Source organism: Plecotus auritus (assembly GCF_963455305.1).
Source record: "Plecotus auritus genome assembly, chromosome: 3".
Classification (NCBI taxonomy): Eukaryota; Metazoa; Chordata; class Mammalia; order Chiroptera; family Vespertilionidae; genus Plecotus; species Plecotus auritus.
In genome coordinates this window covers 179,810,963-179,932,858 of record NC_137772.1, presented here as the reverse complement: position 1 = coordinate 179,932,858, position 121,896 = coordinate 179,810,963, and the positions used below count along the sequence as shown (strand labels likewise).

At 39.6% G+C, this 121,896-nt stretch overlaps 1 protein-coding gene and 1 pseudogene across 6 annotated transcripts; one reads left to right on the top strand and one right to left on the bottom strand.

The window, feature by feature from the left end:
* Positions 1–897: 897 nt before the first annotated feature.
* SCAF11 (SR-related CTD associated factor 11) lies at positions 898–84,789 on the bottom strand. Of its 5 annotated transcripts, none has more exons than XM_080659431.1 (15): positions 84,516–84,749; positions 48,885–48,965; positions 46,081–46,238; positions 34,699–34,776; positions 28,303–28,403; positions 26,096–26,148; positions 12,282–12,340; positions 12,007–12,116; positions 11,031–11,132; positions 8,445–8,551; positions 4,851–7,772; positions 3,480–3,826; positions 2,033–2,203; positions 1,497–1,616; positions 898–1,242 (listed from the first exon to the last, which is right to left on the bottom strand). In XM_080659431.1, exons 2-15 carry the CDS (start codon positions 48,943–48,945, stop codon positions 1,096–1,098), a joined length of 4,536 nt encoding a protein of 1,511 aa, XP_080515557.1. In that variant the 5' UTR covers positions 48,946–48,965; positions 84,516–84,749; the 3' UTR covers positions 898–1,095. The 5 variants fall into 5 exon arrangements, 4 of the variants coding, with proteins under 4 accessions (XP_080515557.1, XP_080515556.1, XP_080515559.1 ...); XM_080659430.1 differs by having other exon boundaries at positions 926–1,242; positions 1,985–2,203; positions 84,516–84,789; XM_080659433.1 differs by having other exon boundaries at positions 926–1,242; positions 1,985–2,203; positions 3,591–3,826.
* A 12,120-nt stretch (positions 84,790–96,909) lies between these two features.
* Positions 96,910–97,288, top strand: LOC308244825 (large ribosomal subunit protein eL31-like; annotated as a pseudogene). Its single transcript has one exon. The product of its transcript is annotated as a large ribosomal subunit protein eL31-like (transcript).
* Positions 97,289–121,896: the final 24,608 nt, after the last annotated feature.

Genomic DNA, 121,896 nt, shown 5'->3' with positions numbered 1-121,896 from the left:
AATTCCTCTCCCTTTCCAAAACACAGATTTTAATGTCTAGATTTTTACAATATGCTTAATGGCCATCATACGGTCACCAAATTAATACTTCATTCACTGTAAAACATTTGGATATCTCAAGTGTGAAAAGAATTTCATTAGTGATTAGACAAATGAACAACAACCGGAAAGCCACTGAAGTGAGTCTCACAATTCTACCTTAGTCCCAAGAAAAAGAGGATCGCAACCACTTACTGCAGTTCTCTGGTTGGCACAGATAATTTATCATCTCTGATTGATAGGAAATATTATGAAAAAACAATTTTTACAAAGTCAACACTTTTCTTCCACACTGATCTTCTAAATTCCACTAAGAATTTAGACTGCCAAAGCTGTAAATCTAGTAAATGTAAATATAGCTTCATCTCAAATGGGGGGTGGGGGGGGGAAGGCACAAAGAAAAACAAGCAGCATACCCTTTATTTGGTGATACAATAGGTCAACCGTGTTCCCAAGTTTTGAACACTGAGTTTTACTCATGTGATCATTTGTTTTCTAGCAAAGCAATTTATTAAATGTGTGCTTTTAAAAATACAGATTAGGAATCCTGCAATTGGTATGTTCTCTTATTTTTCATGGTAATACATTACTTAACTTTCTATAATTAGAGGGGAAAATCATATAGATCATACTTTATTTTTAGCCTGACAGAATAAAGGTATTATATATATATATGTATATATATATATATATATATATCTCTTCCAAAACCAGTGCACTTAAAAATTTCTAATTTATGCACTCCATTGTTCAAATAAAAAAGCTGTATGTACATCTTCCAGCATCCACACTGTAACACAGTCCTAGTAATAATGCATTCCTTAACCCCTTTACTTTCCCTTAAATTTGCTCTTATTTGGGGTGGGGGAGGAAAGGATATAGAAGTTACAGTGCAGAACTATTATTTATTTTGAACAAAACATATTCTACGTTAAAAAAAATAATTTTATCAAAACCAAATTTCAATCACAGTTAGGTATGATTTTCAGTTAAAGGTATATGTTGAAATTGCACTTTGCAGATATCTTGACAGTGTCCTTTATAGTGCTCTCCATTTCAGCCTATGTTTTTTTCAGTAGACACAGGTTCTTCCAGAGTTTTCTTTTGGCTTCCTTTACGTGAATATTTGTATTTGTCTACATAGGCTTTAACCAAATTTGCCACTTTGGTAGAATTGACTTCTCCACTCTTACTATGACAAACCTATGAAAAAATGAGGGAAAATTTTTTTTCATACTTAAATGGAATAAAATGAAAGCTTTGTGAAAAACAACCCCAAATCAGACATTTTTCCGTGTTTCTTCATATCTTATATGAACTTATTCAAAAGTTAAGAAAGCAGACAAGAATTAGAAGAAGGCAGCTCTTATTATTTTAATTAGACTTAAGCATTCCATTATTAAAATAGAGATGGTTCAAAACAATACATACAGAACTACACTAAAGCTATAACTTACTTTATCTACTGCTTTTCGTACAATCTCTTTATATTCTTCCTTGGTGATATCTTTATTTTGGTAAAAGGGCTTAATGGCCAGTTTTACCTCCTGTGCTGCTTTCTCTTGAATTTGCAATTTCTAATAAGAAGAAAATGTATAATTATTATTCACCCAACTGAATACTTCCAAAAACTTTATTTAAAAATATAAAATTAAAAATACTGTGCATTTGCATTATTAGGAGCTCTTCAAATATGAATGTTGTAAACACAAAATTTATTTACTAACATACATATCAAACATTTCTAAAAATAATTATGAAATGTTATTAGCAACTCACTGGCCATCAACATATCTAGATAGGACCCTTCAAAAAATATTAGAATTTAAGACTATCAATAAATTAATAAATTCCCTTTACCACTTATACAATAGAAAGCTGTTATTTTTTTTTTCAACTTTATCAGAAACAAAATTTTGTAGGTTGCTCTCAACCTTGAACTTGCCTTGTCTGTCTTCGAGCTATCTGCGCTGGCTTCCACTGTAACACTTACTTTGCTTTCTGCCAATTTTACAGCAGCATTAGAGGCTTTGCTGTGACTTGATGACGAAGCATTACCAGAACTTGGTCCCTGAACTGTTTCCATATTTGCTGGGGCTGCTGTCGGAGCAGGCAAGACTGGTGTACTCATGTTATTAGTTACATGAGAAGCACCAGGAATACCCTGTTTTAAAGAGTTATCATCAATTAATGAATTACTTGTACTCAATAAAAATCTTTAGTTACATATTAGAAATAACATTTTAAAAATTCAAAGCAATTCAATCTTGGTACTTAACAGAAATGTATTATTTCAGGTCTTTTATATCTAAAGGACTCTGAAGAAAAATGAGTAACATTCTTAAAAACAGAGCCCTATTTAAAGATGTCAACATGACTTTTAAATTATGCATGTGTATTGTAATGTTCTGACACCAACACTAAAAACAAGAAGAGCATTTAAAGAATAGTATCTTTCCTGCAAGGTTCTTTATGGAAATTACAGTGCCCCCCTTTAAAGATCAGAGGAAATGAGGCAGTGAAGTCAAGTGGCTTGCAGTGAGTTGATAGCAGAAAAAGATTTAAGATCCCATATTCTGGAATCCCATTCCCTTGTTCTTCCAACTATATCTTGCTATCAGGATTCTAGAATTTCTGAAATGTAGACATAAAACTATAAGCAACACAATGTTTACAAATTATTCAAATGATCTGTATGCCTCAGAGGCACCTCATTCTTTTTAGCATGGTAAATTCATGAAAATGAGATAGTAATAGCTAATGAACAGCTTTAACTGGCGTCTGACCCAACAAGACAATACAAGCTTCATTACAGTACTTTATCACAAGTTCCCACCCCCTAACAAGTCCAATAAATTAGGGGAAAATTTAAAGCACCCAGGACAATTCTAGTTTGGCTCATTATTATCTGGTCCTCTTAATGTGAAAAAACCTGTTTGGAATTTAATAACAGTATAATGTAGACTTGGTAATATGTATTCAATTCAGTTTCTTACTTTGGGGAGGAAGGTTTAGGAGAAGAACTGTGAAAGAGGGGTTATGAAGATTTACCATAAACCCAGCAATTTTCAACCAGTATACCACAAGTATTTTTAAAACATGCAATACCTGATGATTTAATCAGGGACACTGACTTCTTTGCCCTTAGATTGTCAAAAAAATAACAGCTAACACAACAATAGCTGTCCAGTGTCAATGAATCAAATTTACACCTATTGTTTTTGTCAGATTGGCAAAAAATGTATTTTTTGTTGTGAAGCAAAATTTTAGTAATTTGTTTATATGTGCCATGAGATGAAAAAGGTTGAAAATCGCTGCATAAACCTAATCAAATAAATAATTGTTTTGGATGACAGGAAGCCCTTTCTTGAATATCTGTCCCTAATAGCTAAATGTTTACAATGACTATGTTGATTAAACTTGAGTTGCTAAAAACATACCTGCAATTGCTTTCCATCTGGCTGTGAAGCAATGTAGTTGACTTGTTGGGATGGTGGGGGAGGGGGTGGGGGTGGTGGTAGTCCCTGAGATACACTGGTAGGAGCAGCTACCTGCATGAGAGGTACTCCTGTGTGCAGATGCAAGGGTAGCTGAGGATGAATATTGAATGGATTGCGTTGGATGTTCATCAAAGGAGCATGAACACCCATTGGATATGGGAAGATATTCATAGGCTGGTGCTGTGCATTCATTTGTTGCTGCATTACATTCATTTGTGGTTGCATCATATTTATAGGTAGCTGAGAACCATCACCTTGTTGGTTTGTTTGGTCTTTTAGGTTAGAATCTATCAAAAGAAAAAGGCTTGTGAAAAATATGTTACAAATTTCTTTAGAGAAACAAAGAACTGATGGTTATAGTAAAATTAAATAGCAATGAACAGACTCGGACATCTAAACCAATCTCCAATTATTTGGCTTAAGCTCATCATTTCTAAATAATGTGGGCTGATTTTCTAAAAGAAAACATGCAACTAAAATAATTTTGAAGAATACAGTTACATGATAATATCCATCAAAATGAGCAAAGAATAAGTAGTAGCTCAAGAAACTTACTAAGGAAATAAATTCAAATTCATTTCGGGTTTTTAATCTTCAACAACTTTTTCTTACATTGTTAACAAAAAAAGCCAAGAAAGATAAATCTTTATTAGAAGAGTGACTTATTTATATGAGAACAATGATCAAAATAATTCATGTATACACATCTGAAGTAAAATAAATAGAAGTTAATTATACTTAAAATACTAAATTTTTTGCAAAGTTTCAGGCAGGGGTAGAATGAAAGAAGAAAATAAATACTGGTGTGTATGTATTTATTTAAAATATAAAGTGACCTGTAAACAATTGGGATTCAATTAACATTATCCTAGATAATAAAAGGCTAATATGCAAATCGACCAAATGGCAGAATGACCGGTTACTATGATGCACACTGACCACCAGGGGGCAGATGCTCAATGCAGGAGCTGCCCCCTAGTAGTCAGTGTGCTCCCATGGGGGCGGGGGGGGGGGCACCACTCAGCCAGAAGCCCTGAGCCCGGCTCAGAGCTGGCGAGTGCAGCGGTGGTGGCAGGAGCCTCTCCCACCTTCGCAGCAGTTGGACATCCCCTGAGGGCTCCCGGACTGCCAGAGGGCACAGGCCAGGCTGAAAGACTCTTCCCCGCCCCTCCCTCCCCCCAAGTGTACAAATTTCATGCACCGGGCCTCTAGTAAAACTATAAAGACAGATCATTTCAATTCAAATGAATAAGGCATTAAACTTATAGTCTCTTTTCTCAAATAAAAGTGTTAATAAATAGAATACATTACCCTGTTCAGGTGTTTCCTCTTCCTGTCTCATCCATCCAGACTGTGAGCCTGAGGAATTCCTCCCTCGTCGTGAATAATAGTTTTGCACATCTGCTGGAAGAGTCTTTCTCACAGCCCAACTAGATGCAGATGTCCACCCGGACCTATCTGCTGGTGTATCAAATGAGAACTCTTGCTCACTTTTCCGTTTATAGGGTTGCTGTTCCACAAACTTGAAAGACTCATTCCCTGAACCATTTGAATTCCCTGAGAGGGGTTTTCGGTTTTGCCACCGATTTTCATTTTGATCTGAATAGGCAAAATTACCTCTGTAAGTGCCTCTGCCCCGGTTACCTCTACCACGGTTAGACATCCAACCTGAACTAAAGTTTTTATTCCAAGCATTCCCTGAATTTTCATTTCTATTTTCTTCCCAAGGGGAATCTTTTAACTTTTCTGGATGTCTGGTCCTTGGATCAGGTCCAGAATTTATTGTTTCTGTTACCCAACTGGAACAGTCATTTCTATGTTTGTCAGCAGAATTTGGGTCATCAGCATCTGGACTGATGTCATTTTTTTCTTTTCTTGTATTTTCATTCTGTTTCTCTATGTCATTCTTTCTGTACCGATCATTTCCTCGTGGACATCTCCAACCATCATTTGCCCATCTTTCCTTCCACCGAGGAGAGTAACTATCTCTGTCATTTCTACCAAATGATGAACTCTTACTTTTTGTTCTAGATCTTGATGGTGACCTAGAACGAGATCTGGACCTAGACCACCTTCTGGTTCTCCTTTCTCTATCTCTTTCTCTCTCTCTCCTAGGCCCATCTCTATCACTTTCTCTTTCTCTGCTCCGGGACCTGGATTTTTCTGTTGGGGAGGAATCTTTCACTCTTGACTGAGATCTTCTGTTCTCTCTAGAAGTGTCTCTCTTTGGGGAGAGTGATTCTGATCTTTTGCCTTCCCTTGTGCTATCTCTTTTTGGAGATCGAGACTGTGATTGCCTTCTTTCCCTTGAAATATCCTTTCTTGGGGACTGAGAACGAGATTTTCTACGTCCTCTTGAAGATTCTTTTTTGGGAGATGGTGACCGAGACTTCCTGCTTTCTTTTCCAGTTTCTCTTTTGGGAGATGGAGACTGAGACCGCTTCTTTTCCCGTGTAGTATCTCTGTTGGGAGACCAAGTTGTAGATGGAGAATGAAATCTAGATCTTCGAGTACGAGGCTTTTTGGCTTTATCTATCATATCTATTGGGTTTTCAAATGGCTGAGATACAGTTTCAACTTTTTCACTTAAAGGATCAGAAGATGGCATATTATTTTGAGAACTGTGCTCTGCAGCATTTTTGTTCAACTGTTTAGCATCAGTATTTACAGACAGTTCAATTCCAGATTCATTCTGATCACTGCAGTAAGAATCACATTCCATGGGTATCATTTCATTATTGTCTTCACTAAAATGCTTCTGAATCTGTTCAATATGTGTGTTAGGCAATTCTGTAGATCTGGGATGTTCAACCAGAGACTCAGCCTTTTCTTCTAAAGATGTGTCTAATTTGGTGTTAAGATTATTTTTTAATAAATTACTTTCAGAGTCTTGAATACTATTGAAATTTTCATTCCCTGAAGTATCACACATTACTTCTGCATCTCCAGTTTCAACATGCCCAGGCAACTGAATCTCTGAGATCTCAATAGAGGTTTTGTCCACTGTTTGTATTCCACCCTCAGAAGATTCTAATTTTGGGCTGTCTCCAAGCTGTTCTTCTTTTACTATAGAACCATTATGATCAATAATTTCTATTATAGGACTCTCAATAACCTCTTGATCATTAACATCTATAACTTTTTCTTCATTGACCTCTACAACTTTTTCTTCATTAACCACTATCTTTGCATTCTCAGATAGCTCATCTAGGCTTGGTACAGGTTGGTGTACTTCAATTTCAGATGCTGAACATGTAAGAGAATCATTTGGAGGATGATCTGTACATATATCTACTTTTACTTCTGATTCTGAAGGTACAGATATTTGGTCTTCATTTTCTAATGGATCACCTCCTTCTTCAGAAATAGTTTTAGAAATATCACTTTTTAAGCAAAAAACATTAGACTCCTTATCCGTATTCTCAACTTTTTGAACTTCCTCAATACCTGTATTCTCAACTTTTTGAACTTCCTCAATACTTGTATTCTCAACTTTTTGAACTTCCTCAATACCTGTATTCTCAACTTTTTGAACTTCCTCAATACCTGTGTTCTCAACTTTTTGAATTTCCTCAATACCCGTATTCTCAACTTTCTGAACGTCCTCCTCCTCTCCAACTAGAGTAGGAGGATCTTGGATACAAGACTCAGAATATGAAGATTCTACTTTTTCCTCTGTGTCATGGTTTTCAGTTTGTTCCTCACTTTCTTCTATTTGCTCACTGCAACTTTTCAAGCCATTAGCAGACTTATTTTCTACATTTGTCTGCACAGTACAAGTGTTTCTACTTTCTTCTTCTGATAGGTGCTCTTTCTCTAACACAGGTGGTGTGTCAGATTCTGCTGTTTCTTCATCTACTGAATCACTGGAAGATGCTTTTTCAGGAGGAGGTACAGAGCTTCTAAGTTTCTTTTTCAGTAAAGGTGGTTTTCTTCCTCTTCTTACAGACTTCCGTTTGGGGGCCTGCCTTGTTTGCTTTTCTGACTCAGCTGAAGAAGAAACACTTAGAGATGGATTACTGTTTTCTGGGGCATCATACCCAGAATTATTTGATGCTGGGGATCTCTGAGAATGAGTGACTGTTTCAGTTCTTGTGTTACGTGTAGATCTCCTTGTAGGAGTTGCTGCTGCAGATTTTCGTCTTGATCCTCTGGTGTTTGATGTACCAGAAGTTTGCTTCTTCTCTTCTCCTTCTTGAGTATGTGCTAATGCATATCCCTTGCAAGAAGTACCTAATATTTTTTTTAAAGAGTAAAAAGTAAGTATATGTTTCAACAAATGAGAATAGTTTGGCTTCAGCTTATTTTAGCATAAAATAGACATCTATAACAGAGTGAAACAAAATATACTTATGAATCAAATTATGAATAAATGTATAGCTACTAACAGCTGAGTAATATCAGATATTTATCAGCTTCTTTTAATGCTACTGAAATAAGTTATCACAAGATTTGAATCCATGTAGGCAATTTTATAGGGGGGAAAACACAGAAGAAAATACGTTTGGTCTGATAACTGCCATTTGCTTTATGAATTGGATTACCTTGGCAAAATGCAATAGAAAACAAGTTGTCACAAATAAAGACTCAAATTCTTTGTTCATAATTAATGGGAGATATGAGATGCTACTTCTAAAGGTCTATGGTTTGGACATTGAAGCCCTAAATAGAAGGGAGACTTCAAATCAGTCCTCAAAAACATTAACTTGTAATTTCTTAAAGTAAAAGAGATTTCTGATTTGAACAATTTTAAAGTCAAGTCACTGACCAAATATTTACAAAAATATTTAGACTTACTATTTAAACCTTATTTAACAGCTTTTCTAAGTCATCAATACACTGTTTATGAGATTGAAAAAAAGCTCATATTTTTTTAAAAGTAGAAAAGAACTTCACAAACTTTACCAAAATTCTCTAAAGATATGGTACTTGTTGGAAAAATAGTTCTCGGCAACACAGAAGGGATGAGAGGAAGGACTTCTGTTTCAGTATTCCAGGGTATAAAACCAATTCTGAAAATTTGAAACAAAATAAAAACATTTTTGTTTAAATGGTTTAAAAAATTAAACCAGCAATTTTCCAAATCAGGTTTGCAATATGAAAACACAGGGTGCTTTAATTATTTGTTGCCCAAATAGTTAAAAATGTAAATTCAAGGTTACTCATTGTTCAAGGGTGGCAATTAGCTGCAATGAAAAAAAACCTTCAAGTGCATGTTTTTCAGATAAATTAATGGTAAAGGTACAGGTAAACATAAATATAAAATAGTTGTTTCTCTTTTAAGTAATATTTTATCAAGATTTTTAGCTGTTATTCGTTTTTTGCTATTCTAAAAAAAAGTCACTTGAATAATAAAATGCAAAGATTTTAAGGGTACAGTTTGATGACTTTTGATCACTATATATATATATATCTGTGTAACCACAACCCCAATAAAAAATATAGATAATTTTCACCACTCCAGAAAGCACCTCATGCCCCTTGCATCCCATTCCCTTTCCAGGCAAACGAAGAGATAATTTTGTCGAATTAATCAAGGTTTTAAAGAAATTAACAGGGTCAAAGGGAAATCAGTCCATGAGTTAATAAAAATTTTAAATATTGGCCTGGCCAGTGTGGCTCAGTGGGTGAGCATCAACCTATGAACCAGGAGGTCATGGTTTGATTCCCAGTCAGGGCACTGCCCGGGTTGCGGTCTCGATCCCCAGTTGGGGACGTGGCAGGAGGCAGCCTATCAATGGTTCTCTCTCATCATTGATGTTTCTTTCTCTCTTCACTTCTTCTTTCCTCTCTGAAATCAATTAAAAGAAACAAAAACAAATTTAAATATTGGAAATAGAACTATATTACTTGAATTCTGAAGTATTTCATAGATGATATCACAATTTTTGCTACATCTTTGTTTTACAGCATATTTCAAGCCCCAAACATCAAAATACGTCACTTTTTTAAAAACCTGGTTACTGTTGCTATATTTTTAAATTCCTTCATTTAAAGATGATGACTCTTCAACGTTCCCTGTGTCCCCAAGGATCTGCTAATACCCTAAAGTTTCTGCATCCAAACCCAATCCACTGTTAGCTTCTTTTCTGATTCATATTTGCTCATCATTTCAAATCTCCTAACAAGACTATTTTATCCAATGTAAGTTGAGATTCCGGAGTAGGAGGAGAGAAGCTTGAAAAAAAAATACAACATGTATATGTACAGAAATATATAACTAAGAAAAGGTCTCATCTAGGCTTCCTAATTTTACTTCTATTTGTGTTGCATTGTTATTCCTAGAGCAAGCTTGTCAAACTCATGGCCTGCGGGCTGCATGTGGCCCACAACGAATATTTTTGCGGCCCAACCAATATAACAGTATGTAAGAAACGTTTTAATAAAAATTTTGTAACTTAACTTTTACAATATCCTGTTATATACATAATTAATAACAACAAACTACAATGTTCGCTAATGACTGATTACTATAATCGTGTTGCATTCATTTCCCTTAGGCGCCTTAAACACAGGTGCACCATATCTCTCCACTAATACTAGCAGCAAATATTTTAGCAGCCAACTGCCATGTCATCAGTCTTATACTGACTTATTTGATGTGCACAACAGGAAATATTTCGCTTTTGGAGAACAAGAAAAATAGGTTTATTTGCATTATGCTTATTAATTTGTGCAGTTATCCATTGTCTGGAAAGTTAATGTTCAAGAAAAAAATATTAATTTTTATTAAAATGCTCTATTATTTTATGTTAACGATTACTCATTTATTTCAGCCCTTTGTATTCAGCATGTCTCTATTGAAAAAAACCTATGTTTCTATGAAAATTGAAGCTTTTGTTTTTTTGGGGCCCACAGAAACTTAAACCTTATTTGGCCTGTGTTAGCCTTTGCATTTGACATGCTTGTTCTAGAGTGTGAAGGGCCCTATGCAAAACTACATTACAGTGATATATAAAATAAAGTTCAAGTTATAGGCAATAAATGACCTTGATCTTTATGTATAAGCTTGATTTAAGTATATATCATATACCTAGCAATGTGCTAGGACTTAAACTAAGAAAAGGCTAGATTATTGAAAGTTATGAATGCCAGGGCAGAGTAGGGGCTTGATCAAATAGTTATTTAAAAGAACATTTTGGAGAGGAAATATCATGATAAAAACAGTGATTCAGCTAACAGCACATAGGCATGGGGAAAGAGTAGACTAATAATGACAGATATGAATGCTATTATTAATAATGAATCTTATTACTTAGGCACTATCCCTTTTAAATGAATCAAATGTCCATAATTATTAAACAGATTAAAAGTACTTTAAAGGGTTCTTTAAATAGCAATCTTTGTTAGGCATCTGAAGCACCAAAATATAATCTACACAAAACTTTCTTAGAAACAATCTCACTAAATAAGGTACATTTGTAGTTAAGTATTAATGATATCTTATATTCATGTTAGCAATTAAGCACTTCAGTAAACAATTTTTTTTACCTTCCAATTGCAGGTAATGTATCAGGAAACCATGACAATTCCAGTTCCTGTCTCTTCTGTCTAATTAATGCACTGATTTCATTGACTTCTATAAATTCTGTACTAAAAGATAAAGGTTACACCTTCATCAGAATTCTAAAAATTTTAAGTTTGGAGTAACAATTGGGTTCATGATATATATGCAATTGTTTTCATACCTAGCATTATAAATCACATTTATAAGAACATTTTTCTTTTTAAACACTTTAAAAATGAACTAATTCCTAAAAGTTAGTAAAATATTTATATTACAAACCAAAATTATGCTTATCTGATTCATAAAAATAATGCTTGAATTTCTATTTAAGTGACAGAATTTTTAAAAAGTCAATTCAGACTAATATCCTTATTATTGAGAGAAAAACTCCTAATACTATTTCTATCTCATGAGCCAAAGCTACAGCAAGCAGTTCCAGCAGAAATTGTAGGCGCAATAGTTTCCACCTGAAACTAAGCAGAGGACAAAAGAAGAAAATCAAAGAAGGTACAGTTGCTCGTAAATTGAATTACACAATCATAATCTGTCTTGTTAGTTCAATCAATTCTATGTGGTTTTAAAGGTCCAACTTAGTTTTCAAATTCCACATATAGTTACTTGCCAGTCACTATGGATTCAAAGATGACGATGTACTCTGAAAGGGATCTGCTTACTACTAACCTACTTTTTTCTATCAATAAAAAGCCTGTGTAAAGTAATTTATTACTAATGAAAACAAAGCCCACTAGCACAGGCAAGTCATTGCATAATAGAGAATGTCACAAAATGATAGGTTTTCTCTTTGCTAAAACTAGTTTATTTTCCAAAAGAAACAAAAGCAAAAATCAAGGTGGGCTTTCATAATGTTTGTTGAGCCTAAGTTTAAATTTTTACCAAAAGTTAATTATAACTAAAACATCAAGTAGAAAAAAGCATCAATTAAAAGTAGAAAATACTAACCAGTAAGCTCTACAGGTAAAAGAAGAGTCTCCAGTGTGACTAGTAGAAGAAAATATATTGGAGAAAGTATTTCTGAAGGACTGACTTGTACACTGATTGGATCTTCGAAGCTATAAAAGTAAAAACAGGTTGGTGAAACAGCAAAAAAAAAAAACCCCTCCATAGTATAAATAATAGTAAGTAATAGTTGTATTGAAGATTTTTTTATACCTGAGGCACTAGCGTTATGTACTAAAAGCCATAAAGTTATCTAAGAAAAAGATTTTTCAACACACCTTCTTTATCTTCATTGTTGCATTTTTCTTTCCTCCCATTTCACTGTATTTAGTTTTTCCTGTACAAAGACACAAAAAGAGTTGGTTACCTTGTCTTAATGTTTATTTTAAAAGGTTGTAAAACCAGTACTGACACTGACACACTGACAAAAGAAAGTTAAAATATGTAGAAAAGTTGCATTTAAAATAATAGTACTGGCCCGGCTGGCGTGGCTCAGTGGTTGAACATCAATCTATGAATCAGAAGGTCACAGTTCCATTCCTGGTCAGGGCATATGCCCAGGTTGCAGGCTCAATCCCTGGTGTCGGGTGTGCAGGAGGCAGCTGATCAATGGTTCTCTCTCATCATTGATGTTTTTATCTCTCTCTTTCTCTCTCTCTCTCTCTCTCCCTCCCTCCCTCCCTCCCTCTCTGAAATCAATAAAAATATATTAAAAAAAATAAAGTAAGCCCTAGCTGGTTTTCCCAGTGGACAGAGCATTAGCCCATGGAGTGATGGGTCCCAGGTTCAATTCGTCAAGAGAGTGTGCCTCGGTTGCAGGTTTTATTCCTGGCCCTGGTCCAGGAGTGTTCAGGAGGCAACCAATTGATGTGTCTCTCTCACATTGATGTTTCTCTCTGTCTTGCCCACTCCCTTCCACTCTCTTCAAAAATCAATAGAAAAATATCCTCAGGTAATGATTAACAAACGCACACACACAAAAAAACAACAAAAAAAACTTGCATTTACATAAATTTTCCAAGTGCTAATTTTACCTTACCTTATTAAGCCACAGATATATGAAAAATGTAAGAGAGAAAATTGGTAAAGCACGTAATACTGCTATCTTAGTACATGAGTATTAAAATTCTAGTCAACATTTTCGGGCACCCTATGAAAATTTAAGCCACCCTGTAACAAAAATCTATATATATATATAAAAGACAAGCGATCGAAACAACCAGAATGACTGGAACGACTGGTCACTATGATGTGCACTGCAGCCGACTAACCGGCCCGATGGGGGCAGGGTCGGCTGGCCAATCTCCCGTGGCCCCTCCCTCCAGCTGGCTCCTCTACCCCAATCAGGGGCGGAGCCAGCCAGCCAACCTCCCGCAACCTTACTCGCTGGCTGGCTTGCCCGTGCATGAATTTGTGCACTAGGCCTCTAGTATATATAAGTCAAATTACTTAACACATTGCAGACCAGTAGTTTTATTGCTAGCTTTACCCAGTGGCCAGATAAGTTTCTACTGAATGAGTACAAAAAACGTTTTTACATAAATGTTAAAGGCACGCTTTAAAATTAAATACCCATTGCATTTTGAAGTTATTACATGCTCTTACAAGATAATATCTTTTTAAAGTATGATACTTTGTAAAACACTGTATAATATGAAGTGAGAATTCTTGTGATCCGTCTACAATATTTTAATATCAATAATGCTCTTCGTATATGTCCTTTTTCAACTATGATCTAAAAAACAGGTCCTGTTAACTCACCTCAAGTAAGAGCTGACTAAGGGAACTAGGTCCATCAGCCCTTGTCAACCATAAATTACCATTTAACCACTGGCACCATCTTCAAATAAGTACTCTTTCCTCCTCAAACTTTATAATTAGAATTAGGAAAAATAGAAGTGAGTCAAACAGCTTTCTGTTATAGAAATGTTTCTGGCTACACTGCCTATGACTTATTTTTTGGCATTACCGGTCCCATATGGGAATTTATTTCTATGGATACACTAGAGGCCCAGTGCACAAAATTCGTGCACAGGGGTGGGGAGGGTCCCTCAGACCGGCCTGCACCCTCTCGCAATCCGGGACCCCTTGGGGGATGTCCGACTGCCAGTTTAGGCCTGATCACACAGGGGTCCCTGCGGGATCAGGCCTAAACTGGCAGTTGGACATCCCTCTCACAATCTGGGACCACTGGCTCCTAACCGCTCACCTGCCTGCCTGTCTGATCACCCCTAACCACTCGCCTGCCTGTCTGATCACCCCTAACCACTCTGCCTGCCTGCCTGATTGCCCCTAACCGCCTGTCTGCCTGCCTGATCACCCCTAACCGCTTCTGCCTGCCTGCCTGATCGCCCCTAACCACTCGCCTGCCTGCCTAATCACCCCTAACTGCTCACCTGCCTGCCTGATTGCCCCTAACTGCCTCTGCCTTGGCCCCCACCACCGCAGCTTCATCCACAAGGACATCCAGAATGACGTTCAGAAGGTCGTTCGGCTGTCCGGTCTAATTAGCATATTATGTTTTTATTATTACCGATTATTATAGATACTTCTAGGTTAAGAAAGATAAAGGATAGCTTCTGCTAATGACCAAAACTGTGTTAGCACTTTTTATAGACTACTGCTCTTAAGTTTTTTTTTTACCATTGAGTCTACATTATTAGTCATCTATACCTATCAATACACTTGAGTGCAATAAACTGTTGCTGGTACTGTCATTGCTTTCTCCTCAAAACTCTGGAAAAACTCTATAATGTAAATGACAACTGGTCTTCCACTCTTCAGTCTTTCTTGCCTCACAAAGGGCTTACTGACTTCATTCAAAATAAATCACCCAGACTAGGAGCCTTGTTTCCTGCTATTAGAAGACAATACTAGTATGTACTTGGGGTTTCTTCCGTCAGCCCAGTGGTTACAGCCTACTTTCTACTTAATAGCATACTAATTTCCTCTTAAATTACTATACAACAGCTGTTTGGTTTCATGCTATTACCCATCCATCACACATGTCCCACCCAGAACTGTTGTAACAAATATAATTTTAATATTGGAACAGCGGTACTGGCTGAGTTCCAGGAACTTATTTTCCTACCCTTTGATGTATATTTAAAAGATGATACAGATGTTTTAAATTGCTTAAAGAAGCCAGAATTAAAATGTGTGATAGGTACCAGCCACTTTCTTAGAAATAACTTTCCTTAGTTAGAAAATTGCAATATTGTACCTACAGAGTGTCTTTTATGCCCTAAGGGTGAATTGTTTTCATTCACTCAATACTTAATGCATATGTACTGTTTATATAGCATTTCTTCACTTGGAAGCCTATCTTAAGAAGCCAGCATTAGACTAAAAGCTCTCTATGAGAAGAACTGTTAGTTTTCTGGCCAATGCAAAGTATGAAAATCTAGTCCAAAGATATTTCACATATTTCTGTGTAATTCTGAAGTAATAACTGAGCAGCTCTAATAAAAATCAGAAGTGTGGATTTATCTAAATTGTGGTTTCCTGGAGATCATTTCACAAATCTATTCTACTAATTTATATGCCTTTGGACAGCAGTGATATGTATTTTCATTTAATATTTATCAGAGTAATGCACACACATTAAGAAGTCAAAAAGTTGCCTAGCCAGCGTGGCTCAATGGTTGAGCCTTGACCTATGAACCAGGAGGTCATGGTTCGATTCTCGGTCAGGGCATATGCCTAGGTTGTAGGCTCGACCTCCCATGTGAAGCATGCAGGAGGCAGCCTATCAATAATTGTCTCTCATCACGGATGTTTCTATCTCTCTCCCCCTCTCTTTTCCTCTCTGAAATCAATAAAAAAATATTAAAAATATAAAATAAGTCAAAAAGCACTTCTAGTCTGGCCAGTGTGGCTCAGTGGCTGAGTGTCAATCCATGAACCAGGATCATGGTTCGATTCCAGATCAGGGCACATGCCCAGGTTGCAGGCTCGATCCCCAGTAGGGGGCATGCAGGAGGCAACCAATCAACGATTTTCTCTCATCCTTGATATTTCTCTCTCCCTCTCACTTCCCCTCTGAAGTCAATAAAAACACTTAAAAAAAAAAAAAAAAGCACTTCTAGGCTTATAAAGAAAAACTACAGAAATCCCCACCCACTCTTTATTTTGTTTCCTAAAGCACTCATCAAATCCTTTAGCTGTTTCTTCTAGTATTTATTTCTTTAGTTCTAAACTAGAGGCCCGTTGCACGAAGAGATTCATGCAATAGGCCTTCCTTCCCTTGGCTTCCAGCACCCGTTTTCCTCTAGCACCTGGGACCCAGGCCTTTGCTCTGGTCAGAGTCTGCCGTCTGCCATCTTCGTCTTCGCTGCAGACTCTGGAGTCTGCAGTGTTGTCTTTGCTGCGGCACTCTGCTCCTGTAGATCCCTTGCCCCCCACCCTCCCTCTCATAGCAGGCGTCCTGCCCCACCAGGCCACTCTGCACCTGGAGCAGCTGGGGGGTGGCCATCTTTGGCCTTCTAATTTGCATACTCACTCTGATTGGCTGTGGGCATAGTGGAGATACAGTTAATTTACATGTTTGTCTATTATTAGGTAAGATAACATGCTTATACTATTCTACCTAGTTGTTTTTTTATTTCAGATATTTTCTAATTTTTTTTATTTTACTTACAACAACCATTTTCAACCTTTTTCATTTTATAGCACACATAAACTAATCACCAAAATTCTGTGGCACTCTAAAAAATACTACATTTTTTGCCAACCTGACAAAAAAAACAACAGGTATAATTCTGATTCATTCATACTTCGCAGCTGTTGTTCTGTTGGTTGTTGTCATTTTTTTTATTTAAGGGAAAAGAGGTCAGTCAGTGCTCCCGACTAAATAGTCAGGTATTACATGCTTTAAAAATTCTTGCAGCACACCAGTTGAAAATTGCTGCTACAGAAGATAAAGACTTGTCTCTTGTACCACTAACCTATCTCGTTTTCTGGCTCCATCCTAATGTTTTTTTTGATATATTAACATTTGATATAAGCAATATTACATTATAACTATATAAACATTATTCACAGCTGAAACATATGCTAAATTATTATTGTTCTTGTACAACTTACTTTTCCTAGGGTTAACAACTGCTTTGTTTTCTCTTTTCCTTGTATTCTTATATTATCTATCATTAATTTACCTATCTCTACAACAAAAAGATAAATCTCTTAATACACTCAAGCATATCAACTCATCCATCAAGTTTGTTGCCCACTCTCTCAGAAATACCATTCCTTTTTCTTGCTCCAATCTGAATTGGTAACTCTCTATAAAAGCTTCTGTTCAACTGTCATTCCAGGACTCCTCTATCATCATCCTATTATCCCCATCATCTTTTTCCTGGGTTGGAACTTATTTTATGAATCTCATTGTTCCTTCAGTACTTTTTCATTTAGTCAAGCATTCACAACCTTGAGTACAATTCTGAGAAAAGGTACATGAGAATGAATTTTTGAGCTCTTATGTGTTTGAGAATGTCTTTAACACCGGATTGATAGTTTGGCAGGGTATAGAATTATCTAGATTAATAATTATTTTCCCGTGAATTTTTAAGGCATTGCCCCATCTCTTAATCATAATATTATTTTATATATAGTCTGTTTTCTCTCTCTAGAAGCTCTTAGGCTATTATGATCTGCAAGTTCTAGAATTTTATTAAGCACTTAGTGTAGTTCTTTCCTACACTGTTAGGTTATTCTTCATCTGAATACTTACATTCTACTATTCTGAGATATTTTGCTTTATAGCAGTTTTCTTGATAACTTTCTGCCTTTTGTTTTATTTCTCCTTTCATTATTCAGTACTTTTAATTCCACTTTGAGATTTCTCAGTTTATGGTGTGTTGAATTTTTAAAATTTCTGCTATAATATTTTTAATTTCCAAGTTTCTTTTAGTCTTGTTTCATTGATGAATTAACCTTTCTCTTCTCTGTAAGGATATTAACTTTTCAGTTCTTCCCTTAAAGTGTTTCCCAGCACTGCGTTTTTCTATCAGGTTCCTTTTCTTTCTGTTTTGATCTCTATTAGATTGGACCAAGGCTCCCCTCAAATATTTGGTGATCCTTGATTGTTAGTGGGACACTAAAATACTGATTGCTAATGGTGTGGATGAGTGATCAGTGCCTTGTAACTAGTGAATTTCATTGTAGAGTGTTCACACAGAGATTTGGCTATTTCATTCAGAGATGCCCAACGATCACTATCTCCAAGTCTTTTCTCTTCAGCAACAGAGTATCCCAGAAGATGCCACCTTTCTCCCACATTGGGAATAAGCAAGACTGCCAGTGCTTTGAAAAATGACCTCAGGTAGAGAATTAGAGACCTCAACATTTAATTTCCTCTGTTGTTTTTTCTGCTCTCATTTGTGCTATAGTTTAATCTGGTTTAACCACTCACTCTAGAGAATAAGCCTGTGTAGTCTTTGCCTGGGTAGTCTCCTTCTCCTACCCTATTTAGCCAGGAATCTGCAGGATAAACTGTTTTAAAAATTTTTAATCAATTCTTTTTTCTTTTTACACCACCCTATATCCCTGCCTTCAGAGATAATGGAGACCTCCAGATCCAAGACAGTCTAAGGATCTATTGTATGTGAACTGATTTAATTCTTAACCCCATTCACCCCATGAAAAGATTTTTGTTTCAGCTTTCTGCTAAGAGAGATTACCATTTACCTTGCACAATCACTTTCAAGCTTCTACTAGTATATTGTGGATTCTGTTATCTGCTGTCTCTTCTAATTCTCTTAAAATTTTTCTTTTCTTTCCTCCATCATTTTAGTAGGGTTCTGGGAGGGATTAGAGAATTAAATAGGTGCTCAATCTGCTATGCTTAACTGAAAGCTTGTCTTATTTGTTTGAATTCAGCATATCTCAACACATGTTTCATGAACCACTAATATAACCCCATATAGCACAGAGTCCTGTCATTGGCAGGCACCCAATTAAAGTTTGATTAATTTATTTAAAAGTTAATAAAGGTATAATTAAATGGATTTAGCATGCACTTAAAAAAGTACTCTATTAACAAACGCAAGAAAAGGGGATACTTTTATACATTACACCAATTATAAACTCTTAGCCCAAAGAACAAAGTACATAAGGGAGGTTAAAATTTTAAGAAGTAGTATGATAATTCAGTTATCTAGTTTAATTGAAGAGAATGAAAGTGACATTTCCTTAATAAATTTGCCAAAAGGTATGCTAACCTTTTCTAGTAAAGCAACACCATCTTCATTAAATGGAAAAACTAAACAATTTATATAGCTTTCTTAGAGTCATAGATTTAATGGAAATACCAGTACAAAACTCAAAGACCAACTTCCAATAAGATTGTCTAGTAGGCCTGCTAAGTTTTAACTAATGTTCTACTAATAATTTCTAATCCAGATAAAAGAAGTTCACAATGTCATATGTTTTATTCATTAGTTTGTGTGTAACATAAATAACTTCAGGTAGAAAAGAAAGTAAGGCAGCCCCTTCCTACTTCAAAAAAATTTTAAGAAATTAAAAAAGGTAAAATTAGTGGGTTTGATTCAGTGGGTTTGACTCAGTGGATAGAGTGTCGGCCTGTGAATTGAAGGGGTCCCGGATTTAATTCTGGTCAAGGGCACATGCCCAGGTTGCAGGCTCGATTCCCAGTGGGGGGCGTGCAGTAAGCAGTTGAGCAATGATACTTTCTAATCATTGATGTGTCTATCTATCTCTCCTTCTCCCTTCCTCTCTGAAATCAATAAAAATATTTTTTTTTAAAAAGCTTTAGTGAGTTCTTCTAAAATCTAGCCAAGTGATCCTAGATAAAGAGACATTTTCTCAAGACATTCTTTTATAAAAAGAAATTTAAATTATCCTTAATACACCATGATTCCTGTTCAGTGTAACTTGAGTAACTAAAGATGATCTTCCTACTAACTTTACCTTCACCTTAATTTTGTCTTTTATTTCTTGCTTATTAGTTCATTTGCCCTGAACTTTGAGACCATTATAAGTAACATTTACAGGTTCTCTTAGTCTTCTAATAAGGTCATTTGTTAATAATATGTAAGAAATCTCATAAGAAATGTGAAAATTAAAGGTTAAAATTTTATGGTTTATGAACTTTATAAGCGTTAGCCTAAAAAAAAGACTGATATTGATCACATTGCTGAAAGATAAGCCAAAATAATCAAGGTTAGGAGAAACCAAGATGGCGGCATAGGTAAACACCTAAACTGCTGCCTCGCACAACAATTTCAAAACTACAACTAAAAGACAGAACGGACACCATCCAGAACCGCAGGAAAGCTGACTGAGTGAAAATTCTGCAACTAGAAGGAAGGAGAAAAGCTCACAGAGAATTGGAGGTACGGCAAAGGGTCTTGGTGCGCGCAGAGAGGAAGGGCGGCGGAGTGCCTGGCTGGCTTTCTCTGGCGGAAGGGGGAAGGGAGCCCCCGACCGCATTGAACCCCAGTTCTGACTGCACTGAACACCTATTCCGGGCGAGCCCCCGGGGACCCACGCTCTTGTGGGGGGAGTCTGGACTCTCGGGCGGAGACTCGGGAGCCGGGGAAGGCGGAAGACTGAAAGTCCGCTCGCGCCAGTGCGCACAAAGGCTGCGGGAGGCTGCCACAGGCTTTCCCTAGCGGAAGGGAGTGAGAGGCTCCTGACGGCACAAAACCCCAGTTCTGACTGAAGTGAGCCCCAGTTCTGACTGCAGTGAACCCCAGTTCCAGGCGAGCCCCCGGGGACCCACGCTCTTGTGGGGGGAGTCTGGACTCTCGGGCGGAGACTCGGGAGCCGGGGAAGGCGGAAGACTGAAAGTCCGCTCGCGCCAGTGCGCACAAAGGCTGCGGGAGGCTGCCACAGGCTTTCCCTAGCGGAAGGGAGTGAGAGGCTCCTGACGGCACAAAACCCCAGTTCTGACTGAAGTGAGCCCCAGTTCTGACTGCAGTGAACCCCAGTTCCAGGCGAGCCCCCGGGGACCCACGCTCTTGTGGGGGGAGTCTGGACTCTCGGGCGGAGACTCGGGAGCCGGGGAAGGCGGAAGACTGAAAGTCCGCTCGCGCCAGTGCGCACAAAGGCTGCGGGAGGCTGCCACAGGCTTTCCCTAGCGGAAGGGAGTGAGAGGCTCCTGACGGCACTGAACACCAGTTCTGACTGAAGTGAGCCCCAGTTCTGACTGCAGTGAACCCCAGTTCCAGGCGAGCCCCCGGAGACCCACGCTCTTGTGGGGGGAGTCTGGACTCTCGGGCGGAGAATCGGGAGCCGGGAAGGCAGAGGACTGAAGGCACACATGTGCTAGCAAGGGCAAGGCTGATGGGAAGCCAAGACTGAGACTCCACCCCATCCAAGCTGAGCACAGAGGCTATTGCAATTTGGCAAGTCTAATCCTATAAGGCTGTCTCCAGCACCGGACTTCTCCCAGCATAGACACAGCTGATCCTTACAGCCAACTGGCCTGGAGGTCAATTCTTCCCAGTGATACCAACAACAATAAAGACTTAATTACAACAAGGCTGTACACACAGTCCACAAAGGTGTGCACCAAGAGTGTCCACCTCAGGTTAACTGGGGAGGCAGACCCACTGGGCCAAATTGGAAACCTAGCACACAAATCTAACAACTCAGGGAAGCAGTGAAAATGCGGCGTCTAAGAATCAGATCACAAACGAAAGAAATGGAGGAAAACAAACGACTGGATATAGAATTCAAAACCACGGTTATAAGGCTTTTTAAGAATATCCTAGAAAAGGCCGATAAATATAACGAGACCCTCGAAGAGATGAAAAAGGACCAACTAGAAATTAAACATACACTGACTGAAATAAAAAATATTATACAGAGACCCAAAAACAGACAAGGGGAACACAAAAATCAAGTCAAAGAATTGAAATACAAAGAAGCAAAAAACACTCAACCGAAAAAGCAAAAAGCAAAAAAAAAAATCCAAAAAGTTGAAGATAATGTAAGAAGACTCTGGGACAACTTCAAGCGTACCAACATCAGAATTATGGGGGTGCCAGAAGAAGAGAGAGAGCAAAATACTGAAAACCTATTTGAAGAAATAATGACCGAAAACTTCCCCCACCTGGTGAAAGAAATAGACTTACAAGTCCAGGAAGCCCACAGAACCCCAAACAAAAGGAATCCAAAGAGGACTACACCAAGACACATCATAATTAAAATGCCAAGAGCAAAAGACAAAGAGAGAATATTAAAAGCAGCAAGAGAAAAACAGTTAGTTACCTACAAGGGAGCACCCATACGACTGTCAGCTGACTTTTCAACAGAAACTATGCAGGCCAGACGGGAGTGGCAAGAAATTTTCAATGTGATGAATAGCAAGAACCTACAACCAAGATTACTCTACCCAGCAAAGCTATCATTCAGAATTGAAGGGCAGATAAAGAGTTTCACAGACAAGAAAAAGCTAAAGGAGTTCATCACCACCAAACCAGTATTATATGAAATGCTGAAAGGCATTCTTAAAGAAGAGGAAGAAGAAAAAAGGAAAGATAAAAATTATGAACAACAAATACATATCTATCAACAAGTGAACCTAAAAATCAAGTGAATTAAAAACTTGAGGAACAGAATAATATGGTGAATACAATAGAATCAGGGGCATAGAAAGGGAGTGGACTGATAATTCTCAGGGGGAAAGGGGTATGGGGGGGTTCATAAAGAGACTGGACAAAAATCATACACCTATGGATGAGGACAGTGGGGGGTAGGTAAGGGCAGAAGGTGGGGTGGGAAATGGCTGGAGGGGAACTATGGGGGAAAAAAGGAGAAATAATTGTAATAATCTGAATAAAGATTTATTTTAAAAAAAAAATAATAATCAAGGTTAGTTGTTCTATTAAGTAGGGAGTAGACACTATGCTATCAAAGTGATAATTTTATATTAGGAATTATTTTTGAACTCAAAAGTACATCCAAACAAAGCCAAAAGAATAAGGCAATAATTTGAAACAAATTCTGGACATCAGATAACTTAATGTATAAATGTTTCAGTGTATAAGTCTAAAAGATAAGTACTCTTTGAGGGAGAAAATCCTTAATACCATTATTGCAAGTAAAAAAAATTTTTTTGACTTTAATAATACCTTAATATAAAATAACCAATGTTTGATTTTCTCCAATTGTCCTGAATGTTTGTCTCTTAATCTACAGGTTCTGCTCCATCCTTTATTAAACTCCTTGGAATTTTTTGACTAAAGAAACCAGGTCATTTATCTGTGGTCTAAATTTTGCTGACTGCATCCCCTTGTCACTTAACATACATCTCTGACTCTGTACATCTTGTAAATTAGTAGTTAGATTTCTTAATAAGATGCAGGTTTGTTTGTTTTGGCTTTCAGGTTTTTTTTGGTCACACTATTGCATATTTGCTGTTATTTACTTCCATAAAGAAATACTTAAAAAAATTTTTTTCTGTTACTCCTCACTGAAGATATTTTTCCATTAATTATTTTTAGAGAGTGAAAGGGAGGGGGAGAGACAGAGAGAAAGAGAAAAATCTATGTGAGACACATAGATTGGTTGCCTCCCACACATGCCCTGACCCGGGTTGGGGATCGAGCCTGCAACTGAGATACGTGCCCTTAATCGGAATTGAACCCAGGACCCTTCAGTCCACAGGCTGATGCTCTATCAACTGAGCCAAACTGGCTGGGGCAAGAAGTATTTTTAATGTATTGTGTCTCTCCTTTTGTGATGCTAACAGCCATTGCTGATCACTTCCTAGATCCATTAATCCATTAGTGTACAAAATGCTAATATTCAAATTCTATACTTTTATCTTCAATTATTTGCTGAAATACTTGTAAAAATATTTAACTTTCCTTTACTACCTGTTCAATTATTCTGATGTGTAGTTTACTTAGGAAAGGCAAGACAGATGTCTGAATCTTTTCTTTTATAAATGTACCAGTTTAACAATGAGTTAACTTCTTAGCATCCTCCAAAATAGACCCATTAGTTGTTACGTTTATTTAAATCTGAGTAATTTCATTAAACATAATACCTAAATACAAACTATTTCATTAAGTATATAATGTATTTCAATGCAGGGGGAAAAAATTGGCCAAGTTAGATGTATTAAACTCTCCAAGTAAAAAGTGCCACCATAGAAAAATGAATTAAATGGATAATCAATACCCAGTACCCCACAAATGAATCCAAACTCGTTCAATTAAAACATTTCCACATAATTACCTTGATCACTTACATATAAAAGTAAAATGAGTATTTCTGCCTATCCTAAACCACACAATGACTTCAGACATCTTCACTTAAGCAGACACAACATTAGGTTACAGGCCTTGGACAATGTTAACTTTCTGGCATAAATAAACATTTTTTTAAGAACTATAATTTAAAATTAGCTATTCAGTATTAAATTAGCTTAGGATATTCACTAAAAACTTTTTAAATATTTCATATGCTGAATAGTAAAACAAATTCTCAAATCCAAATAAGTCAAGAGTCTTATAAATGGTCTTCACTACAGTGAAGCACTTGAAGTTAGATCTGCCTATGTCTCTCTTTCTCTAAAAATAAGTCCAGGCAAGAGATATGTACTTAAAAGAAAATTATAGTAGACTTAAAACTAAGATCAACATAGTGAGAGCAGGCCAAATTATCTAGAGAAAATCTATCACATCATTTAATCTTTCTTAGCAGTAAATTTTATACCAGATCCTAGAGTTACCAACCGAAGTCCATCCATTAAAAAAGGATGTTTATCTACAGCAATGACACAGAAAAACAAAGAGGTTTGATATCTAAGATTTGCTAACAAAAGAAAAATGCTCATCTAATCAGTATATCCTTTCAATACAATTTCACTTTAATAGCAATTTATCAAAGGCAGAACACTTATTAACCTATAAATATGAGATCTATAAAAATGAGAGACCATGTTAATTCAAATCATAAACACAATAATAACAACCAAACTTGGTATTCATAATGTAAAACAATGAAGTTGATAACTTTTAAGAATAATAAATTCATTAATTCTTTATATCTATAAAGAAAAATTCATTGTAACCTAGCCTGGAAATTAAATGTTCACCTCCTTGCTTACAAACAGTTAATAGTAAGTTGTTCTTTATAATAGAATACACAGCCTGAGCTCCAAGGAGGAATCACAAGGCACCATCGTGTCATTTTTCTCAGACCCTGCCCCAAACCTTTCCTGTACTGGAGAACTATGTACTAGGTGAGATTGAAAGACAGGAATACTTAACTGCTCATGTAGATAAATATGTAAGAGGCGCTTTATTTCCAAAGTTTCAAATTCCAAGTGTGGCTAGAGACCAAACCACCACTTCCTCTGGGAACTGTGAAATAACTTCACTGTCACAAACTTCCCTTGCTACAGCTTACCGTACTTTATCCCATCTCCCCTAAATTCTTCTGCTCTTACTAGAGGCCCGGTGCACGAATTCATGCATGGGTGGGGTCCCTCGGCATGGCCGGTGATTGGGTCCGATCAGGGCCATCTCACCCAATCTTGACCAGGGTGATGGTGGCTGGCTGCTGGGGAGAGACCGTGGGAGGTTGGCTGGCCGGGGAGGTACCGTGGGAGGGCTCCAGGGCGTGTCCAGCCTGTCTCGCCCAGTCCTGATCGGCTGGACCCCAGAAGCAAGCTAACCTACTGGTTGGAGCGTCTGCCCCCTGGTGGTCAGTGCGTGTCACAGCGACTGGTGGAACAGTCGAACGAACAGTCGAAAGAAGAGTCAGACACTTAGCATATTACACTTTTATTATATAGGATAAGTGGAGTAAGACTGTAATGTAGGTTGCTAACCATCAAGTAATTGAAAATATCCCTCTTCTTTTCCTCTCCCCCTTTCTTTCTCCTGTTCCCTTCCTTCAAGATGAGCATAAAAAAAACCACACAAAATGGGTAGGGAAGAGCATAAATAACTCCCTGAAAGCAGTTTACACAGGATTTAACAGAATGTACAGAGCTCAGCAGAGTTCTGTGATAATTGTTTTCCAAACCAAAATGTTACTAAGAACAACTCTGGCACAAGCACTAAAGTAAGAAACAAAAAAAGGTAGAAAACAAAAGTAAAAAGCCACTTACTGTTCATCTTCAAGTCATAAAGCTTTGCACTTAATAGATCTTCTGTGTTTTTTCTGTAAACATTAAAAAAGGTGAAATTATTAAGATAAAACTGTCATTTTGCTCATTCCCTGCCCACCAAAATGAAATTTATTAGGCCCAGAGTTTTATATTCTAGCAAAGAAAGTATAACTAGTTGCCCCTCCCCATCCCAGTGACTGACAATGGAGGTTTACTACCAAGAAACAAAATATCATCGCGATCCCTTTCTCTCGAACTGGCACAAATAATCAGAAAGGAAGGGTGTCTGTCAGGGTTTTATTGCTTTAGAAAGGAGAAACAACACTGGACACTGCTGAAGTGTGAAGAGACTAGGAATGGGTAGTAAACATAAGACTGAATGGGAGGAATGCTAAACAATTTCCAAAAGGCTCTAAACAATGCACTGTAAATATCCAATAGCTGAGAAATTTTCCACTTTGGGAGAAATCATTAAGGGTCTGACTTGATGGGCAAAAGCAAATTATTATTTTATATATTATTTCCATACACCATCCCCCCCCCCCATCATATATCCATGAGAAAAAGCAGTTAAGCATGTGGACTACCTCAGCTGAATTAGCCTCACTGTACGATCCTGTTATAGGTCATATAGTGATGACCACTGCACTCTCAGCAAGAGAATTGGGGTAATTAAGAGAAAGCACAAAAATATATATCCATGACATTGTCACAGCCAGTGATAGGAGCTATATTATGAATGAAGGTAGCAAAGGTATTTCTTCATTATACCTGGGAAAAGTGTGCTGCTATCTACTATGTAAACATATATACATAAATCGAAACTCTGATAAAGTTAATAGAAAATGTAAATTAAAGCTACTCTAATGCAGCTAATGTGGGTTTATGGGTGGGTTCTTGCAGTGGATGTTTCATTAATCCCTTAAAATCATATACAAACATTGTCTGTAAGTAGGTTCTATGACATGTTTTTCTAGAAGATGTCTGCAGTTTTCTTCAAATTCTCAAAGAAGTCTGTAACTTCCCAAAAGTTAAGACCTAGAGAGCTATAGTATTATAAATTAGTTGCATGATTTAATAAATCTCAGGGACTACTGACAATTATTTTGGTAACAAAATAAATGTACTCTCTTAAGAAATTAGCTTTCTGATGAAATGTGCTAATGAATTACAAATTTAATTATGAATCTGACAGTATATTGACTTAAGAATATCACTTTTAGATAGCTCAAAATATATTTCAGATCAAAATGGGCTTAAATTTTAAATGTACCAGAAGTTATTTTAAGTATTAAGAATAAATTAATTTCCAGTACATTACTAACACAATTTAGATGAAAAAAAAAATGTTAAAAAAACTATTAAACTGGAATACTAAGCACTGTATTTCTAGGCAATTATGTTTTACCAACAGCAATTAAAAAAACAAATGCAAACATGTTAAATTTTTTAAAAAACATAAACATATTACAGTAGGTGGCAAAAATACAAAGAAGCACAATGAGAAAAATAATAAGTAGTTTGAATTATAACTGTCTCATGAAGTATGGTGAGCTATACCATCAGTTACTTTCTACTTTTTGTACCTAAACACTAGAGCAGTGCTATTCAAAATGTGGTCTGTGCACCAATACTTATCCATTATTGGTAGTAATATGTACAAATATGAATAAGCATTCAGAAAATTTTACACTGCTGTAACAATTTTATAAAAATATCAATCTAAATCCAGATTAGAAGGAAAAAAAAAAGAAAAAGAAAAAAACAACGAAGAAACCCAATTCCTCAGAGATATAGCTGAGTCCAGCTGGTGTGGCTCATTGGTTGAGTGTCAACCTATGAACCAGGAGGTCACAATTCAATTCTTCGTCAGGGCACATGCCCGGGTTGCAAGCTTGATCTCTTGTAGGGGGCATGCAGGAGGCAGCCAATCGATGATTCTCTCTCATCATTGATGTTTCTATTTCTCTTTCTTTCTCTCTCTCTTCCTCTCTGAAATCAATTTTAAAAAACAAATTAAAAAAAGATAGAGCTCAGATTATATTCTCAGATTATAGCTGGTCCTTCCTTAAATTATCAAGTACATGCTTTAAAAGAAGTAATTAAATATATTTAAACTCCACATCATTAAAAAATATATTCAATTTTATTACTAGTTACCTTCTGATTCTACACATTGGATTCCACATCTAAAGTTCATTACTAACCTCATACAGCTTTTAGAATTTTCATGACAGGAGAGCTGTTTCTTAAAAGAGCTTTCGTTTATCTTGTCTTTTGCTTCTCTCAACTGTCTTTTTACTTGAACCTATGAGAAAAGCAAAATCACCTATTTAGAGTGATAATCCAGTATCACAAATAATAACCTATCAATTCTCCCTTGAAAAAAAAAATTAAACAAAACTGTCTGAATGAAACTCTAGCCCAAATACATACGCTTATTCATTCGAGCATGCTAAATTATAAACTTAATATACATGCTAAGCTCTGGGGAAACAAATTAGGGGGAGATAGGCATGTAAACAGATTAAGTGCTCATAATAGAGATATAAGCACAGATCAGCATAAACATTGACTGAAAATTAATTCTAGAAAAGACTTTAATGAATACATGGTTTATGAATTGTTCTTAGAGAATGAGTAAAATTTGTCTAAGGAAAAAAATTACTCTAAATTAAGGAAAGAACCCAGAAGCCAATGCAGATGGGGAAGGTGATATAAAGTATTAGGACCATATTATAAAGGGCCTTGAATAATAAAACAATTCTATAGGAATCAGAGAATAAGTGAGGTTTTTAAAGCAAGTAAATGAGATGATCAAATAAATTTTTTTTTTTTAGTATTAACTTTGGCAGTAATGTGAAGAATGAAGCAGTTAAGGAGAAACTATAAAAACCAGAAAATCAGAAGCTCTTAACAATGCATAGTCTAAATTTATGCTGAGAAAACAGTCACTAGCCACATAAGGCTACTGAGCACCTGAAATGTGGCTGGTTTGAATCGAGATGCACTCTAAGCGTAAAATATACACAGGAGTTCAAAGACTTAAGACAGCAACAAAAAGAGATAATCTCTCAATAACAATTCTTCAAAAATATTACATGTTGAAATAGATACGTTGAATTAAACACATATTATAAAAATTTAGGTTTTTTTACACTTTTCACATCACTATTAAAACTTTTAAATTACAGATTGGCTTGTATATTTCTATTGGCAGAACCAGTCTAGATGGCAGCATGAGAGCCTACTAAGAGTTAATAGAGACATGAAGAAACAAATTTAAGAAGACATTGAGCAGAAGGAATAGGTAAAGATGGATGAGAGGTAAAAAAAGGAAAATTCCCTGGTACTTTTTAGATTTGTTAATGTTCATTCTTTTTGTATTATAGATGGAGATATCCAACAAGTGGTTGAAAATACAAGTCTGGTTCTAAGGAAAAATACCTAGGCTAGTGACAGAATTTTAGGAGCTATACAAATATAGATAGTACTAACAGCTACTGAAGCAGTTGAGAAGACTTAAGGGGAAAGTATACCTAGAGAAGTGAAAGTAAGATTCTATGAGGAGTCCCAATGATTTAAGAAAAAGTAAGAAGGGCAGGGAGATGGCAAAGAAGATTGTAAAAGGTCGGTAAAAGAAACAAACATACATACATACACACATTCTTATATATATATACCCATAAGAGAAGTAAACCTAGAAGCCAAAGGAAATAAAAATACTCAACAGCATTACATGCAGAAAGGATGAGACAGGCCAGTCAGATTATTCTGGCCCTTAGTGAGGACAGTTTTAGTAAAACAAAATGACAGAGGTGAATTGTCAATGGAACTGGGGAATTGAAAAAATGGAGTAAGTAAATGTAGATGTCTCATTCAAGTTCAGCTGTAAAGGGAAAAGAATAAGTGAAGATTCAAAAGAAGCGAAGGAAAATATTGAGAGTACAAGGATAATATCACATATAAGAAATACTTTGTTAAGTTTCACAAAATTAGATGAACAATGCACCAAACTTTTAAGCCTCATTAAATAAAACAAATTCTTATTCCAAGAACAAAATTTCATATGAAGCAAAAGAACAAAATTTTGTAAGAAAATATATTTGGAAACTAGCTCATGCTAATGAACCATCAGCAACATAACATATACTCTAGAGCAGTGGTTCTCAACCTTTCTAATGCTACGACCCTTTAATACAGTTCCTCATGCTGTGGTGACCCCCAACCATAAAATTACGTTCGTTGCTACTTCATAACTGTAATTTTGCTACTGTTAATGAATCGTAATGTAAATATCTGTGTTTTCCGATGGTCTTAGGCTCTACAGCAGCAGTTCTCAACCTGTGGGTCGCAACCCACAGGTTGAGAATTGCTAGCAGGGTCGCCTAAGACGATTGGAAAACACAGATATTTACATTACGATTCATTAACAGTAGCAAAATTGCAGTTATGAAGAAGCAACGAAAGTAATTTTATGGTTGGGGGTCACCACAGCATGAGGAACTGTATTAAAGGGTCACCGCATTAGAAAGGTTGAGAACCACTGCTCTAGAACATCTTTCAGAGAAGTCATGCTTTAATTTTTATTATAATACTAGAGGCCAGGTGCACGAAATTCGTGCATGGGGGTGTGTGTCCCTCAGGCCAGCCTGCACCCTCTCCAATCTGGGACCCCTCGAGGGATGTCCGACTGCCTGTTTAAGCCAAATCCCGGTGGTATCGGGCCTAAACGGGCAGTCGGACATCCCTCTCACAATCCAGGACTGCTGGCTCCCAACTGCTCCCCTACATGCCTTCTTGATTGCCCCTAACAGCTTCTGCCTGCCAGCCTGATCACCCCCTAACCACTCCCCTGCCAGCCTGTTTTCCTCCAACTGCCCTCCCCTGCAGGCCTGGTCACCCCTAACTGCTCTCCCTTGCAGGCCTAGTCACCGCTAACTGCCCTCCCCTACAGGCCTGGTTCCCCCCCCCCCCCAACTGCTCTCCCCTGCAGGCCTGGGTCCCTCCCAACTGCCTTTCCTTGCAGGCCTGGTCACCCAAACTTCCCTCCTCTGCCAGCTTGGTCACCCCTAACTGCCCTTCCCTGCTGGCCTGATCGCCCACAACTGCCCTCCCTTGGAGACCTGGTCCCTCCCAACTGCCTTTCCCCTGCTGGCCATCTTGTGTCCACATGGGGGCAGCCATCTAGTGTGTTGGAGTGATGGTCAATCTGCATATTACTCTTTTATTAGATAGGATAGAAGCCTGGTGCATGGGTGGGGGCCAGCTGGTTTGCTCTGAAGGGTGTCCCGGATCAGGGTGGGGGTTCCCTTGGGGCGTGGGGCGGCCTGGGCGAGGGGCCTGTGGTGGTTTGCAGGCTGGCCACGCCCCTGGCAACCCAAGCGGAGGCCCTGGTATCTGGGGTTTATTTATCTTCTACAATTGAAACTTTGTAGCCTGGAGCGGAGCCAAGCCTTCTGCTTGCTCCGTGGCAGCAGCCATTTTTGGGGGGATTTATGTATCTTCTATAATTGAAACTTTGTAGCCTCAGGTGGAGGCCTGGGCAGGCCAGGGCTGCAGAAGCTTGGCTTCCTCCATCGCCGCGGGCAACCCTAGCCTGCTGCTCTTTCCAGCTCCGTCGCTGCCACCATTTCTGTTTGGTTTTATGTATCTTCTATCATTGAAACTTTGTAGCCTTGAGTGGAGGCCTAGGCTGGCAAAGGCAGGCAGAAAGCTTGGCTTCCTCAATTGCTGGGGAAACCCATGCCTCCCTCCTGCTCTCTGTGGCGGTAGCCATCTTGGTTGGGTTTATTTGCATATTCGCTCCTGATTGGCTCATGGGCGTGGCTTGTGGGTGTAGCGGAGTGATGGCTAATTTGCATATTACTCTTTTATTAGATAGGATTACACAATTATATCTTTTCTCCAAAATATATACTAATTTGCATAAATGTACAGACTTACATAATTACAAGCAAAATCATTTTTCATGTATATTTTTATTTGAATTGCAGTCTTATTTGTATATTGAGATTCATCTGTTAAAAATACAACAGCCTGGGTGGTGTGGCTCAGTGGTTGAGTGTCAACCCATGTACCAAAAGGTCGCGGGTTAGATTCCTGATCAGGGGCACACAACTTGATCCCCAATAGGGGGCACAAAGGAGGCAGCTAATAGATGTCTCGTTCTCACGTCGATGTTTCTCCCTCTCTCTCTAAAATCAATAAAAGATATTTAAATATATATACATATATATCAAAACAAAATATAAATACCTATAATGAGAACATCTAGTGCTTAAATAGTTGTATGTTGTTTCCATTCCCTCCCTATTCACACAGAGAGCAACCAAGCTATCATAGACTTATAATGCTACTTAGGAACAGTATTTTTCACATCAATGGCATCATATATGTATATATTGAATATTCCCATTTTAGCTGTATATCCTTTGTGACTTGTTAGAGATACCTCAAGAAATCTCTTTCTTAAAGTCAAATACCATATGATTTCACTTACATGTGGAATCAAATGGACAAAATAAATAAACAAAATAGAAACAGATTCATAGAGAACAAACTTTTAAGGGGATTGGGTAAAATAGGTGAAAGGATTAAGAAAAAAAAAATCATACAAAGAGACAACAATATGGTGATTACCAGAGGGGAAAGGTGGTGAGGCAGGTAGAAGAGAGTAAAAGGAGTGTAAATGATGACAAAAGAAGACTTGATTTTGGGTGGTGAACACACAATACAATATACAGATGATGTATTATAGAATTGCACACTTGAAACCTATATAATCTTATTAACCAATGTCACCCCAATAAAGTCAATAAAATTAAATAAATAAATTTTTTCTTAAAAACAGTCATGAAAAAAAGGCTAAGAAAATGTTCCAGATTAAAAGATATGAGACATAACACAACACATGATTAAAGACTTTCTTTTGCTATAAGAGATATTCTTGGAACAAAAGGCAATGTCCAATTATAATAAATATATATATATATATATATATATATATATATATATATATATAATTTTAAAAATCTCCTTATACATTTTATTTAACTACTTACTGCCCATTTCTCTTTTCACCTTTTACTCATTAACTCAGGAATATGTTCCTATTTCTTTTATTTGTAAGCCAAAAATGTGAACACAAATCATAATTGTGGTTTATAATAATTAACATCAATGAGGTATGTATGGTGTGTGCATCTCAGAGATGTGATTAGGATTAAGCATTATAATAAAACTATCCTATCTAATAAAGAGGGAATATGCTAATTGACCCTCACACCATCGCAAAGATGGCAGTGCCCACAGCCAATAAGGAGGGAATATGCTAATTGACTGCCATGCCCTCAAAGATGACGGCGCCCACAGCCACAAGATGGCAGCGCTCAGTCCTCTCAGCCCTGCTGGGGCGCCTGCCTCCGGAGTCCCCCAGTCTCCTCAGCCCCCAGCTGCCCAGGGCCAGCCCGAGGCACAGGCAAGCCTTGGATGTCGGTTGCCCAGCCTTGGATGTCGGTTGCCCAGCCACCCAGGGCCAGCCCGAGGCACAGCCAAGCCTCGGATGGCGGCTGCCCAGCCACCTGAGGCTCAGGTAACCAGGGCTGGCCGAGGCTTGCGCTGCCAGCAGTGGCAGCAGCAGAGGTGTGATGGGGCATCACCTTCCCCCGATCGTCGGGTTGCCTCCTGCCCCTGAGGGTTCCCGGACTGTGAGAGGGGGCAGGCCGGGCTGATGGACCCCCCTCCAGTGCATGAATTTTCATGCACCAGACCTCTAGTACTTAATAAAAGAATAAAGTAATTTGCCTATGCCAATCTTGAAACTGAAAAGTCCCTCTCCATCTCCACAAACCTTCCTTTCTCCAATTACTCATTTTTCTTCAAACACCAGAATTTAAGAACAAAGACACCATTTTATATTTAATTTTACTGGCTTACTCTTCTCAACACAGCTTTTTTTATGAAAACATACTTTTCAAGTATTTTGGACTTAAGTTTTTGTGAGGGTTGGTCTTTGAATCTAATAGTCCATTTCAAATATTTTTCAATTAATAATATATTCAGCCCAGCTGGTGTGGCTCAGTGGTTAAGTGTCGACCTATGAACCAGAAGGTCATGGTTCGATTCCCAGTCAGGGCATATGCCTGGGTTGTGAGCTCGAGCCCATATGCAGGGGGTTTCTATCTCTCCCTCTCCCTTCCTCTCTGAAATAATAAGAAAAAAAAAATGTATTCAAAGCACTATCCAATTAACCAGTAAATGTTTTTGAAATAAAGGTCCTCACACTAAAAATATTTTAAAAATTTAAATATTCCGTAACTACAACTTAATGTGAACTTCTTTTAGAAATCTAATATATTTTGTAGAAAAATATAATGTGACTACCATTAATATATCCTCTTTAGCGGGCAAAGAAAAAAAAAGAATTTCTGAATCCTTGTAGAAAAGTCTGGGTTTGTCATGCTAAGGGGGAATGTTAATCACATATTAAAGCTAAAGTTGAACAAGTCACAAATTTATTCAAACTGGAACTCTTTTAAAACAAAATTGAATTAAGTTTGTATTTATACTGTTCATGTTGCAAAATAAAATCTAAGCCTTACCTTAACACAACCTTCCAATGCACTGATTTTAAACACTGCTTGAAAAGGTTTTCGGTCAATGGGACATGAAGCCTGTGTCTGAAAAATGATTTAACAATTTATAACTTTAGAAATGTTTCTTTAGAATAAAAATTAATATATAACAAACACATTTGAACAGGAAACAGAAAAAAATTTTTCTTCTTTCAAAGGTGATGAAATACTTTGTGCCACAGAGTAATAAATACCTTAAATTTGTTGAATTCATTCCAATACTTATTGAGCATCTACTGTATACTAGGTAAGTGGAATACAATGATGAAGAGAAATAAGATCTCTATATATCTAGGAAGACCTGCTTGTCCATTTGAGAACTACTGGGCTGAAATCAACGGCTCTATGATCGAAAGCTCTTGAGCAACTCAAAATCAGCTGTAAAAGGAATGGCAGATACAGGTCCCTTACAGATTTTAATATTCTATGACAATATTGTCTCTAAAAATGAATTATTTTGAATAGGAAGTTAAGCCAGCAATAAAAACTTTTTAAAGATGTGAAGAAAATGAAGGATTCCTCTACTCCTCCCCGCAGCCACCTAGATGCCCTCTCCAGAAGTAATTTCTTATATATCCTTTTGGAGATAAACCAATGCATATACATACATATGTATCTTTTATGTCTAATTAATTCATATGCTGATTGAATTTTATTTTTCTTAATTATATACTTTAGATTAGTTCATATTACTATTTCAAAGCTGCCTCATTCTTAACAGCATAGTATGCCACAATATTTTTAATTTTATAGTTTTTGAGTTAGGTTGAGCATATTTTCATATTTTTAAGATAAAAACTATTCACGCCTTTTGCTTAGCTTTTTTATTAGGTTGCTTGTCTTTTCAAATGGAATTGCAGGCAATCTTTATAGATTAAGAAAAAATGTCCTTTAATCACTCTGTGATTCTAAGTGAACTTTATTTTCATGTAAATATATTTCCTATGCCTTAAAAATTAATGTGCATCAGCTGTAATTAAGAGTTTCTTTGATAATATTAAATATTTGTATAGGAATGGGTTTATTATCTTAACAATTTAAGATGGAATTGTCTACTAGAGCAGAAGGGTAAAGACTCTGTAGCCTGTTAAGAAAATACTAAAAGGTGATATTATTCATACCTATGATTTATTAATAACTTAAAAATGCCATAGCCAGTTTGGCTCAGTGGATAGAGCGTCGGACTGCAGACTGAAGGGTCGCAAGTTCGATTCCGGTCAAGGGCACATGCTGGGGTTGTGGGCTCGATCCCCAGTAGGGGACATGCAGGAGGAAGCCGATCAATGATTCTCTCTCATCACTGATGTTTCTATCTCTCTCTCCCTCTCCCTTCCTCTCTGAAATCAATAAGTACATATATTAAAAAAAACTTAAAAAATATTTCAAAAAGTAAAACAGGATTTTAACAATTTAATAGTAATAGTCTAAAAGACCATAGATAGTAATGGAATTTTGATAAATTATCTTATATTCCCCAGTGAAAAAATGTGATTTTTACCACGCTGGACTTTGGCACACATCAAGATACGCTTGTACAAGTACACATAGGCCAGACTCTATGCAGCCCTTGATTATATAATACATTTTCACAAAGCCTGAGACTCATTTTGGAAACAACCAAAATATAAATTGTGTTTCTTTTATTACTCTGTTAAAATTAAGTAAGTAGGCCTTGATAAAATGCTTTACCACATTCTGAATTAGGAAATGTGACTTTACTATATTAAATTGGATCAGACTGTTAGAAGTCAGCTCAGCTTACTTCTACGTACTATGGGTGTAGGATGCTATTACTTTCCCTACAGAAAGCTTAACCTTAAGAAGCTTTACTACAAGTGGCAACAAAGCTGTCCACATTATTTTTAATAATGCACTACAAGTACCAATTCTAGTTCAAAGAACTCAACATCATGAATATGTGATTGTTGTTTACCACATTAGCATTTACTGTATGTAATTCTTAGTCTAGGTCAGGGGTCGGCAAACTCATTAGTCAACAGAGCCAAATATCAACAGTACGACTGAAATTTCTTTTGCGAGCCAAATTTTTTAAACTTAAACTTCTAACGCCACTTCTTCAAAATAGACTCGTCCAGGCTGTGGTATTTTGTGGAAGAGCCACACTCAAGGGCCCAAAGAGCCTCATATGGCTCGCAAGCCGCAGTTTGCCGACCATGGGTCTAGGTTATATTAGCCAAAGAATATTATAAGTAAAAACCTTTAAGTACTTCTTTTTACCAAAATTTCAAAATGTATTTTGATTTCTATTTTTAAGGTAAATTCTGATAAACATTCCTAAAAAGATAAAATAATAAATAAAAATATGTTCCCTTCAATGTTTATTAAAAAAATATTAAGATGTGTAAAGGCTCTGGATTTATATTCTATTTTCATACCCTGCCCTTGGGTATAATCTTATGCAAGTAACATAGTCTCTCTGTTTCTCAGTTACCTTATTAGTGAAATGGAGATACTAATAGAACTTATTTCTAAGGTTTTTATGGGGGAAAAAAGGAATTAATAATCTTATAAGAGTGTTTGGAATATATTAAATATTGTATAAAGTCCATCAACTAGCTTTATTGGACTAACAATAAAATAGCTTGGTCCATTAATAAACCACAATATGATGTATATATACCATGGTGGGCAAAAGCAGGTTTACAGTTGTGAGTATGTTAAACAGAGTTAATAAAGCTATTGTGATAATCATAACTGCACATCTTTTTCCATACGAACAACTGTAAACCTTCTTTGCCCACCTGTGTACTTGTGAGAGACATAAGTCCTTAATAATCTTTTGTTGGAATTTGCAAAGTTCATGACATGAAAATTAAAGTTTATCATTTTATTATAGCTATTTCAATATGTAACACGAAGATCCAAAGAAAGCCACTATCTGTGTTCAAAAAATGTATTCTATATCAGATGCACTGAATCTTTCAAAAACTCTGAAATTACACAATCCCATTTTCTTTATTAAATGTCCTCTGTTGACATCAGCTAAATGGCACTTTTTCCTTTATAATGTTCAAACTGATAGTTTTAACCTGAGCCATTCCATTTTAAACTGTTCTAAATAATGGGGTTCTGAGTAAGATTTTGTTTTTATTTTTTTTTTCTGTATGCATAATTGCCATGGATTTATCTATGGATTTCATTTGAAAGGTTCCACTACTATCATGTAAAAAAAGAAAGAAAACAGAAGAAAAAGTAGTAGTAGTTGGAAAAACATTGCTATCTATTATCACAATCTGCATATACTTACATTTCCTAAAAAACAATCTAGTTAACACTAGAAAATAAGTTAATAGATTTTCTTTGGTTCAGGCTCAATCAGAAAAATTTCTTAAAACCAAGTTATGGTCTCCAAGTTAACAAAAGTAAATAGCTCAGAAAACAAGCTACCTAGGGTAGATAAAATATCTTTGCTATTGCTACTGAGAAATGATGATATCCATTTCTGACCTTAGAATAGTTTAGCAAAGCATTTCAAGAGGGAAACAGAAAAGAAATTCAGTTATTTTGAGTTAAATCTTCATAGCATACTTCAATAAATTAAAACAGATATTCAAAAATTAAGCAGATCTTCAATTTTTGTTAAGGTAAGAAAAGTATAAGCTACTTCAACACAAAGTTCAAAGACACCATGATTACTAGATAGTAAAGCATAAAATTACATATATAGTGTGATGATCAAATAGCTATAATAGAAAAGTTTTACAAATAGATTTTTTTTAAATTATTTGCACTGCCCTAATTTTAAGGCATTTCCAAAGGTACTTCACCCTTAGATCCAGCAGATACCCATTTGGAAAATTCAAAGACATTTTAATCTTAGTTTCCCAGTTTGTATCACTGAACTAATTTAATTTTTAAGTTATATGGTTTTAAAAATTCACATTTAAAACTAATGTAGAATATTTTTAACTAACAGAACTGCCCATTCTGCTTAAGATAATTTTAGTTTTGGAGAAAATTATCCCAAATTTTGTTTCACTTATAAACAACAAAAATAAATACCGCTTGATAATTCACCATCTTGATTCCTTATATACAACAAACATACTCTTCATTAATTATTTACCTTTTAAATCAACATGGCTTTCATTTTAATAATTTTATAGTATCTAATTTAATTAGTTTCATAATCAAAGCAGTCCAATATCATCATTCAACTTTGTGACACAGCTAGTAAATATAATAGAACTTGATCCCTGCTTTACATTGTAATGTATACTTAAAAACAGAGCTTATTTACATTTTACTGTGAATGCTCTGTATCAGTTGAGGCAATATTGATAGAAAAAAAAAAATCTTCCTAATGATTTCAGTAAAACATACCCTAGTATTCTGAAGCGTTGTAAATTCCCAGCTCAGACAAACCCATATTTAAATGTAAGAACAGGAAACCTTCCTTATTTGGGAATTCAGGATTCTTGATTTCTAATATTTCTTGCTTCCTGCTGCTGCTCTATCCTCAATCACAAAGGCTGCCTACAGATAGCCCCTCCTAGAGAGAGAGAAGCAAGTGTTAAAGATAAGTGCTTAAAGACTAAAGCTCAGTATCTATGTTTAACATCAAGGTTTGTCTGTTCATGGGAATCTCTAGAACATCTATCTCTCCTACTAATAAATACAGCACATTATATAAAACTTAGTTCAAAATCAAATAAAGATGATTTAGAAATGCACACCATTAGAGGTTGATGCTTATTTTAAAGTTTTTCACCAGGACCTATCCTTTCAAGTTGATGGTTCCAAGATACCTAGCCTGGACCTCCAAAGAAAGTGCTCACCTGTAGTCCGCCTACATGTTCCCTACCACACTTAACCAGTTCTTTCAAGACAGTCCTGGAGACAGTCCTCATCATTCCATATTAGTGAAACTGTGGTTCTTTATAACAGCTTTCAGGAATGTATTCCTAAAGGATAATGGCTATCAGTGAAAATTAACACAAGAAAGCATTTTATCTAACTACTCAAAGGAAATCCTTTCGGGTTCTCAAAAATACATTACCACAGTTGGGTAGAATTACTTTTAATCTTAATTTCTTTTGACACTTAATAGTTAAGACTTTCTTTTTCTAATATAAAAACAGAAAATTCTGTAAACTACCTGTATAAATCATTTTACAAACTCTGATATTTAAAATTAGGCTATACAGAAATATACATTAATTTACCCAACTGGTGAAAATGGACTATTAAGTGAAAGTCTATTACATAGGTAATGAGTGTTCAAAATGTACAAATTTTCTTTGTTCTACTAAAGGTTTTGCCAGAGGATTAATCTACAAGATGAAAACAATGGAGGATTTGTAAAAATTAGTCACACATTCAAGTTTTGGTGAAATCAGAACTAGCAACCTCTCTAACCCACTTTAAGGAAGATGATTAGATAGCCCTAAATCACTTATTGCATAGCTTGTAACAATTAAATTAAATAATGTATCTGACAATGTTTTATAAATGATAAAGGTAAGGACTAACAGTAGCACTCCACAGGTATGTTTAAATTATTATTTACAGAGCGCTATACAACAGAGAGGTTTAGGAATAAAGAAAAATATAAATTTTAGGAAAAACTGATTGAAAAAATTCAGACAATAAAATTTTGCTGAATTTGTAATTGAAAAATAGTCTAATCACCAGAATGATATGTAGATTTATATTTGCTGTATAAAGGAACATCTGTATATAAAATACATCAGTAGTCAAGATATAAGTCAGTCATATTTTGATTTTTGGTATTTAATATTAATTCAAGAATATATTCCTCACCTGTCTGCATTGAACACTGTTGTTTGACATCTTCAAGAACGGTATGTCACCATAGTAAAACTTTCTTCATTTCTAGTCTCATGAGAGAAAACATACCTTTGCCAACTGTCCAATTTTTATTTCATTAACCTTACTTTCTCAAACTGAAGCTGTCAGCATTTGATATGAAATGGAAGGCTAAGATAAATAAATTGAGGGAGGGTAATTTGCTTATAGTAAGAAAGTTAATGACATTTCAAAAATTACTTAAAAGATAAGAAAATATTTTTTATTTCTTAAAAGAGAAAAGAACTCTGGTGGATATCAAGAACCTTGTAATCAATATATTATTGCATGTCCCTTTAAATACAGTAAAAACTGCCGAAACCGGTTTGGCTCAGTGGATAGAGCGTCAGCCTGCGGACTGAGAGGTCCCAGGTTCCGGTCAAGGGCATGTATCTTGGTTGCGGGCACGTCCCCAGTGCGGGGTGTGCAGGAGGCAGCTGGTCGATGTTTCTCTCTCATCGATGTTTCTAACTCTCTATCCCTCTCCCTTCCTCTCTGTAAAAAATCAATAAAATATATTAAAAAATAAATAAATAAATAAATACAGTAAAAACTCTTGAATACTTCAAGCATGAAATGTTTCCAAGTTCTCAAACTTGTAACTTAAGAGCCAAAATTTTAACCACTTCTTGGCAACCTGCCAAATCATAAACCCTATTTTCTTAACCAGTATGTGTGTAAAAGGGGTATCTTCTTGTCTATAGGGGTTCATAATTATAATCAGTTGTCACTACCACAGCCATGTGTCAGACTTCTCTAGCTTTCGCCTTTCTAATTATTGACAGTTAAGTGCTGCTTAACAATGGGGACACATTCTGAAAAGTGCAATTGCATCATTAGGAGACTGCATTGTTGTGAAAACCTACAATATGTGTTATAGCTTATTGTTCCTAGGCTGTAAGCCTGTACAGCATGTGACTATACCAAACAAGAGAGATTAAATCGAGCAAAAGATAAAATGCACTCAAGAAACATGATATTCACAATATATATGATACTGCTGCCAGTTTAACACAGCATACTGCTTTATAGCAAACTTTTAATAGGTAGAAAGAGTAATAATTCTAAAATAACAATTAAAAGTATAGTATAGTAAATTATAACCCAGTAACATAGCTGTTTATCTTATCAAGTATTATGTATATAATGGTATGTGCTATACTTTATACGACTGGCAGCACAGTGAGTTTGTTTACACCAGCATCACCCCAAATATGTGAGTAATGCATTGCCCTACAATGCTATGATGGCTATGACTTGAAGGTAAAAGGGATTTTTTAGCTCCATTATAATCTTACTAGAGGCCCGGTGCATGAAATTCATGCATGGGTAGGGTCCCTAGGCCTGGCCGGTGATCAGAGCTGGCCGGAACCTTCCTTCCCCGGCTGCTGGCTGTGGGCCGGGGCCTTCCTTCCCTGGCTGCCGGCTGCTGGCCAGGGCTGCCCTTCCCCGGCTGCTGGCTGCCAGCGGGGGTCTTCCTTTCCCAGCTGCAGGCTGGGGCCTTCCTTCATTCCATGCAGCGCCCTGGTGGTCAGCACACGTCATAGCAAGCGATCAAACTCCCGGTCTCCTGGTCGAACTCCCAAGGGGACACTTTGCATATCAGCCTTTTATATATATAGATGGGACCACTGGCATATACACTGAGTGGCCAGATTATGATGATCTTTGAACACATAATAATCTGGCCACTCAGAGAGAGAGAGAGAGAGAGAGAGAGAGAGAGAGAGAGAGAGAGAGAGAGAGAGAGAGTGTGTGTGTGTGTGTATTGAGGCCCAGTGCATGAATTCGTGCATGGGTGGGGTCCGGCCAGCCTGGCCAGGGGGAGGAGACATGGGCGGTTGGCCAGCCTGCCTGCTGGTCAAACTCCTGGTCGAGGGGACAATTTGCATATTAGCGTTTTATTATATAGGATATACACTGAGTGGCCAGATTATTATGCGTTCAGAGATCATAATAATCTGGCCACTCAGTGTACATGATCTATAGTGGACCAAAATGTCATTACACAGTACATAACTAAACTTTAAAATGTGCCAAGTTAAACTTGTGTGCAAATTAAAAACTCTCAATATATTTAGACTGTATTTTGGCTCACAGTATAGGTAAAATAAGTAACTTTCTGAGTGGCTGATAAAGTTTATTGTATTGGCTCTATACATATTTTATTAGTTTAAAGGCTATCTTTTATTTAGTTTCAGATTCTCAGCTCTAATATTGATGCTTTAACAAATAATTCAGCTTTCCTTAATTACTTGTCAAATACTATGTCTTTGTTTACTTCAACATTCTATTTCTACAATTTTATAAACCAACAGGCTTACCTATTATGAATTCCTTGAAACTAAACATAGTTATAGAGGATATGCTTAACCTGGATTTGTTCTAGTGTCCTCAAGGGCAAGCAATTAGGCTATGGGCCTTTTAGGCCACCATAGGTTCCATTATCCTGAATCTTTCTGCCCTGGGTAAAGTGAATTCTATGAAATACCTAAAGACTAAATCAATCACTTTAAAGTCCTTAGATGGCTTTTGTTTTAAATAACCAATGAACCCAAATTTTAGACCTTGAAGAGATTGAAACTAATTTTGACTTTGGATATAGATACTTTAAGAACACAAAAAAGTTCAGGAATGTGTCCAAAACAAATATACTAGATTATTATATACCTTAACTTTACTTGTCCCTTACAGAGCACAACTTCTTCAATGCCTAAAATGTTAACGCGAAATAAATAAATGAGACCTTCTTTTTTGGGTCTTGATATCCATTCTGAATATTTTAATGAACCTTTAGTACAAACTTTCAGATAGCTCAGCTGAATTTCTGAAAGGCACATAAGACTAGGAAGATGATCCTGAATACATTTTGTACTGTTTTCTTACTATGTATATTTCCAACTGCTGTAAATCTCACTTTGATTTCTATTTTCCTATTAAAAGTGAACATTAGCAAAATTTTAAACTATGAATCAATTTTTTAAAATTATTTTAATTTCAGGATATCCCTTGAAGTACTTAGAAACAAATTAGCGTTCAGAATCCATGTCTTAAATATCAGATAAACATTGACACAGTGATTTAAATGAAAGAATATATAAGAAAGCCTTAGCATAAGGCCAGGCCAATTAGGAGACTCTGAATATAGATCATTACTAATCCTGAAATCCAAAGTAAACTGTATGCCTTCTCTTTAAAAACAGGAGGAGTTTTAGGAAAATGAGAGGAAAGAGCTTAATAACTAACCGCCATGAAAAAACCCCCACTAGTGTCCGGTAGGCGTGGCTTCGTGGGTGAGCATCAACTTATGAACCAGGAAGTCACAGTTTGGTCCCAGTCAGGGCACATGCCCAAGCTGCAGGCTCGATCCCCAGTGTAGTGTGTGCAGGAGGCAGCAGATCAATGATTCTCTCTCATCACTGATGTATCCATCTCTCTCCCTCTCCCTTCCTCTCTCTGAAATCAATAATAAAATAAAAAAAAAACCCACTAGCAAATCTAAAATCTGATTCTATTTGTCAAAGCATATATATACTTTAAAACACATCTAATTTTTAACAGACCAAAAAAAGATTCAAACTAAAACTTTAGTTCAAAGACTAAGTAATTTTGTTAGCCAGTATTCATTTATTATATATAATGAATAACTTATTAGTAGATTGTGCTCTTCTTAATGCTCTATTTAATGGTTTATTTAACTGATTTGATGGCTGCTATCCCCATTAGGGACAACAAAATAATTCAGAATATTCTTTTATGCTCCACTTTCATGGTTAATTACTTTTATTTAAAGAATACCACGATACCTCATCACAACTTAAGTAATACAGCAGATAAGTACTGTCTTTTAAAAGCAATTTGGCTTCAACAAAATGTTTATATACAAAGGAGTAACACAAAAGTAAGAAAATATTACACGCAAGAAAGGTTTTGATTGTAACACTATGTATGCTATCAAGTATTTTCAACTTTAAAATATTCAACAATTTAAAAACACAGATAAGTTTAGCACTTCTAGTAGGGTTCAATATGTACATAGTGCACACCTCTACATACATATCCTAGAGAAACCTAGAACACATACACTGTAATAAAGCTTATGTTTGTGTGAAAGATGCATGTGGAGTGTAAGGAAGAATGGAGAATCGTGTCTATTTTATAAACTGTAATTTTCATAGAGAAAAACACATACTCAGATTATGTTGTTGAACTTCACAATTATGTAATCACTGAATATAATCTTATGAAAAGCACTGAATTGAAGCCTTTTACCCATCCAATAATATTGCTTCTCTAACGGAAGCAAAAATCTCTATTTAAAAAAATTTAATCACAAAGCAAACCAAGATGCACTAAACTCATCACAGATGAAATCTTTAGTTGAGTGGCATAGAACAGACCCTTTCTGCCAAAGAGCAGTCTAGGTTTTAATCTAAACAGAACTGTTTCCAAGTATACTATTATGATTTCAATTGGTACAAATCTTTTTTCCTTCTCCCAAACCTCAGCCATAGTCAGTATACAGTTATGTTCTCCTTTCCACACTATTAACGAAAATATAAGTAAATCATAGAACTCCAAAATCCCAATTATGTACTAAGTGATTAACTCCAATGTGCTTAGGGACATCAAACAATTTGAATGTAACTAATGTTAAAAACATTTTTGAGATTTGCCTCCTTTTCTAATATTTACACAGTGACAAATAACTAATTCTGAAAACATAGCATTATTAGTATGACAATAAATTTTTATTTCACAATCCATAACAATGGGCCTTATAATGAATATTCAATGTACCAGTACCATGATCTACTTAAGTAGGCCCAAACAGAGTCAACATAATAAATACATTAAAGTCTGAAATGTTCTGGTTTTTAATAATTTAAAATCTATGAAGAAATTCAGTAATATCTCTAACTCAGATTCTGAAATTAGTTCATACTAAATTAGAAAGCAAAGTTTTAAATTCATTTCTGCACCTTAAACTATGAACCTTGGCCAAGTTATAGAATGCAAAAATCCAAATTTCCTCATCGTAAAATGGAAGACACTATTACATCTGCTCTGGTTATTCCACAAGGCTGACATAAAGAAGAAATCAAATAATCTATGTAAAAATCCTCTGAAAAATATAAAACACAAAGCAGACAGAAAATGTGATTACTAGTAATAAACAGTTATTTTCTCAAGAGGGTCAAGTACACTGAAGATGAATTACTGTATTCTAACAGAAAAAAAATACTTAATCTGTTATGCCTATAAGGTTAAGTTTGTTTTTTTTAAAGGTATGCATTTAATTTTTTTAATAAAAGAATAAAAAGTTGAATAAAAAAATAAAAGAAAATATACTGACAGAATTAGAATAATACAGGGAATTTTTTCCCAAAGTAAGGGGAACACATATTACTGTGAAATAGTTTATGAAAGGCAATGTTGTTTTAGATTAGGTGTAATGAAATCATGGTAAGAAACTAAAATATAGTAAGATTTATTTAACATTTAATATTTAAAACTCACCTCTGCCCATTTAAGAATACAGGTCATACAGAAGACATGATTACAGCTTTCTGGAAAACCAACTTCCTTCTCTAATAGGCAATTAAGACATATTGGACATCTGTCAGCTTCACTGTACAACAAACCAGTGGTAGCAGTATTATCTTTGTCTTCTTCACCTGTAAAGTAAAGCAGCCATATAAGCTTTCATGTTCTCCAGACCAAATGACTTATATCTGTGTCAGCATCATGGACTACTACAAATTGTCCTTTCTACTACAAAGTAATTCGATCTAGATACATTACAGTAAATATACTCATTGAGCACAATACAACGAATATTAATTTATGTTTTTTAATAAGTGAAAATAATTTTTCATTAATTAATTTTAAAATAATAGTGACATGGTTAAAAAATTTAGAAGTAAAAAAAGGATTATACTTGTAGTGACAAATCACCGACTCATATCTATACCTAACTATCCAGTTCTACCCAATGTTTCACAACTGTTAAGTTTCTTTCCTGTCTTTTCAAGGATTTTTTTAATGCGTAGACAAGCAAATCCTAATGCATGTTCTTTCAAACCTCCTTCATACAAATGCTAGATCACAATAACACACCAGTTTGCTTTTGTTTGGTTGACCTATTGAATGTTCACTTATTTTTAACCTTTGGCTATTACAACAATGCTGCAACAAAATACTTTGTCATTAAACACTTCATGTTTTTAATAATACATAGGATTAAATTCATAAAAATGAAATCGTTAGATCAGTATGCATGTACATTTCTAATCTGAATAGGTACACCAAATTATACCCCTTATGGTTTGCACTAATTTAAACACCCAGCCAGCCATGTAACCCATATACAAAGTTATGCATTGCTAACTCAAAATAAATACAGGAAACACCAAGATTCAACATAAAATAAAACAAAAATAAAGAAATGGTCAGCTGAAATATGAAAAGTATACACCAAACAAATGGAAAATCTGGGATCATCCTGGGAGTAAATGTCTGCACTAGTGTTCAGATCTGGAGATTAACCCTTAGGACCAACCCAGGTGGGCAAACTGTTTCTGAGAGACTCCCATATTAATGGAAGACCCTCAAATGGTGCTAATGGTTCCAGAATCGGTTAGGGAAAAACAAATACAAATCCTCTGGAGGAAGCATCCCTAATTTAGTCCCCCAGGATTCCACAGATTAAATTTACCAAATATGAGCTCATAATCAAACCCAAGAAAATAAACTGCCTTGAGTAAGAATTTGCAGTAACAATAATTTATCTTTTATATTTATATATTATCTTTATTTATTATAAATTAGAGGCCCAGTGCATGAATTCGTGCACTGGTGGGGACCCTCGGCCTGGCCGGCAATCAGGGCTGTTTCGCCCAGTCCTGATTGGGGCTGATGGGGGCTGGCTGGCCGGGGAGGGACCGCTGGAGGGCTCCAGGGCGTGTCTGGCCCTCTCGCCCCGTCCCGATGGGCCAGACCCCAGCAGCAAGCTAACCTGCCAGTCGGAACGTCTGCCCCCTGGTGTCAGTGTGCGTCATAGCAACTGGTCGAGCGGTTGACTGAATGGTCGACCAATCTGTTGGACACTTAGCATATTACACTTTTATTATGTAGGATTTATTTAGATACACACTGGCTTTAAATATAAGAATTTCAACTACTACACAGAATGCTTGAACAGCAGGCTAGACCTAGAAGAAAATAATATTTGTGACTTGAAGAGAGATTTTAGGAAACTACCTAGATTATAAGAGACAGACAAGGAAATATAACCTGTGAAAGAGGTTGGGAAATGAGGTCAGACCAAAGTCTAACATACTAATTGAAGTCTAGAGGAAAAGAATAAAGGAGAGGCAATGGCTAAAGCAGTAATGATAAGGAAATGATAAAATTAAACAAAAAAACACACAATCCAACAGATAAAGGATACACAAGGTATGTTTAAACAGGAGATATGAAAATAATCCAAGCCTAAAAACAATGTAGTAAAACTGTATAACATCAAAAATGAAAATGATATTAAAAGCAAAGAGTTAGAAAAGACAGTTTATCTAAAAGGGAATGACAATTGAGGCTAAAAAGAGATTTCTAGACAGTAAGAAAGAAAACAAAAAAAAATGGCTAAATAAGTGATAGAATAAAAAAAAAAAAGAAGAGAAAAATAAATGATAGGAGGGGGTAAAAAATTATCAATCCAGAATTGTGTATCTATCTTTCAATAGTTTTGAAGAGGAAAAAATAAATACAAAAAGTTATTTAGAGTTAATCACCAATAGACTTTCCAGTAAAGGAACTTAAGGTTTTTTCAGAAGAAAAGAAATTGAGACAAACAAACCCCTCAAATACTACCTGTATCAAATATCATTTAATTTGTGATGTCCTGAAAAAAATAAACATAAGACACCAAAATGATGGAAGACTATAACCTATAAATTTAGAGTAGGATGATCAGAGTTAAGTGTCCTAAGGTTAAAATATTAACTTTAGAAAAAGAGGAAAATATCAGTGCTATTTTAAAAACTAAACAAAGAAAGTATGTAATTCCTAAAAAAGTAGGGAGCAAAAATTTAAGAAGAAAGAAAAAAAGGTCAAGAAACTAAAACCCTTGATCAATCGAAAATAAGACGTGAGGGGGAGGGAAAGAATATGTACACTCCTTATTCAGGCAGCTTAGTTCAGAATTTAAGAACAAAAATAAATAAAATAAAAACTTCTTTTGTATTTTGAAATGTATAAAAATGAACAGTTTAAAACACTAAGTTTGCTTTCAACATACAAGCTTTATAAAAATGAAAATTTACCTTCCATATCTTCATACTCCTGATCTCCAACATTTAAGGTATAGACAGTTTTCTTCTTCATTTCTCCTTGAAAAGGGTTTCCTGTAAGATGAAGTATAATAGAGACTTTTAATGTATGCCTTCTCCCAATAATATAAAAAAAAGACCCAAAACTGTAAGAAATTATTTTACACATAAAAGAACACAGTACAGGCCAGTAAATTCTGTGGATAATCCAGTACATTTTTATATTCCTTGCTATCAAGTACACTGAAAGGAAAAGCCTTACATAAGTATTAAGCAACAAAGACTAAATGATAAATTGTGTGGTCAGACTAAATAAATACAATTGGAACATAGAAAAAAAGATATCAATTTGGATTAGATTTTTCATTGAAGGTTATATATGTTGAGGAGTTCAAGGCAACAAAGGAACAACATAGTATAAAGGAAAAAAATAGTATTTACTGGGCCAATCTGACAAGAACAAGAGTGAATGAGTAAGTGAAACAGAGAGAGAGAGTGAGTGTGCGTTTATGTATGTACTGAGGAAGGATGAGCATGTATGCCAAGTTCATCAGAAAGATTACAATGAGGGGTAATGAGAGTAAAAAGCAGAGTAATGTAAATCCAGTAGGGTTAGATTTTAGAGGTATCTCTAATGGTTGACTGAGAAGTTTAAATTCAATATTTACCAAAAAAAAAAAAAAAAAAAAAAAAAAAATCAATGAAACCAAGAGCTGGTTCATTGAAAGGATAAACAAGATTGATGAACCTCTAGCCAGGTTCACCAAGAAGCAAAGAGAGAGGACCCAAATAAACAAAATCAGAAATGAAAGAGGAGAAATAACAACAGACTCCACAGAAATACAAAGGATTGTAAAAAAAAATACTATGAACAACTATATTCCAACAAACTGGTCAACCTAGAAGAAATGGGACATACTCTTAGAAAAATACAACCTTCCAAAACACAATCAGGAAGAATAAAAAAAATTTGAAAAGGCCGATAACTATAGAGAAAATTGAAGCAGTAATAATAAAAAACAAACAAACAAACAAAAAAACAAAAACCAAAAATCTTCCAGCAAACAAAAGCCCTGGGCTAGACGGAAACACAAGGGAGTTTTACCAAACATTCAAAGAGGAACTAAAACCTATCCTGTTCAGACTATTCCAAAAAATTCAAGAGGAAGGAACACTTCCAAGCTCTTTCTGTGAAGGCAGCATTACCCTAAACGCAAAACCAGATAAAGACACTACAAAGAAAGAGAATTAGCCGAAACCGGTTTGGCTCAGTGGATAGAGCGTCGGCCTGCGGACTGAAGGGTCCCGGGTTCGATTCCGGTCAAGGGCATGTACCTTGGTTGCGGGCACATCCCCAGTGGGAGGTGTGCAGGAGGCAGCTGATCGATGTTTCTCTCTCATCGATGTTTCTAGCTCTCTATCCCTCTCCCTTCCTCTCTGTAAAAATATCAATAAAATATATTTAAGAAAAAAAAAAAAAAAAAGAAAGAGAATTATAGGCCAATATCCCTGATAAACACATATGCTAAAATCCTCAACAAAATTCTAGCAAATCAAATCCAGCATTACATTAGAAAGATCATACACCAATACCAAGTGGGATTTATTCCGGGGATGCAAGGATGGTACAATATCCACAAATCAATAAACATGATACATCACATAAACAAATTGAGAGATAAAAATCACATAATCATATCAATAGAAAAAGCATTTGACAAAATCCAACACCCTTTCTTGATAAAAACTCTCAGCAAAGTGGGAAGAGGGATCATACCTCAACATAAAAAAAAGCCTTATATGACAAATTTATAGCCAACATCATACTCAATGGACAAAAAATAAAACCATTTCCCCAAAGAACAGGAACAAGACAGGGATGCCCACTCTCACCACTCCTGTTCCACATAGTACTAGAAGTGCTAGTGATAGCGATCAGAAAAGAAGAAGAAATAAAAGGCATCCAAATTGGAAAAGAAGTCCAACTGCCATTATTCGCAGATGACAAGATATTGTACACAGAAAACCCAAAAGACTCCATCAAAAAACTACTAGATTTAATAAATGAATTCGGCAATGTAGCAGGATACAAAATTAACACCCAGAAATCTATGGCTTTTTTATACACCAATAATGAACTCACAGAAAGAGAAACAACAAAAGCAATACCACTTACCATTGCACCAAAAAAATTAAAGACACCTAGGAATAAACTTAACGAAGGAGGTAAAAGACCTGTAACTCAGAAAACTACAGGACATTGAAAAAAGAGACAGAGGAAGATATAAACAAATGGAAGAATATATCATGTTCATGGATTGGTAGAAGCACCATCGTTAAAATGTCCATACTACCTAAAGCAATCTACAGATTTAATGCAATACCCATTAAAATACCAATGGCATATTTCACAGACCTAGAACAAACTCTCCAAAAATTCATATGGAACACAAAAAGACCCCGAATAGCTGCAGCAATCTTGAGAAAGAAGAACAAAGTTGGAGGGATCACAATACCAGATATCAAGCTGTATTACAAAGCCACTGTTCTCAAAACTGCCTGGTACTGGCACAAGAACAGACATATAGACCAATGGGATAGAATAGAGAACCCAGAAATTGACCCAAGACATTATGCTCAATTAATATTTGACAAAGGAGGCAAGAGCATACAATGGAGTCAAGACAGTCTCTTCAATAAATGGTGTTGGGAAAATTGGACAGATACATGCAAAAAAAGTGAAACAAGACCACCAACTTATTACACCGTACACGAAAATAAACTCAAAATAGATAAAGGACTTAAACATAAGATGGGAAACCATAAAAATATTAGAGGAATCCACAGGCAGCAAAATATCAGACATATGTCGTAGCAATATCATTACCGATACAATATCATTTCCTAGGGCAATGGAAACTAAGGAGAAAATAAACAAATGGGACTACATCAAAATAAAAAGCTTCTGCACAGCGAAAGAAACCATTAACAAAACAACAAGAAAGCCCACTGCAAGGGAGAACATATTTGCCAATGTTATATCCGATAAGGGCCTAATCTCCAAAATCTATATAGTGAACTTATACATCTTAACAAAAGGAAGGTAAACAATCCAATAAAAAAATGGGCAAAGGACTTACTAGTAAATAGACACTTTTCGAAAGTGGACATACAGAAGGCCAAGAGACATATGAAAACATGCTCAAAGTCACTAACCATCCGAGAGATGGAAATCATAATGACAATGAGGTACCATCTCACACCTGTCAGAATGGCTATCATCAATAAACTGACAAACGTCAAGTGCTGGCAAGGATGCGGAGAAAAAGGAACCCTCGGGCATTGCTGGTGGGAATGCAGACTGGTGCAGCCACTGTGGAAGACAGTATGGAGTTTCCTCAAAAAGTTAAAAATGGAACTCCGATTTGACCCAGTAATCCCACTTCTAGGAATATATCCCAAGAAATCAGAAATACCAATCAGAAAGGACATATGCACCCCTATGTTCATAGCAGCACAATTCACCATAGCTAAGATTTGGAAACAGCCTAAATGCCCATTAGCAGATGAGTGGATTAAAAAACTGTGGTACATCTACACAATGGAATACTATGCTGCTGTAAAAAGGAAGGAACTCCTACCATTTGCAATAACATGGATGGTCCTGGAGAGCATTATGCTAAGCGAAATAAGTCAGTCAGAGAAAGATAAAAATCACATGATCTCACTCATTTGTGGAATATAATGAACAACAAAAAACTGATGAACAAAAACAGATCCACAGACAGAGAAGCATCGAACAGATGGTTAAACTTCAGAGGGAAGGCAGGGGAGGGTGTGGGGGGGGGTGGGAGGGAAGAGATCAACCAAAGGACTTGTATGAATGCATATAAACATAACCAATGGACACAGAGACATAGACACTAGGGGGGGTGAGGGCATGTGCTGGGGAGTGGGAGTGGCAGGGAAGAGGTCAATGGGGGGAAAAGGAGACCTATGTAATACTATATGTAATACTTTAAACAATAAAGAATTTTAAAAATTCAATCTTATAGATTCCCCTGAAGAAAACTAACATGATAAAGTGATGTAAATAATTATTTTAAAAGATTGATCTGCCAGCAAAGCACAGGATGGATTACAGTATGGAGATATTAGAAGCCAAGAGATTTGCATAGCTAGGGTAACTGGCTGTGAAGTGAACAGAAAAGCAAGAAATTAAAGAGCTGGAAAACTTCTAAGATTTGATGACCAAATAAATACAGGGAAGGAATAAAAAATTATTCTGGCCTTGAGAACTAGAAAAATGGTGATTATAAGAGGCAAATAAGAAATGTGGGCATGGGAATTAATTTGTTAGTCATGAGGAACAAATGCATGAGGTAAAAATTGTTTTTTAAATCAACTCAGAATTATTTCTTTTTTTTATATATATATATTTTATTGATTTTTTACAGAGAGGAAGGAAGAGGGATAGAGAGTTAGAAACATCGATGAGAGAGAAACATCGATCAGCTGCCTCCTGCACACCTCCCACTGGGGATGTGCCCGCAACCAAGTTACGTGCCCTTGACCGGAATCGAACCTGGGACCTTTCAGTCCGCAGGCTGACGCTCTATCCACTGAGCCAAACCGGTTTTGGCAACTCAGAATTATTTCTTGAATTGATGCAAGATTTGACTGCAATGAACTATTGAAATACATTTTGGATAATTAGTTTCTTAAATAATTTACACATTTTAGTTTCTACATCTATTGCCCAGGAAAATTTTCTAATAGGTTAAATAAAAAGAAATGCAAAGGACTGATTTTGGGTCAAAAACCAACTGTAAAGTAGAAGATAAAAAATTTAGTAGCATATGTAAAAATAATTTAAAGGTTTCAGTGGAATAAAAAATTGAAATGAGTTAGGATTAGAGTTACTTAAAAAGAGTCAATTCAATCACAGTCTACCTTAATAAAAGTAGAATGTCAAAAACAAGATGCTGCATTCAGCCTACATGTGCAACATCTGTTTTAGTGCTGGTGCTGTTCTTTAGGGACAAACAAAATAATGAATGTCCAGGGAAGGTGACTAAAATGGTGGCAGCCCTGGAAATCATATCATATGCAGAAAGGTAGGGCAGTAAGAACATAAAGATTAAGGAGAAGGTTAGCAGTTATCTTAAAATGGAATGGGCTGTTCTGAAGGGAGGGAGAATAATCTAACAATAAAGGTATTCAAAGATAGGCTCAATGACATATTGTGGGATTTTTTTTTAATTCAAAAATTTATTGAGTGCTATAGCCATACTATTAGGCAATGTCCTAAGTACAGAACTGATTAAGACAGAAATTCCTGCCTTTATATTCTAGTGGGGAAGGTAAAATAAATAAAGTAAAATATCTGGTATACTAGATGTTGAGAAGTGTTGTGGAGAAAAAGAAATAATATATTGCCGAAACCGGTTTGGCTCAGTGGATAGAGCGTTGGCCTGCAGACTGAAGGGTCCCGGGTTCAATTCCGGTCAAGGGTATGTACCTTGGTTGCAGGCACATCCCCAGTGGGGGATGTGCAGGAGGCAGCTGATCGATGTTTCTCTCTCATCGATGTTTCTAGCTCTCTATCCCTCTCCCTTCCTCTCTCTGTAAAATATCAATAAAATATATTTTTTTAAAAAAAGAAGAAAAAGAAATAATATAATTATTTTTAAAAGCCATACAATCAGCATGGCTAATAAGTGAGAAAGCAGAGAAGCTATTATTTCATAAATAGTATGTAGAAAAAGCCTTTCTGATAAAGTGACATGTGAATTAGCAATCTGAAAGAAGCAAGGGAGAGTTAGGTGGGAACTGTATTCTAGACAAAAGGAACAGCAAATATGAAAGTTCAAAGACAGAGGAGAGGATGTCTGGTGTGTTCAAGAAACAAAAAGAAATTAATGTAGAACAGAGTGAAAGAGAGGAAAAGCAGATGAGGACAGAAAGGTAATAGAACATCAAGTCATGCAACACCTTAAAGACAGGTAAATACATTTGCTTCTTTGAGTGAGATGGGCTTATAGATTTTAAGCAGAAGAGTAGCAAAGAGAAAAGCAGAGGCCAGCAAGAAGACTACCGCAATAATCTAGAGGGGAATGACAAAGCTTATACCAGAGTAGTAGCAAGGGTGATGAAAAGTACTCAGATTCCAGCTTGTTTTCAAACTACATCCATAAAGATTTGCTGACAAGATTGAATGTGGGGTATGTGTTAGAGAGCAAGAATCCAGAATAATTCCCAAGTATTCTGACCTGAGCAACTAGAAATGATGAACTTGCTGCGACAGAAGATTACTTTAAAAATATTCAGAGTCACAGGTTACTCTACTTGATATTCACTCAGAACCACAGTATCAATATCACCTGGGAACTTGTTACAACTGCAGGCACTGCCCCAGATCTCGAGAATAAGAATCTGCATTTTATCAAGATCTGTACATGATCCATATGTACATTGAAGCCTAGGAAATACTGCACTAGACAACTTGCCAATTTAGTTGATTTTAGAGTCATATTGTGTTCCTATATGATCTATAATTGATAGTAATTCTTTTTGGGGGGAAAGTCTATAATTGAGTATAATTCTTGATTTAGAGAAAGCCATACTGTAACCTCTCCCCCATTATCCTAAATATCTAAAAATAACAATACATTTAAGTTGGAGTTAATTCAATGTGGTAAAATGTCAATTTGAAAATTAAAAATATTTTTAAAACCTAGGACATTTTCAGAAAATATAATATACCATTCTTTCATGTAACTAAATAATTTATGCCCCATTGAATAATTAAATCTACACTGTTTTCATATTTCCTCCCTTTAGAATATTAAGCTTAGCCCTGGCTGGGTAGCTCAGTTGGCTGAGCATCATCAGGATACACCAAGGTTTCAGGTTCAATCCCCGGTCAGGGCACACACAAGAATCAACCAATGAATGCACAAATAAGTGAAACAACAAAATGTTCCTCTCTCTCTCTCTCTCTCTCTCTCTCTCTCTCTCTCTCTCTCTCTCTCTCTCTCCCTCCCTGCCCCTAAAATCAATTTTAAAAATTTTTAAAGGAAACACTTACATGTACTCTAAAAATACAATATTAAGCTTGTAGTATTTATACATTAATACATAAATTATAAATTTACAATAAATAGTGTCTTCTCTATTTTAACTCATGTGATGAAGTACATTATCACTGAGAAGCTAAGAGACCTCAATCAAGTTACAGACTGCCTTTCCTTATATGTTAGAAATATGCTTAAAAAGCTGCTTGAGTGTTCCAAATTTTTGGAAGTTGGGTGCTTCTTCTGGAACTTTTCATGCATTAGCTGTTTCCAGACCTAAAAACAATTATGCCACTTTACCAGTTTATTCATTCAAAAATGACAGGGTCTTAGAATTTCACTAAATCAAAGTCATAAATTTCAGTTCAACAACTTGCAACTTGTTCATGTTTACCTGTTCTAGCTGCTTAGACTCCACCTTTTAATCTAAGAATCCAGGGTTTTTAATACTAGCTTTGTTTTGAACTTCCAGTAACAGGAACATAGGAATACAATACAGACTCCTGGTCTTAGCCAGTAATTTGTGGTCAATAAAAGACCTAAGAAATAAACTGTATGTGGCCAGGACTATCCTTCTTTGTGGTTTCTGGAAAAGTTAGAAATAGCCAGGCTGGTGTGGTTCAGTGGTTGAGCACAGACCTATGAACCAAGAGGTCATGGTTCAATTCCCAGTCAGGGCAAATGCCCAGGGTTTTGGACTCCACCCCAGTAGAGGGCATGCAGGAGGCACCTGATCAATGATTCTCTTTTTATCTCTCTCCCTCTCTTAAATCAATAAAAAAATATTTTTTAAAAAAAGTTAGAAATAACCTGATTTCATGATCATTTATGACTCTATAATTGTAAGTCATAGTCTACCTAGACTACTTATTAGTTCTGCTAATAAGTTCAGTAAGTTAATTATCAAACTGAATTTTAATTTTGACTTACCTCAAATAAATTTCTAAGAATGGATATTCAATCTAGATTTTAGGTAAACTTTTCAGATTATTTTAATTTGCAAATTACAATCTTTAATGTCTCTTCCCAGGTTCTACCTTTCCAAGTTAAAATATCTTTCAAGTCTATTATCTCTAATATAAGGATCTTAAAGTGCTTCTACCTTCCAAGTTGCCCTTTTCTATTGCCTCTGTTATGTACTAGAAACAGTATTTCAAATATGTTCATAAAACAGTTTGGGAAGAATGAATGACCTAACCTTAAAATTTTATCCTATATAATGAGAGGAATATGCTAATTATCCGTTGCGCCCTGAGGTGTAACGACCTGAACACGGATCTGCAGGAGGGTGGGGTAGGGCAGCAAGCAAACGGAGGAGAGCTACAGGAGGGGGCAGGGCAGCAAGCTATGAGGGGGGGGGCAGGGGGGAGCTACAGCAGGGCGGGGCAGCAGGCGGAGAGCTACAGGAGGGCAGTAGTGACCTACTGGCGCACGAGTTTGTGCGCAGGACTACTAGTTTATCATAAAAGCCATCAACTTTTGGAATATGGAATGGAAAAGGCATTAACATAAAACAGTTTTCAGGTACTTAATACTAATTTTCTCACACAAACCCTGGAATACATGGAAGTGAGAGTCTCAGGCCAGCCATTACAGTGCATTCAAGAACAGTAATATATAAGACAGTTCAGTTTTCTAAAACAGTGCTGCCCAACAGGGAATTGTTCTATCAAGCACTTGAAATGTGGCAAGTAAAGAACTAAATTTTTTATTTAAGTTTTAATTAACTTAAGTAGTCTAATGTGGCTAATGGCTACTGTGTTAGACAACACAGCTCTAGGATATAACTACCATCCTCTATAAAACGAAATTGCTTCAAGTTATACCAGCGATGCCAACAATGTATTTTCTACTAAAGCAGTTGCTGGGTTGCTTCAAAAAAATCAGACAAAAGAACAGAGGTTCCTGGTAATAGAAACTAAATTTTTTTTGTTTTGGCTGGCTCCATTTAAAATTCCTATCCTTGTTCTCTTCTCCCCATTTTTTCCTCTTCCAAAGTCTGTTTCCTTCCATCTACTACACAAAGAACTCTTTTCCTTTCCAGGTCACTTAAAAACTCCCTCTTCTTGCTTCCTCCTGTTCTTCAAGCAATCCCACAGTATCTAAAAACATCAACATTCTAGTTATGACTACAATGTTAGAGTCCGACAGACCTAGATTAAAATCCCATTTCCACTGCCAAGTAATAAATGGCTGTTATTATTATCTTTGCCAGTAAGAATAGAAAAATAAGGAGGGGTAATAAAATTGTTGTTTGCCCAATTTCTTTGTTTTCCCTAGACAAAAGTTAAAGACAAAGGCAAACATAGGACTGAAAAAATACAAGTCAACATTTCTGACTAACTGCTCAAAGTCTATTAATATTTTGTCAAAAGGGTACAATCAGATCCGTTGGGTACAAAGAAAGAAGAGGGACATAAGAATGGCCATGAGGAAGTTTAATTCTATTTCCCACTTCCCACACCCAATCCTGTCATTACAGATTCTACCATAGAAAGGCACTGAAATAATAAATGGGAACCATGGTTGAATGAAAGGGATATCGGGGAAAAAGTAAGAGCTGTCACTATGCTGGGCACACTTAAACTAAGGACAAGCACATTTCATAAAGATACTAAGTATTATATTGATTTGTATGGCTAAAGTATTCAGAGAATCTACGGTGATTCTCAGAATCTCTCATAGACAGTCTATTCATTTTTATTCTTTATTTCTAATCTCCTATCCAAGATCAGTCCCCAAATTCAACCCGCTGTCCAAAAAATTTCAATTAAAATAGAGGGGCATTCAGGAAGGTACTCTAAGCGATGTATTTCAGCGATTAATGACTTGGACACTGGTGTCAGGCAAACTTGTGCTTATGACATTGTCTAACAATAATAACCATTCTAATGCAGAATCTTCCAACCCAACCATCTATTACTATTAATGCAGAATCTTCCACTCAACCCGTCTTAAAATAACACCGTTAAGTGCCTCCCAAATATCTACTCAAAAATTTGATTCTAACTATAAGTATGTTATTTTCCCTTGGAGAAACCATAAACAAGGCTATATTTTAATGATGTCTAGGGAGGTATTCTATCCATTATTATAGGCTATAGTGGTCAAAAAACTAGCTGAGTGTTTTTATAAATAAATGTTGTTGAAGCACTCCTTTACATATTGCCTGGTTGCTTCTGCACTACAAAATTGAGTAATTGCAACAGAAACCATATAACCCTGCAAAGTCTAAAATAATTACAATCTGGTCCATGTTAGAAAAAGTTTGCCAACCCTATTAAAGACTTTAGAAGATTGTCTAGTTTGGGAGATGTGGTTCAGTCTCTCATTATAGAAGGCTACTCAAGCTTTCTTAAGTATAGGCATCTATCCACATTTGTATTCAATCTGTACTCTAGCACAACAGCTACTTATTACACATTTGAATAAATGTTCTGCAATACTGTCTTTTGATTTCCTTTAAAATTCCCCTGAAAGCTATGTAATTTTGTTGATTTATCTAATTTATTTTATCAATCTGGCTTAAATTATCATTAATATTTGCTCTAATGCCTTCAACTTGTTCACTTCAGAGTAAGGTGAAGGCAGTTAACTCCTTCAGTCTGATTTCCTTTCCAGCTTCTGTGCTACTTAAATCAAGGGACTCCTGCTTCTGATATGCCACTGTTGATTTTTTAAATCCTTGCATAATACTCACCAAGTATTTTTTTCCTTACCTGATATCTATCTTATAACAATTTTGTCAGATTTTGTAAGTAGACTTCTTTGCTTCAAGTGGGCTATTCTGACATGTTTTGGTTTAGAATATCCTTCACCTGCATGTTCGGTGCTGGAACTTTAATACTTGTACTTTTCATACAGGGAATATTCCTTTAACACAGGGTTCAGAAAAAAACTCTGGATTCAAACCTCATACTTTAATCTCCTTAAAGCCTGTTTTCTCATCTATAAAATGGAGATATAGTAGTAATGACTTCAGTCATTAAAAAGATTAAACTACATAATCACATAATCCATTTAAAATGCTTAACACAAAAGTCCTCAACTAGCATACATGCACAAACACTTGAAAACCTCCCCACCCCAAATGGATTTTAGGTATATCATCATAAATCTAAGACTCCAATAATAGGTTTTCATTATTAAACAAAGAAAACGCCTGTATTTCAACGAATATCATATCACATATAGAAAAAATGGTATGAGTAAAAAGTTCACAAAATTTAAATTGTCAAATAGTTTTTCAAACAGATTTTATAGTACAAACATAAGTAAGTTCTTTATTCTACACTGCTATTTATCAAGATTCTGGTTTACCTGGAAATACACTTTATTCAATAAGGGAGAAGCACAAGAAGTCACTTTCAGCATATAAGGAAAAGTCAATTGAAAAGGAAGTAACAGAAAATTAGAAAAAATATATATATCCCAGCAAATAGACAGCAATTTAGGAAAAAATACACAAAAAGATAAACATCCAGAAATTCAACTACTAGAATTCAAATTATTTCCTGAGCTAAAATAAAGATCGTAAGTATCTTTAACCAGTCATCACTTTTCTTTATCCAAACAGGCTCCCCACATTTCTCCAGTCTGTTTCTTATTTATTCATTCAATAAATATTTAGTCAGTTTCCCTATTTTCTAAGTACCACTAGGCCTTAAGCACTGGCACACCTGACAAAAACAAAAAGCAATTACATTATAGGATAGCAGGTGCAGTAAATGGGGGTAAGCACCAGCTATTATACAAGCACACAATAAGCATCAAATTCAAGATATGTGTGTTTGGGAAAAAAGGCTTCCTAACTGAGGCCAAATGAATTAAAAATGTGTTTTTCTAGCTATCCCCCTCCCATTACAGAATTTCCAGCTCCAAAGGACTCAGAACTGGAATTGTCAATTTTAACATATTGAGGATTTTAATTTTCAGAACAAAGGAAAGGTAGGATACATACAAATGAGAGCACACAGGTCAGTTGATATTCTGGCCATTTTAGACCTCCTCTATGGAAATGACCAGTAGGCAAATGTGCCTGACTCTACATCATAAAGGCCTACGGCCAGAAAAAGCTTTTCAGACTAACTGTTGAGCACATTTATTGGTGGAGAGAAGTATCTTTTCTTTTTTTCCTTCAAATTTTATAAAATAGTACATTTTCACAAATTATATGAGTGTATTAGTTATCTAACTGAATACCATAAATTAAAAAACAAACAAACATAGGTCTTTAATAAGCAAAATATTTGTCCCTTCAACACGCCAAGTTCTCTCTATTCGTGATCACAGTTGTTACATATTTTTCAACATCAGACTTTTTTCAGGTAAAAATAAAATTCTTAATCAGGAAGCAAAATGGAGAACCAGTAAATTAGGATATCCATTTATAAAAATAGCAACTAATTTTTTATTTCTACCAATAGTTTCATTACACCCAACTTTATAAATACCAACTAATAATAAAACTGAGATGGAAATGAAACTCAGAATTTCAATTTTTGTTTTAATGGAATCATTTACATAATGTTAAGTTCCGAATATTTGTATCCTACCACCCACCCAATTCATACGTTGAAATCTTAACCTCTAATGGTAATGGTATTAGTAAGAGGGGCCTTTGGGAAGTACTTAAAAGTCATATGGGTGGAATCCTCATAAATGGAATTCATGCATTAGAAAAGAAGCTCCAGAGAAATCCCTAGCCCTTTCTACTATGTGAGGATGCAAGGGGAAGTCTGCAACCCAGAAGAGGGCACACAGTGGCACCCTGATCTTGGATTCCCAGCCTCCAGAACTGTGAGAAATCAATTTCTGTTGTTTGTAAGCCACCCAGTTTGCAGTACTTTATTACAACAGCCCAAATGGACTAAGACACATGCTCTGTTTTCAGTTGCCAGCTCTAAAAGAACTTCTAAATGAAGTTCTTCTCAAGAGGAAATGGAACATGAGGAACAATTGAAAGAGCAACAGAAGTAGTAAATATCTGGGTAAATAATTAACTATCCGGCTTCTAAGCTCTTTAAAATATGATTGGCAATTAAAAGCAAATATTATAACACTTTCTAATAAGGATTCCAATACATGCAGGTGTAATACAAGACAATTACTAGTATAACACAAAGGGGTAGGGGAAAGGGACCTATATGGTGGTAAAATTTCTGTATTTCACTTGAATTAGTAAAATATTGATTCAAGATGAAAATTAAGTATCTATATATATAAAAAGCCAGAGACCTGAATGCCATAATGACCCAACCAGAACAACCGGTCACTATGACACCCACTGCGGCCAGGAAACCAGCCCATCAGGGCTGGGGGGAGGGCCAGCCAGCCAACCTCCTGCAGCCCCTCCCCCTGGCCGGCCCACCCCCAATGGGCCCCCACCACCCCAATTGGCCCACGGCCCCTCCCCCCAGCCAGCTCCGCCCCTGATCGTCCCCACACACACCAATTGGGGGTGAGGCCAATCGCCCTTAGCTGGCCCCTCCCCCAGCTGGCCCGGCCCTGATTGGCCCCAAGAGGGGCAGGCTGGCCAACCTCCCTCAGGATCCTCCTCCCAAGAGGCCCAGCCCCGATCAGCTCCGATTGGGGCCAGGCCGGCCAGACCCCACCCATGCACGAATTCGTGCACTGGGCCTCTAGTATATGTTATAATCCCTAGAGCAGTGATCGGCAAACTCGTTAGTCAACAGAGCCAAATATCAACAGTACAACAATTGAAATTTCTTTTGAGAGCCGAAAACCGACTTCTGCACATGGGCCATGAAGTTTCAATCGCACTATACGTGCACGCCCGCATGTGGTATTTTGTGGAATAGCCACATTCAAGGGGCCAAAGAGCCGCATGAGGCTCGCGAGCCGCAGTTTGCCAACCACTGCCCTAGAGCAACCACTAAAATGTTACAGGCAAAAACACAATACAATAAAATGGAATACTAAGAAGTGTTCAAATAACCCAAAGAAAGAGGTTACAGAACAAAACAGGGAAAACAGAAAATAAAATGACAAATCTAAACACAAATGTATCAATAATTAAAATATGTGAAATGCAGTGAAAGCATTATAGCATTATAGAGTTTATACCAGAAAAGGTCTCAAATCAATCATCTGAACTTCTACCTTCAAAAACTAAAAAGCAAAATATATACAAAGCAGGCAAAAGGAAGGAAACAGCAGAAATCAATGAAATTGAAAACAAAAAAAAAAAATCAATGAAACTAAAAGCTCTTTCTTTGAACAGATCAATAAAATGTAAACCTCTAGCAAGACTGATTAAGTAGAATAACACTGAATACCCCTAGAAGTATTTAAAGAAATTGAATTTATAGCTAAAAGTCTTCCAAAAAGGAAATTTCCAGGCCCAGATAATTTCCCTGGTGAATTTTACTAAACATTTAAAGAAGAAATAACACCCATTCAATATATTCTCTTTCAGAAAATGGAAGATAAACACTTTCCAACTCATTTTATGAGTTCAGCATTACCCTGATACCAAAAACAAATGAAGAGAATATAAGAAAATAAATAATTGACATACTGGATTCAATAAAAATAAACAAAACTATAGTAATACAAACTGCCAATTATAGAATTAAGTCACAGGAATGTAATACACCGCATAGGGGATTAGAGTCAATAATCCTATCCTATCTTATAAAGAGGGAATATGCTAATTGACCATCACGCACTCACAAGATGGTGGTGTCCACAGCCAATAAAGGGAATATGCTAAGTGACTGCCACACCCTCACAGATGGCAGTGCCCACAGCCAATAAAGAGGGGATATGCTAATTGACTGACACACCCTCTCAAGATGGCAGTGCCCAGTCCCCTCAGCCCTGCCTCATCCAGCCTCAGTCCCCCAGTCCCCTCAGCCCTGCCTCATCCAGCCAGAGTCCCCAAGTCCCCTCAACCCCACAGGGGAAGGCAGTTGGGGGCGATCGAGTTGCAGGGGAGGGCAGTTGGGGAGGATCATGCCGGCAGGGGAGCAGTTAGGTGTCAATCAGGTTGGCAGGGGAGTGGTTAGGGGGCAATCAGGCAGGCAGGTGAGTGGTTAGGAGCCAGCAGTCCTGGGATCGGGCCTAAACTGGCAGTCGGACATCCCCGAGGGGTCCCAGATTGGAGAGCGTGCAGGCTGGGCTGAGGGACACCCCCCCGCGTGCACGAATTTCATGCACCAGGCCTCTAGTATATAATATAATAAAAGGCTTCCTATATAATAAAAGGCTAATATGCAAATTGACTGAACAATGGACCGAACGGTCACTATGACGCTCACAGGGGCAGACGCTCAACTCAGAAGCTGCCCCCTGGTGGTCAGTGTGCTCCCACAGGGGGAGCGCCGCTCAGCCAGAAGCCCTGAGCCAGGTTCATGGCTGGCTGGCAAGCGCAGCTGCAGTGGCAGGAGCCTCTCCCCGCTCCGCGGCAGTGCTAAGGATGTCTGACTGCAGGTTAGGCCCTGGGGAGCGGGCCTAAGCTGTCAGTCAGACATCCCCCGAGGGCTCCCAGAATGCAAGAGGGCGCAGGCCAGGCTTAGGGGACCCCCCCCCCCCCACTGAGTGTACGAATCTCGTGCACCAGGCCTCTAGTATCATAATAACTTTTTATGGTGACAGTTACTAGACTTAGTGTGGTGATCACAACTTAAGGAATATAAATGTCTAATCACCATGTTGTACACCTGAAACAAATGTAATATTGTATGTCAACAATAACAAAAAAAAATTTTAACCTATGGTAAATGCATCCATACAGTGGAATACCACTCAGCCATAAAAAGGAATAAACTAGAGTTTCACTCAACAACTTGGATGAATTTAAAGGCAATATACTGAGAGCTTCTGAGTTTGTGACACATGGAGATGTGGGAAGAGTGGTACGCACCTGGAGATCATGGAAGCTTGGAGCCCTTTCCCACATACCTTGCTCTAGGCCTCTCTTCCATCTGGCTGTTCCAGAGTTATAACCTTCTACAGTAAATTAGTGATCTAGTCTTGTCAAATTACACAAATAAAACTTTGGAACTTTGTAGAATTAAATCAAGGTGACCATATTTGTGCATATATATTACAAGAAAAAGCCCCCTACTTTCTGCAAACAGAGCCAATGGTTCCCTCTGTCAGGAACCCCAAACCAATGAAATGCAATTCAATTTAAAAAGGCATGTATTGCCCTAACTGGTTTGGCTCAGTGGACAGAGCATCGGCCTGCGGACTGAAGGGTCCCAGGTTCGATTCCAGTCAAGGGCATGTACCTTGGTTGCAGGCACATACCCAGTGGGGAGTGTGCAGGAGGCAGCTGATTGATGTTTCTCTCTCATCGATGTTTCTAACTCTCTTCCCTTCCTCTCTGTGAAAAATCAGTAAAATAAATTTTTTAAAAAAGGCATGTATTGAGTAAAAAATAAAATAAAAGCAATATACTGAGTGAAAGAAGCCAGTTTCAAAAGGTTTCAGAATACATAATAGCATATATAAGACAATATCAAAAGGTTAAAACCATAGTGATGAAGAACTATTATCAGTGGCTGCCTGGGATAAGAGAAGGTTTGACTATAAAGATAGCTTGAGCGCCCTAACCGGTTTGGCTCAATGGATAGAACGTCGGCATGCGGACTGAAGGATCCCGGGTTCGATTCCGGACAAGGGCATGTACCTTGGTTGCGGGTACATCCCCAGTAAGGGGGTGTGCAGGAGGCAGCTGATCCATGTTTCTCTCTCATCGATGTTTCTAACTCTCTATCCCTCTCCCTTCCTCTCTGTAAAAAAATCAATAAAATATATTTTTTAAAAAATTTTAATATATTTTATTGATTTTTTTACAGAGAGGAAGGGAGAGGGATAGAGAGTTAGAAACATCGATCAGCTGCCTCCTGCACACCCCCTACTGGGGATGTGCCCGCAACCAAGGTACATGCCTTGACTGGAAACGAACCCGGGACCCTTCAGTCCGCAGGCCGACGCTCTATCCACTGAGCCAAACCGGTTAGGGCAAAAATATATATATTTAAAAAAAATTTTTTTTTTTAAAAAAGATAGCATGAGGGATTTTTTTGGGGGGTGATGAAGCCAATTTTAAATCCTAACTCTGGTGGTGGTAATACAAATCTATATATGTATTAAAATTCACAAAACTACACACTCCCAAAAGGTCAATTTCACTGTATGTTAATGAAATTTTAAGATGTTTTTAAAAGTAAAGACTAATAAGAGAGCAATTAATAAGAATATTAATTGTTAATATTTTCAACAAAAGTACTTTTTGACTCACAATTTCACAGTCTCAGTCTTTCTAATGGCTCTATACCAACACAATGGTGATAACCAACACATTGAAGCCACCCAAATTACATCACCACAGATAAGATTGAGAAGAGATATTTGAATTTTCTATCTCTGGTTCCTAGCATTCCTATAGCAATGAAAGTTCTGACAGACAATACATATCAACAGCCTGTGGAGACAAAGAGATTAAATGCAATAGGCACAATTTTACAACCCCACTAAATTCTAAGCCAGAGTTGTAGAAATAGGTCAATTTCAAGATTTTAGTGATGGTATGGGGCTGACCAGTTTTTCATTGTTTGGAGTAAGTATGGCACTACAATTGGCTTCCATTTGGGTTACACCATTCCAGGGGTCCTCAAACTTTTTAAACAGGGGGCCAGTTCACTGTCCCTCAGACCGTTGGAGGGCCGGACTATAGTTTAAAAAAAAAACTATGAATAAATTCCTATGCGCACTGTGGGCCCGGGACGAGTCGGTTGCTAAGCAGGACAGGCAGCAGCACCTGGCGTAAATGTCCTTGGCGGGCCACATGTGGCCCGTGGGCCGTAGTTTGAGGACCCGTGCACTATTCTGTAACAGTTGTCCATTCTATGAGAAGAACATACCTACAATGCAATACTTTATTAAAAAAAAAAAAAAAGACTGCCTTTTATGTTCCTGAACATTACCATAACGAGTCTGATAGAGAAATCATAATATATGAAGGCTTCCATTATTCCTCCAAATGAAAAAATTAAAGGACAGCATATTATATGTCCTCCAATAATTTCAATGTATATAATTACATAATTCTTATCTAATAACCCCACTCCTGCTTAAGGTATGGAAGAGGGAATAGGAGGAGCTGATTACATCATCTTTATTTGTCCTAGAGATTCTCATCTCCATTTTCTCATTCCCATTTATTAGAGCATCTATAATAATAAAAGCATAATATGCTAATTAGATCAGACAGCCGAACGTCATTCTGGATGTCCTTCCGGACAAAGCCACCGCGGTGGGGGCTGAGCAGAGGTGGTTAGGGAAAATCAGGCAGGCAGGCAGAGTGGTTAGGCGTGATCAGGCAGGCAGGCAGGCGAGCAGTTAGGAGCCAGCGGTCCCAGATTACGAGAGGGATGTCTGACTGCCGGTTTTGGCCTGATCCTGCAATGAGATCGGGCCTAAACCGGCAGTCGGATATCTCCGAGGGGTCCCAGATTGCGAGAGAGCATAGGCCGGGCTGAGGGATTCCCCCTCCCCCGTACATGAATTTTGTGCACCGGGCCTCTAGTTATGACATAACTAATTTAAATGGTAAAGAGGCAAACCTAAAGCTCTTACATTCTGGTTTCTTTCCATCAGCATTTCCTCAATGCCTATTATGGGTCACTTGAAGGAAAGAGTTACATGCGTGGAAAAGTGTACATTTAAAAGATTAAGCCTATTAGAAAAAAAAAGCAAAAGAATAGTGAGGCATTAGAGACTCATCTCACAACCAAACTCCCTGAAAAGGCTACAGGACCTCTGGGATCAAGAGCACTGTACCCTCAGATCTGGGAAGAAGAGCCCAGAGGAGAAAGGCATCCTAGATGGATATATGGAAATAGAGAAAGAACTGGTGTCTTTTTATCCTTTTTCTCTAAACCAAAACAGAAAAACTTTCAACTCTGTCAATTCTGTCTTTAATTTCACCCTGGTCTACCTTGGCAAGACTAATGAACTGAAAACGCAATCCCTGTCTACCAACCTTCCTAAAAAGGAGATGAGGAAATTAGGCAAGGCATAGGACACACTTACAAATAAACAAATCCTAAAATTAAAGGTGACAATTAATGACCACATCAAATGCCTGTTACAGAGAAACAGAAATGGATTTTACCTACGACAACAGAGAAAAAAGAACAATGTTCAAAACCCTGCTTCTGAAATATTACTGTTCTGCTTAAAGATTTTAAAAACATTATTATTACAGAATTTCAACTCCAGAAATTAGTCTTTTTTGCACAAATGCTAAATGTCACTCTGATTGGTACCTCAAGAAATGTCACTTTCTTGGTACTAATCCCTTCTAAATTGGTACAAGTTGCTGTAAGCAAAACTAATCCTATATAATAAAAGGGTAATATGCAATAGTCCCCTCGACCCAGAGTTTGACCAGAGTTCAACTAGAGGGCGGGGCCAGCCCACCAACCTCCCGCGTCCCCTCCCCCTGCTGGCCCAGCCCTATTGGCCCCGATTGGGGTGGGCCAGCCAGACCCCACCCATGCCACCAACCTCCCGAGTCCCCTCCCCCTGCCAGCCCAGCACTATTGGCCCCAACCGGGGCGGGGCAGCCGGATCCCACCCATGCATGAATTCATGTACCAGGCCCCTAGTCCTATCTAATAAAAGAGTAATATGCAAGTTAACCATCACTCCACTACACCCCACCAGCCAATCAGGAGCGAGTATGCAAATTAACCCCAACCAAGATGGCTGTAGCCACAGAGCGAGCAGGAGGCTTGGGTTTCCCTGGCAATGGAGGAAGCCAAGCTTTCTGCACACCCTGGCCAGCCCAGGACTCCTCTCAAGGTTACAAAGTTTAATTATAGAAGATAAATAAATCCCAACAAAAATGGCTGCAGCCACAGAGCGAGTAGGAGGCTTGGCTCCGCTCTAAGCCACAAAGTTTCAATTATAGAAGATAAATAAATCCAAGATACCAGGGCCTCCACTTGGGTTGCTGGGGGCCGTGGCCGGCCTGCAAACCACCACAGGCCCCTCGCCCAGGCCGCCCCACGGGAACCCCCACCCTGATCCAGGACACCCTTCAAGGCAAACCAGCTGGCCCCCAGCCGGCCCCCACCCGTGCACCAGGCCTCTATCCTATCTAATAAAAGAGTAATATGCAAATTGACCATCACTCCAACACACAAGATGGCTGCCCCCATGTGGACACAAGATGGCCGCCACAAAAAGGCCAGCAGGGGAGGGCAGTTGGGAGGGACCAGGCCTGCAGGGGAGGGCAGTTAGGGGCAAACAGGTTGGCAGGGGAGCAGTTAGGCATCAATCAGGCTGGCAGGGGAGTGGTTAGGGGGTGATCAGGCTGGCAGGCAGGAGCGGTTAGAGGCAATCGGGAAAGCAGGCAGGCAAGCAGTTGGGAGCCAGCAATCCTGGATTGTGAGAGGGATGTCCGACGGCCCGTTTACGCCCGATCATACCAGGATCGGGCCTAAACGGGCAGTTGGACATCCCTCGAGGGGTGCCAGATTGGAGAGGGTGCAGGCTGGGCTGAGGGACACCCCCCCATGCACAAATTTTGTGCACCGGGCCTCTAGTATTGAAAATAAAAAGCAATTGTGTTGTATAAAAAATAGGGCTTCCACTCTGTTTACTCTAGCTATGCCTATTATCTGAATTTCTTAAACTCATCCTAGTTTTCTCAAATAGAGATAAATACAATTTCGTTACATCCTACCTAATAAAGAGTTAATATGCAAATGGTCGTCATGCCCTCATACCGTCATGCCGTAACGGCTCAGATACCGAACACTGGGGAGAGAGGAATGGGGACAGCCAGGCACAAATGAGCTCGCGAGAGAGGAATGGGGAACAACCAGGCACAAATGAGCTTGTGAGAAAGGAATGGGGACCAGCCAGGCCCAAATGAGCTCATGAGGAATGGGACCAGCCAGGCTGCAGCCTGGAGAGGGACAAGGCGCCCGCCCCTTGGTCCCGGGCGCCAGCGGCTGGGGCTGTGGCCCGGGAGAGGGACAAGCCACCTGCCCCGCAGTCCCAGGCGCCAGCGGCTGCGCCTGCAGCCCAGGAGAGGGACAAGCTGCATGGCCTGTGGTCCTGGGCGCGAGCGGCTGGGCCTGAGCCTGCGGCCCAGGAGAGGGACAATCTGCACGCCCCATGGTCCCCGTGGTCCTGGGCACCAGCGGCTGTGCTTGTGGCCTGGGAGAGGGACAAGCCGCCAACCCCACGGTCCTGGGCACCAGCGGCTGCGGCTGCGCCTGCGCTTGCAGCTCAGGAGAGGGACAAGTCTGCAGCTGCAGCCTGGGCGAAGCTGCACGCCCACAGTCCCCTGTGGCTGCAGCTGGCCCAGGCGAAGCCGGCCTGGGTCCTGGATGCCTGAAGCCGGCCAAGAGGGAGGGAAGCCCAGGTCCCAGGTGCCTGCAACCGGCCAGAGGAGGGAATCCTGGGTCCTGGGTGCAGGGCGAGGCAGAGGCGGTTAAGGGCGATCAGGCCAGCAGGAGAGCAGTTAGGGGCGATCAGGCCAGCAGGAGAGCAGTTAGGGGCGATCAGGCAGGCAGGCAGAGGTGGTTAGGGGTGATCAGGCAGGCAGGCAGAGGGGTTAGGGGCAATCAGGCAGGTAGGCAGGCGAGTGGTTAGGAGCCAGTGGTCCTGGATTGCGAGAGGCAGTCGGACATCCCCCAAGGGGTCCCAGATTGGAGAAGGTGCAGGCTGGGCTGAGGGACACTGCCCTCTGTGTACGAATTTCGTGCACCGGTCCTCTAGTAAGTGTATAATCAATATGTTCTCAAATGAGTATTTCACAATTTAAAGAGGTATTTCACAATTCTACGCCTCCTATGAAACACTACTACATATTCTAATGTGGAAATACGTTATTACATAGTATGGAAACTTATTTAAAAAGAAACAACAACATTCTTCTACATTAGCATCAGGCATGAGCTGCCTCCACCACACCTCCTACTGGGGATGGGACCCCAAACCCAGGGATGTGCCTTGACTGGGAATCGAACAGTGACCTCCTGGTTCATAGGTTGATGCTCAACACCACTGAGCAACACCAGCCGGGCCTAAATATAATCTTATTACAAATGCTTTGAACACACCAAGAGCAGAATTTTTGGTTATGCTTTTATAACTATTTTTAGCTATTACTTCTGACACATACATAATATGTTCTCTAATTTAGCTCTTAAGAGTATTTTGTGAGGTTATCTCCATTTTACATACAAAGAAATAAATCAACTTGTCCAAAGTCACAAAGCCAGTGGTAATTATCCCCCGCCAGAAAATAAAAACTATTAATTCAAGTCACTAGATATTAAAAGTATTCAAACAATTAGAAACAGAGAAACTCTTAATGATTTAATTACTGCAAAATGACTGCCTTGGTCACTGTATTACAAGGATCCAGCACCCTGTCTTCAAATGAGTGGCCAATAAATAGTTCTGAATGAATGATTTATGTATAACTACCATAGGTAATATTTACTCAGCACATTTTATCTGTCATGGTTCTAAACTACACACACACACACACACACACACACACACACACAAACTCACACACACAGGTGTGCGTGCGCTCCATAGGGAAAAAATTAACACTTCTGCAATGAATGGGAAGACAAAGGTTTTAAGCAGAGAAACAGTAACTATAAAAAAAAGAAACAGCCCAGCTGGTATGACTCAGTGGTTGAGCATCAACCTATGAACCAGGCGGTCATGGTTCAATTCCAGGTCAGGGCACATGCCTGGGCTGAGGGCGCAATCCCCAGTAGCAGAGGTACAGGAGGCAGCCAATCAATGATTCTCTCATCATCGATGTTTTTCTCTCTCTCTCTCTCTCTCTCTCTCTCTCTCTCTCTCTCTCTCTCCCCCTTCCTCTCTGAAATCAGTAAAATTATATTTTAAAAAAGGAAACAAATGGAAATTTTAGAACTGAAAAATACTATGTCTGAAATATGGTTTTGATAAAAAATGCAAATACAAAGGCAAGTCAGTGAATGTGATAATACATCAATAGAAATAATCTAATCTGAAGAACAGAAAAATAAATGACTGGAAGAAAATGAAGAGTCTCAGGGCCTGTGGACAACATCCAACGTTCTATTCATGTCAATTGAGTTCCAGAAAAAAAGAGGAGAAAGAAACAGGTACAGATAAATATTTGAAGGAACAAGGCCCCCAAAATCTCCCAAACTTGGTGAAAGCACAAATTTAAAAATTCACAAAGTTCAGCATATACAAAATATGAATAACTCAAAAAAGATAAACATGTCCTGACATATCATAATCAATTGCAGAAAAGCAAAAATAAAGATAAAGAAAAAAACACCTTTAAGGTACAGAGGAAGTTACTGCAAACTGCTCATCAGAACAATGGAATCCAAGAAGACAGGACATCTTTACTGCTAAAGAAAAGAACTGTTACCCTAGAATTCTATATCCAGTGAAGCAATCTATCAGAAATGAAAGTGGAAAAGACATTTCCAGTTAAGAAAAAGAATTTATCAGCAGGACTACTTTAAAAGATCCTATATAATAAAGGCTAATATGCAAATTGACCAAATGGCGGACAGACCAGTCACTGATGCACACTGACCACCAGGAGGCAAATGCTCAATGCAGGAGCTGCCCCCTGGTGGTCAGTGCACTTCCACAGGGGGAGCACCACTCAGCCAGAAGCCGGGCTCACGGCTGGCAAGCGCAGCAGTGGTGGCAGGAGCCTCTCCTGCCTCTGCGGCAGTGGCAGCGCTAAGGAGCAGCAAGCAAGTGGGCAGTAAGGAGCGAGGGGTCCTGAACTGTGAGAGGGCGCAGGCCAAGCTGAGGAACTGCACCCCCCGCCCCGCCACCCAGTGGATGAATTTTGTGCACCAGGCCTCTAGTATGCTAATAAACTTCAGGCTAAAGAGAAATGATACCAGAGAGAAACCTGAAATTTCCTTAACAAAGAACAAGAAAAATAGTAAACAGCTAGATATAGATGAGATTATTTTTCTCGTAAGTTCATTAAAAATGTGTGATTACTGAAAGTAAAAATTATATAATTGTTTATAGGGTTTTCATTGTATGTATATGTAGTACATGTGACAACTATAACATAAAAGTCACTGGGGGGAGTTGTAGGGTTTCTACATTTACTTCAAGTGGTAAATATTAAGTAGACTGAATGTTTAGGTATAGATATACTAGAGGCCCAATGCATGAAATTCGTGCAGGGGTAGGGTCCCTAGGCCTGGCCGGCAATCAGGGCCAATTGGGGCCTTCCAGCTGATGGCTGGAGCCTTCCTTCATTCAGCACCGCCCCCTGGTGGTCAGCGCACATCACAGTGAGTAATCAAACTCCCGGTCTCTCGATGGAACTCCCAAGGGGACACTTTGCATATTGGCCTTTTATATATATAGATAGAAGATAATAATTCTCATAGTAGCAATTAAAAGAGAGATTGTCAGATTGGATTTTTAAAAAGACTGAATTAGCCAAGCCAGCTGGCCGGCGTGGCTCAGTGGTGAGCGTCAACCTATGAACCAGGAAGTCACGGTTCAATTCCCAGTCAGGGCACATGCCTGGGTGGCAGTCTTGATCCCCAGTTGGGGGTGTGCGGGAGGCAGCTGATCAATGATTCTCTCTCATCATTGATGTTTCTCTTTCTCCCTTCCTCTCTGAAATCAATAAAAAAATATATTTCTTAAAAAGACTAAATTACATTCTGTCTACAAGAAACTCACTTTAAAGACACAGACAGATAAAAGTGTGGAAAAGATATTCCATGCAAATAATAATCAAAGAAAGTGGGAGTGGCTATATTAACCTGAGATATAGTTTAAGCTTCTCTTAAGGGCTTGATTGGATTTGTTTTTCCACCTTCAATTTTAGTCTTATGTAGTTCTATAGCAGTTTCAAAACAATAAAATTATTTTGTTTCATGCATCTACCTCATACTAGTCATATTTGGTGTCTAAGTAACTGGACATGTACAACAGTTCCTAAAGAAATATGGCCTAATGCAATCAATAGAGCTGTCCTATCTTAAGGCTTTTCTATGACAAGGTTTTGAGGTGAATGATAGCCTACAAATTTTAAAATTATTAATATTTTATTCCCCATTAGAACAGTAGTTTAAAGAAATAATTTCTTGACAGGCCATCTAGGCATACAAAATAGTATTACAATTATATTTATGTTAACAGATCATTTATCATTTATAAGCTGCTTCACTGAAAACAGCTTTCAAAACAGTGTTGCTGTACTGCTCTCTTTAATGTTTATATTTGTTCTTGTTTACTTTAAGCTGCTGAACTACTACTGTGGTTAGGATATTGAGCCTGGCAGGCAGCAAAGTCTACACAAGACTGCAGGAAAGTAGACCCCATAGCGATTGTGGTATTTCATCAAGCAGACACTGGGAAATATGTGCAACATGAAGAGACATTGGCTTAAAATGAAATAATCCCAAGGACTTATGGCTGTGTGGACGGGCCTAGCTTTGTTTCCTGTGTCTGTGTAGGCTCCACCATCATGTTGAATTTTGTCAACACTGTGACCTCTCTAGGGACTTCTTAGTTTAATATTCTCTCTATTATGGATAATTGCAGGCTAGGTTAAAAATTGAATTTTTGTGTTTGTTACCAAATAGAATATTGTGTTTTATATTTCAATCAGAGGGCTTCTTATTTTCAGTAAACGGTTCTAAATCATTGGAATTGAGGACAAGAATAGCTTATTGTTACCTGAAACACTGTTTTCCACACTCATGATAAGAATACAACAGGTATTTGTACTTACTACTATGAAAGATAGATATTGCTGTATCAGAATAGTAGGCCATGTCTAGGATTTTACCAGTACAAATAAAATTTGGATAAAATACTAAGGGCAATTTATTCTGCCCATTTTCCTTATGGCAGGTGCTGTGTGGTATGGAAGAAAACTTGGATTCTAAATCTAATTCTAATACCTACCAGCTCTATGATGCTTCAGAGGAGTCATTAAATTTTAATGAGCTTCATTTTCTTCTCTTTAAAAAACAAACAAACAAACAAACAAACAGCTTTAACTATCTAACTAAGAATAGTTTTTAGAATTAGAAACCATGATTGTAAAGTACACTAGCACAGTGCCTGGCAAATGACAGGTATTGAATAAATGTAAGAATTATGTTTTTGTTGCATATACTAAGTGCTTCTGCTACAGAGAATAGAATCTAAAGAGTCATAATTTCATTATATTATTCTGGCTTTTCCAAGCTGTTTTCTCAATCTTCCTTTTTCCTAGATCTCAGGTTGAGCATTATTTTTTTTTAAATATATTGTATTGATATTTCACAGAGAGGAAGGGAGAGGGACAGAGAGCCAGAAACATCAATGAGAAACATCGATCAGCTGCCTCCTGCACACCCCCTACTGAGGATGTGCCCGCAACCAAGGTACATGCCCTTGACCGGAATCGAACCTGGGACCTTTCAGTCCGCAGGCCGACGCTCTATCCACTGAGCCAAACCGGTTTCGGCAGGTTGAGCATTATTTTCATCCCCTTTGTTTCCTAAAACATTTTCCTTATGAACCTTTACTTACATTACTGGACTAGACAAAAAGCACTAATCAGAGACCCTAAAATAATTTACCTCCTTCATTCCTCCCCATGCTTCCCAAAATCATTTTTAGAATTATTAAAGTATTATTTACTTATTTATTTAAAATATATTTTTATTGATTTCAGAGAGGAAGGAAGAGGGGAGAGCAAGATAGAAACATCAATGATGAGAGAGAATCATTGATTGGCTGCCTCCTGCACGCCCCCTAATGGGGATCGCGCCAGCAACCTGGGCATGTGCCCTTGTCTGGAATTGAACCTGGGACCTTTCAGTTCGCAGGTCGATGCTCTATCCACTGAGCCAAACCAGCTAGGGCTATTAAAGTATTTTTTAAATGAAAAACACTTCACAGAGAAATATTTTTAAAATTACTGTATTGTAAAAAATTTCCCTAATGAATATACTGCTTATTTTAAATGCCAAAGGTGACATCTCTAAAAGTAAAACATTTTTTTAACTACACACACACAAAAAGCCGTATTAAAATACCCCCTTCCTGGTGCAAAAAAGTAGGGTTGGAGAAATAGGATACAAAAGATGAACAGTAAGATAGCATATGCTAAGTACCAACCATGAGGTATAGGCATTTTTCAGGATTAATTTAGTCAGAATGAATTCATTTGGGACAGCAATAGAAGATAAGGCCAAAGACATAATTATAAGCCCATGTAAAGGAACTTAGTCCAATGTAGGACTTAAATTCTGTTTTGTAAAAAGCAGAGAATCACTAAGGAAAAATCTCCTTTTCCCATTTACCTATTTTGGAACGGTTCCTGAGATGTTTAAATTGGGGTTTTTAAAGATAATGCAGCAGCACAAAGTGGGAGAAAAGAGGAAAGTATAAAAAATGAGTTAGGAAAACATCGAAAGAACACTGTGGAACAGTAAAGAAGGCCTGCAGATATAGATAATCAACAAACATGGAATGCAGAATTATGGGTTGAGAGAGTGCTTACTTTGTATCAGGTAATGACTGCATGCCTTTGCACGTTTAAGCCTCAAAATTCCATACCACAGTATATTTAAAAAACTATGATACCACCAACAGTGAATACTAGAACGCCGCATTTAAAAGGCTTGAAAATCACTCACTAAATGGAGCAAGGATATGAAACATAGAGAAAGATTTAGCTGCTATTGCCACTGGACTTAGGTAAACGTACTTAATTAAAATAGATGAGAATTTTGGGACACTAAGTCACCTATAAAGGTGACAATCAGTATATGGGCCAACCAGAATTCAAAGCCAGGTCTGATTGACTCCAAAGCCTACATATAAAAAAAGTGAATTTTTATTTTATTGTCAAAATTATATTAAAAAGACCGAGAAATCCAATGATAAAAGGGAGAAAAAGGAGAAAGATTAGTCTTATCACTCATAGAGAAGAGTCTCAGGTTTAAATAAGAAAAGTTGAGAACATATTTCATCACCAATTCTCAACTAAAATTTTTGGTGTAATAACCTTCTATAAGAAACAAGTTAGCCTGGCCAGGTGTGGCTCAGCGGTTGAGCATCAACCCAGGAACCAGGAGATCACCGGTTTGATTCCCAGTCAGGGCATATGCCAGGTTATAGGCTTGATTCCCAGTAGGGGGCAGCCAATCCATGACTCTCTTTCATCATTGATGTCTCTCTCTCTCTCTCTCTCTCTCTCTCTCTCTCTCTCTCACTCTCTCCCCCTTCCTCTCTGAAATCAATAAAAATATATTTCTTTAAAAAAAAACAAGTTAATATAGCTTATTTTTATTTTTTGTTAATCCTCACCTGAGAATATTTTTCCGTTGATTTTTAGAGAGAGTAAAAGGGAGGGGAGAGACAGAGAGAGAGAAACATGGATATGAGAGAGACACATCAATTGGTTGCCCCCCATCCCAACTAAGGCTGGATATTGAGGTACATGCCCTTGACGGGAATCGAACCCAGGACCCTTTAGTCCACAGGCTGAAGCTCTATCCCAGCCGTGGGCAAATTACGGCCCCCGGGCCGGATCCGGCCAGTTCGGCTCTTCTATCCGGCCCGCGGAGCCGAAAGAGCGGAGGGTTCTCTTGCTCTCCCCTCCGCTCCCTTACTTTGAATTTATATTAGTTCACACAAACACTCCATCCATGCTTTTGTTCTGGCCCTCCGGTCCAGTTTAAGAACCCATTGTGGCCCTCGAGTCAAAAAGTTTGCCCACCCCTGCTCTATCCACTGAGCCAAACCGGTGCATATAATTTAATATAATTATAACACCCACCACCACCACCACCACCACCACCACCACCACCACCACCACCACCACGACATCTCTATATGCTGCCATTCTGCCCTAAGTGTTGGACCAAAATTCGTGAGCAAAACGGCATAAGGATGGTGAAGAAACCCAGAGTGAGGAACTCAAGCAGAAATGTGAGATCCTTACCACGATGTATGAGAAGTCTGGAGTGAGACATGCATCCTGGCACAAGGTGTTAGAGCCTAAGTAGAGTGAAAATATTACGCAACATGGAAAGAGCAACAGTGTCAATGGAAAATATTAGTAGCTACAAACAGAGGATTGATCATGTAAGCAAATAAACTAAGGATAACAGGAGCAAGGTATCTCCTTGTAAGAGAAGGGAGTTACAAATTTAGAAAGGGAGGAAATTATAACCACTGTAGATTGAAATTGGTGCCAACTCATGGCTTTTCTATACAAATATATAAATGAATATAGCACCGAAATCTTGGTTTCTAAATACCTTTCTCCACTAAAAAAAAATCCTTGAAGAAATTATTGATTCTAGGGCAGTAACTGGGAAAGTACAGGTGAGCCTGGAACATTTTCTTGTGTCAAAAAGTAAGGAAGTACTCAAAGCAAGTCAAAAGAACACAGAAACTACCTTGAAAGGACTTTCACTGGCCAAAGCTGAGACAATCTGAAAATGTATAAATAGCAAGTTTGATAAGGAATGGATTATTTATACAGTCTCAAAATACTTCCCCCCACACATTTAATTACTAAGGTGGGGGGGGGGGACTTTACAGTAAAGAAGCCTGGGAGACTTTACCTTAATCAAGTGATCAAAGTGGATATCAGCAATGAGACAAACAGAAATTGTATGCCATCTGATAGGATACAATGAGAACATAACATCATCACTGTAATACTCCTGCCAAAAAAGGCACAATCTGAATCCAACCATAAGGAAATATCAGGCAAATCCAAATCGAGAGACATTTTACAACAAAACTGTAATATTTTAAAGTGTCCAGGTGAGGAAAATCAAGAAGAGACTGAGGTATACCTAGTCCTACATTGAAAGAGTGTAAAAAGACATTAAGACCAAAAGCAAAACTGAATTCTGAACTACATCCTTTTGTTACAAAGGAAGTTACTGTGGAAACTGGCAAAATGTGAAGGAAGCCTTAGGGTTAGGTGGTAATAATATAAAAATGTCAATTTCCTAATTTTGATATAGTTTATGTAACAGAAAGTCCTTGTCCAAATGCACCTGCAACTTACTCTCAAATGGTTGGAAGGGGGAGTTCTTTGTACCTGTACTTGGGACTTAAGCAGGATGCTATCTGCAACTCACTCTCAAATGATTCAGGGGGAAAAGTTTTTTGTATTATACTTGGAACTTTTCTAAAAGTTTGAGAATGTTTAAAAAAAAAAAAGATTACCTATAATATTCACTTACAGCAGCTAAAACTAGCATATAAGCAAAACAGTACTCCTTTCAAATGAAGAATACATATGTTTCCTTTTCTTGGTAAGGTAGTTACGTTCCAAGATTCCCAGTGGATGCCTGAGACTATGACTAGTACGAAACCCTATATACTATGTTTTTTCCTATACACATACTGGTAAAGTTTAATTTATACACTAGGCACAGTCGGAGACTAACAATAATAATAAAATAGAACAATTACAATATACTATAATAAAAATGATATCAATGTGGTCTCTCAGCAAAAGAGCACCAATTTATTTTTGCTTCTTCACAATTTCACAGATAGATTTGTTCTTACTGTAGACCTTAGCAACCTTAGCATACAATTATTTTTCTTTCCTATTGCATACAATTTTTTTAACCTTATTTAGTCCAGAACTTTCACGTTTCCACTTACAGGAAGCACTTCATGGCTTCTCTTTGTCATATTCTTCGGTATATCACTACTCTTGCATTTTGGGGTCACTATGTAAGTAAAATAAGAATTACTTAACACAAGCACTGTGATACTGTGACTGATCTGATAACCAAGACAGCTACTAAGTGACGAGCCACTGGTAGTACATATACAGTGTGAATACGTCGGGATGATTCATGTCCTAGGCAGGACGGAGAGGGATGGCATGAGATTTAAAACTTATGAATTGTTTACTTCTGGAATTTCCCACTTAATATTTTTGGATCGCAGTTGACTATAGAAAACTGAAACCACAGAAAGCAAAACTGTGGATAAGGGGTGATTACTGTATAAGAAAAGACTACTTAATTATTTATGGGGTTCTTAATGACTTTTGATCTATATTTACACTGTCCAAAACAGTAACTATTATTCTGATTGCACTGGACACATATTTCAAGCCACCTGTCGCTGTCAGCTACTGTATTAAGCAGTATAGATACAGAATACTTCCAACAACACATTAAGTTCTATTACTAGATAACACTGATACGGAGTTTTGGGAGGTCAATTCCTAACTTACTAAAGGCCAAAGAGTCATATGGACTTGGGTATAGATTCTTAGGAAGTCATTTAACTTCTCTAGAGCCTCAGACTCCTTTCTGTAAAATGGACTAATACACCCAACATCGCAAGGCTGCTGAAAAGATCAAATAAAAATGTATTAAAATGTCTAGGACAGAGCGTTTGGCACACAGTAAATATCTGATAAACATTAGTTCTCTTCTGTAATATGGGTGGATAATTTCTTAATCTTACTATCCTGCTTATTCAAAAGGCCAATGAGCTCCATGTTGTTAAATTCATCAACATTGGGCCTATTGACTACTCTCCCCTTGAAATACAGGCATACCTCAGAGGTATTGTAGGTTTGGTTCCAGACCACAGCAATAAAACAAGCTGTAATATTTTTGTTGATGGGGGGTCTTTTCCTTCAATTTGTAAGAAACAACTGTGAAGTGTAAGTAAGCAAAGCGCATTAAAATGACTTTTCTCTATCCTTTGGTTCTGTAATACCATACTCATCTTCCCACTTCTCTAACTTTCACAGTATTCTTTGGGAGCTCATATTCCTCCAGCAAACTTTTTTTTATGTTAGAGGCCATTATGATTGCATTCTAGCATCTTTTTTTTTCCAAGTTATATTCCCTTCCCTAGGCAATTCCACCTATAGTTTCAAATACCTATGTAAGAGACTTCAATTTTCTATTTCCATAACATACCTTTCGTCTGAATTTTAGAACATATATCTAATTGCCTACAATCATTTCACCCTGAAAGTTCCAAAGGTATGTTCAAACCCAATGTCAGAATCAAAAGAACCATGGTTCTTTCCTGGTAACACCATCAACCCAGTTGTTTAACTCAGAAGTCATCTTTGAATTTTTTCTCTCCCTCACCTTCAATCCTTCAACTAACTGAGAGCTACTGATCTTAAATCCTATTCACTGTTGCCCATTTCCACGTTTCTCATCCTAATTCAAGCTATTCTCATCTCTTCTGGATTACTATGGTTAAGTCTTAACTAATTTTCCCACATCCATTCTTACTGCCTCTCCTCCCTTTCAATACACAACACTACAATACTAGTTCTGCCTTCTGAGACTATCAAAATTCAGTGTAGTTTGGCTTCTAAACAACATTTTAAACAGTTAAAATAGTTATACCACTGTACTCTTAGCTAAGCATTCTTAGTTCCTTCTATATTCTGACATCTGTTTCAGGGTCACATGCTGTCATAATCTCTAAAAATGTGGACCCCTTCCCCTGAACATAATGCATGGAGAGAAGTTAGTAGTTTGTGCAAAAACTGAGACTTGCACAGTTTAAAGTTTCAAACCATAATGACTATTGTTAGTTTTTAAATGTTTCCAGCTGAAAGGTGTTAACCCATTAAATATCTATTAAGTATCTATTATGTGTCAGGCATTGTTCAGGTGTTTGGGGACAAAATAGTACCAAAACTGACAAACCCTATTCTCACAGAACTTGCAATAGAATGAAGAAATACAATGAACTTAAGTTAGTAAATTATACAGTATATTGGAAAGTAATAAATGCTACAGAGAAATATCTGGCTTAAAAAGGGTGAGGGAATGTGGGAGGAGGGCCTGCTATTTTATACAGAGTAGTCAGAGAAAACCTCAGTAGCACAGAAGTGTGGCTGGAGAAAGAGTGAGGTAATGAAGTCAGAGAGGAAGAAAAGGCACAAAACACTGAGCCATAATAGGACTATGAACTTTACTATGGCTGAGAAAGGAAGCCATTTGAGAAGAGAAGTGACAAGATCTAACATATTTTAACAGGGTCACTCTAGCTGTTGAGACTATAGGTGAACAAAGGTCAGTGAGACCTTTTATGAAGCTATTTTGCAAGTGAGAGATGATGATGGTGTTTTTACATTTTATTTTATTTGTATGTTTTTTCTTTTATTCTCTTGTTTTCACATTTTATATTGAAACTTTATGTGCCTAAGCACTAGGAAATTACAAAGCCACAACTTAAAAAAAAAAAAAAAGACTATGAGGATAATGCAAAGATGAGTTAGTTCTTGGGAATAGCAACAGATGATACTGGCTATTTTAAATCTGAGCTCTACTCTGTGCTACTAACAGTTATCACCATTCAAATGCAACAAGATGCAAGGCTATTAATTTATTCTTTGGGTCAGAGGACATAAATAAAAATTCAGGTTTTAAGCTTCTTTATTTCACGAGTCAAGATCCAATTTACATCACTAAAAGACAAGGGCAAGTATGGCAAAGCTTGCCAAATAAGTTACAATGAATATGCTGGAGATGTATGACTTGGTATTACTTTTATGCTTGCTACTCTCTTTAGTTAGGTTTTACAACTATCTCTCACTGATGTACAGTTACTATTTGAATGTAAAACAAAGTGATTAATATACTTGCAAGCACCAAAAAAATATAGTGAAAAAGTGCAGCAGCAATAAGAATTGCTAATTAAAACACACACACACACACACACAACCTCATAGTGCATAAAAACAATATAAAGTAAATTCAGATTATCTTTGATATGGCAGTATGAAATAAAAATATCCAAAGATAATTTCAAAATTTCTTCTGCCCAGTATATTAAAATAACAACACAAACAAAAGGCCCATAAACATTTGCTGCAGCTATTTACCAATAACAAAAAAGTGAGATGAGAAAGCCAACTGCCAAAGAAGCAGGAAAGAGAAAGCAATGATCTAGAAAGAAACTTCCTTATACATCAAAATTTGAATACTACTACCAGTAAAATAAAACCACCTGTTATTTAAGAATGTTTTGCCTTCAATATTCTGCTACCAAGCTAAGTAGTTATTTGTATGAATTAATCTTTCTTTTAAAAAGAGAAAAATACATTTCAACATGCCTTTTCCAAAATTCAGTGAAAATTCCCAATTTGGGAAAATTTAAGATCACCATTTACTAGCCAAAGCATTATATTTAAATTTGTCTGATCATTTTTGCTTAAATAGTTCACTGGAGTATGATAAAGATGTTAGTTAAAATGTAATCCAAAATGAATGAAAAACACTCAACTCGGAGACACTGTGTGTAATGTGGTATCCTATTCTATATAATAAAAACCCTAATATGCAAATCCACTGAACAGCAGATCACCAGTCACTATGATGTGCACTGACCACCAGGGGGTAGACGCTCAAGGCAGGAGCTGCCCCCTGGTGGTCAGTGCGCTCCCACAGGGGGAGTTCACTCAGCCAGAAGCCGGGCTCATGGCTGTGGAGCACAACAGCAATGGAAGGAGCCTCCCCCACCTCCATTGCAGGCTGGAGGTAAGGAGTGAGAGCCCCCACTGCAAGAGGGATGTCTGACTGCCGCTTAAGCTGGGGCTGGGGCAGGCGACATCCCCCAAGAGGTCTGGGCCTGCCGGGGGGGGGGGGGGGGGGGGGGGACCCCTAGTGCACGAATTTCGTGCACCGCGTCTCCAGAACTATACTGGGAGCATTTTAAAATTCAATATTTGAATCTGTGAATGTTTTAATCAACTCCTTTGAATCAAGTGTTTACTTTAAAAAACAAGTTTTCAAAATGTGTGTTGTAGGTGGCAAGCCCGCCAGCAATCTGAAGGTCTCTAATGGTTCTAAATCCCTGGGTCTGAGGAGGGGCGACTGATTAAGCTAAGTTTAGATCTCCTGACCCTTTTGTTGTGTGCCCAGAAAACGGATTTAAACTTTGGGGGTGGGAGAATCGTCTGAAATTCAGGGCCTGGGGCAGACGCCGACGTTAGGAAGAAAGCGCCGGCCCGTCCCCATTCGTGCGCTCGGAGAGGTCACGGCGGCGTAGTAAAGTTTGGTTTCACTTGCGGGCTCGGACGCAATTGACAAAGCCAAGGCTCCCCAGGAAAGCGGACACCGAGGTCGGGGAGCTCCCGGAAGCCCGGCTGGACACGTTTCCACTGCCGGGAGGGGCCGTGTGTGCGGGGGCTCGGTGGTGGAGCCCCCTTCCCACCCTGCGCCCGGCGGCCACAGGCCGGGCCGGCTGAGGCGCTGGCTAGGCCACAAGGAGGAAATGGGACAGGGTGCCGACGGTGAGGCGGCGCCCGCAGCGGGGCCTTCCTTGCGGGGAAACGGACCCCTTCTCGCCGCTGCTTCCCCCGCCTCGAGAGGCAGCTCCAACTTTCCTCCAAGCGCAAGACGTCGCCTGGGCCCCGCGAGGTCCCGAAACTTTGTCGGCCCTCCCATCGCCAGCCTGTAACCCCCACCTCGACCCGACAGCTGCGCGAGCCCATCCAGCCCCGAGGTCGGCCCGTGTTTACCTCAGGCCGAGGTCGAAGCGCTGGCTCCTCCGGCGACGGCAGCGGCCCCACGGCAGGTCCCTAGGTCCCCGTCACGCCGCTGCCAAGTTCGCCAACATGGACTCCTTAGTCCGCCTGGAGGTGTTCCGGGGGCGCCGGGTCGGGAGGCGGCGGAGGCAATGAAGGGAGCGGACCCGAGCTGCGCTGCTCCGCGCGGCTTGCGCCACCGCTGCTCCCCCTCCCCCCGCCTTGTCTGGCCTCCTCCCTCCCTTCGGGCCCCCTCTCCCCCGCCCTCCGCTCCGCGCCGCCGCGCCGCTACTAGTCGACACACTACGGTGACGACGACGGCCGCTGGACGCGCTGCACTCCCCCCTACTCTCTAGCCCTGGCTCCGCGCGCGCCGCTGCAAAGCTAGACGGCACCTCAGGGGGGCGCTAGCAAACCACCGTTTGCGACAGAGGAACGTGGCGGGCGGAGTCACGTCACGCGGCCTGGGAGCTGGAAGGAGACAGGCAGCGAGGACTTCTGGGAAACATTCCCGGTCCCGCCTCTTTCCCCCCCTCGCCCCCCGACTGCGGGCTGTGCGCATGCGCCCTGCGTAGCCTGCTGGAGTGGAAGCTGCTTTGGCGGCGGTTCGGAGAAGTGGCAGAAGGCAATCCACGAGGCTCTTGGGGACCTGGATGGGAAAGGGTTCGCGCGGCCTTTGCTATCCTATTGTTATGGTAGTCTGATATTAAAAGAGCGTTAATAAGGTGTTTGGCGGTGGATTGAGTTTTTACCCGGCAGCGTTGCTCACCTGAAATACATTCTGCGCGAAGGTTGAAATATATGTAACTTGTAAGCCTTCCTCGTTCTTCCCAACTGGTGGGCATTTTAAAAATTCCCGAGTGTAGATTAGATAGTGACTTATGATTATTCACTCACTAATTTGCCAGAGCCTACGATGTGGGGCGTGTGTGCCCTTGCCTGCGGCTTCCTTCGGGCTGTCAAATCTCGTCTTACCTCAGAAGTATCTCTCCAGACTTTTGCAGAATCACTGACTCTTTCACTCCATGTTTATTCTCCTGGACAACTTCTTCAAGGTACCCACGGCTCCCTCTGCCCTCGGTGCCCGCCCCTTCTACCGGGTGGTCCTGTCAGCCCTCCAGCCCATGCCATTGTCCAGCCACCGCCCCCGCGGGATGGTCAGCCCCGGGCTGCCCCGCCACGTGGCTTTCCCAGTCTCAGCTACAGCCAGCCTTGCGGCTCGCCTCGTCTCCTGCCGTTGGTCCCCTCACTCCCTCTGTGCGCGCTGTCCTCTCCCAGCTCACTGAGCCCTGCCCAGGAGGACTTTCCTCCCCCTTTCTCCAGACCCCGCCCACTGGCCACCTCTGGCCGCACTCGCGCAGATGAGGCTGGTGGCCCGGTCCCCTGCTCCCCGAAGAGCGAGCTGGCTTCTCTGGCACCTTCATCCTGTGCGTGGTGTTGGGTCTGCTCAGGGTCTGTCTCACAGTGTGAGCACTGGGACAATGTCTTACCACTCTTGTAACATCAGTGCCTGTCACTCAACGACTTAGTAAATAATTGCTGAAGGAATATATGAATGGCAGCCTTGTTTCTTTCTATTTCAAAGTCTTTGGAGTTTTACAGTGTATCGTTTTTGATATGAAGTTTGGGCATTTAGATGGGCTTTAGTGTGTTTGGGATATTTGAACAGTGATCTAGAGTAGTTAAAATGCTTTCTTCTGATGGCAGAAGGAAATTCTTATGGAGGGCCTTTCTCTGTCACTATGAGAGCAAGCAGTACATTATAAGATATATTTTCAAGGATGATTAATACAATCACTGAAAACTTTGTTCAAAGAATTGTATGATAGAACCAGATAAAAAATAACACTCTTATGAGCTACCCAACACTATAAGGTATAGCTTTGTTATGGATTCATGTATGCCTTCATCATCGGGAATCAGACCTTTAGGAGTGTAACTCCAGATACTTTTTTTTTTTTAAACCCTCACCTGAGGATATTTTTTTCCATTGATTTCTAGAGAGAGTGGAAGGGAGAGGGAGAGACAAAGAGAGAGAAACATTGATGTGAGAGAGACACATTGACATGCTGCCTCCCGCACCTGCCCCAACCAGGGCCAGGTATTTGAGCCTACAACCCAGATGCATGCCCTTGACCAGAATGGAACCGGGGACCCTTCAGTCTGCAGGCCCACACTATCCATTGAGCCAAACTGCAACATTCCATTGCAACATTCTTCTGTGTTATTTTACATAAAAATCTATTTGGGGGGAAATGTCCTGTCTTAAAGCTTAAAGGTCAAATGATAACTTTTGCCAAATAGAAATCTATGATTTTTAAATTGAAAATAACAGTATACTGTTTCAGCAAAACTGAACAATACAAATCTTTTTGTATATTTATTCACTGGTAGATCATACATTTTTCATTTTTTACAGTTGGCCTCCTAGGTATTATGTGATCATGTTTTTGTTTTTGTTTTTTAATATATTTTATTGACTTTTTACAGAGAAGAAGGGAGAGGGAGAGATAGTCAGAAACATCGATGAGAAAGAAACATCAATCAGCTGCCTCTTGCATATCCCCCTCTGGGGATGTGCCCGCAACCAAGGTACATGCCCTTGACTGGAATCGAACCTGGGACCCTTCAGTGCACAGGCCGACGCTCTATCCACTGAGCCAAACCAGTCAGGGCATGTGATCATGTTTTGAAAGAAAAATGCCCTTAATGATCATGTACTAATGGTTTCTACTTTCATGTGGAAATAGAAGAGGGTGGTGGTTTGTAACAGACTATCTCTTGCCTCCCTAGGGAAAAGACCATGTATATTTCTATACATGCAGCATTCTTCTAATTATGTTTGCATGATGAAGATTTATTATCTTCACTGTTGTTTCAATATTTTTACTTATAATAAAGAAATACAGATTAAATAAAATATGAACTATAAAATACAGGAGTAAAATTGGCATACCAATCATCACCATCAACATTTTAGTTTTTATTATAACCATTAAAAAACACAGACTAGCCGAAACCGGTTTGGTTCAGTGGATAGAGCGTCGGCCTGCGGACTGAAGGGTCCCGGGTTCGATTCCAGTCAAGGGCATGTACCTTGGTTGTGGGCACATCCCCAGTGGGGGGTGTGCAGGAGGCAGCTGATCGATGTTTCTCTCTCTTCGATGTTTCTAGCTCTCTATCCCTCTCCCTTCCTCTCTGTAAAAAATCAATAAAATATATTAAAAAAAAACAAAAAACAAAAAACAAAAAAACACAGACTATATGCATCATAAAACAACATTCAACTGAATGCCCAGTTGGTGTGTTGCAGTTTAACCGACACTTAAAATATCAAACCTGTCACAGAGCAACAGAAACTTATAGTGGCATCTTTAAAAATGAAGGGTAATCAGTGTATTGATTTTGACAGCTTTATCAGAAATAACTGCTATTATTAATTTACCATTATAAATTGAATATAAAATAAATTTCAAATTAAGAGGGAGAATCTATCTATATATATAAAAGCCTAAGTGACCATCGCAACTGAACGGATGACCAAGCAGGCTGAGTGGGGCGACTAGACTGGCAGGGGGATTAGTTTGGGGCAACCAAATGACTGAGCAGCAGGCTGCGGGGGGCAACCAGGCCAGCAGGGGGTTTAGTGAGGGGCGACCAAATGACTGAACAGCAGGCTGCGTGGGGTGCCCAGGCCGTCATAGGGGGCAGTAAGGGGTGACCAGGCCGGCTGGCGGGGGCAGTTAGGGGTGACCAGGCCATCAGGGGGGTACAGTTAGGGGCGATCAGGCAGGCAGGCAGGTGAGCAGTTAAGAGCCAGTGATCCCAGATTGTGAGAGAGATGTCCGACTGCCGGTTTAGGCCCGATCCGGCAGTCGGACATCCCCCAAGGGGTCCCGGATTGGAGAGGGTGCAGGCTGGGCTGAGGCGACCCCCATCCCATGCACGAATTTCGTGCACCGGGCCTCTAGTCCTATCTACTAAAAGAGTAATATGCAAAATAACCATCACTCTGCTACACCCACAAGCCACGCCCACCAGCCAATCAGGAGCGGGTATGCAAATTAACCCAACCAAGATGGCTGCGGCCACAGAGCGAGCAGGAGGCTTGGGTTTCCCTGGCAATGGAGGAAGCCAAGCTTTCCACCTGCCCTATCAGGCCCAGGCCTCCACTCAAGGCTACAAAGTTTCAATTATAGAAGATAAATAAATCCCAACAAAAATGGCGGCAGCCACAGAGCTGGAAAGAGCAGGAGGCTTGAGTTGCCCCTGGTGATGGAGGAAGTCAAGCTTTCCTCACACCCTGACAGACCCAGGCCTCCACTCAAGGCTACAAAGTTTCAATTATAGAAGATAAATAAATCCTAACAAAAATGGCTGCGGCCATGGAGCGAGCAGGAGGCTTGGCTCTGCTCAAGGCTACAAAGTTTCAATTATAGAAGATAAATAAATCCCAGATACCAGGGCCTCCGCTTGGGTCGCTGGGGGGCGTGGCCCGCCTGCAAACCACCACAGGCCCCTCGCCCAGGCGGTCCCATGCCCCAAAGGAACCCCCACCCTGATCCGGGACACCCTTCAGGGCAAACCAGCCGGCCCCCACCCATGCACCAGGCCTCTATCCTATCTAATCTTATCTAATAAAAGAATAATATGCAAATTGACTGTCACTCCAACACACAAGATGGCTGCCCCCATGTGGTCAAAGATGTCTGCCCCCATGTGGACACAAGATGGCCACCACAAGATGGCCAGCAGGGGAGGGCAGTTGGAGGTGATCAAACCTGCAGGGGAGGGCAGTTAGGGGCAACCAGGCCTGCAGGGAAGGACAGTTGGGGGAGACCCAGGCCTGCAGGGGAGGGCAGTTAGGGATGATCAGGCCTACAGGGAAGGGCAGTTAGGGGCAAACAGGCTGGCAGGGGAGCAGTTAGCCATCAATCAGACTGGCAGGGGAGTGGTTAGGGGGTGATCAGGCTGGCAGGCAGAAGCGGTTGGGAGGCAGGCTAGCAGTTGGGAGCCAGCAGTCCTGGATTGTGAGAGGGACTGCCCCTCAAGGGGTCCCAGATTAGAGAGGGTGCAGGCTGGGCTGAGGGACACACACCCCATGCACAAATTTCGTGCACCGGGCCTCTCGTATATATATAAAAGCCTAAGCAACTGAACGACTGAATGACCTGTCGACTAGTTGCTATGACACGCACTGACCACCAGGGAGCAGACGCTCAACGCAGGAGCTGCCCCCTGGTGGTTAGTGTGCTCCCACAGCCAACCTCCCAAGGTCCCTTCCCCACGGCCAACCTCCCGCGTACCCGATCAGCCCTGATCGGCCAGGCTGAGGGACCCCACCCGTGCACGAATTCCTGTACCAAGTCTCTAGTCAAGCTATAAAGACATTGGATTAAGTGGGAAACAAATATGGACTATGTCATTTAAGACCTTTGCAGTTTTGAAACAAATCACCTAATTTTTCTGATCCTGAGTTTCCATATCTATTACAATAGAAGTTTTTATTTTAATGATCTGTTGCACTTTTACAGCAGAAGCATATGAATTCAGTTTAAGCAAAACTAACCAAATATATAATATCTTAGTAAGGAATGAAAAATGATTGCTATTAGGAAAAGTTAATTTACAGGAATTTTTAAAAGCCAATGGTTTCTGTTTTCACAACTGTGAAGAATTTTAATCAGGATTATACTGATTATCATCCATTTGTTTTCTTTGTGGAATTAAATTTATTTCAGCAACAATCAGTTGGGTGTCTACAATCTGGGAGATACTGTGAAATGATTATAGGTGAATGAATATTGTTTCAAAGACAGTTTAGTAGATAAGACAAGTCTAAAAACAAACTAAGGATGACATAAATTTTATAAAAGTAATAAAAACGAAGTGTTGAGTGAGGTAGGGGATGTCAAATGAGGGAGAGACTATAAAAAGGACCAAAGACAATTTAATAAAAGCAAATCTGAACAAAATACAGTGTATCCTTGAACAACACAGATTTGAACTACATGGGTCCATTTATACACACATCTTTATTATCAACATATGTACAGTACTATAAATGTATTTTCCTTATGATTTTCTTAATATTTTTCTTTCCTCTAGCTTACTTTATTGTAAAAAGACAGTATATAATACATATAAACATACAAAATATTTGTTAATTGGCTGTTTATATTATCGGGGTAAAGCTTCAGGTCAACAGTAGGCTATTAGTAGTTAAGTTTTGGGGGAGTCAAAACTTATATACAGGTTTTCAGTTTCCAGGATGAGTTGTTCAAGAGTCAATTGCATAGTCAGGTATTATTCCACATTTGAAAATTCTAGTTTCTCTCAGATTGGTCTCCCAATCCCCACAGCACCTCTTTCACATTTTTACCACTCCCCTCAAATCTCAACCTGTCAATCACTCCTGCTGAGCCCTTCAACCCAGAACCCAGCATAAGATCTTAGCACACAGTCTTTTTTTTTTTTTTTTTTTAAGTATTTTTATTGGTTTCAGAGAGGAAAGGAGAGGAATAGAAAGATAGAAACATCAATGATGAGAGAGAATCATTGATAGGCTGCCTCCTGCCTACCCCCAACTGGGGAGGATCAAGCCTGCAACCCAGGCATGTGTCCTTGGCTGGAATCGAACCTAGGACCCTTTAGTCCACAGGCCAGTGCTCTATCCAATGAGCCAAACCAGCTAGGGCTAGCACACAGTCTTTATAGGAAATAAGTTCCTCAACTTCTTATCCCTATACCTACCAAGTCTGTATATAGCTGTCTGTATCCACACACATTTGTTTTCCTCCCTCACACAGGAAGAACAAACTCTCCTCTCACTAAGGCTTAACTTTCTTTCTACTTGTCCTGTAAGTCTGTTCCAGATTTTGGGATTTACAGACAGTTAACATTTCTAACCTTTTGGGAACTGACATAGGGCTGCTAGCTTTTTTAACCTTGACAAATAACAGTATACATTTTACAATCCTCCCATCTCTTATCACCATGATTTCATAAAAGAATGCACTTGCAACACCAAATACTAAGTTCTGTGCACTACTCTGTTTATTTGCATTTCCCTGTGGAACAGTGCAGCTATCTGGTGCATTTGGGACTCTGTCTGAAACAGGTCCCCTCCTTCCCCTCCGGGCCTGCTCCATGGGTTATGCTGTTTTCAATATTTTTTAAATCTATTCTTTACTAGAGATTAATTTATCTCTCCTCTTGCCAAATCAAAAATAGTTTACATTTGAAGACTGCTTCCTCATTTCACTTTCTATTCATTTTTTAAAAAGGTAATAAGCATCCATTTTACATATTCAGCACAGAGGTATATAAAACATATTCAAAAGTACATAAAGAAAAATACCGTTTTCTGCTCCCCATCCCAATCCTAGGTAAAACCCATGTTAAAGATTGATGTTTCTCTTCATACTTTTTCCAGTGGTTATAGAAACACATATAAACAGAGGTTCCAATTTTTACTTTTACAAATAATAAATCATACCATATATATTTTTCTGTAACTTTCTTTTTCTTACTCAACTGTTTATCATGGATACACTTCTTCTTTATATATATATATATATATATATATATATATATATATATATATATATATGTTTTTTATTGATTTTAGAGAAAGTGGAAGGGAGAGCTAGGGAGAGAGAGAAACATCAATGAGAACGAAACATTGATTGGCTGCCTCCTGCATGCTCCCTGCTGGGGATTGAGCCCACAATCCAGGCATGTGTCCTAACTGGGTTGACGCTCAACCACTTTGTCACACCAGCCAGGCGTATCATGGATACTCTTATGTAGCTCAATCTTTTAACTAGCTGCACAATATTATATACTAGTAGTATTAATGCACTATAATTTTTGAGCCATTCTTTTGTTGATTAATAATGCAGATGTGTCTAGATTTTGTGCCATTATAAATAATGCTGGAATAACTTTTCTTACACATGTATCTTTTTTAAATTGTGCATTTAATTTTTCCATAGAATTGACTTCTTGAAGTGATATTATAGAGACAAAAGATATGTATAACTTCTATTTTAATACGTACTTCCTGTAGAAGGTATATATTGGTTTGGTTTGGTTTGTTTTGCCACCCAGCATTCATCTCCTCTTTTTCTGGGTAAAAGCACCTTGGTTTTCTTTAGATAAATTAGTCCCCCTTTTATCTGAATCCATCGGGTTACAAATGGTATTGACTCCTCCACTGGCTCCTATGTTTGGTCAATAAGAGCATAATATCCCACTAGTTGTAATGTTCTATAGCTCAGGGGTGGGCACATGACTCAATGCAGGCCAATAATAATTAGATCAAGAACTTTTACTTTCTGCTGCACTTGTTGCTGTAAGGATGTTAGCTCTTTTCATGAAGAGAGACCTTTACTGAAAATGACTTCCATGCAGAGGAAGGCAGAACTAAGACAAGGAAAGAGACTGGATTGTAATGATAACATTAGGTAGATTTGATTCAGTTAGATCTTCATTTTCATTTGTTTGACTCTATAAATGACTTTTAGAGAGGAGGTTTGAGTTGGGTTTTTGGTTGCCTGTAACCAAAGATGTCTTGAGTGACACTACCAGATTACCTCTAGAATTATTGCAGTCTACACTCTAATTAAAGGTAGAAGAATGTCTTGCCATGAATTTTCAATTTTTTTAGTGTAATGTGCATTAAATGCTGTCACTGTTATTTTAATTAGTGTTTCCCTGACAAGTGGGGTTGAACTTCTTTTCATATATTTATGGGCCGTTTATAGCTTTTTATGTTTTTATATTAAGTTGTTTGTCTTTTTCTTCTTCTTTTTTTTTAATATATTTTATTGATATTTCACAGAGAGGAAGGGAGAGGGATAGAGAGCTAGAAACATCGATGAGAGAGAAACATCGATCAGCTGCCTCCTGCACACCTCCCACTGAGGATGTGCCCGCAACCAAGGTACATGACCTTGACCGGAATCAAACCTGGGACCCTTCAGTCCGCAGGCTGACGCTCTATCCACTGAGCCAAACCGGTTTCGGCATCTTTTTCTTCTTTTTTAAAAACAATATGGTTTTACTCATTTCAGAGAAAGGAAGGGAGGGGGAGAGAGAGATAGAAACATCAGTAATGAGAGAGAATCATCAATTGGCTATCTCCTGCAACCCTCCTACTGGGGTTTATGCCCACAATCTAGGAATGTGCTCTGACTGAGAATTGAACTATGACCTCCTGGTTCATTGGTCGACATTCAATCACTGATCCACAATGGCCGGGTTCATATCCACTTTTATAGATTCACTCTTTATCCCTTTTTCTCCCTCCAGACTCTGACCAAGCAGACAAGCCTTAAGCCAGTGCCTATACTTTCCACACAAAGTAAAGGACCAGATACACAAGCCAAAACATTGCCCATTTAGAGGTATTCCCCTCACTGCTGTTTTTCAGGGCCACTCCTAAGTGGCTACCTGTGGCACTTGGACATTGGGACTGCCTCTTTTTGGTCTGGAAGAAGGGAAGGCCAGACCAAGCATGAGATATAAAGTTTTTATTGGACTCAGACCAGGAGTCCATGGGTCTTGCGTGGTAGAGCTCACAGAATGTGTTGGTGTGTTTGTAGAAGACCAGGCACTGCAATGTGTTTCTGTAGAACCTGCCAGAGATGTGGATGCCCTTACAGCGCATGTCCACCATCCTCCTGCCTCGCAGTAGTATTACTTGACCACTATCATTACCCAGTAACTCATGAGATGGCCTCAGCTATCTTTTCCCCCCATCTTTGTGGGAAAAGCCAGCAACTATTCTATAAAAGTATGTGTATGTGTCTTCCACCACAGATGACATAATCTCACTCCTGAACCCTGGGAATCTGTGTTGTGATTCTCACATTGGGGCTTGCTATCAACTTTTAAATGTTTACACATAGACAAGAATATTCAAATATACAAATGCATTTTTTTAAAGCAAAAATCTTTACAAATCTCATAATTAGGGGCAATTCCTATCAAATCATCAACATCCTAGTGAACATCTTTTTAGACCTTTTTCTCTATATTTAAATAAGTAAATAAAGCAATGTAATGCTTTTATAACTGCTTTTTGATTCAATGATATGTTAATGAATCTACATTTATATAATTCCTTTGTTTGTATATATCATAAATTAACCAGTTTGCTGTTGATACAGTTCTTAGCTGGGTAGTACTGCCCTCTAGAGTATGTTTTGTGTCTAGAGAGTATATATTGAAATATTATTTTGTTACAAATTACTTTCCTTTTATTTCCCTCTGATATTACAGTTAGGTATATTTTGTTGTAGGTATCTATGACTTTCATTTCAGAGCTGTATAGGGCATGTTAAAATATTTATTTTAAAAAGAGAATTGAGTTGGTTAGGGTTGAGAAGCTTTGCTTATAGATATAGATGGAGAATTTCCAATTTTCAATATTACAAAACATGCTCTGATGAACATCTTTATGCATTTATCCTTTGAAGTGGGTTTGGTACATTAAGGAGTATGCATGTTTAACATGTTGACACATTGCACCAATATACCCAGCTGCCACAGGACATGAGAATGCCAATTCCCTAATATACTCACAAAAAAGAACACAATTCTGATGTTGATAGAGGTTGTTCTTTCCATAAGAGCTAGATAAGATTTTCTTAAAACTCTTATTTTATGCCTGGGCATAAACCTAGAACCCTCCCCATGATTTTGAAAGTTCCAGGAACTTACTTTATTTCTAGTCACTTCTTGGTTTAATTTCTAACTTCAACTGACTTCTTTTTCTCTTCTTTTTTTAAAATAACAGCTTCCAAGCTTCTTATCATGGCTTGATGCTTCTTCTGACCTGAAACTCTCCGGGAACCCACCAAAAGTAGAACAAAAAACACTCCTACCACCCTGGAATTCCAAGGAGTTTAGGAGTTTAGGAGTTCTGTGTCAGTGACTGGGGTCAAAGGCCAAATATTAGAAAAAAAGATGCTCCTGATATTTTTATCACTTAGGGAATTACAAGGGTTTGGGAGCTCTGTGCCAGAAACTGGAAGCAGAGACCAGTTATTATTTCATAGGAGTTGTCCCACAGTTCTTAGATACTCTATTTTGCTCTTTTCAGGGTTTTTTTTTTTCCTCTCTGCTTTTCAGTTTTGGAAGTTTATATTGACTAGAGGCCTGGTGCATGAAAATTCATGCATTGAAGGGGGAAGTCCCTCAGCCTGGCCTGCCCCCTCTCACAATCTGGGAGCCCTCAGGGGTGGGAGGCGACCCAGCGACCAGGGGAAGGCGACGCCCCATCACACCTCTGCTGCTGCCACTGCCAGCAGCGCAAGCCTTGGCCAGCCCTGGTTACCTGAGCCTTGGGTGGCCCTGGGCGGCTGGGCAGCCGCCATCCAAGGCTTGCCTGTGCCTCAGGCCGGCCCTGGGCGGCTGGGGTCTGAGGGGACTGGGGGACTCCGGAGGCAGGTGCGTGGAGTGGCCAGGCCTGGCTGGGGGCGGGCCCAGCCTTGCCACGCACCTGCCGCCCCAGCAGGGCTGAGGGGACTGGGCGCTGCCATCTTGTGGCTGTGGGAGCCGCCATCTTTGAGGGCATGGCAGTCAATTAGCATATTCCCTCCTTATTGGCTGTGGCCACCGCCATCTTTACAATGGTGTGAGGGTCAATTAGCATATTCCCTCTTTATTAGATAGGATATCCTCAAGCTCAGCTATTCTTTCCTTAGCTGTGTCTTCATTTTTATGACTGTTTTTGACCACTAGCATTTCTTTTTAAATTCTTTCTTAGAATTTCCATCTCTCTGTTTACATTATCCATTTGTTCTTGCTTGTGGTCTATTTCATGCATTAGGGTCTTAGCATATTAATTATAGTTATTATAAATTCCCACTCAGATAATTTCAATATCCCTGCCACATATGTGTCTAGTGCTGATGCTTGTTCTGTCTTTTGAAAGTGTGTCTGTGTTTTGTTTGCTTCTTAGTATGCCTTGTAATTTTCTTCTTTATAGCTGTTTGTGATTTATTGTGCTATAGACAGAATGTTTGTGTCCTCTAAAATTCAAAATTCCCCCTCAAAATGTTGAAACCTAATTCCCAATGTGATGGTACCAGAGGTGCGGGCCTTTGAAAAATGATTATATTATCAGGGACTAATGCCTTTTAAAAGAGACCCCAGAGAGCTCCCGTGCCTCTTCTGCCCTGTGAGAACACAATCAGAAAGTGACTGTCTGTGAACCAGGAAGTAGGCTCTCACGAGACACCAAATCTGCTGCCACCTTGACTTTGCACTTTCCAGCATCCAGAACAATGGGAAATAAATTTATGTTATTTGGATTTGCGACCCTGCGTTCCCTCTCCCACAATACCCCGCGCTCTTTCTTTCCAACCTGCCCGGCACGATGGCTCCCGCAAAGAAGGGTGGCGAGAAGAAGAAGGGCCGCTCCGTCATCCACGAGGTGGTGACCTGGAGGTACACCATCAACATCCACAAGCGCATCCACTGCGTCGGGTTCAAGAAGCGTGCCCCTCAGGCACTCACGGAGATCCGGAAATTTGCCATGAAGGAGATAGGGACTCCAGACGTGTGCATAGACACCAGGCTCAACAAAGCTGTCTGGGCCAAAGGAAGAAGGAATGTCCCATATAGTATCCGGGTACGTTTGTCCAGAAAACGTAATGAGGATGAAGATTCACCAAACAATCTGTATACATTGGTCACCTATGTGCCTGTCACCACTTTAAAAAAATCTACAGACCGTTAATGTGGACGAGAACTAATGCTGATGGTCAAATAAAGTTATGCACCTGCAAAAAAAAAAAAAATTATGTTGTTTGTAAGCTATCCATCCTATGGTATTTTTGTTATAGTAGCCTGAGTGGAATAAGATACCTTGGGTGAAAGTAACTGTTTTAAATAGGTTAGTAATTGGGTGGTATGTTCTGGGGAGAGAAGTATTGTATAGACCTATGATTAGGTCTCCAACTTTTAGTGAACCTGCGCGGCTGGATGTGGACTTCACAGGTGCTTCTCAGTACCACCACTTCCTCCTTAGGTGGGATTGTCTGGCTGGTGTGAGCTGAGTTGGGTATTTCCTTTCCCCCAAGTGAGTTAGGTCGTGATAAAACTCCAATAGTTTATGTTATGCTAAAATAGTTTCTCTGGAGGGTAGGCCTTATGAAGAACAGAATGCTCTGGAACAGGGGTCCTCAAACTTTCTAAACAGGGGGCCAGTTCACTGTCCCTCAGACCATTGGAGGGCCGGACTAAAGTTTAAAAAACAAACAAACTATGAACAAATTCCTATGCGCACTGCGGGCCGGGAGGAGTCGGCTGCTAAGCAGGACAGGCAGCGGCACCCGGTTGGCCGGATAAATGTCCTCGGTGGGCCGCATGTGGCCCGCGGGCCGTAGTTTGAGGACCCCTGCTCTGGAATATTTCAAAATAGCTCCTTTTCCCCTCCCCCTACTGGAACCCTTGAAGGTATTTTTCTCCTAAATTAAGTATGAGGACCTGTTAGAGCTCCTGGTAGAGTACCAACGTTTGGGGGCCCCCTCTACAACCTGGTCTCCCTGGTGTTTTTAACTATTAGATTCTCCACACTGAGCTTCCAGAAATTCATCAGTGACAGGTTAGGTTTCCCACCCTGGCCCTGGTTCCCACTGTGGGTTCTGCTCCAGTTAGTTGTGATTCTTTGTGTTTGTCTGTGTGTCTCTCCAGTTTGGGGAACGGTGGTTTGTCCTGTGACCTCGCTTCTCTGACAGATCTAAGAAGAGTTGATATTTCAGTTTGTTTAACTTCTTACTTGTCAGAATGGAGTGGAAAATTCTAAGCTCTTTCTATGTTGAACTGGAAATTAGAAATACCATGATTATCATTTTAATGATGAAAAAAACTGAAGGTGTAAGAAAGAATTGTTGCATCCAAAAAATTTTTAATTAAAATATTATCAATATTCAATTCAAATGTTATCCCTCTGTAAATTTAATAAGAAAAAATAATTTGATCATTCTTCTTTTTAATTGAGCATAGAAGATTCTCAGCTTGAGGTTTGGCCGTATTTTCTGCTAGTGGAATAAAGATTCTGAATACAGCTCAGTGATTATTACTCAATCTGTCTTGGGTCTAGTCCCCTGGACACATTCTGGGTGCCAAAGAGTGAAAACGAAATGGCTTCAAGTAAAAACCCAAAGAAGGGTTTGACTAAAATCTTTAACTCACTGGGTGCCAAATGTCTTTGGCACTGCACTCATAGAGTAAGATAGAAATGTGAGGGAGCCATTTGCCCACCTCTGCTATGGACAACAATGCAGTTTGGACACCTCGAGAGATAAGTGTGGTTGTTTCTGGAAAATGGCTGCACCTGGCAAAGCTGCCGGAGGGACTGTGGAATGCAGAGGAACAGCATGTGATGGTATTAAGTTCCCACCAGTGCTCAATAGAGCAGCAGTAGTCATCAGCCAAGAATTGCTTTGCTAGATGGAACAGTAGGAGAGATTTTATTTTTTTGTAATCCAGTGGAACAGATATAGTAGGAGTTTGGGACAAGTGAGACATCCTGGGAATACTTAGGGTGCACTTTGCAAGGAATCATGATCCATAGGAAGTAATTAGGGAGTAAAATTTGGGCCCTAATAAAAATGTGACGTAATTTGTGATGCCAAGTATAATTTGGCTACCTTATATTAATATCCATTGACACGTTAGCCCTCTCTACCTTTGTTACTATTAGTAATAAGCAGCAGATTTTTTTTTTTTAGTCTAAAGTTGTTATCAATGAATGAATGAGGCAAATAAATAAAAGAACTTTGCTAAATTAACATCTACTTAGCTGCTAAGAGGATAAAGCAAAATTCATGTTGGCTTTTAGTGTCAAAATGGGCAAAGCAAACCAATATTTATTACCAGTAAGTCACAATATGCCACTTTGAAAATGAGTTTGGCATTAATTTGTATTAAAGAAAGGACTCATCCTAGTTTCTTTTAAGGAAATTGAAGAATGACTCACTTCACTCCCAAACACATTTAAAAATAAATGAAGTCCTATTTTAGAGACCACTAACATTAACACTGTTCTTTCCCAATTAAAACACACAAAAGAAATTTCAATAGCATCCAACAGAAAAATTCCTCTTATTAGAGAACCTTTAAGAAACATTTCCTGTGTTTTGGAGGAATAGGAAATGAGATGTTAGATAATTGAACATATAATGCTACTTTGCTATATTGTCTTCTAAGGAAGAGATTAGATAGATGGTTATCCTTAAATAGAGACAAAGTTATTTCAAGTGGAATCCCCACTGATTATTTTAATGTCATATTGTTTTAGTCCTAACACTTAACATTTCCTGAAGATTCTGAAACACTTAGTACTAAAGAGAAGACACTAAAATTTATATTACCCAGGGAAAGAAATGAGCATTACGTTTCTTTTTAAATGGTGATAAAAATGAAATTCCTTGAGCTTTCTGGCTTGTTTGAAAATCTATCATTCTGCGTACTTTGACTCATTAGGAATCAGGAACATTAATTCAGTAGCAGCTCTGAATGGCCCCGTAAGGTGAGGAAACTTTTACAGTCCTTTGAAGAATCAATGTCACAGTGGCTCTCAGATTTACTCAAGTTTCCCAGAAATATCAGAAATAAGTATAGGGCACTTGTTCATCTTAGCAACAAACTTATTCTAAAATTTCTTCATTGGAAAAACTAGTATGGAATGTGACAGACTATCTCTTTATTTTTAAATTAATTTATTATTATTTTGTTGTTACTTAAAGTATTACAAATACTAGTACACATGTCTCCTTTTCCCCCCATTGACCTCACCGCAGCCTCCCCACCCCCCAGCACATGCCCTCTACAAGAAATGCTAAAGGAAGTTCTGGCTGAAATGTAAGGACACTAAACAGTACTTCCAAGTCCACATGAAGAAATAAAGAACATTGGTAAAAATAATTACATAAAGTCAGTATTAATGTATTTTTGGTTTACAACTCTTTCTATGTGATTTATAAGACAAATGCATCAAACCAAAATTACAAATATATACTAATTGGCACATAGTATATAAAGATTTAATTTGTGACAATAACAGCATAAAGGGGAGGAGCTACATAGAAGATAAGTTTTTATATACTACTGAAACTAAGTTGGATTTGAATTAAAATCTTATAAATTAAGATGTTAATTGTAATCACCTGGTAATTACTAAGAAAATAGCTTAAAATAGCAGTAAAATGGTATACCAGAAAATATCTATGAAACACAAAATAAGGCAGTAATAGAGGAATTGAGGAACAAAAAATATATGACATATAGAAAACAAATAGAAACACAGTAGCAGTCACTCCTCCCTCATCAGTAATTAATTAAGTGTTAATGGATTAAAACTCTCCAATTAAAAGGAAGAGATGGTAGAATGAATTTTTGAAATGATCCAACTATATGCTGTGTATAATAGACTCACTTTAGATCTAAAAGTACAAATACATTGAAAGTGAATGGATGAAAAATACTATGCTATGGAGAGTAATAACCAAAAAAGAGCTAGGTGGCTATACTAATATTAGACCAAATAGACTTAAAGTCAAAAATTGTTTCAAGCTGAAACCAGTTTGGCTCAGTGGATAGAGCATCGGCCTGCAGACTGAAGGGTCCCGGGTTTGATTCTGGTCAAGGGCATGTACATTGGTTGTGGGCAATCCCCAGTGGGAGGTGTGCAGGAGGCAGCTGATCGATGTTTCTCTCTCATCGATGTTTCTAGCTCTCTATCCCTCTCCCTTCCTCTCTGTAAAATATCAATAAAATATATTAAAAAAATTGTTTCAAAAGTCAAAGGACATTATCCTATCTAATAAAAGAGTAATATGCAAATTGACCATACCTCCACTACACCCACAAGCCACACCCACCAGCCAATCAGGAGCGAGTATGCAAATTAACCCAACCAAGATGGCTGTGGCCACAGAGAGAGCAGGAGGCTTGGGTTTCCCTGACAATGGAGGAAGCCAAGCTTTCTGCCTGCCCTGTCGGGCCCAGGCCTCCACTCAAGGCTACAAAGTTTCAATTATAGAAGATAAATAAATCCCAACAAAAATGGCTGCATCCACGGAGCGAGCAGGAGGCTTGGCTCTGCTCAAGGCTACAAAGTTTCAATTATAGAAGATAAATAAATCCCAGATACCAGGGCCTCCATTTGGGTTGCCAGGGGGTGTGGCCAGCCTGCAAACCACCACAGGCCCCTCACCCAGGCTGCCCCACACCCCAAGGGAACCCCCACCCTGATCCAGGACACCCTTCAGGGCAAACCAGCTGGCCCCCACCCATGCACCAGGCCTCTATCCTATATAATCCTATCTAATAAAAGAATAATATGCAAATTGACTGCCACTCCAACACACAAGATGGCTGCCCCCATGTGGTCAAAGATGACTGCCCCCATGTGGACACAAGATGGCTGCCACAAGATGGCCAGCAGGGGAGGGCAGTTGGGAGGGACCAGGTCTGCAAGGGAGGGCAGTTGGGGGCAATCAAGCCTGCAGGGGAGGGCAGTTAGGGGTGACCAGGCCGGCAGAGGAGGAATGTTGGGGGCGACCGGACCTGCAGGGAAGGGCAGTTGTGGGGGACCCAGGCCTGCAGGGCAGAGCAGTTGTGGGGGACCAGACCTGCAGGGGAGGGCAGCTAGGGGCAAACAGGCTGGCAGGGGAGCAGTTAGGCAACAATCAGGCTGGTAGGGGAGTGGTTAGGGGGTGATCAGGCTGGCAGGCAGAAGCGGTTAGGGGCAATCAGGAAAGCAGGCAGGCGAGCAGTTGGGAGCCAGCAGTCCTGGATTGTGAGAGGGATGTCCGACTGCCCGTTTAGGCCTGATCCCATCAGAGAGGTATCCCAGATTAGAGAGAGTGCAGGCTGGGCTGAGGGACACACACCCCCGTGCACAAATTTCGTGCACCAGGCCTCTAGTACATTGATAAAAGGGTGTATCCATCAAGAAGATGTAGCAATTATAAATATATATGCACCTAATGACAGAGCCCCATATTATATGACAGAATTGAAGGAAGGAATAGCTCAAAAATAATAGTTGGAGACTTCAACACCCCACTTTCATTAATGGATAGAACAGCTAGACATAAGATCAAGAAGTAAACAGAGGACTTGCACAACACTATGAAATAACTAGACCTAATAGACATATAGAACACTCCACCCAACAACAAAAGAATGCATATTCCTATCAAGTGCACGTGGGACATTCTACAGGATAGATCATATGTTATGCCACCAAACAAATCTCAATAAATTTAAAGTGATAGAAATCATTCACAGTATCTTCTCCAATTACAATGGAACAAATGTAGATATCAATAATAGAAGGAAGTCTAGGTACTTCACAAATATATGAAAATTAAACAACACACTCTTTTTTTTTTCACTTATGCATTCCTTGGTTGATTCTTTTTTTTTTTTAATAAATCTTTATTGTTCAGATTATTACAGGTGTTCTTCTTTTTTTCCCCCATAGCTCCCCTCCACCTGATTCCCCACCCCACCCCATGCCCTTACCCCCTGCCACTGTCTTCATCCATAGGTGTAAGCTTTTTGTCCAGTCTCTTCCCGCACCCCTCACACCCTTTCCCCCCTGAGAATTGTCAGTCCACTCCCTTTCTATGTCCCTGATTCTATTATATTCACCAGTCCATTCTGTTCTTCAGATTTTTTATTCACTTGATTTTTAGATTCACTTGTTGGTAGGTATGTATTTGATGTCATTTTGTTGTTCATAATTTTTATCTTTACCTTTTTCTTCTTCTTCCTCTTCTTAAAGAACACCCTTCAGCATTTCATGTAATCCTGGTTTGGTGGTGATGAACTCCTTTAGCTTTTTCTTGTCTGTGAAGCTCTTTATCTGACCTTCAACTCTGAATGATAGCTTTGCTGGGTAGAGTAATCTTGGTTGTAGGTTCTTGCTGTTCATCACTTTGAATATTTCTTGCCACTCCCTTCTGGCCTGCATAGTTTCTGCCGAGAAATCAGCTGACAGTCGTATGGGTGCTCCCTTGTAGGTAACTAACCGGTTTTCTCTTGCTGCTTTCAAGATTCTCTCTTTGTCTTTTGCCCTTGGCATTTTAATTATGATGTGTCTTGGTGTGGTCCTCTTTGGATTCCTCTTGTATGGGGTTCTGTGTGCTTCCTGAACTTGTAAGTCTATTTCTTTCACCAGGTAGGGAAAGTTTTCTGTCATTATTTCTTCTAATAGGTTTTCAATATTTTGCTCTTTCTCTTCTTCTGGCACCCCAAAAATTCGGATGTTGGTACGCTTAAAGTTGTCCCAGAGGCTCCTTACACTAGCTTCATATTTTTGGATTTTTTCTTTTTGTTTTTCTGGTTAGGTGTTTTTTGTTTCCTCATATTTCAGATCTTTGGTTTGATTCTTGGGGTACGTTGGTCTACAGTTGAGTTTCTGTATATTCTTTATTTCAGACAGTGTATGCTTAATTTCTGACTGGTCCTTTTCCATTTTTTTGGCATTCTCATTAAGGTCCTTGAAGGTCTCACTAAGCTCCTCGGAGGTCTCATCAAGTTTCTCGGCGGTTTTTAGAAGATTCTTGAGTAACCTTATAAATGTGGTTCTGAACTCTATGTCGTCCATTAGTTTGCTTTCCTCCATTTCTCTCATTCGTGACATGTTCCTTTGTCTCTGCATTTTGCTGCTTCCTTGTGTTGATGGAGTGGCTTTGTGTGGTAGGTGACCTATAGGGGCCAGTAGCTCAGCCTCCCCAATCACCTGAGGTGGACGCCTTTGGTACACCCCTTTGTGGGCTGAGTGCAAAGTCTTGGTGTAGTTAAGCCTTGATTGCTGTTGGTACACTGGGAGGAATTGACCTCCAGGCCAATTGGCTGTGAGGACCTGCTGTGTCTATAATGGAAGAACTGCTGTGCTGGAGACACGCTTATGGTGCAGGACTTGTTTCAGTGGGGCTTTGGTGCTCACTGAGTCTGCCTCTTGAATGTGTCACTTATGGATGCGAGGAGTTGAAATCTGGTGTCTCACACTGACCACTAGGTACACTGGCTTCTGGATCTCCAATGGGGTGCAGGTCAGCTACTGTCTGAGGCCACCCAGCAGGAGCTACAACGAGAACTACAGTTTTCTCCTCTTTGCTTGGGGTTTGGAGGTTTTGGAGCTGTCTGACCCGGGCTGCAAGTTTGCTAGGTTAAGCTGCGATAGGGCACGCCATTCATATGCTAAAGCCGCTGCTTGGAGCTTGGGTGGGTTCCTAGATTGTGCAGGGCGGAGTCTCAGGGCGTGACTAGGCTAGGGCGTGGCAAACAGCGATGGCTGCCAGTTAGCCAGCTCTGAGGGTCTGCGTCTCCGACCATGTCCCTGCGTCCCGTGCCCCAGCACAATAAACAATTGTTCCTGCGCGCAGCCCTGCAAGCAAGCCTCCCTCACTTTCTGACCCCACGGCAGACCGTCCAGCTTCTCCCCGTAGGAGTTTGGGTCTCCCGCGTCTCCCCAGAAACTGGAGTTCGGAGTAATCGGGAGCTTATCTCCCTTCAGGTTGAAAACAGCAGTGCTCCCAGTCACCCGTCGCCAGCCCGATTCGAGCACCTCCGTACCTCAGCTTTTCAGCGCTTGTGCACCCCTCAATGCTGTTTGCTCTTTCCTTCTAGTTGTAGAACTTCCACTCAGCCAGCTTTCCGGTGGTTCTGGGTGATAGACGTTTTGTCTTTTAGTTGTAGTTTTGAAATTGTTGTGCGAGGCAGCAGTTTATGTGTTTACCTACGCTGCCATCTTGGATCCTCTAAACAACACACTCTTAAACAACCAATAGTCATAGAAGAAATCACAAGAGAAATTAGAAAATATCTTGCAATAAATTAAAATGAAAATTCAACAGTTACCGGGGATGAGGGAAATGGGGAATGTTGGTCAAAGGGTACAAACTTCAAATTATAAATAAGTTCTGGGACCTAATGTACAGCATGATGATCAAAGTTAATTATACCGTATTATATACTTGAAAGTTGCAAAGATAGTAGATCCTAAATGTTCTCATTGCAAAAAATAAATGGTAATTATGTGACCTGATGGAGGCATTAGCTAATGCCATGGTGGCAAGAATTTTACAATATATAAGAGTATCAAATCAACACATTGCACACTCTGAATTTGCACAATGTTATACATCAATTATATCTCAATAAAGCTGGGGGAAAAAAGAAAGAAAACACAACACACCCAAATGTATGGGCTTCAGCAAAAGTAGTGCTAGAGGGAAATTTATAGGTACAAACAACTACAGTAAAAAAGAAGGTAGATCTCAAATAAATAACCTAGCTTCCCACCTTAAGGAACTTGAATAAGAAGAACAATTTAAGCCCCAACCAAGCAGAAGAAGGAAATAATAAAGATTAAAGTGTACAAAGCTGAACATAGTTTTACCATATGGTTCGGCAATCATGCTCCTAAGTATTTATCAAACTGATTGAAAAATTATGTCTACAGAAAACCTTCATGCAAATGTTTATAGCAGGTTTATTCATAGTTGCCAAAACTGGGAGCAATTAATATACCCTTCAATAGATGAAAGCATAAGCAAACTATAGTATATCCATACAATGGAATACTATTCAATCATATAAAGAAATGAGCAATCAACCAGGCAAAAACATGGGTGAATCTTAAATGTATATTGCTAAGAAAATTAAGCTAGTCTGAAAAGGCTACATGTATATAAACATAATTCCATTGATATGACATTCTGGAAAAGACAAACCTATAGAGATGGTAAACAGTTCAGTTGTTGCCTAAGGTTTTTTTGTGGAGGAGGGTTGATAGGTGCAGTACAGATTTTTTTATGGTGTTAACTATTCTGTATGGCACTGTAATGGTGAATACATAGCATTATGTGTTAAAGCTCATTGAACTTCATTTTTTGTTGTTTATTATTATTTTTTGTTATTGTGAATCCTCACCCAAGGATATTTTTCCACTGAGTTTTTAGAGAGAGTGGAAGGGAGTGGGAGAGGCACACACAGAGAGAAACATTGATATGAGAGAGACATAAATTGGTTGCCTCTCCCATGTGCTCCTACCCGGGCCAGCATGGAGCCCGCAACCAAGGTTCATGCCCTTGACTGGAATCAAACCCAGGACCCTTCAGTCTGTGGGCTGATGCTCTATCGACTGAGCCAAACTGGCTAGGGCAAAACTCATAGAACTTTACAACACATTCAGTGAAACTTAATGTATCAAATTTTAAAAATCATTTAGGCGCTTGGGGATCCTAGGGTGGAATGCAGACTGTGAGAAAAGAATATAACTATTTCAAGGAGCTGGGGTGGGCACAGGTACTGACCTACCTTAGGAAATGAATGGGGACTAAGACCAAAGGCAAAAGGAGCTGTACATAGCATTGTGCTTTAGTTGGTCAGGTTGTTTCTCCTGGAGGTATGAGTGAACAATCCTGAAATTACTAAAAGTGTATACTGGGAGTAAGTACTGGTCCATGAATGGCAGATGGCGGAAGCCACATTTCTGATGGTTGGAGAGGGAGGTTACAGATAAACAAAGAGGCAAATGGTAGGATGATCTATGCGTGTAGTTAAGAATTAGAATTAGAGACATCAGTATGGACTCATGTTTAGCTTAATATAAATACAGATGGATACATAAAGAAATATTTGTGGGTATGTGTGTATATATGTGTCAGTACACACACACAATTATTTCCTTTCTCTGTCAGCTAAGAGGGGCTAGAAGCAATAACACCCCAGTAGCAATGAGCATACCCAACATCCAGATCTTGGTTTCTAATACTATTCTCCACTAAAAGGAGTGAGGGACCCTGGAGAAATGGCTGATTCTAGAGCTGGGGTAAGGTATATATGTGTTGATCCTGTAGTGTTTTGTAGTTTCAGAAGGTAAGGAAGTGCTCAAAAACCACACCAATGTGGGTATGTGAAAGGGACACAGAAGCCAATTAAAAGAGCTCCTAATGGCCAAATTTAGCAACAAAACAAATACGTGGCACTAGGTTATAACCCAGAGTGTAAATAAATCCTGCATAATAAAAGCCTAATATGCAAATTGACCGGTCGCTATGATGCACACTGACCACCAGGGGGCAGACGCTCAATGCAGGAGCTGCCCCAGCCCACAGGCCTTAAGCCAGCCAAGGCAGGTGCCAGTGGCCCCCCCTCCCGCCCCAATCGCCCTGCTGGTTGCCCCGCAGAGGGAGGTGACTGGTGGCTGCAGCGGGGGGACAGGGCTGACGAGCGGGTGGTGCCAGGCCGGCCAAGGCAGGTGCCAGCGGGGGTCTCCTGATCGCCCTGCCGGTCACCCCACAGATCGACCCTGATCATCGGCCAGGCCTAGGGACCCTACCCATGCACAAATTTTGTGCATCAGGCCTTTAGTATAAAATAAATATCCATGAGTCCACACTGATTTATAGGAATGATTGAATAAAAAATAAATAAGAGACAGTATGCAAATTTCCTACTCAGGAGCATTCCAAATTATATATGTAGATACTTGGTTGTCAAGGAGGTGGGGCATATCTCCTATCCCTCATGTGTGGGCTGTGCATAGTGACTTCCTTCCAAAGAATCCTATATAATAAAAGGCTAATATGCAAATTGTCCCCTCAGGAGTTCGGTCAGGAGTTCAACCACTCACTATGATGTGCACTGACCAGCAGGGGGCAGCACGGAATGAAAGAAGGCTCCAGCCAGCAGCTGGCAGCTGGGGGAAGGAAGGCCCCAGCCGGCAGCCAGAAGGCCCCGTTCGACCCTGATTGCTGGCCAGGCCTATGCATGAATTTTGTGCACTGGGCCTCTAGTACAGTATGAAAGGAGGAAAAAAGAGATCTAGGTCAACACCAACAGTGATGTCATGTTGACAGTATGCACCTTGGATATAATGTGATGAGAATGGTACTTTACTTCTGTGGTCTTTCTCTCCAAAATGCATAAACCCCAGTCCACTCACAAGAAAAATGTCAGACCAGCCCCAATTGAAGGACATTCTACAAAACACCTGACCAGTACTCATCAAAATTGTGAAGGTCACTAAAAACAAGGCAAGTCTGAGAAACTGTCACTGGTGAGAAGAGCCTAAGGAGACATGATGACTAAATGTAGTATGATGTCCCGGATGGGATCCTGGAACAACAACAACAAAAAAGAAAGAACATTAGGTGAAAACTAAGGAAACAGGGATAAAATATGAACTTTAGTTAATACTTATGTATCTATTGGTTTATGAGTTGAGACAAATGGACCATACTAAGGTAAGATGTTAACAAAAGGGGAAAGTGTGTGGGAGACATGTGGAAACTCTTGTTCCATATTTTCAACTGTTTTGTAAGCCTGAAACTCTTCTACAATGAAAAGTTCATTTTTCAAAAAATACAGAACATCCTTGTCACGTGAAGGTGCATTCACGGGGGATGTAGGTAGATGAGGTCTCCCAGCTGTCTCCTTGTGGACCTAGACATCACTAGGTCCATGAGATTGCACCCAGCGAGTCAGAGGAGACCCCACCATGGTGGGTGCTGTGGGCTTAGAGCCCTGCCCTCAGCAGTCTTCATAGACTTTGTTATTAATAACTTACTGAATACAAACAGGAAACAGTTGTGACTATAGATGCCCACACAGAGGCATTCACATGACCTGCAGGTGTAGCTGGTCAGCTCTCCTTTGCTTCTTCTGCAGCCACATCTCACACCACTCTTCTCTTGATCATTATACTCTAGCCATCTATACTAATAATAGACAAATATGTAAATTGACCATACCTCCATGACTCCCACAGCCAATCAGGAGTGAGTATGCAAATTAACCCAACAAAGATGGTGGGCCCGTGGGCAGCACACACGTGCACAGGCGCCGAGCAGCGGGGGCGGGGCAGGATGCCCGCCCGCCCACCGCGTAGCTGGGGCGAAGCGGCGGGTGTCCCCAAGAGCCTGCCCACTCCAAGCCTGTGGCCAGTGCGCACACGCGCCAGCGCCAAGCGGCCGGGGTCCCAGGGAAGCCACTGAAGTGTCCGGTCCTGTCAGCCTGTCCTGGGGGCGGCTAGAGTTCCAAGTCCTTTTGGTTTCTGCAGCCCCTGGACTGGAAGCAGAAACCAAGAGTGTGGCAAGCACCAGGAATGCTGGGAATCATAGTTCTGGTGGCAGATGCGTTGCGGGATCTCCTAGACACTAGAGCAAAGTGAGCCTGGAGCAAGTTACTGTTGCATGTGGGGGGTGGAAGGAAAGCAAAGGTGAGAGACAAAGTCAGAGAGTTGAGGAAAAATTAAAAGGAAGATATCCTGCAACTTCTAGGAAATCTCCACCAATGGAGCAAAGGAAAAAAAAAAAAAGACCTCTATTATTCTGTGAGCACCAAACCAAACTGGGCTGGGGTGTCAGACAATTCGCTCATATGATTGCAAAGTCAGACAGAAACTCCCGGATTGGAGAGGGCTCCCCTGAGGGCTCCCAGATTGAAGAGGGTGCAGGTCGGGCTGAGGGACCCACCCCCCTGTGCACGAATTTCGTGCACTGGGCCACTAGTAACTATATATTTTTAATTCTTCATAGATATACCCTCTCTCACCTCTGGGTCTTTTTCTTCTGCTTGCAATTCTCTCCAAGCCCCTGTTTGCCCATTAATTTTACCTCATCCTTCAGCTGAAATGCCATTAATTTTCAGGATGGCCTTCTCTGGTGTCCTAGGCAGCACACTATGCTTCTCCATTTGTGGCATGCATCCTATGTCACTGCGTGTGTCCTCTGACTTCCCCACCAGATGATCAGCTGCCTAGCACAGAGCTTGCAACATCAGGGGTGTCTGGTAAGTGCTGTGGAATTGAAAACAATGAAGGAAGGTTTGGAACGGAACATGATGTTCAGTAAAGCAAAGGCTCTGGAACAGGGGGCCCTAGATAAGACGGAAGGGCAGGTAGAAGAGAGACTGTGAAAGAATTCGAAAAGACTGACCATAGCGTTTAGACTTTAACCCACAGTCTTGAATGGTCTGAACCAGGGAAATGACACAAACTAACTGGTACTGAATTTCCTGAAATCTTACATGCTGAATAGATTTCTCATTACCTTTATACTTATCGGACAACGTGGCTTGCTATCAGTTTTTCAGATTCCACTTCCTGTGTTCCACGCTGCAGCGCTATCATCTACCATTAAGCTGTGTTGTGGTGAAGTCTGAGGCCCATCCGATATTTTCCCTTGTCTGTGACCTGCTTTTTCCACTTGGATGTTCCCATCATTCCTTACCCTTTAATTTTAGTCGCTATCCTATGAGAAGAACGAATGTTAGCTATCCCGACCCAGATATTCCTGGGATAAGATAGGCTCTATAGATCTGCAGTTTCAAGACTTTGCTGGTTTTAGAAATGCTTTGAGTATTTAAGATTAAAGAACCAGGCTGCCTAGTTTTAAATCCTGGCTCTGCCATTAACTGTGTGACTTTAAGGACGTTACTTGACTTCTCTCTGCTTCAATTTTCTCATCTGTAAAATAGGGAGGATAATAGTACCTAGTAGGTTGTTATGAGGATTAAATGAGATCATCCTCAGAACTTTTAGAATAATGCCAGGCACATAGTAAGTGCTCAAATAAATAGCTCTTATTTCATTATCACTGTTATTAATTAAATATTTTTTTCATTTGTTTTGCTTTCTTCTTCAGAAACACATATAATAGCTACTTTGTATCTGCTGTTTCTACCACTCATAACATATTCACAAGAACCATCCCTGTAATTTGTTCAATTTTATTTTATTTCCTTATACATACTATCCACCAGAACTGTGTTTAAATTTTGTTTATTCTGTTTTCATTGCCTCTAATGTGGCTTTTTATCTCTGTGACATTTTTATTTTTTTCCCATTTCTTTCCTAAGCTCTGCTGGCCCGGTTTTTATCTCCTATTGCTTCATAAGGTCTTCTTTGAATTATTTTACTTTTTTTTCCCCCAGCTCTTTCTAATGTAAGGTTATATTTGTAACTTCTTTGAAACTATTTAACTTTTAAAAATCTGTTTCCCTGGAATTATTTGTTTTCGTTGTTTAGATTCATGCCTTCTGTCTCTTTCTCTTTCTGTCTCCCTATCCCTTCACTTTCTTTCTTTTCTTGCCTCTCTCGTCTCTCTTTCTCCTCCTCCTTCGCTTCTTCCTGTCTGCCCTTCTGACTTACTCATGTTTGCTGAATAACATAGGCGAGACGGTGGGGGTGGGGTGGGGTAAGATACAGAGGGATGAGCCGGAGCAGAGGGAGGCTGCCTCTCCTGATAGATGTAGCAAATAAAAATACAGGCTGCCCCAGCTACATTTGAATCTCAGATAAATAAGGAATAATTTCTTGAAGTATAAGGATATCATGAATATTGCACACTATATTTCATCTGGCAGCCCTATTCCCAGGGTTGTTTTTTCCAGCACCTTCTCTCTAAATCTGAGTTTTCCTTTTCCCTAGGGCAGTGGTCGGCAAACTCATTAGTCAACAGAGCCAAATATAAACAGTACAACGATTGAAATTTCTTTTGAGAGCCAAATTTTTTAAACTTAAACTTCTTCTAATGCCACTTCTTCAAAATAGACTCGCCCAGGCCGTGGTATTTTGTGGAACAGCCACACTCAAGGGGCCAAAGAGCCACATGTGGCTCGCGAGCCGCAGTTTGCCGACCATGGTCCTAGGGTCCATGTCACCTCCGTTTCTGTCTTTCCAGAGATTGATGGGCCTCACAGCAAAGTCTCCAAGGATCTTCCTCCTTCCTTCTACTGCATTTCAGTGGAGAACATAAGGTGGCTCAGACGAAGGTATTAGAAATAACACGGTCTCCTTCTGCTTCATGGTGATTCTTTGTCATAGCTTGTGGAGGACAGCTCTTTTTGTCCCCATGGATGGCGAGTCCTTTCAGCAGACCCGCCCTGTGTGAAGTGCTCAAATGGAGGCTCTGTGGCTCTGCTCTGTAACTCAAGGGGGTGACACATATGTGTATGGACTCCCTGACTCCCTTGTCTAAGCTTCTTTCCTCCCCACTGCCTCCCAGCCACTCAGGGGCCGCCCTGTAGGCCTAAGGGTGCACACCCCGAGGAAGAGGGAGCGGATGGGAGACGTCAGCTCTGCGCTCAGCAGGACAGAGGGGAAGAGGTGTGACCGGGCTCCAGAAGATGGCTTGTTCAGGTGAAGAGAATTCTGGCATCGCAATCCCTGGGGGTAGGGGGGTTCCGGGGGGGGGGGGGGGTGTGCAGTGGGCAGGGACTTCAGATGGCCACATAGCCTTGATCCCATGGACTCCAGGGCCAGAATGAGCCTAAAGCTGCAAGATTTCTAGCTCTAAAATGGAGCTGCCTGTCAGAGCAGCAATACTGCTTCTGGGAAATTTGAAGTTCTAGAAGGCATCTGTAAGCGTTCAGCGTTTCCCCGTTGTGCACCCAGAGCCCTTAGCAATTGGCACCACCACATCGTGTGTCTTACCTGCTTCTGTGCCCAATGCATTCCCTCCTCTCCAGGTACCACGGCTGAACTGTCGGTGCCCTGGCAAAGCCAGCCTTTCCCATCCGGTGTTGCCTACTCGGGGACATCCCGTCAGCAGCTTTCCTTTCTCTCTCTCCTGCTCTGATCATTTTACCCTCTCTGCTGTACCTTTCTCATCAGGCTACAAACATGCTATTTTTATCAACGAAAACCAAACTAAGCCGAACCAGCCAACCGAACACCAAACAAACCAACCCTCTCCGGGTCCTGCCTTCCCCTCCAGCTACCGTCCTGTTTCTTCCCTTTACTTCCCAGCGCACTGAAAAGGAATGCCTCGATGGTCCTGTCTCTCCAATCAGCCTTCAGCCTTCGCCATGCAAGTGAAGCTGCTCTTATCGCCCTCGTCATTGGCTTCCAAGTTGATTAATCCAGTGGTCTGTGCGCAGTCCTCATCTTTCCTAACCTGGCAGCAGGATTTGACACAGCGGACACTCCCTTTTGTTGAAAGAATTTCTTGACTGGATATCTCCAACCCAAACATCTATCTCCCCTGGACTCCAGACCTCATAAATCCAGATGCCGTTTCACTTGGATGGGTAATAAGCATCACAAACTTAACATATGTAAATTGAGCTCTTATTCTTCCCCACTCCACCTTCTGCCCAAACCTGCTCCTCTGTGGTCTTCTCCGTCTCCATTGAAGGCACCAGGCTTCCACTTACTCACAGCTAAAGCCCTGGAGTCATCCTTGTTTTTCCTTTCTCACGTTCTTCACATCCAGTCCATCAGCAGCTCCTGCCAGGTCTATCTTCAAGAAAAATTTAGAATTCAACCATTTCTCACCTTCCCTGCTGCCATCTTGGTTCAAGCTCTGGTTCCAGGGCAGAAATGGCAAATAGATTTTACTTCAAACATCAGGATTATTATAGCAAACTTCTAATTGGTTTCCCTGCTTTTACTCTTGTTTTTCCTTTAGGTTATTTATTTATTTTTTTAAAATATATTTTTATTGGTTTCAGAGAGGACGGGAGAGGGAGAGAGAGAGAAACATCAATGATGAGAGAGAATCATTGATTGGCCGCCTCCTGCACATCTGGGGATAGAGCCCGCAACCCAGGCGTGTGCCCTGATTGGGAATAGAACCGCAACCTCCTGGTTCATAGGTCGGCGCTCAACCACTGAGCCACACCAGCTGGGCTCCCCTTCAGTGTAGTCTCAACACAGCGGTCAGCGTGATTCTATTAAACCAAATGTCAGATTGTGTCCCTTCTTTGTTCAAAATCCTGCAATAGCTTCCTATTCCTTTCACAGTAGAAGCCAGAGCCCTTACAATGGCCTAGAAAACTCCACATACTGACGCCAACCCGATTTCCCTTCTGACACCATCTAACAGTACTCTCCACTTTTGTTAGCGAAGTCTACCCACACGGCCTCTCTGCTGTGTCTTGATATGTCAGACATGTGCCTTTCAGGTCCCTTATGACCTCCTAGAATGCTTTCCTTCAGGTATTTGCATATCTAACCCAGATAGTTTATACTGGAAAAGCAAGACAAATGCTTGATTCTTTCACTTGATTCTCCAATTTTCAGAATAATGAGCTGGTGCCCTAGCAACCTCAACATATGTCAAATGAACTTTTTTAAAATAAAAGAATTAAAATTAACTTTGTGATTTTAAATACACTTTATGTGTTTCAACGTATGGTAGTCATTACTGTTTCTGATGCTCAAGTTGTCTCATCTTTGGCCAGGAAGAGCCCTCGCAAGTGGAACCTTAAATCCTTTGACATGATCTGGTAGTTCTTTGATACCTTGTGTCTTAATTTGAAATAAGAATTAGCCCAGCTGGTGTGGCTCAGGGGTTGAGGATTGACCTATGAGCCAGGAGGTCACGGTTCGATTCCCGGTCAGGGCACATGCCCGGGTTGTGGGCTCCATCTCCACTATGGGGCCTGCAGGAGGCAACCAATTGTGATTCTCTCTCATCATCGATGTTTCTATCTCTCTCTCCCTTCCTCTCTGAAATCAATAAAAATATATTTAAAAACAACAACAACAAAAAACCCCAAACAAACAGAAAAACACACACCTATTTGCCATGTCTCCCCTAGAACATGGGCTATGAAATCAGACATATCTGGATTTAATTCCAGGTTTAAAGTTACAATTTTTGCAACTCTTGGAGAGTTACTTACTGTTACTTTTCTAGTTCAGGATTCTAACTTACGAAGTGAGAATGATCATACATATTCAGTGAGTTCCTTGGAGGCTTAAATGAGATGCAGTATATGAGATACCTGGCAGATAGCAGACACTTAATAAATTGTAGTGCCCATTATCAAAATTAGAGACAAAACCCTGTTGTCATGCAAAAGTAAAAAGTTGCCTCATAATTACCCATTAAAGATGAGGTTATAAGAAAAGTGAAGCTAGCCGAAACCGGTTTGGCTCAGTGGATAGAGCGTCGGCCTGCAGACTGAAGGGTCCCGGGTTCGATTCCGGTCAAGGGCATGTACCTTGGTTGCGGGCACATCCCCAGTGGGGGGTGTGCAGGAGGCAGCTGATCGATGTTTCTCTCTCATCGGTGTTTCTGACTCTCTATCCCTCTCCCTTCCTCTCTGTAAAATATCAATAAAAAAAATATATTAAAAAAGAAAAGAAAAGTGAAGCTAGTCGTAATTTGCATTTGTTATGTACTTACTGTGTGCAAAACATGACAGTAAACATTATTGCTTTACTTTTTAAAAATAAATATTCCTCTAAACAATTCTATAAGGCAGGTATTAATATATATTATATTTTTTCATGTGGCATAATATCACCCTATATTATACATTAGGAGTCTGAGACTTAGAAAGGTCAACTCACTAGTTAGAAAGTGAACTGGGAAGTGGCAGAATTCTGAATAAAACCCTCTGACCCCAGATTATGAGAAAGTTAACTCTTGAGCTATGTGAATTTGTCCTGTTTAGGTGTGTCGTATTGTTCTGAAATAATAGCCTGGGTAAAATTTCTTTTAAATATTCCCAGATTTCTATAGATTATCTTGGCACTTAGTATTTACTTTTCATATCTGACTGCCACCCTCTCTCCCCCCCATCCCTAAAAAAATTGTGTTTTAAGCAATAGCCAACCTAGAGCAATAGCCAACTGGATCAGAAACCAGGAGCTTCACTGACAGTCTTTTGTAAGGAAGGAGAATGGATGTCCATCATTCAGTGCTGGGAGAGACCAGGACAGAAAGAGCATCAGGAGGGGCTCAGTGTTAGCTCTGTTTTGTCTTTTATGCCTTGATTCTTCCTATTTTTAAAAAGAGATTTATATATACTAGAGGCCCAGTGCATGCATTCGTGCACCAGTGGGGCCTGCCCTGTGCCCTCTTGTAATTCAGGATCCCTTGGGGGATGTCGGACTGCTGGTTTCAGCCCAATCCCTGCAGGCCAGGCCTAGGGACCCCACCGGTGCACGAATCCATGCACTGGGCCTCTAGTATGCATATAAGATACATTTGTTATGTACTTACTGTGTGCAAAACATGACAGTAAACATTATTGCTTTACTTTTTTAAATAAGATCTTTGGTTAATCTCTTCCTGCCCTCTCCCCTCCCCACTTCCCTCTGAGATTCATCAGTCTGTTCCATGTTTCCATGCCTGTGCGTTGAGCATCTGCCCCCTCGTGGTCAGTGCGTGTCATAGCTACCAGTTGAACAGTCAAATGGTCAAATGGTTGCTTAGGCTTTAATATATATAGACTAGGGGCTCAGTGCATGAATTCGTGCACCTTGAAAGGAACTGTGGGCTGCGAGGCTGCAGTGGGCACAGGGGCAGGTCTTGGCCCATTCTCTGCACCTCCGCCCGGCCCCTCCCACCGTGGCTGCTGGTCCCCTGTCTGCTGGCAGCGCTGCTCCTGCCATTGCCACTCCCATGTGCTGACGGCGCCGGATCCGCTCGCACCCGTTGATGGAGTGGAGCAATTGCGGCTGGTGCCAGCAGCGAGTACAAACAGGGCCGGTGCCATCAGCTGGTGCAAGCGGTGGCTGCTGCCCCAATTGCCCCTCAGGAGCAGGGGGAAGTGGAGAAGCCCTCAGGGGCGATTAGGGCTGGCAGCTGCCACTCGCACCCGCGGATGGCGCTGAGCGATCAGGGCTGGTGCCAGGAGCCAGCAGCGGGTGCGAGCGGTGGCTGCCAGCTCCGATCACCCTGCAGGAGCAGGGGGAGGTGGAGAAGCCCTGAGGGGTGATCGGGGCTGGCATTTGCTGCTTGCACCTGCAATTTTAGGGACTTAACACACAAATCTGTGCTGTGCAACTATTTTACAATAATGAATTGTCATTTTAAAAATCCCGTCTATGTCTATTATAAGGATATATGCTCTTATTAAAAACCATTCTTGTAGAAACATTTATCCACCCTAAAGTGGAAATGTAAAAGATAAAATCAACTCTTCTTTCCACTAGAGCTCACTTCACCCAAGTCTTCAACTTGGTTTCATTTGGACCTTATAATTGCTAGTCCATTCACAAACTGAAGATGAGTTCTGAGTAGTGTACATAGGACTATATGTCAAACTCAAGTAATAGAATAAAGTTATTTTTATTACTCAATGTGCTTCCTTTGGAAAAAAATATTAACTTCATGGTTCTCCCCTTTCCTGTAGTAAACTGATTTGTTCATGGAACTTTTCAGGGCAGAAATAATAGCATATCTCCTGATATAATGTTATAGGAACAAGTATGTTGCCTTCTTGTCTTTGGAAATTATGATGATTTCCTTTCCTTAATAACACTGATCATACCAGTTAATTTCAGCCTAATGGAAATGTATGGCAAGGAGCCCAGAGGTGTCTGGGCAGAAGTGTTATTACTTTAAGGGGATTAGGAGCAGACTTATTAGCTTGAAGAGTTCCCCAGCCATTTCTGCCCATGAATTTATACAATGATGCCCATTAATCTCAAACTGCTTACCTCCCATCTCCATCCCTTTGCTCTGTGTCCACAGTCTGTCAGGTACTAAGTTGTATTTTAAAGATGCTAGTGGAAAGCAAAACTAAATTTACCTACGGGGTCATCTAGTTAAGAAGATTTCAAGTGGACAAACCAGATGACCCTCAGTCATGTTCCTATGTCCTGTGGACACAGGTTCTTGGTGTCTCATGACTTCATTTCACTGTGGCCTCGGCCTCTTTGATGGCAACCTGTCTGCTGCCCTCTGCCACTGTCCCCAGCATGCCACCAGTAACCACTTCTTCCTCTTCTTAGATGCTCCCTACTTCCAGGCCTCACCACTGGTTTCCTTATCTCAGAATTCTCCCCTCCTTCAGGCCTTCCTGCCCACTGGTGCCATGCTAAGTCTCCAGAATGTATTGCTTTGATCCTGGCGCCAACTTGAAAGGCTCCCTATGGCCTAATGGATTAAATCCAAAATCTTCAGTCAGGGCCTTCACAGTGTGAATTCACCACCATTTTCTGCAAGGTTCTAGGACTCATTCTTTGCCTCATCCAACTGGGCTCCTGAAGTGTGTGATGAACTAGAAGGCCTGATCTTCCAGGAGAGAAAAAGCAAGCTTTTTCTATAAAGGGCCAGACAGTAAACATTTTCAACGTTGTGGACCGTATGGTCTGTCACAACTATTCGCCTCTGCCACGGTGACATGAAAGCAGCCATAAGCAATATATGAATGAGTGAGTATGGCCATGTTCCAATAAAACCTTATTTATGGACATGGACGTTTTAATTTCATATAATTTTTGTGTGCCATGAAATTTTATGATTCTTTTTATTTTTTCCTAAACCATTTAAAAAATGTAAACAGCCAAAACCGGTTTGGCTCAGTGGATAGAGCGTAGGCCTGCGGACTGAGGGGTCCCAGGTTCGATTCTGGTCAAGGGCATGTACCTTGGTTGCGGGCACATCCCCAATGGGGGGTGGGCAGGAGGCAGCTGATCGATGTTTCTCTCTCATTGATGTTTCTGACTCTCTATCCCTCTCCTTCCTCTCTGTAAAAAATCAATAAAATATATTTTAAAAAATAATAAAAATAAAAAATGTAAACGGCATTCTTTGCGTGCAGGCTATACAAAACCAGGTGGTAGGCCTGATTTAATCCATGGGCCATACTTTGCCAGCTCCCATCCTAGGAAATCCCTGATCGTGGAGTTTCAGGTAAGCAAGGCCAAGGACCACAGGGTGACAAGCACAGCTCCTCCTCTCCCCATGCAGGGGCCTTTGTCACCCATTGTTAGTGTTCATCTACAGGGTGTAGCCTCGTGTCACATGAGGTGCAGACCTGCCCAACATGTCTAAGTGTCTACCCACCTACTGAGAAGAAGGCCCCCCACTGACCACACTGACTGAGAAGGTGGACTATCACTGCATGTGCCTGGAGCGCTGGGCAAAGGTCAGGGTATGTCCTTTGGAGGGAAGGCAAGTCCAAACTACTGGCGATATATATATACCTCCTCTCACTCAGCCCCACTGGAGTTCTTCTAGGAACTGAAACCTCATGCCTGAATCGTTCCCTTTCAGTTGTTAGGTGAGGTGCCTCTCCTGTGGGTAGAGTCTGCTGACTGATTCCTGGCAAAGGCTGCTGATATTGTCGGTGGTCACATTATTAGGTAGGGATGTTGAACCTGTAGCTTAATGCTGCTAACAAGCCAGCGGGGTTTTCTGGATGTCTACTGCCAAAGAGAGGCACTGCTGACCTTCAGATACCCCCTCAGTGTTGAGAACCAGAAGACGAACCTCTATGCCTTGCCTAAAACCATAGATAAGCACTTACATAAGAGGAAGACAGGAGGGACTCTCCACTGTCTGTGAGTTTCTTCAGGAGGAGTGGTAGCAGGAGAGGGGACAATGTTGGAGGTGGTGGTAGGAGAGTGTGCTGAGTTCTTTCAATTCCTATCCTTGCTCTGCTAGTTGGATTGCTTCCCGCGGAGGGTGGTGCCTTTGAGAGATTAGCTGGGAAGCAAGTCTAGAACTCAGCACTGACATTGCAATCCCGTCAATGGACACTAGAGGGTGCCAGAGCACGTGGTTGAGGAGCTGAAGCGCCATCTCCCCATGTGATCTGGATTCTGACAATTGTTAGCCAACCAAGAAGCAAAGGCAATAGGATACTGACCACGTGGAGCAAGACAAGCAGGGTCTCAAAAAATTCAGAGCCTTAGAGTACAACAGACCGAGTGATCTCCAGCTATGTCTAGGGCAGTGACAATTCTCATGAAATTGGGCTGGGGTGAGAACTGCTTCATGGCTGCGTTGAATCAGGAAAACTCCCATCTTGGATCCTATGTTGAAATCGATAAGCACTTTTAAAAAAAATGCTAAGAATTAAAATAAAGAATACGAACAGGGTAGAGGTGCAGGGGCTTGGATAGAGAGTGGTCAGGACCATTTTCAGAGGAGAGCAGGTCAGGAAACAAGGGAAGGTAAAAAATGCTCCTCGCAAGGGCAGCGGAGGTAAGGACAGGAGGAAGGCTTAGCCAGAGGCCCCGCCACTCTGCTCTCTGCCCCTCCCGGTGGTAATTGTCACAATTTGCTTTTAGAAATTCTTGGAAGCAAAGGATGTGGCGTCCAGAGGCAGATGGTTATATCCTCAAAACTCTGTTTAGAAAATGACATTATAACATTGGCTTGATAACCTGGAAACTGGCATAGGTTGTAAAAATTTAATAACGATCTGTAATTAAAATACAAGATTTAAATCAACATAGGTGATGGGAGGGAGAGTTGGCTGAGTGCAGAGGGCAGTAAGATCTTGTTATGGTTCTTATTGTTTAGGAGATATAGACTCTGATTCATGCTACACACAGAAAAAAATTAATATGTATGTCTATAAGGAAAATCTTAAAAGAGAAATAAACTATACAATTTTAAAACCATTTGATAAAAAAAAATGAACAAAGAAAACACAATTCATCCAAAGCCCCCAAAAAGAAGATAGGAGAGAAGAAATAACCAGGAAGCAAGGAAAACAGGAAAAGATGGCATAAATAAATTTGATGTGACAATGAATGAGGTAAACGTGCCTAATTAAAATACAGAGACTTATGAATCAGATTAAAAAAATCAATTGACTGTCTATAAGAGACACATCTAAGACAAAATGGCACAGGGAAGTTGAGAAGGATGGGAAAAGATATGCCAACAAAAAGAAGGCAGGAGTTGCAGTACAAATATAAGAGGATGTCAAAGCAGCTTCTGCCTCTCAATTTTGGTTGGGGGCCCAATGCTAAAAACAGCACAGATGAGTACCAGCCTCCATACAAGACCATGCTAAGTAAGAAAGGGTGGGACTGTTACCCTAGGAGGAGAGTCAAAGGCATGCTTTGGAGAGAGTTGTTGGGTGCTGTGTGCTTCTTCCACTGTCATGGGGAAAGCGGTATGTGTGTGAGTCCACTTCACCTCGTGTCAAGTGAGGAGGGCTTCATATAGAATTTGATTGGAGTCCTTGGAGCTAAGGGTACATATGTGCTGTATAAAAATTCATAGTTTGACTTGAAGAGTCAGAGGAGAGAGAAGCAAGGCTGCGTAGGGAGCAAGCCACAGTTGTTGCTGTTGTTGTGCCAGCTGGGGCAATGTGCATGTTCCCTGTGGACCAAAATGAAACGATGGTGCGGGAGTGGAATGGGCAAGCCCGCCCGAAGGCTAGGAGAGGAACCTGCCTGCAAAGGACTGCCCAGAGGGCCGATAGCCGCCAGTTCAGTGGTGATCCATTGGAGCCCGGGGCTGAGGGAGGAGTGGAAAGCAGCCCACTAGCAACAAGGGATCAACAGTGGAATGTTTTCATCGAGGGAGTCTCTGATAAACCCACAAAACTGCTCCTAAAGAAAGAGTCAGGTTGGAACGGGCAGATCTCAGTAGTACCAGTAGATAATACTTTGTTCCTTGCCCTGGAGGAA

Excerpts from the sequence above, each read along its gene's own strand:
- SCAF11 (XM_080659430.1), bottom strand. The coding sequence starts at position 48,945 with ATGAAGAAGAAAACTGTCTATACCTTAAATGTTGGAGATCAGGAGTAT. Across the intron at positions 34,777-46,080 it reads GTATTCTTAAATGGGCAGAG|ACACAGGCTTCATGTCCCAT; the intron begins GTGAGTTTTAAA and ends ATCATTTTTCAG. Across the intron at positions 26,149-28,302 it reads AATTCTAAAAGCTGTATGAG|AAAAAACACAGAAGATCTAT; the intron begins GTTAGTAATGAA and ends TAATGTTTACAG.